At 44.0% G+C, this 144,179-nt stretch overlaps 1 protein-coding gene and 1 pseudogene across 9 annotated transcripts; one reads left to right on the top strand and one right to left on the bottom strand.

Moving 5' to 3' along the window:
- The first annotated feature begins 31,175 nt into the window (after positions 1 to 31,175).
- kif21b (kinesin family member 21B) lies at positions 31,176 to 143,940 on the top strand. Of its 9 annotated transcripts, none has more exons than XM_071337086.1 (35): positions 31,176 to 31,599; positions 81,914 to 82,136; positions 91,523 to 91,705; positions 93,626 to 93,775; positions 95,093 to 95,224; positions 97,327 to 97,584; positions 103,859 to 103,974; positions 105,512 to 105,707; positions 106,335 to 106,524; positions 106,867 to 106,930; positions 107,134 to 107,367; positions 107,858 to 108,093; positions 108,820 to 109,008; positions 109,198 to 109,397; positions 109,653 to 109,760; positions 110,087 to 110,277; positions 113,219 to 113,326; positions 113,925 to 114,087; positions 114,270 to 114,473; positions 114,567 to 114,668; positions 115,385 to 115,550; positions 115,721 to 115,781; positions 116,856 to 116,910; positions 117,436 to 117,647; positions 117,895 to 117,969; positions 118,274 to 118,384; positions 122,935 to 122,973; positions 128,889 to 129,025; positions 129,186 to 129,366; positions 129,606 to 129,770; positions 129,999 to 130,116; positions 130,367 to 130,537; positions 131,754 to 131,953; positions 132,868 to 133,008; positions 138,429 to 143,940. In XM_071337086.1, exons 1-34 carry the CDS (start codon positions 31,559 to 31,561, stop codon positions 132,965 to 132,967), a joined length of 5,079 nt encoding a protein of 1,692 aa, XP_071193187.1. In that variant the 5' UTR covers positions 31,176 to 31,558; the 3' UTR covers positions 132,968 to 133,008; positions 138,429 to 143,940. The 9 variants fall into 9 exon arrangements, 8 of the variants coding, with proteins under 8 accessions (XP_071193187.1, XP_071193186.1, XP_071193191.1 ...); XM_071337085.1 differs by having other exon boundaries at positions 113,922 to 114,087; XM_071337090.1 differs by lacking the exon at positions 117,895 to 117,969 and having other exon boundaries at positions 113,922 to 114,087.
- On the bottom strand, positions 39,544 to 42,760 carry LOC139535325 (E3 SUMO-protein ligase KIAA1586-like; annotated as a pseudogene).
- Positions 143,941 to 144,179: the final 239 nt, after the last annotated feature.

The following is a 144,179-nucleotide window of genomic DNA, read 5'->3' as shown; positions in this document are numbered from 1 at the left end:
CTGCACTCTCTGCATCGACTGTCTAAACCCTGGTCTAAACCCTGGGCTCTCTACCATAACCTTACTTACTTAAATGACTTGTGTCCTGTGATGAGTTAGTGAGAGTCATTCTTGTCTCTCAGGTCTTATGGCTTATTGACGAGGATCAGCCTCTAGGCCTGTGCAGAGCCATCTCTGCAGCCATTTCTAAAGGCTCTAGGTCTGCTGGTGTCCTGGGATCTGGGGTGTAGAGACAGACAGACCAGGGTCCTATGATCCGGTGATGCTGCTCTCTTCCAGCAGTGTGCGTGTGTGTGAGAGAGAGGGTGCGTGTGTGGGAGTGTGTGGGTGGGTGTGTGTGTGGGTGTGTGTATCTGGGTGTGGGTGGGTGGGTGTGTGTACACGTGTGTGTGTGTGCACACGTGTGTGTGGTTGTGTGGATGTGTGTGTGTGTATCTGGGGGTGGGTGGGTGAGTGTGTGTGCACATGTGGGTGTGTGTGCACATTTGTGTGGATGTGTATCTGGGTGTGGGTGGGTGCTGGCTAGTGTTTACCCTGTCCTAAGAGGCACCCCCTCGATCTTTTCCTCTCTCTCTCTCTCTCTCTCTCTCTCTCTCTCTCTCTCTCTCTCTCTCTCTCTCTCAGCCCTTTTTAGAGAGTATGTTTCCATAGAAACGAGGTGCAGGATGCCCTGAAGAAAAGCAGAGAGAGATGTCCACGCCCAATTCAAAGCACATCAACTGTCTATTTTCACCATGTGACTCGACTATCACCCAAAACTGTTCTCATTGATAATTATTGATAATTAGCTATTGATAATTACACCATATTTAACTAATATGTCAATGTGTTGTTGTCACCATTGAAAATGAAAACGTGTCCTGAATGAATGTACAGCGGTAACAAAGATGATGATGACAGCCACAGCTAACACCCCCAAGGTGTAGCTAGAATAGCCCAGTGGGATGTATGACTGACTGGTGTATCTGTTGATCAGATCAGACCTCTGGATGTATCCTACCAGTGGCATGTATTAACGGATGCCAAGGAAAGCCAGGCTTCCCCATAAAATGTACAGATAAATTAAAAAATAAACAACAAACATAATTTGTCTTTCGTGTTTCGTAATTTTCCTTCAATTCGCAAGAGGCTAAATATATCTCACAGGGGAAAGCATCCGAGCGAACTAAACAGCGCCCCTCTGTCTCTCTACATGTAGGCCATCTATCTGATGCTGTCTGGTCCACACAAGTATAGCATTGTTGCCGCCCGTAGCATTGAGGGCAAGGGAAGCCAGCGAGCATTTGGCCTCCCTTGATAAAAAAGTATAAAACATTTGCCAATCAGCGTTGAGCTAAACTGAGTGAGCTCATCTGTGAATGGTCCTGGCACACCAAAAAAAAGTGTCAAGGGAAGCCAGCTTGTATTTTGGCGTCCTATCAAATGCCATTGAGAGCATACGGCATTGACAGAAAAACTTGAATTGTTGCATCTCGTTGTGTTGTTGTGTTGCTAGCTAGCTAAAATGGGCCCTTTCCTAAATTATCCATTGATGGAGATAGGGACTTGGACTTGTGGTTTTACTTAATTCTCTGTACTGGCCAATGATTATAACGGCAAATCTGATCCAAACATTAAATCATACATTGTTGTGCCCCTGGCCTGAGAGGATGGAAGTTCAATATGCAGCTAGATGTTGATGACTAATGTTAACTAGCTAACGTTGTCCATGAATGGAGGTTAGGCTAGCGAGCACGCATTTTAGCCAGGTAGCCAGGAAAACAAAAATGAAAAGTGTGAACGGTATGACAGAGCGATAGACCGTTTCGTCAACATGAAAGAGAGGCGTTTCTCTACAAGCAGGGTGAGTCAACATGTTTTTCTACTTGCACAAACGTGCACACACACATCAGAACCATGGACAGCCACATCATATTTAGCTTACATTGATTCAACTGTTTTTGGTATCTACTATATTAGACTAAGCATGATGATGTTGAAATGTTGAAGTTGAAATGGTGCTGGAATGATGAAGGCAGCTCCTGTTTTCTTTGCAACTTGAGGTAACTCTGTGGTTCTAAATCAATAGTTTAGGGGTCCGAAAATGTGGGAAACATTTGTAGATCATGTAACTGTCTGTTACATGCAATATGCTTTGTGGACTTCACTGGACAGAAGTTGCTATCCGGTTTTGTGATAAAACAAAGGTGTGGTTGAATTTATTCTGCCACTGTCTTCTTATTGTCTCGGCCTTTAGGCCTATATATCACGGTCGCAAGGAATATGAATTAACAAGTTATAGAGCAAACAACACAATTATCACAACACATAGAGCTGGGTGGGTGGGGGGGGGGGGGGCTGACCCTCCTGTCGCTATGTTGTCTGTCTCCCCTCTCCGTTCAGCTACTACATGTGGCTTCACTTATAGCTCTTTGATGGACGGGGCTCTCGTGTGTGTGTGTGTGTGTGTGTGTGTGTGTGTGTGTGTGTGTGTGTGTGTGTGTGTGTGTGTGTGTGTGTGTGTGTGTGTGTGTGTGTGTGTGTGTGTGTGTGTGTGTGTGTGTGTGTGTCAGAGATGGGGGAGGGGAGTCTAAATGCAATTTTAGTGTTCTTATTTGACCTATAGCTGTTACCATCCCCTACCCTGCCACTCACACAACCATACACCCCCGCCTTTCCCTTCCCGTCCTCCTATCCTCCCGTAGCCCCCTTGCCAGTGTCAGTGGGCCAGCCAGCCTTCTCTCTCTCCCCGACAGCCAGAGGCTAGACTAGCGCCCCTCCACCCTCGCTCCATTCCCAGCCCAGTGTGAAGCACTCAGACCTGGGTAGAGGGAGGCAGGGAGTCTAGGCACGCAACCCACAGCTGTGGCAGGGACAGAGTCAGAGTGTGTTTGGGTCACCAGGCGCCCGGGGGCAGAGAGGGATGTAATTGTACTCTACTGTGTGCCACTACTACTGTTCTTACTTGACCTTGCAGTGCAGTCACAGTCCACCCCGTAATCACTCATACAGCTACTACATGTGGCAATGTGATGCTGTCTATAATGATAACTATAATAACTGTTTGTTGTGAAGATTTGTGTGTGTGTGTGAGGGTCTGTAGTGGACTTTGTGTCACTGTTCTGTAAACAAAAAGCAAACAAAGAGAGACCGATTCTGCTAATTCTCTCTCTCTCTCTCAAGGTGGATGAAGAGAAGGGAGGAGTAGGATGGAGACTGGGAGTGGTTTGTCTGTCTGTGTCTGCACGGCCCAAGGGCATACGCACAAACACACAGTCTGACTTAGATGAAGTCACAACCAGCTGATTCTCTGCTTGGTTGCTCTCTCTGTTTCCTTCTCTTTCTGATCCCCTCTCACTCTCTATTCTTCTCTTTCTTTTATCTCAGTCCCTCTCTCTCTGCCAACTTCAAATTAAGGCTAGGTTTATTGGCATGACAGGAGTGATTCACTGTTGCCAAACCAACACACTGCAAAACAATAATTGGCTCCCAGTGTACAGTATATCTATGTCTCATTGTCCTTTCACCTCCTCTCTTCCTCTCTCTCTATGAACAGTGGATGGGTTGAGACGGTCTACCCTCCTCGTTATGACAGACACAAACCCACGCGGGCACACACACACACACGCACACAATCCTGGCTGCTGTGTACAAGCCTTTGTCTGTAGAACCACAGAGGGGCTTCTATTACTGAGAACAGAGAGGGGGTTATAGATAAAAAACAGAGAAAGACTATAGATAGTAACGGCAGTGTATACAAATATAGCAGTGCAACTAAAGGGCTGTGTGTGTGTCAGTATGTCTTACTTTTCCCTCCCTTCCCTCCCTCCTAACCGATCAGTGAGCTTAAGACTCTTACGCAATCGTGCTCAATTCAAATGGTGGCAAAGAGAGGAAGTGGAGAGAACAGGGTTTTATTAAAGAATGGGAATCGGCTTAGAGACTTCAACGCTATACTAATAGAAGCTGTATCTATGTGTGTGTCTTTGTGTGGGGAGGGAGGAGAGACATCAACGAATGAGAACATATTAGGCTACAGCTTCTTCCTCTTCTCTACATCTCTGTCACTTCTGTAACAGACCCAAATGTTGGGCTTTGTATGTGTGTGTGTGTATGTTTGTGTATGTATTTGTGTGTGTGTGTGTGTGTGTGTGCTCCTCTATCTCCCTGTCACCATGTAACAGACAGACAGGGCTTAGGCCTCCATGCAGTCACTGAATACTGTGTCTCTGTGTGACGTCTGGAGGCGGCATTCCTTACTACCGCTCCTCTCTCAGGGTGGATGCCACTGGGTTGCTCTCTGATCAGCAGACAGCGTTCATGATACACAGGTTGATTTTACAGGATGGCAAATCCGTAATGAGCTCGGTCACAGGAAGTTTACAGTAAATACTAATGGTTTATAGTAAATCGTCTATTTAGCAAATGTGTCTCTGACCAAAATAAATGGGAAGCTGGTGCTTTATTATCTAGTCCAGGCCAACAACCTCATGCAGTGTGGTGTTTTGAGTATACAGTGCAGCTTCACATTGCATTATTGTCGAGCCATTATTACAACATTGAACGTTTAAATCCCTGTTAATTTCCACTGCTATTGGTATTTGCAATTGCAACATACATAAACTGCTGTCTTTTGCTGTTGTTGTTATACTTTATACAACGGGTGGGTGTAACCCTGAATGCTGATTGGTTAAAACCGCATTCCAGCCGATGTCCATTCCACAAGTAACCACCGGCTAAATCTATGATGTTAAAATGCCTATTTACTCTGTTCCATCTGACTGGACAATCCACTGTCTCATCAGCCCAGCCAGGCAATGTATGAACTTGATCTACAATATAAAAAGCATCTAGACATTATCTCACATTTTTTTAGACTAACATTTAGTTTTCGACAGTGGAGATTTGTATAAACCTTCCTGTCTGTCTCTCTGACATTTGCAACCTTGTTTCAATATTCAAATTCGATCTCCAGCTGTCCCATGGTAATGAACGCAGTGGCAGAACTTTCACCGGGGTCATGTCCCCCCCACATTCTGAAAGGGCATTTTTGTCCCCCCCAGTTTTATAATTGGAATGATACAAAACGAGGCAACGGTTTGCTCTAGGACCATGCGGACGCCTCTGAGCGGCCCGGTAGGCTGTTTGAAGTCTTTATCTGACTGGATAAAAAAGTAATATATATACTGTATGATGCCCCCAACTTCTAAAACCAAAGTGAATGAATGAACGTGTCGGGAGTCGGGATGAGACAGGCAGGCAGCTTTTCTCAGTCAGTCGAAATCATGAATCAGCATCATTTATATGGATATATACAAAGTACTATCAATAGAAAACAGGTAAAACGAAACAAAGTGCAGCTAGTTTGCAGTCTTTCCAGCTTCAGTTTGAAGTGATTATGTTAGCTGTGTTGTTGGCTAGCTCCTCTGAACAACAGTGCCCTGACGAGAGAACACATTTTCTACGCCAGGCAAAATCGCGCATAATTTTGGATGTATCCAAATAAATGTCACTAGAAAACAGTTTGAACAAATGCAGCTACTTTGCTGTTATTCTGACAGCACCATTGTTTTGTGTACCTTTGACCCCTTTTTCTCCCTCATTGGTAGTTACAGTCTTGTCCAATCGCTGCAATTCCTGTACGGACTCAGGGAGAGGCGAAGGTTGAGAGCCATGCGTCCTCCGAAAACATGACCCTGCCAAGCCACACTGCTTCTTGACACAATGCTCGCTTAAACCGGAAGCCAGCCACACCAATGTGTCGGAGGAAACATCGTACACCTGACGACCGAAGTCAGCGTGCATGCGCTCGGCCCGCCAAAAGGAGTTGCTAGAGCGCGATGGGACAAGGACATCCAGGCCGGCCAAACCCTCCCCTAACCCAGACGACGCTGGGCCAATTGTGCGCCGCCTCATGGGTCTCCTGGTTGTAGCCGGCTGCGAAACATCGAACCCAGGTCTGTAGTGACGCCTCTAGCACTGCAGTGCCTTAGACCGCTGCACCACTTGGGAGGCCCCCTGGCTGCACTGTTTGATGTGAATGTGTAAGTTAGCCGTAGTTGCCTAGCTAGCAAGCAAGGGATAAGAACGTTGCCAGCCAGTACGGCAATGGAACACTTAGAACGAACGACTGGGTCGCGTCCATAGACACAGAACAAAAAGACTGATCGACTGGGTCGCATCTCTGGCAATGTCACCGATAGAACAAGCGACCAGCCGGCTAGGGTAGAAAGGATGAAATAGTATGAATATGTTTTTAATGAAAATATGTAAATCATTATTTGAATATGTTGGTAACCCGTTATGTTGGTAAGCCCTCGAAGCCGGTGTTTGGAGGATGTATTGGCCGGGCCTAACAACACCCATGCCAATATATCCTCCAAACACCGGCATCTCAGGCATTATCACTTAATTATCTTTCATAACACACAGACTGTTATGAAATGGTCTGCCTGTCGGTGTAAAGTACTTAGGTAGTCACCTGCAGTTGACGTGAAGTGGGGACCGTACACTAACATGCACTGCTGTCGCTGTGGCTGAGAGAACAATGGGAAAATCAAAACAGCTTTGGGTCAAGAGCACTGTGAATGTGTACATGCATATGTGTCTGAGTGCATGTGGAGTGTGCCTTAACAAGTACGATATATGTACATATTTGTGTGGGGTTATGCATGTTTATCTGTCTGTACGTGCAGTATGTGTATCCATGTTTGTCTGTATTTGCCTGTGTGTGGGAATCTGTGTGTACAGTCCATAAGAACAGTCTGTGTGTGCATATCTGTGTGTACCATAGTGTGTATGTGCATATGTGAGTGTATGTGTGTGTATTCATTGTTTTGTGTGTTCAGGTCCCAGTTGTGTCAGTAGCAACTTGGTTCCTCAGGCTGGAGGACTGAGGCTGATCCTTGTTACTGAATGTTAATCTTACCAGGAATCCTGCGCTGTTGTGAAACTATGCATGTATATATGCATGCTTCAGCCGTCCGGGACCCCAAACAACCTCTTGGTCTCCTGGTCCCTGCTGCAACCAAGCGACTCAAGGCTTATATTCACCAAACGTCTCAGAGTAGGAGTGCTTGATCTGGGATCAGACCCCCTCTCCCCCCCCCCGCATATAATCGGATATAATCACAGCCACCTGGTGAGGATAGCAAAGGGCTAAATGGGCCAAGTTATGTAATGGGAACAGCTAATATGTAGCCTTTGACTACGTGCAACTACTTCAACGATTTGAATTGGCTGATGCTTAAACTAAAACTTTTTCTAAGGTATGGCCCCTCTGTATTTTAAAGTATTGTGGTGGCAGCCTCATGTTATGGGTATGCTTGTCACCGGCAGGGACTGGGGAGTTTTTCAGGATCTAGTGTTGAGCAATTCTTGTTTTTTGAGGTCGGTACGATTTTGGCTAGATTAATAAAAAAGAATTACGATTTTCAATTTCGGTTTAGATTATTTTCTTAAATATTAAATGCTTCATGAAATAATGACATTAAAATGATTTTAGAGCTTTTTTATGGAAATTCCAAAGCCAAAAATAATGAACAGGCAAACCTTGAAAATATCCACATTGGCTAGACATCAATAGAAAAATACGAAATGAATATGAAATAATACAATATTTCAGTTGTGTGTATTACTTATCTTTTATTTGCTGACTTAATTTTTTTTCATTCCTTAATTAAAAGTCATCATCTCATCACTGCTCACGCTGTAGCAGCCAAACAGCCAGACAATGTTCTCTCTGCTCCCCATACTGTACTGTCTTTAGTCATCCTATTTAGCTAGGTTAGGCTGACTAAGCATGCTGCAGATCATTTTACTAGTTTACAAAGTAGATAAGGCATACTTTCATGAACTGTCTCTCTTTCTTTGTGTTGTGTATTTTCCTCTCTCATGTGGTCTATGCGGTCTCTGTCTATCTAACCTAACGTAGCAAGCCTAAAAGTAAAAAAATATCTTTCTAAGTGGAAAAAACAGGCGCAATGGATTATGGTTATTGTAGTTAATTAATACGTTTCTGGGCTGAACTATGCTGAATATTTGGTTAATGAAAACTACAACTCCCTTCGCCAGCGTTCCACTCTCGTGAATGATTTGATTTCTCGCTAGAGAAACTGCATGTTGGAATCAGAAATACCTGAACGAAATAGTATTCAAGTAATTGAACTGTTGTTTAATAACCGTGAAAAAAACCGAATTGTTGGTTAATCGCTCAGCTCTATCAGGATCAGAAGGAGCAAAGCTGAAGATAACAAGTTAGAGGAAAATCCACATCAGTCTTCTGAAAACCTATAACCCTGGGCTAGATTGTTTTTGAAACTGTTTTTGAAAGGGTGTTTTAAATGTACATTTCTGTCTTTTTCATTCTCGTGATGCCACAATCAAGACAGGTGCCACTGTATGACTGGAGCAAGGAGAAAGTACAATTAAATTGTTATCCCAGTGGAAAAGAGACTAATAATTTCACCCAAAATAACACATTTGCTGTTGTACTTTTTTGTTGCTCTTTTTGAAGATATCCTTCGCATCAGAAACAAAATCAAAATAACCAATGTTGTTTTTTTCATCCTTGATGGCATGGATGAGGGACAACTGCCACTGGAGTTTGATGAAAAGAGTTCGGGTAACACTTTATTTGGATAAAACATCTTTAGATGCTCTACAGACTATCAGAAACATTGCAACTAACTATATACTAGCCCTAACCCTAACACTTATCCTAACCCCAAACTTAACCCTAACCCTAACACTTATCCTAACCCCAAACTCAACCCGAGCCCTAATGCTAACCTTAACCCTTACCTCTAACCTTTATTCTAATTCTTACCCTAACCGTAATCTTAGCAAGCAGTTGCTTATCGACAGATAGTCAGTTGCTTATCAACAGATTGTTTGTTGATAGTATGACCATCTGTGTAGCATCTACAGATGGACTATCCACATAAAGTGTGACCACAGGCAGATATCTGATGTGTCAGAGTCTGCTGCACTTGATGTTTTTCTTACAAACCTCATCACTGGCCATCTGCTCCCTGATGCTCTCCTCTGGAGAACCTCCCATCTAGTAGCTGCCAATCAGATCCCTCCAGATAGTATTGATTGAGTTACAGAGACCAGAGGATTCGACGATGCTCCATAGGATGAGTACTTCAGGAGAGGTTAGGGTTAGCCCTAACCCTAACCCTAAAATCAAATGATCCAGAGATGGCCAGCCTCATCATCTCAGACATTAAAGCAACCTGGAGCCTCTATATAATGTGCCATGTACCGGTGTTCTGCTGGATGGCAGTAACTGTGCTTCAAGATATACTGAGTAAAGTAAAGAGAGGACAAGAGCCTACATCCCTCACTGAAATGAACATGCATTACTTAAGGATACAAACAAGTCCGTTTTGGGATGCACGGATCAACACATGGAAAGGGCAAACAACATGCTTTCATGTCAAACAAAGACGTTATTTAATTGGGAAAGCTAGCATATCAGAACCTGGAAAGTCAAAATGTGCTCATCGCAGAACAGGACTTGAAAGACTGTGGAATTAGTGTCATGGAAGCTGCTACATGCCCTGGCCTGTGTATAGAACTTGTAGAATTAGAGCATAGACTGTATCCCCCAAAAGGTGTATTGTTTTGTACACGTATTTGATCAGGACTTCTTCACTGCTCTATATGCATTTCATGAATTTGTTAACGTCAAAATTGACTCAGCCTTCATCAAAAAGAAAAAAGGGAGCACTTCATTGAATACAACATGCTTCTAAAATGCAGTATTTGTGCACAATTTCTACTTAAAATATCAAAAGGCACTATTCGTGGAACAACCCGGTAATGGCCTTGAGGACCTGGGGGCGAAGTTGCCCACATGATGTTTGTGATGGTAGTAAGCCTCAGGCAATGAGGTTTGTAAAGCAGTAACAAATACAGCAATATGCAGTTAATGCCTTTCGGGAAGGTTTTCGATTGTGTTTCCTTTTTCGTAAACGAAAACCTTCATGAAAGGAATTGGGTAGAAGTAAATTAATTCGTAAATACAAATATAATTTTACATACAGTACCAGTCAAAAGTTTGGACATACCTACTCATTCATACCCTACCTTTTCACAACATAACTGATTGGCTCAAACACATTAAGAAGGAAAGAAATTCCACAAATTACCTTTTAACAAGGCATTCCTGTTTATTGAAATGCATTCCAGGTGACCACCTTATGAAGCTGGTTGAGAGAATGCCAAGAGTGTGCAAAGCTGTCATCAAGGCAAAGGGTGGCTACTTTGAAAAATGTAAAATATATAATACATTTTGATTTGTTTCGGTTACTACATGATTCCATATGTGTTATTTCATAGTTTTGATGTCTTCACTATTATTCTACAATGTAACCATTGAATGAGTAGGTGTTTCCAAACGTTTGACTGGTACTGTATATATTTCATGACTGCATTTGAATTTGATGATATAATATTGGTGCCCATTCAAAAGCTGTGTGTATTAGCGGCATATCAGAGACCAAAAAGCTGAACAGATAAAAAAAAAATATTTGTAGGCTGGATAAATCTAATTTTTCATTTTCAATGATTTACCAAGGGTGGGGTGCTGCTAGTTCTAATTGTAATAATATTACCTTTAATGAGTCTCTGAGTCTTGTCACCCCTTTTCATTCAACCCGACTTTGTGTCTCTCAGTGTGGACCACCGAGGAGAGCGCAGGACCAAACAAGGGCTGAAGAAATGTGAGTAATTAACCATGAGTCATGGCTGATAAAGAACATGAACATGAACATGTAGTAGCACCTTTACAAACACAGTGATGTTTCTGTAGAACACTTGACTGCAAACAAAATCTTTTTCTTGTGGGCACGAGGACAATTGAAGAGATGTATTTTTCTCATCCAAATATTTACCTAATCTAATCACTTTTCAGATGCCAGTGAGCTCACACTAGACGGCAGCACAGCAAATCACACTAGACGCCAACACGGCAAATGGTTTCCTGTCCCTGTCCGAGGGGAACAGGAAAGTGATGCGCCAGAGAAAGGAGCAGCGCTATCCCGGCACCCAAGAGAGGTTTAATAAATAGAACCAGGTGCTGTGCAAGGAGGGCATCGACGAGTGACATTACTTGGAGGCTGAGTGTCTACACGATGTACATATACAGTAGGCATAGCCTACAAGGGAATAGAGAGGAAAGAAGCCAGTGACAATATAATGCTAGGACAGAACGCTGCTTCTTGGACATTGTACGCCTCAAAGTATAAGTACCATGCACAGCACCTAAAAATGATCCACAACTTACGCCTCCCCAAAATCATTCCAAATGTGTTTTACAGAGTAGAGGGTGTTTCTGGACTGGCCAGGCCGGCCTGCTGCCCCTCTACAGCATCTCCTCTGAGTCTGACACACTGACCCACCTGTGTGCATTCCACACCCCATTCACTGAGCCACTTTATATTGGGTTTAGATTTAACTCCCCAAACGCAATACTTGATCTGAAATAGTCAAATAGCCTACAGTACATCTAAGCGTTGTCTTTCAGAAAGTATATGTGCCACCGGGTGGGGTGGGAGAGGGGTTTAACAATACTGATGTTATTTTGTATCTCTCCTTTCTCCTTTTTGTTATAATTTGTGAATATTTTTTTTTTTAAGTGCTATTTACTAATACATTTACATTTTACATTTAAGTCATTTAGCAGACGCTCTTATCCAGAGCGACTTACAAATTGGTGCATTCACCTTATGATATCCAGTGGAACAACCACTTTACAATAGTGCATCTAACTCTTTTAAGGGGGGGGGGGGTTAGAAGGATTACTTTATCCTATCCTAGGTATTCCTTAAAGAGGTGGGGTTTCAGGTGTCTCCGGAAGGTGGTGATTGACTCCGCTGACCTGGCGTCGTGAGGGAGTTTGTTCCACCATTGGGGTGCCAGAGCAGCGAACAGTTTTGACTGGGCTGAGCGGGAACTGTACTTCCTCAGAGGTAGGGAGGCGAGCAGGCCAGAGGTGGATGAACGCAGTGCCCTTGTTTGGGTGTAGGGCCTGATCAGAGCCTGAAGGTACGGAGGTGCCGTTCCCCTCACAGCTCCGTAGGCAAGCACCATGGTCTTGTAGCGGATGCGAGCTTCAACTGGAAGCCAGTGGAGAGAGCGGAGGAGCGGGGTGACGTGAGAGAACTTGGGAAAGTTGAACACCAGACGGGCTGCGGCGTTCTGGATGAGTTGTAGGGGTTTAATGGCACAGGCAGGGAGCCCAGCCAACAGCGAGTTGCAGTAATCCAGACGGGAGATGACAAGTGCCTGGATTAGGACCTGCGCCGCTTCCTGCGTGAGGCAGGGTCGTACTCTGCGAATGTTGTAGAGCATGAACCTACAGGAACGGGTCACCGCCTTGATGTTAGTTGAGAACGACAGGGTGTTGTCCAGGATCACGCCAAGGTTCTTAGCACTCTGGGAGGAGGACACAATGGAGTTGTCAACCGTGATGGCGAGATCATGGAACGGGCAGTCCTTCCCCGGGAGGAAGAGCAGCTCCGTCTTGCCGAGGTTCAGCTTGAGGTGGTGATCCGTCATCCACACTGATATGTCTGCCAGACATGCAGAGATGCGATTCACCACCTGGTTATCAGAGGGGGGAAAGGAGAAGATTAATTGTGTGTCGTCTGCATAGCAATGATAGGAGAGACCATGTGAGGATATGACAGAGCCAAGTGACTTGGTGTATAGCGAGAATAGGAGAGGGCCTAGAACAGAGCCCTGGGGGACACCAGTGGTGAGAGCACGTGGTGCGGAGACAGATTCTCGCCACGCCACCTGGTAGGAGCGACCTGTCAGGTAGGACGCAATCCAAGCGTGGGCCGCGCCGGAGATGCCCAGCTCGGAGAGGGTGGAGAGGAGGATCTGATGGTTCACAGTATCAAAGGCAGCCGATAGGTCTAGAAGGATGAGAGCAGAGGAGAGAGAGTTAGCTTTAGCTTTAATACAATTCTTATATGCATTTAGTCAACCTCCTAACCATGTAGTGCACCTCTTCTACCGAATTCATCCTCTTTGTTGCAAAGCCAGTCCCTCCACTGTTACAGGCATCATTTCCGTGGATGTGTGTATGTTACTAGAACTTGATATCATAGCGCTGTGTTCCCCAACTTGAGTCCTAGAGTAGCTTCAGCAGTACACATTTTGATGGTAGCCCCAGACAAACACACCTGATTCATCTTGTTAATGAATCATCAAGCCCTCAATGAGGTTTTATTTTAATTTTTTACTCTGGTGAGGAGGTTTCTAGATTAAATATTACGTTTCATTTTTTTTCATATTGGTTTTGTTTTGTTGAATTGTGCCAAAGGTTATGTTTTCATGCATTTTTAGGTTTTCTTCAATATTTCTACTTTTAAAGACCTACTCTACACCATTGAGTGGTAAGATACAATGGTTACAAATGTTTGTCCCCATGAGACACCGTAGGAACAAAGCCAGTATCACTTCCCCAAAATAGTCAGAATGAATCTAAGACAACTCAAGAAATCAGACAATTAATCTTCATTTTGTTGTTGTTGATTATTTGAATCAGCTGTGTAATGCTAGGGCAAAAAACAAAACGTCCACCCCTTAGGGTTCCAATGACCAAGTTTGGGGAAATGCTGAGTTAAGGTGTTTGGTGCACTGTTTCTCAAGTATTTAAAAAAAAAACGAAGTCCGATCTGCTGTGTTGCTGGGCAGTCTGGCTGTCTCTGTGTGTTCTGCGATAGGATTGGATAGAGTGCAATCACCGCAGCTGTGTATCCCGTGTTAATGGGAAAGTGAGTATTGTCGAAATCAAAACCCAACCCTCAAGAAAGTCGTGATGAACTCACTTACAAAACTCCTATTTACACTTTGTAGCAAAGTTTGACATCAGAATACATTTTTCTGACTAATATCGATGGCGCATAGGCCGTTTTCTACCGGAGAAGTTGTTTAATGCCTTCAGTTGCGCTTTAAAACTCATCTTTATTGGCTAGGTCCTACACTTCCTAGACTTTGATTGTTGCTTTTACGATATGGTTATCTGTATTTGTTATTTTTCTATTTTAGAAACCACAGTGTGCCAGCTTAGCAGAACAGCTTGCTCCCTCTCTGGATACGAACCAGGGTATACTGTCTGCACAACAGATCGAACCAGGGCCTTCTGCCTCGCAAACACTCGTGATCGCCTGCTTGATAAAGTATTAGCCAGTTACTTCACCGAAAAGCTAGCTGATGCAAGTGGAGACACTTCTAGCTGTGGAGTGAACTTTAGCATACGATCTTAATTCTGTTTCACTCATCTCTTAACTCACACCACAGCGACTCCAGCTGTTGAGCTGAGCGCAACTACATATTCGGCTCGACTGCACCACTGCGATGGACCGCACTGTGCCAGGAAAGCTTCCTCCCTTTCTGGGTACTACCCAGGGTACACGGTCTGTACAACAGCTCGAACCAGGTTCCTCTGCCTCACAAACACACTTTATCAATTTAATTTGGCCACTTAACTCCGTTAAGTCAGATATCTTTTTGTAAGCAAAACTGTAGGAGATCCCGGGAAATGCTTCATAACAGGGATGTAAACAAATGTGTGCACAATATTTGAGAGAAATAAAGTTTTTGTGCATATGGAAAATGTCTGGGATCTATTTTTATTAAAACATTTCTTTTACCCCTTTTTCTCCCCAATTGGTAGTTACAGTCTTGTCCCATAGCTGCAAATCGCTGCATTCAAAACCAGAGACAACATCCGGGTACTTTGCCAGTCAGGAAAGGTAGAAGAGAACAGAATCTGCGTCACTTCCTGTTGAATCTGCAGACGTGTTGCTGTGCGTTTTGTTGCTGTGCGTTTTGCTGCCAACTTTACTTTGCTAGCTGACAACTTTACGTTTTTTTGTTTTGTTTTTGTTTTTAATTACCGTTTATATTTTTAGTTTTTTCCATCGCAACTTTTTTCCCTTATTCAACTTTTTCACTCCGGACGCTTTATCTGGACATGGTTCGTCAACACCTTCAACAGCCGAAGCTAAGTAGTAACATTAACATGATGTCTTCTAATTGCAGTCGCTGTACTCATAATATACAGGAGAACGATCGCCTTACGGCGAGAATAGCTGTGCTACAAGCCCAGCTTCAGACGCAATCGTTAGGCAAGGGTAATTTCAGTGTAGGAAAGGAAGAAACAGCGTCTGTGCCACCAGTAAGTACAGATAGTAACGTTAGTATAAATCCCCCCGCACAGTCCCCGCAGCCGGACAACTTTCTCATGGCTTCTGGAGGGAAATGCTGTTGGAATGCTCAACCGGTGTCGCTCATTCAGCCGACAGAAACTTTCAACCGGTTCTCCCCATTATGTAGCGAGTCGGAGTCTGAGTCTGAGTCTTCTCTTGTCTCTACTCCTCCCGTTACGGGGTCTGAGACGCCGAAGGCTCCCACCATTAGCTCTGACAAATTGAAAACCCTAGTCATTGGCGACTCCATTACCCGCAGTATTAGACTTAAAGCGAATCACCCAGCGATCATACACTGTTTACCAGGGGGCAGGGCTACCGACGTTAAGGCTAATCTAAAGATGGTGCTGGCTAAAGCTAAATCTGGCGAGTGTAGAGAGTATAGAGATATTGTTATCCACGTCGGCACCAACGATGTTAGGATGAAACAGTCAGAGGTCACCAAGTGCAACATAGCTTCAGCGTGTAAATCAGCTAGAAAGATGTGTCGGCATCGAGTAATTGTCTCTGGCCCCCTCCCAGTTAGGGGGAGTGACGAGCTCTACAGCAGAGTCTCAGCACTCAATCGCTGGTTGAAAACTGTTTTCTGCCCCTCCCAAAAGATAGAATTTGTAGATAATTGGCCCTCTTTCTGGGACTCACCCACAAACAGGACCAAGCCTGACCTGCTGAGGAGTGACGGACTCCATCCTAGCTGGAGGGGTGCTCTCATCTTATCTACCAACATAGATAGGGCTCTAACTCCTCTAGCCCCACAATGAAATAGGGTGCAGGCCAGGCAGCAGGCTGTTAGCCAACCTGCCAGCTTAGTGGAGTCTGCCAATAGCACAGTCAGTGTAGTCAGCTCAGCCATACCCATTGAGACTGTGTCTGTGCCTCGACCTAGGTTGGGCAAAACTAAACATGGCGGTGTTCGCCTTAGCAATCTTATTAGGATAAAGACCTCCTCCATTCCTGCCATTATTGAAAGAGATCGTGATACCTCACATCTCAAAATAGGGTTACTTAATGTTAGATCCCTCACTTCAAAGGCAGTCATAGTCAATGAACTAATCACTGATCATAATCTTGATGTGATTGGCCTGACTGAAACATGGCTTAAGCCTGATGAATTTACTGTGTTAAATGAGGCCTCACCTCCTGGTTACACTAGTGACCATATCCCCCGTGCATCCCGCAAAGGCGGAGGTGTTGCTAACATTTACGATAGCAAATTTCAATTTACAAAAAAAAATATGGCGTTTTCGTCTTTTGAGCTTCTAGTCATGAAATCTATGCAGCCTACTCAATCACTTTTTATAGCTACTGTTTACAGGCCTCCTGGGCCATATACAGCGTTCCTCTCTGAGTTTCCTGAATTCCTATCAGACCTTGTAGTCATAGCAGATCATATTCTAATTTTTGGTGATTTTAATATTCACATGGAGAAGTCCACAGACCCACTCCAAAAGTCTTTCGGAGCCATTATCGACTCAGTGGGTTTTGTCCAACATGTCTCTGGACCTACTCACTGCCACAGTCATACTCTGGACCTAGTTTTGTCCCATGGAATAAATGTTGTAGATCTTAATGTTTTTCCACATAATCCTGGACTATCGGACCACCATTTTATTACGTTTGCAATCGCAACAAATAATCTGCTCAGACCCCAACCAAGGAGCATCAAAAGTCGTGCTATAAATTCTCAGACAACACAAAAATTCCTTGATGCCCTTCCAGACTCCTTCTGCCTACCCAAGGACGTCAGAGGACAAAAATCAGTTAACCACCTAACTGAGGAACTCAATTTAACCTTGCGCAATACCCTAGATGCAGTTGCACCCCTAAAAACGAAAAACATTTGTCATAAGAAACTAGCTCCCTGGTATACAGAAAATACCCGAGCTTTGAAGCAAGCTTCCAGGAAATTGGAACGGAAATGGCGCCACACCAAACTGGAAGTCTTCCGACTAGCTTGGAAAGACAGTACCGTGCAGTACCGAAGAGCCCTCACTGCTGCTCGATCATCCTACTTTTCCAACTTAATCGAGGAAAATAAGAACAATCCAAAATTTCTTTTTGATACTGTTGCGAAACTAACTAAAAAGCAGCATTCCCCAAGAGAGGATGGCTTTCACTTCAGCAGTAATAAATTCATGAACTTCTTTGAGGAAAAGATCATGACCATTAGAAAGCAAATTACGGACTCCTCTTTGAATCTGCGTATTCCTCCAGGGCTTAGCTGTCCTGGATCTGCACAGCTCTGCGAGGGCCTGGGATCGGGAGAGACACTTAAGTGTTTTAGTACTATATCTCTTGACACAATGATGAAAATAATCATGGCCTCTAAACCTTCAAGCTGCATACTGGATCCTATTCCTACTAAACTGCTGAAGGAGCTGCTTCCTGTGCTTGGCCCTCCTATGTTGAACATAATAAACAGCTCTCTATCCACCGGATGTGTACCAAACTCACTAAAAGTGGCAGTGATAAAGCCTCTCTTGAAAAAGCCAAACCTTGACCCGGAAAATATAAAAAACTATCGGCCTATATCGAATCTTCCATTCCTCTCAAAGATTTTAGAAAAAGCTGTTGCGCAGCAACTCACTGCCTTTCTGAAGACAAATAATGTATACGAAATGCTTCAGTCTGGTTTTAGACCCCATAATAGCACTGAGACTGCACTTGTGAAGGTGGTAAATGACCTTTTAATGGCGTCAGACCGAGGCTCTGCATCTGTCCTCGTGCTACTAGACCTTAGTGCTGCCTTTGACACCATCGATCACCACATTCTTTTGGAGAGACTGGAAACCCAAATTGGTCTACACGGACAAGTTCTGGCCTGGTTTAGATCTTACCTGTCGGAAAGATATCAGTTTGTCTCTGTGAATGGTCTGTCCTCTGACAAATCAACTGTACATTTCGGTGTTCCTCAAGGTTCCGTTTTAGGACCACTATTGTTTTCACTATATATTTTACCTCTTGGGGATGTTATTCGAAAACATAATGTTAACTTTCACTGCTATGCGGATGACACACAGCTGTACATTTCAATGAAACATGGTGAAGCCCCAAAATTGCCCTCGCTAGAAGCCTGTGTTTCAGACATAAGGAAGTGGATGGCTGAAAACTTTCTACTTTTAAACTCGGACAAAACAGAGATGCTTGTTCTAGGTCCCAAGAAACAAAGAGATCTTCTGTTAAATCTGACAATTCATCTTGATGGTTGTAAAGTCGTCTCAAATAAAACTGTGAAGGACCTCGGCGTTACTCTTGACCCTGATCTCTCTTTTGACGAACATATCAAGACTGTTTCAAGGACAGCTTTTTTCCATCTACGTAACATTGCAAAAATCAGAAATTTTCTGTCCAAAAATGATGCAGAAAAATTAATCCATGCATTTGTTACTTCTAGGTTAGACTACTGCAATGCTCTACTTTCCGGCTACCCGGATATAGCACTAAATAAACTTCAGTTAGTGCTAAATACGGCTGCTAGAATCCTGACTAGAACCAAGAAATTTGATCATATTACTCCAGTGCTAGCTTCCCTACACTGGCTTCCTGTTAAGGCAAGGGCTGATTTCAAGGTTTTACTGTTAACCTATAAAGCGTTACATGGGCTTGCTCCTACCTATCTCTCCGAGTTGGTCCTGCCGTACATACCAATACGTACGCTACGGTCACAAGACGCAGGCCTCCTAATTGTCCCTAGAATTTCTAAGCAAACAGCGGGAGGCAGGGCTTTCTCCTATAGATCTCCATTTTTATGGAACAGTCTGCCTACCCATGTGAGAGACGCAGACTCGGTCTCAACCTTTAAGTCTTTACTGAAGACTTATCTCTTCAGTAGGTCATATGATTGAGTGTAGTCTGGCCCAGGAGTGTGAAGGTGAACGGAAAGGCTCTGGAGCAACGAACCGCCCTTGCTGTCTCTGCCAGGCCGGTTCCCCTCTCTCCACTGGGATTCTCTGCCTCTAACCCTGTTACAGGGGCTGAGTCACTGGCTTGCTGGTGCTCTTTCATGCCGTCCCTAGGAGGGGTGCGTCACTTGAGTGGGTTGAGTTACTGACGTGATCTTCCTGTCTGGGTTGGCGCCCCCCCTTGGTTTGTGCTGTGGTGGAGACCTTTGTGGGCTATACTCGGCCTTGTCTCAGGATTGTAAGTTGGTGGTTGAGGATTTCCCTCTAGTGGTGCGGGGGCTGTGCTTTGGCAAAGTGGGTGGGGTTATATCCTTCCTATTTGGCCCTGTCCGGGGGTTTCTTCGGATGGGGCCACAGTGTCTCCTGACCGCTCCTGTCTCAGCCTCCAGTATTTATGCTGCAGTAGTTTGTGTCGGGGGGCTAGGGTCAGTTGGTTACCTGGAGTACTTCTCCTGTCTTATCCAGTGTCCTGTGTGAATTTAAGTATGCTCTCTCTAATTCTCTCGTTCTCTCTTTCTCTCTGAGAACCTGAGCCCTAGGACCATACGTCAGGACTACCGGGCATGATGACACCTTGCTGTCCCCAGTCCGCCTGGCCTTGCTGCTATTCCAGTTTCAACTGTTCTGCCTGCGGTTACGGAACCCCTACCTGTCCCAGACCTGCTGTTTTCAACTCTTAATGATCGGCTATGAAAAGCCAACTGAGATTTATTCCTGATTATTATTTGACCATGCTTGTCATTTATGAACATTTTGAAAATCTTGGCTCTCTCTAATTTTCTCCTTCTCTCTTTCTCTCGGAGGACCTGAGCCCTAGGACCATACGTCGGGACTACCGGCCGTGGTGACTCCTTGCTGTCCCCAGTCCGCCTGGCCTTGCTGCTATTCCAGTTTCAACTGTTCTGCCTGCGGTTATGGAACCCCTACCTGTCCCAGACCTGCTGTTTTCAACTCTTAATGATCGGCTATGAAAAGCCAACTGAGATTTATTCCTGATTATTATTTGACCATGCTTGTCATTTATGGAAATTTTGAAAATCTTGGCTCTCTCTAATTTTCTCCTTCTCTCTTTCTTTCTCTCGGAGGACCTGGGCCCTAGGACCATGCGTCGGGACTGCCGCCCGTGGTGACTCCTTGCTGTCCCCAGTCCGCCTGGCCTTGCTGCTATTCCAGTTTCAGCTGTTCTGCCTGCGGTTATGGAACCGCCACCTGTCCCAGACCTGTTGTTTTTCAACTCTTGATGATCGGCTATGAAAAGCCAACTGAAAATTATTCATGATTATTATTTGACCATGCTTGTCACTTATGAACATTTTTGAACATCTTGGCATAGTTCTGTTATAATCTCCACCCGGCACAGCCAGAAGAGGACTGGCCACCCCTCATAGCCTGGTTCCTCTCTAGGTTTCTTCCTAGGTTTTGGCCTTTCTAGGGAGTTTTTCCTAGCCACGTGCTTCTACACCTGCATTACTAGCTGTTTGGGGTTTTAGGCTGGGTGTCTGTACAGCACTTCGAGATATTAGCTGATGTACGAAGGGCTATATAAAATAAAATTGATTGATTGATTGATTGATTGAATCACATGCTCTCTGTGGTAAACAGAAGCTTCTGGCAGTTTCTGAAGCCAATGTGGCATATTGAATATATTTTCTTCCTATGAATTTGGCTCCAGCATTTTAACCATTTTGGCTATAAGCTATTCCTGAAAGCTAAGACTCTCTGGAACATGGATGTGCCGTTTGTTCCCCTCTATGATGATCACAGGCCACGTAGGACACGTTAGAAGGGAGTGTCACAAAAACCGCAATTTGTCCGACATGAGAATATAGTTGAATAGCCCCGTAATAACCCTTCTAAAGGTACAGACACACTGAGAAATCTGACTGCCGATAGGTACTTAGCACAGTAGAAGGGGCCATTCCTTCTCTTACTAGAACAAAAGACATCTCTGCTGTGTAATGACCGGATACCGGTGAACCAGCCTTTTCTACTTGTAGAATCGCAATGCTCATCAGTGGCCGAGAACTTGACTTTGATCCAGTCCATTCTTCCTGAATGTGGAATGAGGCAGCGCTCGGTGTGTTGGTTTAAACGCTTTTGAAAGTGTCTGAAAGAGTGTTCTATTGGAAAAGTTTGGTTACTAGCTAGCTACTTTTTGATTTTGGATCCCGCGACGCGGTTGGCATCGGTTGCTGGAATCGCTGCTATCTGTCCAGGGATCCTGTCGACAGAAGGTCTGGTGATGAGCTGCTTGGCATAGCAGCTAGCCTACCTGCCACTGTTAGCTGCCTATCAAGATAGCGGGGTTTCCTTGATGGCTTGAATGCAGCCCTTGACGTGGTTAGCCCATGTGGATGGGTCCGCGGATTGTCCCAGGCTTGTGGATGTCTAGATCCCTACTGTTTGTTGCTATTTCCATCTTCCCTACACCCTGCACTGTCTGTAATTGCCTGGAGTAACAGTGTAGCCTACGTTGCTAGCATGACAAACACCAAAGCTGGTGGGAGTACAGTTGAAAACAGTGGTGTCTCTCTATCACAGGTGAAGGATCTTTTAAACAAACAAAAATAGTTCTACAAGCAGTTGTTACAACAACAAGAAAATAGATTCAACTGTTGTGTCCAAATACTGGTGGAGTCAACTAATAGAAGAATGTACGACCTGAACAGAGAGGTCCAGGACCTGAAGAACAATTTACAGTTCTCCTAGAGTCAGCTCGATGAGTTTAAACAGGACAATGGCAAGATGACAACAATCTGAAAGTCGTTGAGAGGACATTAGTTCTGTATGTGAATCCATGAGGACAAAGAAATCTGATTATGTCGAGGTACAATCAAGGTGGAACAACATTGTGGTAGACGAAATTGCAGAATCTCCACATGAGACCTGGTTGGAGTCTGAGGACAAAGTGAGGGAAACTGAAGATGGACCACAGGAAGATTTAGTTGGAGCTGACCCACAGGACTGAAAAACCCACCACCGGCCCCAGGTGACAGGCCCAGGCCGATAGTTAATGAGGTTCAATTACAAGGTAGCCGTTCTGGAAAGAGCCAAGAACTTGAGGGGAACGTACATCTTCTTAAACAAGGACTATCCTGAATCTGTGAGCCAGAAGGGAAAATAACTTATCCCGGCCAAGAAAGCTGCCAGAGCGCATGGGGACATTGCTTACATCCGATTTGACAGGCTCATTGCCCACCCTCCCTCCCAAAAGCCTAGAAGGGATGAGAGAGCCAAGCCCATGGATTTGTAGCTTTAACCCTGCAGCACACACACACACTAGCACACACCAACTGATTGTTTATCTTTTCCTCTTGCTTTGTTTGTTCTTTTCCATATTATGTCTTTCTCTGAGAAGCTACCCAGGAAAGGGCTGAAAATAGCCTATATTAATATACTGTATGTAGCCTTAGAAATAAAGTTGATGAAATCAATAACTTGCTAACATCAGATAGCTGTCACGTTCATCGTAACGTAGAAGAGAGGAGGACCAAGGCACAGCGTGATAACAATACATCTTCTCTTTATTTAAGACGAAACGAAACGAAGAACACTTTACAAACTAAACAAAAACAACAAACCGACGAACGTGAAGCTATATAAATAATAAGTGCAGACACAGGCAACTTACACATAGACAATCACCCACGAACTACCTAATGAATATGGCTGCCTAAATATGGTTCCCAATCAGAGACAACGATAGACAGCTGTCTCTAATTGAGAACCAATTTAGGCAACCATAGACATACATACACCTAGACTAGACACTTTAACCAACTAAACCACAGCACCTATAAACATACAAAAAACCCTAGACAATACAAAACACATACATCCCCCATGTCACACCCTGACCTAACTAAAATAATAAAGAAAACAAAGATAACTAAGGCCAGGGCGTGACAATAGCATGCCTTAGGAAAGTATTCAGACCCCTTGACTTTTTCCACATTTTGTTAAGTTACAGCCTCATTCTAAAATTGATTGATTGTTTTTTTCTCTCTCATCAATCTACACACAATACCCCAAAATGAGAAAGCAAAAACAGGTTTTTAGATATTTTTGCAAAAATAAATAAATAACTGAAATATCACATTTACATAAGCATTCAGACCCTTTACTCAGTATTTTGTTGAAGCACCTTTGGCAGCGATTACAGGCTCAAGTCTTTTTGGGAATGATGCTACAAGCATGGCACACCTGTATTTTTGGAGTCTCCCATTCTTCTCCTCTCAAGCTCTGTCAAGTTGGATGGGGAGCATTGCTGCACAGCTATTTTCAGGTGTCTCCAGAGATGTTCGTTCGGGTTCAAGTCTGGGCTCTGGCTAGGCCACTCAAGGACATTCATAGACTTGTCTCGAAGCCACTCCTGCATTGTCTTGGCTGTGTGCTTAGGGTCATTGTCCTGTTGTAAGGTGGACCTCTACCTCAGTCTGAGGTCCTGAGCAGGTTTTCTGTACTTTGCTCCATTCATCGCTCCCTCGATCCTGACTAGTTTCTCAGTCCCTGCCGCTGAAAAACATCCCCACACCATGATTCTGCCACCACCTTGCTTCACCGTAGGGATGGTGCCAGGTTTCCTCCAGACATAACGCTTGGCATTCCGGCCAAAGAGTTCAATCTTGGTTTCATCAGACCAGAGAATCTTGTTTCTCATGTTCTGAGTCCTTTAGGTGCCTTTTGGCAAACTCCAAGTGGGCTGTCATGTGCCTTTTACTGAGGAGTGGCTTCTGTCTGGTCACTCTACCATAAATGCCTGATCGGTGGAGTGCTGCAGAGATGGTTGTCCTTCTGGAAGGTTCTCCCATCTCCACAGAGGAACTCTAGAGCACTGTCAGAGTGACCATCGGGTTCTTGGTCACCTCCCTGACCAAGGCCCTTCTCCCCCGATTGCTCAGTTTGGCCGGGCGGCCAGCTCTAGGAAGAGTCTTGGTGGTTCCAAACTTCTTCCATTTAAGAATGATGGACATTTTAGAATAAGGCTGTAATGTAACAAAATGTGGAAAAAGTCAAACGGTCTGAATACTTTCCGAAGGCACTGTATCAGCCGTTTCTGAGACTCACTAAGATAATTATTTTGATGATACAGCAGTAGCAATATAAGGATATAACATCTATCACAGGAGGTTGGTGGCATCCTAGTTGGGGAGGACGAGCTCGTGGTAATGGCTGGAGCAGAATAAGTGGAATGGTAGCAAACACATCAAACATGTTGTTTTTTTAATAAGAAATGTGATGAAAATTCCAAATTGTTTGCATAATCAACTTACGCACAGCTCTGACCCACACACTTACCCCACCAGACATGCCACCAGGGGTCTTTTCACAGTCCCCAAATCCAGAACTAATTCAAGAAAGTGCACAGAATTATATAGCTCCATTATTGCATGGAACTCCCATCTCATATTCCTCAAATTAACAGCAAACCTGTTTAAAAAACATATAAAGCAACTCCTCAAGGCAGTTTCCCCTGTTTGACATAGATATTTTGTGTGTGTGTGTTGATATGTGGACTACAGTATGTGTGCCGTTTTTAAATGTATGTAGTTCTGTCCTTGAGCTGTTCTTGTCTATTAATGTTCTATATTATGTCATGTTTCATGTTCTGTGTGGACCCCAGGAAGACTAGCTGCGACTTTTGCAACAGCTAATGGGGAATAAATGCCAATAAAATGCCAAAAATACCAAATACCAATCAGATAGCATAAACCTCCGCGCGGGGGAGCCGACAGAAGTGACAAGAAAAAGGGAAAAAGGCGTCCCTTTTCCCGGTGTAATCCACCCCCTTTTCATTAGAATTGTTCTAACTAAATCAATAAAGGTGCATAATACATACAGAATATTTTTTCTAGAGCAAGTCCTTACATATTTTACATCTGGCTAAAGAGTTTTGTGCTTGAAGAAGTATTTTTTTGTTAGGTTAGGATTGATCATGTGCACCTGCTTATTAGTTAGGTAGCTAGCTACCATTAGCTTGCTAACAGAGCTAGGAAGTCACACACACTTCATATGAAACGAATGGGGTGGTATGTGGAGCGCAATGCACACAACACTAAATGCTATCTAGCAGTAATCCATGAGGAGGTACAGCATTGAGACCATATGGCTTGGAATATCATTCATTTTGTTTGCTGAAATAGCAATGATTTATTGTCAATAAATTGTTTTCTTCCGTAAATAGCCATCACATGCACATTACACACATGTAAATACATGTATTGAACTCCAACAATCAATCAACATAGTACGTGCTCAATATGAAATCTTGAGAATGAACAGATAACAATTAGGCCTATGTATGACCAGGTGATATTCACTTACTCTATTCACTGGTAACATTAGTTTTTACACAATAATAAAAAACGTTATGCACAAGGGGGACACTGGATGAATATGATCACATAATGTTTTAGATTTGCTTGATTTAACTCAGCTGTCGTGCTGGGTTTGGGATGGAGGAGTTCACACAACTTATGACCGATAGGATGCAATCAAATGTACAAACCCTGACATCCCAGCACGCCAGACAGGCAAAAGGCACCTAAAAATGAGCATTGGGTGGGATTTGGGCTCTAATTGCTTAGCGACAGAACAAAATCTGCTGGGGAAGAGGGTTGTGTGTTTTTTTTATTGGGCACAGGGGAAGGTAGTGCGTTTTTACTCTCTGGTTTACATTCACTCTTCTGCTTGTGTTTTCCTCATAAACAACGGCTTGACTAACTTTTGATATTACCCTAATAAAGTTTAGAAACGTTTGTGAAGGTTTGGTATGGTGTCACTATAATTAAGCTTTAGCTACTGCAGGCGTATGATATGGCGTATGATATGAAGGCAGTGCACCCTAGTGCTCCAACTGACTCCGACAGTTGAACTTGAGGTGAGGAAGTCTGTTTCAGGCCTACCAGAGTTACTCCTATAATCTAACAATATAATGCTTATCTTTATACAAAATATTCAGATCGAAAATGAACAAATTCTGTACGTCTATATCTGTATAGCAGATAGCCATGTGGCATAAAGAAATGCATGTTGGAGTCGTAGCATGCCACCGGCATATCTCTCTCTATGGGGTTAGGCCTAAACTTCTCTTCTTTTATATAGGCTCTATGTACATATTGAAATATGAATATCATACAGTGGACACCTTAGCCTATAGGCCTATGCATGCAATGCCCTGAAACAATTAATCAACCCAAACTGTGCAGCGGCCAATTGATGAATGGTGTTGGTGTTTCAAAACACCAAAAACTTGAATGACATTCGGAGATTATCAAGCCAAGCCTTCGATACCCGGTAAGCCTACAAGGTAGGGAGGGATGTATTTTCTTTTAATCGAGATCGACACAGTCAATTTATTGTGGCGTTGAAAACGCAAAACATGATATTGAAGTGCCTGAAGTCGGTATGCGTTGTTTATTGGTTGTGTGGTGCATTGGCACAGAAACCTGTTGGTGGAAAATTTGTTGCAAATATTTATTATAATTATAAATATGGCATCAAAATGTTGAAAATATGATTTCCCCCCAGCTGATCGTTGTGTGCAGTTGGCTCTGATCTTACTGTAATGAAACAGGCAGGGAGAGTGAGCTTATCTGTGGTGGTCGGCGAACCCTCAACCTGGCCCGTAGCTCTGCATTGCATCGACTGTCCCACAAAAGCATGCTGATGGCAAAGTCGATATCCACATTTACAAACACAGGGTCGCAGTTATTGTTCTTTTTGGTCGTAAACATTATTTTGAGGTGAGGGTGGGAGGGTGTTCAATTTACACTGAACAAAAATATAAACATAACATGTAAAGTGTTGGTCCCATGTTTCACGAGCTGAAATAAAAGATCCCAAAAATGATCCATACAGTATGCACAAAAAGCTTATTTCGCTCAAATTCTGTGCACAAATTTGTTTACATCCCTGTTAGTGAGCATTTCTCCTTTGCCAAGATAATCCTTCCACCTGACAGGTGTGGCATGTCAAGAAGCTGATTAAACAGCATGATCGTTACACATGTGCACCTTTTGCTGGAGACAATAAAAGGCCACTGTAAAATGTGCAGTTTTGTCACACAACACAATGCCACAGATGTCTCAAGTTTTCAGGGAGTGTGCAATGTGCATGCTGACTGCAGGAATGCCCACCAGAGCTGTGCCAGAGAATTTAATGTTAATTTGTCTACCATAAGCCGCCTCCAACATCATTTGAGAGAATTTGGCAGTACGTCCAACGGACTCACAACCGCAGACCACCACATCCGGTTTCTTCTCATCCGGCTTCTTCACATCCGATTTCTTCATATCCGACTTCTTCACCTGCGAGATGGTTTGATACCAGCCACCCGGACAGCTGGTGAAACTGTGGGTTTGCACAAATGAAGAATTTCTGCACAAACTGTCAAACCATTTCAGGGAAGCTCATCTGCATGCTTGTCGTCCTCATCAGGGTCTTGACCGGACTGCAGTTCAGCGCCGTAACTGACTTCAGTGGGCAAATTCTGACCTTCGATGGCCACTGGAATGCTGGAGAAGTGTGCTCTTCACAGATGAATCTCAGTTTCAATTGTACCGGGCAGATGGCAGACGTGTGCGTGTATGGCGTTGTGTAGGCGAGCGGTTTGCTGATGTCAGCGTTGTTAACAAAGTGCCCCGTGGTGGCGGTGGGGGGATGGTATGGGCAGGCATAAGCTACGGACAGCGAACACAATTGCATTTTATCGATGGCAATTTAAATGCATAGAGATACTGTGACAAGATCCTGATGCCCATTGTCGTGTCATTCATCCGCCACCATCGCATCATGTTTCAGCACGATAATGCACGGCCCAATGTCGAAAGGATCTGTACACATTTCCTGGAAGCTGAAAATGTCCAGCACACACACCAGACATGTCACCCATTGAGCATGTTTGGGATGCTTGGATCGATGTGTAGGACAGCATGTTCCAGTTCCCGCCAATATCCAGCAACTTTGCACAGTCATTGAAGATGAGTGGGACACCATTCCACAGGCCACAATCAACAGCCTGATCAACTCTATGTGAAGGACATGTGTTGTGGCAAATGGTGGTCGTACCAGATACTGACTGGTTTTCTGATCCAAGCCCCTACCTTTTTTAAGGAATCTGTGACCAACAGATGCATATCTGTATTCCCAGTCATTTGAAATCCATAGATTAGTGCCTAATTAATTAATTTCAATTGACTGATTTCCTTATATGAACTGTAACTCAGTAAAATATTTGAAATTGTTGCACGTTGCGTTTATATTTTTGTTCAGTATATTTTACAGAACAAGGGAAGGGTCATGTGAAAATCTTTAAAATGTTGGGGAGGGGGGTAAAAAAAAATTATGACACCTTGAGTATACACCTCCCTCTCCGGCCTCTAGGTCATCAGGCTGCTGATTATCCCACACACCTGTCACCATCGTTTCGCGCACCTGTGTCTCATGACACTCACCTGGACTCCATCACCTCCTTGATTATCTTCCCTATATCTGTCACTCCCCTTGGTTCTTTCCTCAGGTGTTACTGACTCTGTTTTCATGTTGGTGCGATGTTTGTGTTTCGTGTTCATTGTTTCTTTTATTTCTTAAAACACCTACTCCCTGAACTTGCTTCCTGACTCTCAGCGCACTCGTTACAGATTTGGAATAACACTGTGAAAATGATGATTATGCCCCTTTAGTGTAAGAGCTGTTTGAAAAGACCACCTGAAATGTCTGCCTGTTTGGTGGGATGGCGTTTTGGCCTGCCTGGTGATATTACCAGACAGTAAATGAGTTAAGAGAGTTCCGAACCTCTCTGCAAATAACAGCTAGTTTTCAGTTTCCCCCTCCCCACTCAGACCAGTCCCAGACACTCCCAGCAAAATTCTTGCTTTAGAAATTGCTCTTTGCTAATCAGCTATTTTTTTTGTTTCTTTATGACCATTTGAATTGAAAACAATCACAGTAAGGTACTTAATTGCTACGCAGAAATGATTTAATATTGAGATAAAAAACGACTGCATTGGACCTTTAACCATGGGGCGTTCCTCTGCCCATGCATTGCTGACACATGCCAGCTCTTACCTTGCCGAGATATCAGCAAACCAACCAACATAAGCTCCTCATAAGAATGAGGATCCTTCCCCTTGTTTTGATTTTACATTTTAAAGGGGAATTTCAGCATCTTACAAAGTACTGTAATATAGCCCTGGATATCATACATTGTCTTCAATTATATTCTATAACGACTCAAAAGTGTGGACCCTAATTTGTCTTCTTGTGCGTTTTGGAAAACCAATGAAAATTGAATTGAAACGATGGATCATACTGTCTGTGCAGCTCTCATAACATGTTGGATTGGAAATCTGCCCTGTTTCTGTGACGTGCATCTAATTCATCTCAGATAATAACAAAATTACAATTTGTCCGATGGGATTTGATCCCTTGAACATGAGCCATGGAGGATGAGGAAAGGATTTAGGACATGTTCCGTTTTTCTACAAGATTAACCATAAAATCGGTAGGAATCAACACGTTTGTCGAAGCCAGAGTCAGAAGAGAGGAAATCACACTTTTGAAACACATCGTCATTGAGAAAATCAACAGTACAAAAGATCAGAGATGGTCCTTGATTCTGATATTCCTTCCAAACATTCACTACAGCTACAATAGCCTGGAGGTGATCGGCAGGAGAGAACAGAGGGGCGAAAAAACGGAAGAGAGAACTTACATTTCCTCTTTTGAAGATTGTGACTGAAAGCAGGAAAGAAACACGGCACTGAGCCACTTCCTTCGCAGGTTGCTCCTCCTCACCAGAAACACATTCTACCATAACACCATTGCAATACCAGTTGATAAAACTTTACTCTCTTAACATCAAATCCATAGGTCTAATATAACTTGTTACATGCTTGTAATGAGTTACGTTGCTTCTACTATTTTACTAGTAGTGGATAGACTCACTCTTTTTACTCAAAACCATGATCTATCTGCCATTAGTCACTATCGGACTCATCGCGCAACGAGCCATTGTTTACAGATGGCTCAATAGTGGAAGCTTCCGTAGCCTGGCGTCCTTGATCAACCAAACCTAAACTACGCGGTTTCACCAAAATAACGTTTCCCGTCAACATCCAATGTCTCTAGGAACAATACTGTCCTTCGCTATCAATAAATATGTCCTTCGCTATCAAATAGTGTTTAAAAAAGTTTTTACCCAGGGTCTCCCATTTTCTGCACGTGGGCTGCCATTGTAGTCCATTCTAGACCACGCAGTTACACGAGCGTAAATTAACACGTGATTTCCCACTTATACAGGCGGAAAATGGTAGACCCTGAGATAAAAACGTGTTTTAAATGCTTATTTGATAGCGAAGGACACATTCAACCTGACGAATCACAAGTATTGTTAATAGAGATATTGGATATGCCTCTGTTGATGGGAAATTTTGGCTCGTTGCGGGATGAAGCAATATAGGCCTATCAGTGGTGGATCGACTCACTCTTCCTGAAACCCTTACCTATCTGCTGCTAGTCACGACCGGCCTATCCCAGCTTGTGCTGTGCTTATTATATGTTATCTGTAGTGGATAGACTCACTCACTCTTTTTTACTTTACCATGCACTAGTCATCATACAATTACATCCCTAACTTGGTATGTTACCTTTGACCCCCATGATGTTAAATCTGTGACCCTTGAACCTCCCTCTCAGACATGGGAACATTGACTCTCTTTATGACTGGTTAACGGGCCTCAGATGTTCCCTGTGCTACTGCCCACAACCTAACACACGCACACACGCACACACACACACACACACACACACACACACACACACACACACACACACACACACACACACACACACACACACACACACACACACACACACACACACACACACACACACACACACACACACCCCATTGGGCGCCTCTGAGACTCTGAGGCTCTGAGCTCCCTAATTGGCCTATTAGGTAGGACGGGGGCGGGAGTATTTGAAATGTGTGGCTAAGAGCTTGTCAATCAAATGCGATTACACCCGCCCCCCTACGGTTTGCTCTCTCTGCCTCCGCTGTGCACATTCAATGTGAGACAGACAACAAATAGGCAGAGAAGGTTGTTACTGTGTGGTTTTGGATGAGCGCCGAAATCGTTTGTAGACTTCGCACATACACAACAGGATGTAGCAGCGGCGAAAGAAATAAGAAAGGAGAAGAAAAGCGCGTGCGAAGAACGGAGGTGCAGATTGTGAGAGTGGACAGAAGCAGAAGCCGACGGTAGCGGGATTACCCACGGCAGGTTATGATGACAGCACCGCGGCCCGAGCTTCTAACCTGAAGTACCGCTCCATGCGCTTTTGTTTGACGCAACGCTGGATTTTTACGCACTGAACGGACTCTGACTGGCACAGTTCAGATACTTTTGTAACAGAGGGGAGCACTGAAAGACAGAGGACAGGATGGCGAGCCAAAACGACTGCTGTGTGAAGGTCTCTTTGAGGTATGCCCCTCCGCGATCCCTGAATGCCCACTGAAAGATTTCTGCCGACCTTTGCAGAGCGCATTGTGTGTCTGTGTGTCTCTGTTACCGGGCAATGAATTAATTGAGTCGCTCACATGTGAGTCATAGAAGCATTCTCTGGTGATGCTATTTAGCTGTCCATTTGTAGAGTACAGCAATAGTTGCATTAGTACAGTTAGAATTTGGCGTGCTTTTGCAACATATGGGTGGTGTTCTTCTAGCTACTGTACACAGAGCAGATAAGGCAAAGCATGTGCGAGCATGCCTTCATATAGGTGCAGAAGATTAAGTAGATCAGTGCTATTATGCTGATAGGCTGAATGATCTGTTGGTTGAAATCATGAGTGTTGTGGGATTCTGAAAGTCCTCAGCCCAGGTGCTGGCGGGGGAGCATATCCATGGGGCGTTGCAGCCTGGTCTCATAGACTAGACGCAGCATAGTAAATGTAAAGTTGGCCTCTCAAGTACGTATGATATGTTACGTTTGGTATGGTTACATAAGACAGACGGTTACTTAATGCAAAAACAAAAGTAGTTTGGTTGGACAGGTGGGTGTATAACGCGAATGAAGGTTGCAAATTTGAATATCATCACTGATAGCATTTTAGCTAAATAGCAACTTTTCAACTACATACTACTTTTTTGCTACATTGCAACTACTTGGCGTGTTAACTAACCCTTCCCCTAACCTTAACCCTTTTAGCTAACCCTGCCCTTAACCCTTTAACCTAACTCCTAAACTTTACCCTGACCTTAACCTTAACCCCATAGCCTAGCTAACGGTAGCCAGCTAGCTAATGTTAGATACCTAGCTAGAATTCATAACATATCATACGTTTTGAAAATTCATAACATTGTACGTTTAGAAAATTCGTAACACATTTTGAATTGTAATTTGTAACATCATATGAGATGGGTGATGGACATTCAAAATGTAATACATACCATACGAAACGTAACATATACTAAATGGAGTGTCCCAGATTTACGTACAGAATAATACGAAATGCTCTGAGACCAGGTTGGGCATTTCTGCCAGTCACAATAATATCAAATTCTCTTCATGTGAGCTCTCCATGCCATGTGTTGTTGCTATTGCAATAGGGTGTCTTATCATCGTTACAACATACTTGCTTTCCCTCAATGACTCAGTGTTAGAAAAAATTTACTTTGGACCTTGCTGAAATGTGTTTTTGCATTTTGAGTCGAGCAGCACAAAGAGATGTAGATACTGTTCCCCAAAGCGATGACATGTCCTTCACATTTTATTCACTGCCTTTGTTGAGAACGAACCCTGAAGGCATGGGGCTGGGTTGTGAGGTTATCGATGAATATTGGACATCATCGCTGTTTAATTGGGGTGCCATAAGGGGATATTATATATCACAGTAGGCTATTACCACTAGGGCTGTGGCGGTCGTGAAATTTTTGTCAGACGGTGATTGTCAAGCAAATAACTGTCGGTCTCACGGTAATTGACCGTTCATTAACATAAACACATTTAGCATCTCCTGGCTTCCACACATAAAAAAAGTCTAATAAATCCATGTAATATCGCCTACACCTTCACAATAAATCCATGATTTATTTTAGACAGGTCTAAAGAAGCATGATATGAAGAAAATGTAGTCTATTTCAGAAGAACAGAATAGCATACTCTGAGTTGTCCTTATGCTAGGTCCTGATGTGGCTATGCCAAATGGCTGTGGGCTAAACTAGTTCATTTAGCAGACAAGATTTGCTTATAATTCCGTGGCATTATTTTATATTATTTCATAGTATGAAGAATACAGATTAACACATATATATATAAATATTGAAAATATATTTTCTCCAAACGATTTGAGGGATTTAACTGTGTTGATCAGTTAACAAATAAATAAAAATGCTTAATTTATGCTTAATTTAGAGTTATTAATGTAACTTTAGTTGTTCTACAAATGTTGGGCTATATGTTTAGATTTGTAATACATTGTAAGGCTGCATGATGAGACTAATGATGATTTGAAAAAAGTCGCTTGATAGGCATGAGCTCTGCTTAGTGTTTTTGCGCAGGCTGTACACACCAATAGTCTCTCATTCACAATTTGACAAGCACTTGATAATGCCTTGAATTTCACAGTAGCATACCCTTTGTGGCTGTAAAGCACCCTAAAAAATCCATGGCCTTTGCGGCCTGGGCTTGCTGCGTTGTGCCCTTCTCCCTGAGTGTGCTGCGCAATCCGAAGCGTCTCGCACTCACATGGCTCTCCTTCACGTGATCAGGTCGTTCTCACAGGCTACACACAAGTGAAGGCAGGCTCATCGGGGATGCAACTGCGCGCGTCCTTATCCAATTCCGAGGTGTACAGTACTAGTCAAACGTTTGGACACACCTACTCATTCCAGAGTTTTTCTTTATTTGTACTATTTTCTACAGTGTAGAGTAATAGTGAAGACAACAACACGATGAAATAACACATATGGAATCATGTATTAATCAAAAAAGTGTTAAACAAATCAAAATATATTTAATATTTGAGATTCTTCAAAGTAGCGACCCTTTGCCTTGATGACATCTTTGCACACTCTTGGCATTCTCTCAACCAGCTTCACCTGGAATGCTTTTCCAACAGTATTGAAGAAGTTCCCACATATGCTCCCACATATGCTCCCACATATGCTGAGTACTTGTTGGCTGCTTTTCCTTCACTCAGTGGTCCAACTCATCCAAAACCATCTCAATTGGGTTGAGGTCGGGTGATTGTTGCGGCCAGGTCATCTGATGCAGCACTCCATCAATCTCCTTCTTGGTCAAATAGCCCTTACACAGCCTGGAGGTGTGTTGGGTCATTGTCCTGTTGAAAAACAAATGATAGTCCCATTAAGCATAATGCTGTGGTAGCCATGCTGACTGACTAATATATAATTGATAGGCGAATATTGTCACCCATCAGACTTCTTGATTGAATCTTCTCTTTACTTATACAAAATAATATGTGTAACATTTGTTTAGATTTAGAATGAACCATTATCATGCAACTGTATCGAAACAGGGGCAGCGGGAAAAAATATGTCATCTATGCACTTAAACAGCGAATGGAGGACGCTTTTCCCCGTGGTTTATTTTCATGCCAGCCAGGTAGACTATACTTATTTTGTAAATTATACACAATGTGCACAATTTTAGGAAAGTTAAGAAATAAATATAGTAGGCCTAGTCTATAGAAAGCTGATGGGATCCTCCTCTTTTTATTAGCGGCCATCACTCTGTTTTCTCCCGCAATTGCAAAGCCTATAGAAATGTTGTGCCACATGAAGTGAAGTGTTAGATTTTTTGTTGTTGTTGATTTTTTACATTTACATTGTCAGAGGGATTAGGGAGACAATAGAGTGCTGAGTACCAGTTGGTAGCTAGTTTGGTAGGCTACTAATGATAATCGGCAGTATCAGAGCTTCGAGAAGCATAATTACCGTGACAAAACGGTCACGTGGAATTTGACTGCCTTCATGACTCTAGTAATGTGAGAAGGCTTGACTTAATTGGGCTAGTATATTGGATAGTATATCTGCAGTCATGTGCGCGCGCGTGTTTCTCTTTCTCTGTGTGTGCGTGCTCGCGTGGTAACCTTGTCGCAGCCAGACGGTTTTGCCCCGTGGCAAGGCGGTCGGAATCGGGGCCTTTTTGAAGTCAACCGTAATATCGATGGCTCCATTTTCCCATTTTCCCGTGCAGTGGCCCATGCGTGGTTGGTGGGCTAAATGGTTACAAGGCTCGTAGCCCATAGTCAGTCAGCTGGATGCATCCCAAATGGTACCCTATTCCCTATATAGTGCACTTCTTTTGACCAGGGTCCATAAGTAAAGAATACGGTGCCTTTTAAAGGACACATCCAGCTGACTGGCTATAGGCCACGAGCCTTGTAACCATTTATCCTACCAACCACACATGGGCCACTGCACGGGAAAATGGGGCTACCAATATTATTACGGTTGACTTCTAGAGGTTCTGACCCCCCCCCCGGTGCGGCACGAGACCGTTGGACAATGGGCCGACACCACCGCCTCACCACGGGGCAGAACCCGGCATTAGAGTCAGCCTGTCAGTTAGTTCCTTTGCGCTCTTTGTCACAATGTCAAAAAGAGGAAGTGGTTTAGCCTGCATTTTGCTGAGGCTTTTCAAAAAGAGTGAAAAGAAGAAAAGCGATGCTGCTGCTTCATTGTTGTTCGTCTGTTGTTCGTATTGGGGCGGCAGGTAGCCTTAGTAGATCGAATCCCCGAGCTGACGAGGTTCAAATCTGTCGGTCTGGCCCTGAACAAGGCGGTTAACCCACTGTTCCTAGGCCCGTCATTGTAAATAAGAATTTGTTCTTAACTGACTTGCCTAGTTAAAACAAAAGGTTAAATAAATAAAATACAAATGAGGAAGTGGGGTTAAAGGCCGAGGCCCTACTATTGATTTATTTAACTGGCCGGGGGAGGGGATGGTATGTGAGGATGAGTGAAGGTGAATGGTATCAGTTATAGTTCACACCTTTCAGACACACACAGTAGGAGCCTGACATGACCTGACAACACAGCAGCAGGAGACAAGGCTGTCTCTCTATTCAAAGCTGCATTTTTCAACAGATTATTTTGTCACTATGGAAGTACAATTTACTTAATTAGTGTTAGTTACCCTGCACTAGGTATAGGCCTACTGTAAGCACACGAAGTTGAACAATACCAACCAATGTTAATTCGGTAGCAAACACGAAAATAAGCACACAGAGGTATGTAATAACCATAGTGCCACTGTTGTAATAGGAATCTTAAAAGCATGCTCTGTTCTCTTCTTCGTGTGTGATCCAAAATGTGCGTATGTGTGTATTTACTCTGTTGCTAATGGGTGGCACCAGTGTTAGTGGTGACAGGAAGTAGGGACGCATACAAACAAACACACGGATCTCGAGGACTTCCCGTGGAACTAGGTATGCATCCCAAATACCACACCCAATGCACTACTTTTGACCTTATCTCAACGGGCCCTGGTTAGGAAATAGTGCACTACATTGGGGAATAGGGTGCCATTTGGGATGGACTGTCTTCGTAGCGACGGGGAAGACTATTCCAGGGAACGCCGGGCCACTGATAACAGAGAGTAGATGGATGGCTGTGTAATCGCTCCCACATTTTATAATCGGAATTCTGTTCTGCAACAGAGGAACCTCCGTTCAAGGTCTGCGTTTCGAAAAGTACGGGTTTGACCGGCGCGTGTGCACGCTGGTGAGGGAGCCGACGGAGGGGGGTGTTGATGGCCAAACAAAGTCAGGTCATTCACCACCCTGACCTAGAGGCTGGACCCCATACCCCCGCCCCTCCACAGTCTGTGTCACAACAGAGAAGCCGTTAATTTCCTGTCTGTCTGGGAAAGCCTTCACTAAACAACATTCAGAGAACATACAGCCAGCATACAGATAGCCTGTTACACAATGACCCAGAATCCTGCATCCAAACAGTAGATCACACACTTCCAGTGCGGTCGATGCCATCTTGAGGGCTGGTGTTGGCTTGAGGTTGACAGATTTATGTTGCTGATGGCTTGGTCTAAGCCATGTGTGTGTGTGTGTGTGTGTGTTTATTTTTGTTTAATCTGTGTGCGTGGGAAGTCATATGTGCTTTTCATGTATTTCTCTGTGTGTGCAAGCTCATTTTTGAACATGTGCTTTTGGGTGTGTGGGTATGTTTGTTGTTGAGTTTTTCATCTGCAGGCCATGTTTGCCCCTCTCTCCCCTCTCTTTGTCCCTCTCCATCCTCCTCTCCCCTCCTCTTTTCACCCCCCCCCGTCATTGCAGGTGTTGAGTCAACAGCCAATCTTGTTATAAATAGACACAAAGAAGACCGAGAGAGGCTGTTGACTGCATGTCTCCTGTGACGACAGGACGAAACCGGAGGAATCATGGAGGAGAGACACAGGGGGCCTGCATCCCAAATGGCACCCTATTCCCTATGCAGTGCACTACTTTTAATCGGAGCACTGGTCAACAATAGTGCTCTAAATCAAGTTGATGAGACAAGCAGCCAGCCACCTCCTCTGGGTGCTCTTAAACAACGTTACCCGCCAAGCGCCCAGGGGGGAGCTGAGATAGTCTGATGTTCTGTTCTGCTCCTCTTGTGATGATGAGGCTGGAAATAGATTAATACGTATACTTTATTGTGATGAATAGGTTATTATGAACAGGGAAGGGGATACAAGGATGTACTTTATTCACTGTTCCCATGCAGGAGTGATCTTTGTATGTTGTGATGATCGCAGAAGCGTTTTACCACACCGGTGACCGCCATTGGCTTACAATTTTCGACTTTTACATTTACATTTACATTTAAGTCATTTAGCAGACGCTCTTATCCAGAGCGACTTACAAATTGGTGCATTCACCTTATGATATCCAGTGGAACAACCACTTTACAATAGTGCATCTAACTCTTTTAAGGGGGGGGGGGGTTAGAAGGATTACTTTATCCTATCCTAGGTATTCCTTAAAGAGGTGGGGTTTCAGGTGTCTCCGGAAGGTGGTGATTGACTCCGCTGACCTGGCGTCGTGAGGGAGTTTGTTCCACCATTGGGGTGCCAGAGCAGCGAACAGTTTTGACTGGGCTGAGCGGGAACTGTACTTCCTCAGAGGTAGGGAGGCGAGCAGGCCAGAGGTGGATGAACGCAGTGCCCTTGTTTGGGTGTAGGGCCTGATCAGAGCCTGAAGGTACGGAGGTGCCGTTCCCCTCACAGCTCCGTAGGCAAGCACCATGGTCTTGTAGCGGATGCGAGCTTCAACTGGAAGCCAGTGGAGAGAGCGGAGGAGCGGGGTGACGTGAGAGAACTTGGGAAAGTTGAACACCAGACGGGCTGTTCGGACGTTCTGGATGAGTTGTAGGGGTTTAATGGCACAGGCAGGGAGCCCAGCCAACAGCGAGTTGCAGTAATCCAGACGGGAGATGACAAGTGCCTGGATTAGGACCTGCGCCGCTTCCTGCGTGAGGCAGGGTCGTACTCTGCGAATGTTGTAGAGCATGAACCTACAGGAACGGGTCACCGCCTTGATGTTAGTTGAGAACGACAGGGTGTTGTCCAGGATCACGCCAAGGTTCTTAGCACTCTGGGAGGAGGACACAATGGAGTTGTCAACCGTGATGGCGAGATCATGGAACGGGCAGTCCTTCCCCGGGAGGAAGAGCAGCTCCGTCTTGCCGAGGTTCAGCTTGAGGTGGTGATCCGTCATCCACACTGATATGTCTGCCAGACATGCAGAGATGCGATTCACCACCTGGTTATCAGAGGGGGGAAAGGAGAAGATTAATTGTGTGTCGTCTGCATAGCAATGATAGGAGAGACCATGTGAGGATATGACAGAGCCAAGTGACTTGGTGTATAGCGAGAATAGGAGAGGGCCTAGAACAGAGCCCTGGGGGACACCAGTGGTGAGAGCACGTGGTGCGGAGACAGATTCTCGCCACGCCACCTGGTAGGAGCGACCTGTCAGGTAGGACGCAATCCAAGCGTGGGCCGCGCCGGAGATGCCCAGCTCGGAGAGGGTGGAGAGGAGGATCTGATGGTTCACAGTATCAAAGGCAGCCGATAGGTCTAGAAGGATGAGAGCAGAGGAGAGAGAGTTAGCTTTAGCAGTGCGGAGCGCCTCCGTGACACAGAGAAGAGCAGTCTCAGTTGAATGACTAGTCTTGAAACCTGACTGATTTGGATCAAGAAGGTCATTCTGAGAGAGATAGCAGGAGAGCTGGCCAAGGACGGCACGTTCAAGAGTTTTGGAGAGAAAAGAAAGAAGGGATACTGGTCTGTAGTTGTTGACATCGGAGGGATCGAGTGTAGGTTTTTTCAGAAGGGGTGCAACTCTCGCTCTCTTGAAGACGGAAGGACTTCAGTCTGTGTGACGCAACGTGCGTTGTGTGAAATGATTTTCTGCTACCAAACTTTTCGTTGCCGCTTTGGTCTGCATTCAGACTGTTACAGGCCACGATATCGACAGTCTGCCCTTGACACAACAGTGAGTGGCCTAGAATACAATGACAGAAGCCAGGGGGGTGTAGAATAAATAGACATTTTTAAAAGGGTTTGTTTTGGTTGTTGGACGTATGTCCTGTGTAGGATGTGTGTGTCGCGTCTGTTTCCTGTTGACACTGGGAACCGTTCACTGGGTCGACAGCCTCTCTAGGGGGGCTGCTTTACAGGCCTGGCTCTGGTGGGAACTAGCCTCAGGTCAGAACGTCTGTGTGTGTGTGTGTGTTATGCTGAGCGATTTAACCAAAATCATTGGTTCAATTATTTTGAATTCCATTTCCTTCTGTTTTTTTCTTCTTCCGTGAGCTCAATGCGCACACGTTGCATAGTTTCTCTAGAGATTAATCAGATCAAGCCCAAACTGTAGTAGGGAGTTGTAGTTTCCAACAAGAAAAAAAATCTACATAGTTTAGCGCAGAAAACCTGGTCATTAACAACAACGACCATAATCCATTGTATGCCGGTGTGTTTCTTTTACACCTGCTACGTTAGGTTAGTGCTGGGAGAAAAGAGCGAGAAGAATGCGTGACAGAAGAATGCGTCATTTCATCACATTTGTGTAGTGGCATAGAGCAGTAGAATAGAGGCACTTACAGAAGTTTTATACATGGGGTACATTTTTTTGTGGGTAAAAAATGGGAATAATGTTGGCCTTTGATAAAATAATTTCATGCAATTCTATGTAAGTCATTTTACATGACTGGAGACTTTGGCCGAGTCTTTGTTAATGCCACACAAATGATCAAAATGGCAGGCAACTTTGACACGGACGAAACTGAAAATCTGATATCAATAAAAAACGACCTTGTCTTGAATCCATCGATAGCCTAGGCCTAGGTGTGTGGAGACATGTTGTGGGCTACAATGTGAGGAGGAAATTGTAGTCATAAAAAATGCTTTCCGGTTTCACTGACCCACACAATGATGCGCAGCTCACTCACTGGTGAAGGCCGACGCACTCGTGCCAAAAGCCTCTCTCTGTCTCTCGCTCTCAAAACAATATTTGGAAGTTGATCAAATATTTTGGTGGCCTACAGCATAGAGTCTAAGTTAAATGATTCAGTGCAACGCTTGAGAGATGCTTGTGTCTTTCGGAGCAGAGAGGGAGAGAGATCATAGAAAGTGAATGTCATTCTAGTTATGTGAGAGATACTGGCACGCTTCTCTCACAGCCACCTTCCCAAACATGTATAATATGCCCACAAACTCTAGTATAGCTGTGGGGATTACAAGTCTGAATTTCTTATAGCCTAATTTTCAAGACATCAATGTACAGCAACTTTTTTAGGCGTCACTGCAGAACACCTGCCATATGCATATGCACACATAGCTGTGGGGCTTACAAGACTTGAATTTCGTGTGCTTTTCAAGACATCGATGTAGCAGTAGAACGAACATAATCAAGTCAAATGATTGTGACATCAGAATATACTTCCAATGAAATACATCGATGTAGGCTACAGCAGAACACCTACTATAGTACACAGGCCTCGTGCCTATGTGATAACATGAAGCGCTTATTCAGATTAACGTCACAGTGCCACCTTAGTTTTCCAAAACCTCCCGTAACGCAGACATTTCCTTGTGCGTCTCCTCCCTATTTCTTGTTTTGCTCCTGGTGTCTGTGACACATCTGTGTCCTTTAGAAATCCATGACCTCACATAGAGGACCGCGTCGAATTGGGTCAGGGGTGGGCCAACAAGGTTCAGAAAGAGTAGCCCTGAAATGGTGGAGGTATGCAGAGAGGCGCGCAGGGTTGAGGTGCAAATCAGATTTGTTTGAGAAAATCCCCGCTCGCATTCTGTACTGGAGATGGGGGACAGTGTTGACCACCATCACCAGCACTTTAAGTCCATCTGGAATGTGTCCTTTATCATTATCATTAGTGCCTGTAGGTCCGCATGACCATATGTGGACTGTCATGCCAAACCGCGGGCCGAGAGATTCTACCTCTGTTTCTCCATACATAGCTCCTACATCCTCCGGCCAGTATTGCGCGCAAAGCACCTTCAGCTCCTCTATGACCTGGCTGTGTCCTGTATTGTCCACCGTCCGTCCTCCTTAAGAGAACATTCAAGCCTCCACGGTTCCTCGCCAAGCTCTATGAAAAACTCCCTCTGATTAAGGACTCTGCCGCTGGGTCTTCAACCATCCAGTTTGACGCCTTAGAAAGAGTTTTCCTGAATCCCTGTCTGGCTGAGTTGTGTGTGTGTGTCAGCCTGGCTGCTCTGCCATTGCACTGAACACCCTCGCTTCCCTGGTGACTGCCCTGTGTGCAGTAGTAATTGTGCAGTCTCTCTTTTGGAGCTCGAGTGACAAGTCAGATAGTTCTTGATGTGCATCACACATAAGGCCTAGATTGTTGACAAACGCATTCGAGGATATGCTCATGGTAAGGCCACTAGCTCTGACCGATCACACAGTCGCAGGAGGCCTCCTCAGCCGCTGTGGTGAAATGCTTGTGACGAGCCGGGTAATTTTTTTCCACACGGACTCGACAGTTCTAAAACCGGATGCCGCCCATCTAGTGTCCAAGATCCTGTCGATTTTAGCACAGCTAAATGTCTAAACTCTCTATGCACTCCCTCAGCTCCATTCGTTTCTTATTGGATACGGTATAAAGCACATATAGCTTGTCCATAAGTATTTTCAAATGATTGATAGCTCCCATCTCTTTTACCACATCGCCTAATGTGAGCTCAAGCCTGTGTGCCGAGCAGTTATATTAGGGAAGAAGGCCTGGAGCCTTGTTCCTACTCCGCTCTTGCGTCCCAGCATGACAGACTCACCACCACACGTAATTCCAATGAGGGTTTTGGAGAGAAAGTCCTCGGTAAACTTTACACCCTCTAATGCAGATAACAGATTACGGACAATTCCCCCAGCAGATAAGTCCTCCAGTTCCACAAGATCAACAAAAATGTTTGCTGGTACATCCATGTCTGCCAGCTGAAGTCTGTTTACAATCAAGGCACCGTTTTTTATTCAAACTAGTAGCCTCATCGAGCATTAGGCGGATTTTTTATTCTTTAGCACTGTATTATTCTTTCAAATAGTTTTCACTTCATTTCCGATGAAATATGTTGCTGTATGTTGTACGCAAGCAACATTTGAATGGAGAATTCTCCCCAAAATAATCTAACCGAACCGACCACAAAAAACGATAACGGTAGACTGGCCCCCTGCCCTCATTGTCCCCTCATAAGGCTTCAGGGCCTAATGGTTATCTCCTGTTAAAGAGCTGTTTAAGGCCAGATACTTACTGTAGCCTATAAAATGCATCCCTCTCTCCACCCTTCCTTGAAGTAAAGCTGGATTGCATGAGCAATCTAACATAATAGGATAAGTGAAAGCAAGTGTTCAACTATATCGCTTTCTGGGATGGGAAGCAGGGGAGGACGTAATACGATGCCGTTACTAGTGTAGCTAATTACAGTGTTACAACACCGGTATAACAGCAACTGAAAGTGTTACCAGGTATTCGAACAGGACACCGGATCTACCAACAACATCTTCATAGAGGTCCCTCTCCAGACACACACACACACACACACACACCAGCCTCTTCACCTTGGTCACATGGTCTCTGACCTCTAGTCATTAGAGAGAGTAATTTGTCAGGGGGTGCTAAACGAAAGACTTTCCTGACTGTAACAGGGACGGGTTACAGAAACCGAAGCATGGCAGAGTCAACAAAGCACGGCGCCGTTAGTAAAGTACAGCAAAGCCTTAACTCAACGCAGACTTACTTAGTACTGTACACTACAGGCCCAATTGGCACATTTTATATTGGCTGATATAAATACAAGGTTTATTACCCATTAACACGGAATGCCGTTACTAGAAGTAATCACTGATCACTAACCACGTATCTGTCAGGAGTGTTGAAAGCTTTAATTGTGGATACCCTTATTTTGATCTATCATGGCTCTATTGGATTTAGTATGGATCCCTACTGTGTAATATCAGGGATTAGTACGAGGGAAAAATGCAATGCCACGGTCTACAGTCTAATCGATAAGTGCAGACTCATGGCAGTACAGAAGCTGTAGCATTTGATCAGGAATCAACAGTATTATTTAGTCCTGGGGGATTACAGTAGTACTGTAGGTGCCCTGTTCACTGCCTGTTTTAATAAGAAGGTCGTTCCATTTGATTTCAATCACTTTTTGACCGCTTCCCTTTTTATTTCAACGAAACGTTCCATACATATTTGACCACGGTAGAAGTGGTCAGAAGTGACATTTTTGGTATCAGAATGCCAAAACATTCAGGAGATAGAGGTGCTCAAAGTTGACCCACTATGCATACTAGGGTTGGGCCGTATCCAGATTTTCATACCTTCATACCGTTTCTGTACCTTAACGGGGTATACGGTATTAGCAAGGGGGTGCTACACTACATGACCAAAAGTATGTGGACATCTCATTCCAAAATCATGGGCATTAATATAGAGGTGGTCCCCCTTTGCTGCTACAACAGCCTCCACTCTTCTGGGAAGGCTTTCCACTAGATGTTGGAACATTGCTGCAGGGACTTGCTTCCATTCAGCCACAAGAGCATTAGTGAAGTAGGCCTGGCTCGAGGTCGGCGTTCCATTTCATCCCAAAGGTGTTTCGATGGGGTTGAGGTTAGGGCTCTGTGCAGGCCAGTCAAGTTCTTCCACACCTATCTCGACAAACCATTTCTGTATGGACCTCGCTTTGTGCACAGGGGCATTGTCATGCTGAAACAGTAAAGGGCCTTCCCCAAACTGTTGCCACAAAGTTGGAAGCACAGAATTGTCTAGAATGTCATTGTATGCTGTAGCATTAAGATGTCCCTTCACTGGAACTAAGGGGCCTAGCCCACATCATGAAAAATAGCCCCAGACCATTATTCCCCCTCCACCAAACTTTACAGTGGGCACTATGCATTGGGGCAGGCGTTCTCCTGGCATCCACCAAACCCAGATTCGTACGTCAGACTGCCAGATGGTAAAGCGTGATTCTTCATTCCAGAGAACGCATTTCCACTGCTCCAGAGTCCAATTGCGGCAAGCTTTACACCACTCCAGCCGACGCTTGGCATTGCGCATGGCGATCTTAGGCTTGTGTGCGGCTGCTCGGCCAGGGAAACCCATTTTATGAAGCTACCGCCCAGCAGTTCTTGTGCTGATGTTGCTTCCAGAGGAAGTTTGGAACTCGGTGTTGCAACCGAGGACAGACGATTTATACGCCCTACGCACTTCAGAACTCGGCGGCCCCGTTCTGAGCTTGTGCGGCCTACCAATTCGCGGTTGAGCCGTTGTTGCTCCTAGACGTTTCCACCTCCACAATAATAGCACTTCCAGTTGACCAGGGCAGCTCTAGCAGGGCAGACATTTGGCGACCTGACTTGTTGGAAAGGTGGCATCCTATGACGGTGCCACGTTGAAAGTCACTGAGCTAGCTCTTTCAGTAAGGCCATTCTACTGATAATGTTTCCTATGGAGATTGCATGGCAGTGTCCTCGATTTTGTACACCTGTCAGCAATGGGTGTGGCTGAAATAGATGAATCCACTAATTTGAAGGGGTGTCCACATACTTGTGTATTTCTTTCCAAATGTATTATTATTATTATTATTTTTAAATATGCATGCTAACAAAGTACTAGTGAATTCTCATAGCAGACGCTAGCTAAATGCTAGCAAGTGCAAGCGAACATTAAACAAATTACAACGACTAAAGACACCCCAGCTCATGAAGTTTGCTGCACTCACAAAACAAATATTAGACAGCAGGGAACTTGATCCAGGAGTGGATTGGCTGTCTTTGCTGTGACCAAGAAGCTTTATCTTTTTAAGCTCGTGACTTAGCTATAGCAAGTTAGCAAACCAAATGCATTGCTGGAGACATTTTTTTTTGGCACATCTTAGACAGTGAAACTTATATATTGAACAAAAATTTAAACAGAACATGCAGCATTTTCAACAAGTTTTAAATTCATTAGTCCCTAATCTATGGATTTCACATGACTAGGCAGGGCCATGAGTTTCCCCCCCCCAAAAAAACTCTGGGAGGGATTTTTTTAGAGACCGTTTCATCAGCTGTCCTGGTGGCTTGTCTCAGACGATCCCACAGGTGAAGAAGCCGGATGTGGAGGTCCTGGGCTGGTGTGGTTACACATGGTCTGCGGGTGTGAGGCCAGATGGACGTACTGCCAAATTCTCTAAAACAACGTTGGAGGAGGCTTATGGTAGAGAAATGAACATTACACTCTCTGGGAACAGCTCTGGTAGACATTCCTGCAGTCAGCATGCCAATTACACGCATCCTCAAAATTTGAGACATCTGTGGCATTATGCTGTGTGATAAACTGCACATTGCTCTGGCCTTTTATTGTCCCCAGGTCCCCAGCATAAGGTGCACCTATGTAATGATCCTGCTGTTTAATCAGCTTCTTGATATACCACACCTGTCAAGTGGATGCATTATCTTGGCAAAGGAGCAATGCTCACTAACAGGGATGTATACACATTTGTGCACAGAATTTGAGAGAAATATGCTTTTTTGTGCGTATGGAACATTTCTGGGATCTTTTATTTCAGCTCATGAAACATGGGACCAACACTTTACATGTTGCAATTATGTTTTTGTTCAGAGTAGTTATAAGATATTTAGCTGGCAAACATTAGTAGTGAATTTCAAGTGTAACTTGCTTGCGCTGCGCAACAATGGGTCGTCACGTCAAGACAGCTTCCTTTTGCACCGTGTGCTCTTTGTAAACAAGCATACTATGTGACTGGCTCAATCAGCTGCTTTGGGGAACAGTTAAAAAAATGACGCAACAGCTGAAATGAGGAACATGATCTGCTTTGTCTTTTAGGGCACAAGTTGACTGCAGGTATTCATTTGAAAATATTCAATATATATTCACATTCATGAAAAAATAAGCTAAAAATTGTTTGAGCTATTGAAAATCCTACTGTGGGTATTTAAAAATACCCTGGTATACGGTATATACATTATACCGCCCAAGTCTAATGCATACCCTACTATACCATGAGACGTCTTGTCTTCATCACTGGAAAAGATTATCAGTTGCATTTGATAGTTAAAAAAACCTTTTAACATTTTAACATCAATTATCAAAAAAAACGTGTAAACTGCATAATTATTATTTTTTGCATATGTTGTAGTTTTAAACGCTAATTTACATAATTTGAGGTGTGTGTGTTGTGCCCGCCAACTGTTGAGACACAGCATACTCTTGAATACAGGGTGGGTGTCATTTCAATATAGTTCATAGAATGGACCTATCCTTTCAGAGCACTGCAATTTAGCTGGTACGCCTTTGACATTTAAATTGAATTGACATTTTTCCTTCCAATTACTACCACAATGATGGCCGCCGATCCACCCACTGTCAAGGTCAATGGGAATGTACATTCTATTATCTATATTTCTATGATTTCAAATCAGATGAATATGGAGCTTATGAATATGGAGATGTGTCAATGTTTGATTTTATGCAGTATGTTTTCATCTATTTATAGCCTGCCCAGGGACTGTGGACGACGGCTTACTAGCTAATTCCGAAACTATACTGTGTGAGATGTTGATTATTGTGCTTCTGTGGTAATTTGTCTGATTTTAATATCCTCCGTGAGCAGTTTGGATAACAAATCCCCCCTCCCTGTAGATTCCACATGACTCGTGTGTTTCAGTGTGTAGTGGAGGTGTTTGTGTCTGTGAGTTTATTTTTCTGCGTTTGCTTCTCTGCGTGTGTGTGTGTTTCTATATATGTGTGTGTGTGTTTATTTCTCTGTTGGTGTGTGTCCCTCAAGGTGTTATGTTAGTGCAGTTGTTAATGAACTCCTTAGGGTTCATCAGACAATGTTTCTGTTGCAGAATAACTTCCTGTCAGGCCGCGTGGGCCTCCCTCACACTTCCTGTTCTCTTCCTGTTTCTGAAGCTGCTGAGCAACTCTCTCTGTTGTCAGCGCATGCAACAGTGCGCACACAGTCAGAGCATTATTTGAATGTTCACAGGTTTTGAAAGACCGTCTGTTGAGAGTCAGTTGGATCATTTGCATCCTATTGATATCAGATGTCAACCCAGTCAATCAGGTTACCTAAAAAGAGAGGGCTTTTTCAAAGCCATTTAATTTCTTCAAAGATACAGTTTACAGACCATCTCACATTCAGATCTGACTTTTACATTGATTTACACAGACTCAGTGTCAGTAGGTTATGTGGAATGTATCCTCTCAGATCACGATATATGATATATTTGAGCAATAAGGTCCGAGGTGGTGTGGTATATTTAAGAAATAAGGCCTGAGGGGGTGTGGTATATGGCCAATATACCACGCCTAAGGGCTGTTCTTACGCACGACGCGCGATGCGTATATGTGGTATATGGCCATATACCACAAACCCCTGAGGTGCCTTATTGCTATTAAAAGACTGGTTACCAACGTAATTAGAGCAGTAAAAATAAATGTTTTGTCATACCCGTGATATACGTTCTGATATACCACGGTTGTCAGCCAGTCAGCATTCAGGGCTCGAACCACCCAGTTTATAATGGCCAATATACCACGCCTAACGGCTGTTCTTATGCATGACGCAAAGCAGACTGCCTGGATACAGCCTTTAGCAGTGGTATATTGGCCATATAGCACAAACCCCTGAGGTGTCTTGCCTTATTGCAATTATAAACCGGTTACCAACATACATATAACAGTAAACAAGTAGTTTTGCGTCATACCCATGGTATATTGTCTGAAACGGTTGTGTTTTGTTTTCACCTTTCATTTCTGCACTTTCTTGCACTATGAATTTTGGGGCACCATGATGTTTTAATAAGTATCTTTATTTTGCATTCAAGCCTCAGTTTTGGACAGTGTGCGGTTCTCCATCTCTTCATATATTGTCTGATATACTCACGACTGAAATGCTGTTTCAGCCAATCAGCATCGAAGGCCCAAACTACCCGGTTTATATACGGTGCATTCAGAAAGTATTCAGACCCCTTGACTTTTTCCGAGTTTGTTATGTTACAGCCTTATTCTAAAATTTATGAGAAAAACATGTATTTAATCAATCTACACACAATACGCCATAATGACAAAGCGACAACAGGTTTTTTGAAATGTTTGCAAATGTATTATAAATACAATTTTCAAAAATACCTTATTTACATAAGTATTCAGAAACTTTGCTATGAGACTCAAAATTGAGCTCAGGCGCATCCTGTTTCCATTGATCACCCTTGAGATGTTTCTACAACTTGATTGGAGTGCACCTGTGGTAAATTAAATTGATTGGACATGATTTGGAAAGGGAAACACCTGTCTATATAAGGTCCCACAGTTGACAGTGCATGTCAGAGAAAAAACCAAGCCATGAGGTTGGAGGAATTGTCCATAGAGCTCCCAGACAGAATTGTCTAGGCACCGATCTGAGGAAGATTACCAAGAAATGTCTGCAGCATGGAAGGTCCCCAAGAACACAGTGGCCTCCATCATTCTTAAATGGAAGAAGTTTGGAACCACCAAGACTCTTCCTAGAGCAGGCCGCCCGGCCAAACTGAGCAATCGGGGGAGAAGGGCCTTGATCAAGGAGGTGATCAAGAATCTGATGGTCACTCTGACAGAGTTCCAGAGTTCCTCTGTGGAGATGGGAAAACATTCCAGAAGGACAACCATCTATGCAGAACTCCACCAATCAGGCCTTTATGGTAGAGTGGCCAGACGGAATCCACTCCTCAGTAAAAGGCACATGACAGCCCGCTTGGAGTTTACCATCTTGTTTCTCAGAACACGAGAAACAAGATTCTTTGGTTTGTTGAAACCAAGAGTGAACACTTTGAGCTGAAAGCCAAGCGTCATATCTGGAGGAAAACTGGCACCATCCCTACGGTAAAGCATGGTGGTGGCAGCATCATGCTGTGGGGATGTTTTTCAGTGGCAGGGACTGGGAGACTTGTCAGGATCGAGGGGAAAGATAAACGGAGCAAAGTACAGAGAGATCATTGATGACAATCTGCTCCAGAGTGAGGGTTCACCTTCCAACAGGACAACGACCCTAAGCACACAGCCAAGACAATGCAGGAGTGGCTTCGGGACAAGTCTCTGAATGTCCTTGAGTGACCCAGCCAGAGCCCGGACTTGAACCCGATCGAACATCTATGGAGAGACCTGAAACTAGCTGTTCGGCACTCCCCATCCAACCTGACAGAGCTTGAGAGGATATGCAGAGAATAATGGGAGAAACTCCCCAAATACAGGTGTGCCAAGCTTGTAGCGTCATACCCAAGAAGACTCGCGGCTGTAATCGCTGCCAAAGGTGATTCAACAAAGTACTGAGTAAAGGGTCTGAATAATTATGTAAATGTGATATTTCAGTTTTGTTTTTAAATACATTTGTTCAAATTGAGAAGAAAAAAATGTTTTTGCTTTGTCACTACGGGGTATTGTGTGTAGATGAGGGATAAACTATTAAATCCATTTTTAGAACAAGGCAGTAACGTAACTAAATGTTGAGAGAGTCAACGGGTCTGAATAGTTTCCAAATGCACTGTAGACTCACTTATCAGAATGTAAGAGAATCACTTATATTGTAGAGAGGATGTATACATTTGAATGACCTGTTGATGAGTGTGAGGTTCCACCCAGCTGTGTAGTGGTGGTGGTGGTGGTGGTTCTTTAGGGCAGAAGATCGTTATCTGTGGACTGGCTAGCTCAGCACAAAGAACTGCAGCTAGTTAATGACATCAGGGCCATTCACTGTCTGTGCTGTGGTCCCTCTGGCCTGAAAAGAGGGAGAGAGGGGGTGATAAAGGGAAGGAAATAGAATAGGTGAGCGGGGGGAGTGAAAATGTGGGGAGGTGCTCTGTTCAACTCTCTCAAAGAGTGCAGTGTATAAAGTCAGAACATCTGCTGTCTCAGCCACTGCCTGTCACCAAGGGAGTACTCCAAGGCTTGATCCTGACCCCACACTCTTCTCAATTTACACCAACAACATAGCTCAGGCAGTCGGAAGCTCTCTCATCCATTTATATGCAGATGTCTTACACTCAGCTGGTCCCTCCCTGGATTTTGTGTTAATTGCTCTACAACAAAGCTTTCTTAGTGCCCAACAAGCTTTCTCTACCCTTAACCTTGTTCTGAACACCTCCAAAACAAAGGTCATGTGGTTTGGTAAGAAGAATGCCCCTCTTCCCACCAGTGTGATTACTACCTCTGAAGGTTTAGAGCTTGAGGTAGTCACCTCATACATGTACTTGGGAGTATGGCTAGACTGTGCACTGTCCTTCTCTCAGCACATATCAAAGCTGCAAGCAAAGGTTAAATCTAGACATGGTTTCCTCTATTGTAATTGCTTCTCTTTCACCCCAGCTGCCAAACGATCCCTGATTCAGATGACCATCCTACACATGCTAAATTACGGAGATGTAATTTATAGATCGGTAGGTAAGGGTGCTCTCGAGCGGCTAGATGTTCTTCATCATTCGGCCATCAGATTTGCCACCAATGCTCCTTATAGGACACATCACTGCACTCTATGCTCCTCTGTAAACTGGTCATCTCAGTATACACGTCACAAGTTGATGCTTATTTATAAAACCCTCTCAGGCCTCACTCCCCCCTATCTGAGATACCAACTGCAGCCCTCATCCTCCACATACAACACCCGTTCTGCCTGTCACATTCTGTTAAAGGTCCCCAAAGCACACACGTCCCTGGGTCGCTCCTCTTTTCAGTTCGCTGCAGCTAGTGACTGGAACGAGCTGCAACAAACACTCAAACTGGACAGTAACCTCAATCTCTTCATTCAACGAGTCAATCATGGACACTCTTACTGACAGTTGTGGCTGCTTCGTGTGACGAATTGTTGTCTGTACCTTCTTGCCCTTTGTGCTGTTGTCTGTGCCCAATAATGTTTGTACCATGCTTTGTGCTGCTGCCATGTTGTGTTGCTACTATGCTGTGTTGTCATGTGTTGCTGCTATGTTGTGTTGTCTCTCTTTATGTAGTGTTGTGGTGTCTCTCTTGTCGTGATATGTGTTTTGTCCTATATTTCTTTTTAAATATATTTTTTATTTTTAATCCCAGCCCCCATTCTCGCTGGAGGCCTTTTGCCTTTTTGGTAGGCCGTCATTGTAAATAAGCATTTGTTCTTAACTGACCTGCCTAGTTAAATAAATGTTACATTAAGAGGAGAGTGATACAGAGTGAGCACCGTGTGTTTAAAGAATATACAGAGAGCGGGGCAGGGAGGTTGGAGGGAGAGAGTCAATTGTGGATGTCCTCTTTGGTGTAACTGTTGCTGCTCTCTTGGTTGCGAGTCCCTGTTAGGAAGAAAGGATCGGTTGTCACAGATTTTTTTTAAATGGGAAAAATAGAAGAGTGAGAAAGAAGGAAGTGTCCTCCACAAAAGGGACAGTGTAGAAAGTAAACATCAGTCCTGTTTTTCCCTGTTTGTTTTTTTTGGTGTGTTTTGTGTGTCGCTTTCTGTATCCAATGTGTGCTATTGTTGTATGTGTGTCTGCCAATTGATTGAGCGTCAATGTGTTGCGTGTATCATTTTGAGGCGCGCAGCTGCACCCAATCTCTGAATCTCCCAGACAGAGAACCTACTTAGAGAGAGATTAAAGACAGTAGCCTCTTGAGCGTCCAGGCCTCAGGTGTAGAGTCTAATCTAGAACCACAGAAGTGTCAGGAGACTAAATGGGTTCATGATTTTCCAGAGAACTCTCCTCTGTTCTATTTTACTGTGTCTGACTGTCACTCTGTTATATGCTATAAAAGTGACGAGCCATTTACCAAGAAGTAGCCTTGTAGTTTTTGAACTTTGTAGGCTTTTTGAATGTTTTTCAATGGGCAAAAACGTAGCGCAATGGTTTTCAAGCCAAATACTTCAGAAAAGGCAACTTGCAGAAGTAAATTAATCCACAAACGCAAATATATTTTTTTATACAACGGGTGGGTCTAATCCTTAAGGCTGATTGGTTAAAAGTGCATTCAGTGTCTATTCCACAATTTACCTCCAGCTAAATCTATGACGTTAAAATGCCTATTTACTCGGTTCCATCTGACTGCGCATCAGCCCAGCCAGCCACTATAAAAAGTATCTAGACATTATCTAACATTTCTTTTAGACTACCATTTAGTTTTCAACAGTGGAGATTTGTATAAACCTTGCTGTCTGTCTCTCCGACATTTGCAACATTGTTTCAATATTGAAATTCGATCTCCAGCTGTCCCATGGTAATGAAAGTGCCGGGAGTCGGGACGAAACAGGCAGGCAGTGTTTTCTCAGCCAGACAAAATCATGAATCAGCTGGCCTAATTTTTTTATACAACTTTATGTATATATATAAATATATTTAAATATATATACACACATTCACCTGAAGTTTATATACACTTAGGTTGGAGTCATTTTTTACCACTCCACAAATTTCTTGTTAACAAACTATAGTTTTGGCAAGTCGGTTAGGACATCTACTTTGTGCATGACACAAGTAATTTTTCCAACAATTGTTTACAAACAGATTATTTCACTTATAATTCACTGTATCACAATTCCAGTGGGTCAGAAGTTTACATACACTAAGTTGACTGTGCCTTTAAACAGCTTGGAAAATTATGGAAAATGATGGCTTTAGAAGCTTCTGTTAGGCTAATTTACATCATTTGAGTCAATTGGAGGTGTACCTGTGGATGTATTTCAAGGCCTACCTTCAAACTTAGTGCCTCTTTGCTTGACATCATGGGGAAATCAAAAGAAATCAGCCAAGACCTCAAAAAAAAATTGTATACCTCCACAAGTCTGGTTCATCCTTGGCAGCAATTTCCAAACGCCTGAAGGTACCACGTTCATCTGTACAAACAATAGTACGCAAGTATAAACACCATGGGACCAGGTAGCCGCCATACCGCTCAGGAAGGAGACGCGTTCTGTCTCCTAGAGATGAATGTACTTTGGTGCGAAACGTGCACATCAATCCCAGAACAACAGCAAAGGACCTTGTGAAGATGCTGGAGGAAACGGGTACAAAAGTATCTATATCCACAGTAGAACGAGTCCTGTATCGACATAACCTGAAAGGCCGCTAATTAAGGAAGAAGCCACTGCTCCAAAACCGCCATAAAATAGCCAGACTACGGTTTGCAACTGCACATGGGGACAAAGATCGTACTTTTTGGACAAATGTCCTCTGGTTTGATGAAACAAAAAACTGAAAAAGCATGAGCGAGCAAGGAGGCCTACAAACCTGACTCAGTTACACCAGCACTGTCAGGAGGAATGGACCAAAATTCACCCAACTTATTGTGGGAAGCTTGTGGAAGGCTACCCGAAACGTTTGACCCAAGTTAAACAATTTAAAGGCAATGCTACCATATACTAATTGAGTGTATGTAAACTTCTGACCCACTGGGAATGTGATGAAAGAAATAAAAGCTGAAATAAATCACCTCTACTATTATTCGGACATTTCACATTCTTAAAATAAAGTGGTGATCCTAACTGACCTAAAACAGGGAATGTTTACTAGGATTAAATGTCAGGAATTGTGAAAAACTGAGTTTAAATGTATTTGGCTAAGGTGTATGTAAACTTCTGACTTCAACTGTATAAATACTTATTTTCCACCATAATTTGCAAATAAATAAATAAATAAATCCTACAATGTGATTTTCTGGATTTTTTCTCTCTCATTTTGTCTGTCATAGTTGAAGTTTACCTATGAGGAAAATTACAGGCCTCTCTCATATTTTTAAGTGGGCGAACTTGCACAATTGGTGGCTGACTAAATACTTTTTTGCCCCACTGTATATATATATATCCTGACGAGAGAGCACATTTTCTATGCCAGGCAAAATCGCACCTCATTAGCTCATTTGTTATGGATGTATCCAAATAAATGTCACTAGAAAACAGCTTAAACAAATGCAAATACAGCTACTGTTATTCTGACTGCACTATTTGATGTAACTGTAAATTAGCCGTATTTGGCTAGCTAGCAAGCAAGGATACGAATATTGCCTACCAGTATGGCAATAGAACATTTTAGAACAAACTACTGGGTCGTGTCCATAGATACAGAACAAAAAAACTTAACGACTGGGTTGTGTCTCTGGCAACCGAACCAATAGAACGAATGACCAGCTGAGTTGGGTAGCATTCAACAGATTAAGGGACATGACCCGGAAGTAAATGTAAGGGGCAGTTACTTTCACAGGGTATATGGCTGCTAGTACAGGACAGGATTGAATGGCCTACCCTCCTTTTATTTAAATGCAGTCTCTCTCTTTCTCCTATCTCCCCCTCTCACTTTCTGTTTCTCTCTCTGTCTCTCTGTCTCTCTCTTACTCTCAAAGACACACACACACACACACACACACACACACACACACACACACACACACACACACACACACACACACACACACACACACACACACACCTCTCCTTCATGCTCGAGCGGGTGACTCTGGCACTGCGCCGGACTGACCAGGCCTTTTTTGGCCCAGCAGGACCTGGCCACACACACACACACACACACACACACACACACACACACACACACACACACACACACACACCCTTGTTCTCTGGCCTAGCTTCACACACACATGCACGCACACACACACACACACACACCCTTGTTCTCTGGCCTAGCTTCACACACACATGCACGCACACACACACACACCACATGCAATAACTGTATGTATGCCTGCATTTTTTTCCACTTCACTGAACTCCTCCCCCAACTCAACCCTGGCCCAGATAGGCAGACCCCTAGTTCTCCTTCCATCCCCTCCTCCTCCCCCATTCTCTCCACTCCTCCCTCCCCTCTAATCTTCTACTGGTTTCTTATGTAGAGCTGTAGTCTGACAGCAGTGTGACAGTAGGCTGAATGAGCTGTCTCTCTGGCTGTAACAAACACTTTTAACAAAATGTGTGTGAGGCAAGGTTGTGCTCAATTCAGAATTGAATTGAGAATGCCTCATAAATTCCATTTAAATTCTTGAATTTGAATTGAAGTAGTAAACAGGATACAGAATTGCAATTTGAATTCAATGAAATATAATTGAATTCAATGAAATTCAAATGCCTCTTCAAATATATATTAGGTGTAGCCTATACAAATCTCCAACTTGTACATAAAGCATCAAACATGATGTTATATATTGTAAATGCAAATAAAATATTGATGAAACAATTAGATTTCCAGGACAAACTCTTAAAATGAATGATCAAGGAAAATAAAAACTATATGCGAATATGCTAAGTTATGGGGAAGAATGCATTTCCCAGAATGCATCAGTTTAACCCTCAAGTTGACCCTAAATCCTTCAAAAAGAAGCTGAACAAATGGTTGGTGGAAATATAATTAGCTATTCTAACCAACTGAGGTTAAAAGAGTATATGAACATTGTTTCCAGAGAAAAGTGGAATATTCTTTGGTATCTGGAAGTGCGACCTGTCAGATCCAATGAAACTTTCATGTTCTATGACTGAGTGGAATTTATTTGAATTGAACTGAATTCAATTATTGTTCCTGTCACTCAAACTGAAATTCTAATTCTACATCCTGTGGGGTGGGAGTCAATTCAAAAATTCAGAATTGAGCACAACCCTGGTGTTAGGATGAGGCCAGCTGGTCCATAAGCACCTCCAGCGCTAAGTAGCTTACGTGTTGCTAGAGCATGTGGATTTGTGTGTGTGTGTGCATTTTTTTTGTTATTGTGTGTTTGAGTATTTGCTAATTTTCTTGTTTTTTTTTATATTGTGTATCGGTGTGTTTTTGTGTGTGCAGCGTTTTTTTCCCCAGATTGTTTTGTATTAAGCTGACAGAGATATTGTGTGTGAATAGATAGAGAGGGATTTGTGTATCATATAGCAAAGCTTGAAAAACACTGATTTCAGCAGAAAATCCTGTCTGTGCCATTGTAGTACACTCGGGATTAATACCCAGCATCAGATCCGAGATAGTACTGCAATACTGGTGCTTGTAGCCAAAACCTACATGTAGGTTTTAAAATTTCTTGTTTGTTTTGGAAATGGCTCATATGTCCCCTTTCCATGCTGATGTGGCGCCAGAGGGGATGCCTTCCTTTTTACGGGCTCCTAACCAACTGTGTTATTTTTTTGCATTGTTTGAAACTTATTTTGTACAGAATGTTGCTGCTACAGTCTCTTATGACCAAAAAGAGCTTCTGGACATCAGAACAGCGATTACTCAACTCGACCTGGACAAAGATTTTTTATTTTATGAGAAGAAAAGACGGAAATACAGGGGGCAGAGATCGAGGTGCCTTGTGAGAATTCGTCGGCGAATGGATAACTCGCCTCTACCATCTGTTCTATTGGCCCACGTGCAATCAGTGGAGAATAAACTGGACGATCTCCGTTCGAGACTATCCTACCAACGGGACATGACAAACTAATATCTTATGTTTCACCGAGTCGTGGCTGAACGACGACACGGATAATATATACAGTTGACTGGGTTTTCCGTGCATCGGCAGGACAGAACAGCTACGTCTGGTAAGGTGGGGGTGTGTGTCTATTTGTCAATAACAGCTGGTGCGCGATGTCTAATATTAAGGAAGTCTTGAGGCATTACTCGCCTGAGGTAGAGTACCTCATGATAAGCTGTAGACCACACTATCTACAAAGAGAGTTCTCATCTATATTTTTAGTAGCCGTCTATTTACCACCACAAACAGAACGTACTCAACGAGCTGTATAAGGCCATAAGAAAACAAGAAAATGCTCACCCAGAAGCGGTTACTCCACACACAGAGATGCATACAAAGCTCTCCCTCACCCTCCATTTGGCAAATCTGACCATAATTATATCCTCCTGATTCCTGCTTACAAGAAAAACTAAAGCAGGAATTACCAGTGACTCGCTTTAATACGGAAGTGGTCAGATGACGCAGATGGTACGCTGGAGGACAATTTTTCTAGCACAAACTGGAATATGTTCCGGGATTCATCCAACGGCATTGAGGAGTATACCACCTCAGTCACCGGCTTCATTAATAAGTGCATCGACAACGTGACTGTATCTACATATCCCAACCAGAAGCCATGGATTACAGGAAACATCTGCACCAAGATAAAGGCTAGAGTTGCTGCTTTCTAGGAGCGGGACATTAATCCGGACGCTTATATGAAATCCCGCTATGCACTCAGACGAACCATCAAATAAAGGAGTAAGATTGGACTAAGATTGAATCCTACTACACCAGCTCGGATGCTCGTCACATGTGGGAGGTCTTTCAAACTATTATGGACTACAAAAGGAAACCCAGCCGCGAGCTGCCCAGTGATGCGAGCCTACCAGACGAGCTAAATGCCTTTTATGCTCGCTTCGAGGCAAGCGACACTGAAGCATGAATGAGAGTACCAGCTGTTCCGGACGACTGTGTGATCACGCTCTCCGTAGCCGATGTGAGCAAGACCTTTAAACAGGTCAACATTCACAAGGCTGCGGGGCCAGACGGATTTTCAGGACGTGTACTCCGAGTATGCGCTGACCAACTGGAAAGTTACTTCACTGACATTTTCAACCTCTCCCTGACCGAGTCTGTAATACCTACATGTTTCAAGCAGACCACCATAGTCCCTGTGCCCAAGAAAGCGAAGGTAACTTGTCTAAATGACTACCGCCCCGTAGCACTCATGTCGGTAGCCATGAAGTGCTTTGAAAAGATCCACAGATGACGCAATTTCAATCAAACTCCACACTGCCCTTTCCCACCTGGACAAAAGGAACACCTATGTGAGAATATTGTTCATTGACTACAGCTCAGCGTTCAACAACGTAGTGCCCACAAAGCTCATCACTAAGCTAAGGACCTTTGGACTAAACACCTTCCTCTGCAACTGGATCTGGACTTCCTGACGGCCCGCCCCCAGGTGGTAAGGGTAAGCAACAACACATCTGCCACGCTGATCCTCAACACTGTGGCCCCTCAAGGGTGTGTGCTTAGTCCCCTCATGTACTCCCTGTTCACCCACGACTGTGTGCGAAGCATAACTCCCAACACCATCATTACTTTTTTTGACGACACAACAGCTGTAGACCTGATCACTGACAACGATGAGACAGCCTATAGGGAGGAGGTCAGAGACCTGGCAGTGTGGTGCCAGGACAACAACCTCTCCTTCAACGTGAGCAAGAAAAGGAGCTGATTGTGGACTATGGGAAAAGGAGGGCCGAACAGGCCCCCATTCACGTCGACGTGGCTGTAGTGGAGCGGGTCGAGAGTTTCAACTTTTGGTCACCAACAAACTATCATGGTTCAAATAAACCATGACAGTCTACAACAGCTTTTCCACCTCAGGAGACTGAAAATTTGGCATGGGTCCCCAGATCCTCAAAAAGTTCTACAGCTGCACCATCGAGAGCATCCTGACCGGTTGCATCACCGCCTGGTATGGCAACTGCTCAGCATCTGACCGTAAGGCTCTACAGAGGGTAGTGCATATGGCCCAGTACATCACTGGGGCTAAGGTTTCTGCCATCCAGAACCTATATACTAGGTGGTGTCAGAAAAAGGGCTTGTAAGTAAGCATTTCACTGTAAGGTAATACCTGTTGTATTCGGCGCGCATGTGACATCACATTTGCTATGACGGACTGTGACGTTTGTGTATGTCTGTTCGGATGAGTGTGACAGTGAGTATTTTAAGCTGAGGGGCTGAATTTGGAGGTGTGTGTGTGTGTGCTGTTCGATGAAGCTTTAGCCACTGACCCGGGAGGGAGGCTACGCTAAATCTCCAGACAAGCACATATACAGGAAGGCTAGCACTTACTCTACCCCCTGGAGAGGCAGACGGACAAGCGGAGTTCAAACTACGGAGGGTCACTGCAGGCTAGACAGCTGCACCAACACTACTGTGTGTGTGACTATCGCACAGATGGGCTTTCAGGCAGATACGTGTGATTGCGTGTGTTAGAGATGTTCTCTTGCTCAGCCAACCAGCCCTCCAGCCACGTCTGTGTGTGTGTGTGTCTATGTATGTGAGCGTTTGTGTCGGTGTGTATCTCTCTTTGTGTGTGTGTATGTGTGTTATGGAAGCCAGTCAATGAGGGCAATGGGTAGTTTTAACGAGGCCAATCGTAGATATACAGTGCATTCGGAAAGTATTCAGACCCCTTGACCTTTTCCACATTTTGTTACATTACAGCCTTATTCTAAAATTGATTAAATAGTTCCCCCCCCTCATCATTCTACACACAATACACCATAATGACTAAGCAAAAACAGGTTTTTAGACATTTTTGCAAATGTATTACAAATAAAAAATGTAAATCACATTTACATAAGAATTCAGACCTTTTGCTATGAGACTCGGAATTGAGCTCAGGTGCATCCCGTTTCCATTGATCATCCTTGATGTTTCTACAACTTGGAGCCTACGTGTGGTAAATTGATTTGATTGGACATGATTTGGAAAGGCACACACCTATGTAAGGTCCCACAGTAGACAGTGCATGTCAGAGCAAAAACTAAGCCATGAGGTTGAAGGAATTGTCCGTAGAGCTCCGAAACAGGATTGTGTTCGAGGCACAGATCTGGGGAAGGGTACCAAAACATTTCTGCAGCATTGAAGGTCCCTAAGAACACAGTGGGATCCATCATTTTTAAATGGAAGAAGTTTGCAACCACCAAGACTCTTCCGAGTGCTGGCCACCCGGCCAAACTGAGCAATCGGGGGAGAAGAGACTTGATCAGGGAGGTGACCAAGAGCCCGATGGTCACTCTGACAGAGCTCCAGTTCCTCTGTGGAGATGGGAGCACCTTCCAGAAGGACAACCATCTCTGCAGCACTTGTAGTGGCCAGACAGAAGCCACTCCTCAGTAAAAGGCACATGACAGACCGCTTTAAAATTTGCCAAAAGGCACATAACGGACTCAGACCATATCAAACAAGATTCTCTGGTTTGATGAAACCAAGATTGAACTCTTTGGCCTGAATGCCAAGCGTCACGTCTGGAGGAAACCTGGCACCATCCGTACGGTGAAGCATGGTGGTGGCATCATCATGCTGTGGGGATGTTTTTCAGCGGCAGGGACTGGGAGACTAGTCAGGATTGAGGGAAAGATGAACGGAGCAAAGTACAGATCCTTGATGAAAACCTGCTCCAGACCGCTCAGACCGGACTTGAACCTGATCGAACAGCTCTGGACCCCTGAAAATAGCTGTGCAGCAACGCTCCCCATCCAACCTGACAGAGCTTGAGAGGATCTGCAGAGAAGAATGAAAGAAACTCCCCAAATACAGGTGTGCCAAGCTTGTAGCGTCATTCCCAAGAAGACTTGCGGCTGTAATCGCTGCCAAAGTATCTTCAACAAAGTACTGAGTAAAGGGTCTGAATACTTATGTAAATGTGATATTTAATTTGCTAAAATAAATTAAACATACGTTTTTGCTTTGTCATTATGGGGTATTGTGTGTAGATTGATGACAAAAACTATTTAATCAATTTTAGAACAAGGCAGTAACGTAACAAAATGTGGAAAAAGTCAAGAGGTCTGAATAGTTTCCGAATGTACTGTACATAACTGTTCACATTCACTGATCATTATAGGGCATACAGTTTATAGGGCAATGTATGATCTCTGTGTGTGTTCCATCTATCTTAGCGATATGCCGTCTGTTATACAAACACACACACACACAACGACACATATCTCATTTAGATAGTGTAACTCTTCAATTAAATTGCAGAGTCTCAAATAGCCGCCTGTCCCTTTTTAATAGCCGGACAACGGCACATATTTCAGCAAATTAACGGCTGTTTAAAATAAACGCTGGTTATAAATGAATTGTTTACGAGGTAACCATGAATTACCATGAATTGTTTCGGGGGTTAATGTTTGATTTGTTACATTTAAATAATTCAGTAATGACTCAAATGTTTTTGCCGCCAGTAAGAAACTGCTAGCCCTTGACTGCTAACAGCTGAGAACTGCTAGCTAACTGGCAAGCACAAAAACAGTCAACAACTTCTGGAATACAGGCCACCCTCAGATCGAACTAACAAAAATAGCCAGTCAAAGAGGAGAGTAATTATTCTGTCAAGGAATTTTTTTAATGTATTTTATTTTAAATAGAGGCATACTTAGACAAAATGAACATGATACAGTGTGTAAATGATACCACATTTGTGCAGGAAATACATACATGTATTAAAATGTTGGAATGAAACGATTAACTATGCAAATGATGTGTGCATTAAGGAAATAAACGCCTGTTGTGTTCAGTGATTTTAAGCAAATATAAGCCCGGGCTATTAATAATGGAAGTTTTACGGTAAGTATTCACACCCCTGAGTCAATCACATTTGGCTGCGATTTACAACTGTGAGTCTTTCTGGGTTAAGACTCTTAAGAGCTTTGCGCACCTGGATTGTAATTGCACTACACAGGGAATATGATGTCTTTTGAGACCCAGCCTTAGACTCAGACTTGGTCTTCCTGTCCGTCTGCTGTGTGGAAGGATTGCTAATTTAATGTCCCTCCCTCCACTGCTCCCCCTCCCCCACTTCCCCCTATAGGAGTAATAGACTGACGCTAGGGGGGTGGGCGGAGGAGGGTGTGTGTGTGTGTGTGTGTAAGGGTTGACCCAGAATCCTGGCTGAATCTGCTGATGTGGCTTTGTGGCTCTACAGACCAGTAGATCAGAGTTGGGCTACTCCTTCCACTCCTCAGGGGCTTGTCTGCCTTTCTTTTAAACCGGTGTTGAATTTATCACCTGGGATACCAGGGCCCAAAATCAGAGTCAGTCTCACAGTAGGAGTGCTGATCTAGGATCAGGTCCCTCATCTCTATGTAATCTTAATCATTATGACAAAAAAAAACAGAAATCCTAAATTAGCACTCCTACACGAGATGCTTCATGAATATGGGCCCAGGTATACCATCGAGTCATTTGACACTAATGGATCGAATCAGTGCTAGAGACTAAAGAGAGAACCAGCTGTCTAGAATAGAACCAGCAGTTCTAGAATCCATTACAATAGAACTATGGCTTGTTGCCGTCCGCTTTTGGAACGCACATAGAGCTCTCTCAATGATGTGAGTAAAATCCTCTTCCCTGGATGCTGGGATGCTACTTGGTTTAATAGGGTTGGAGTGAAGAGGGATACAGCTGTATACACAGCTTCACTGGTTTCTATATGATAGTGATGACTTGGACATCTGTCTACCTAATCAGTGCTGTTAGCAGACAGTCAAGCTGGCTAATTACCAGATCAGTGGTTTGAGCATTTACTTAGAGAGAGCCGGAAGAGAGCTTAGAGGGGGGGAAGAGAGCATAGATAATGCAAATGGGAGAGACCGAGGGAGTGAATCGATGATGTCCTCCTTTGTGATTCCGTCTCTTCTCTTTCAGTCCCGTAGAGCGAGTGAGAGCGATTATAACCAGACACACCTTTCCCTCCCATCCTGTTTTCTGTTCAGTCTATACTGTATGTGTGAACTCTCCCCAGCCCGCATTCCAACCTGCCCTGGCCCACCCATCCCTGTCTGTCTGTCACCATAGACCTGTGAGAGAGACCTCCACTATCCCAGAGGGTTTAGCTGATTCTGAGCTCTGGGATTCTCTCTAGTTTTTTGGCACGATTCTCTTTGATTTTCTTGTCTTATTGTCTGTCCTTTAGAGTGACAAACCCTCACTGCCCCATCTCATTCCGTGCCTGTGTATTCATGCATTCCTAGGGGAGGTCACATGATCTCTTCTATGTGATTCCAGTGTAGGTGGATGCAGGCTAATCACTGTGTTGTATGTAGAGTGACAGTGGCGTGCTAACGGCTAACAGGGACAGTGAGACGCATGAGCAGCGCTAATCGCTAAGATGTCGTATGACTGTGGCTGTGGTCTCTGAGAGACTAGTTAGCTAGCGGTTGTGTGAAGGGTCTGAAAGGGTCTGAAGATTTTGGGGTGTCTGGAGTGTGTGTGTCAGTTTGTGTGAAGCATTCCTTGTGTCATACATGACGCGTGTAGAAAGCACGTGGCTTTCACTGCAGTCCATAGAGCCAGATAAGTTTGGTGGGTGCGTGCGTGTCAAAAGTAAAAAGTTTGGACACACCTACTCATTCCAGGGTCTTTATTTTTACAAATTTCTACATTGTAGAATAATAGTGATAATAGTGACATCAAAACTATGAAATGACACATATGGAATCATGTAGCAACCTAAAAAGTGTTAAGCAAATCAAAATATATTTATATTTGAGATTGTTCAATGTAGCTAACCCTTTGCCTTGATGTCAGCTTTGCACACTCTTGACATTCTCTCAACCAGCTTTAAGAGGTAGTTACCTGGAATGCATTTCAATTAACAGGTGTGCCTTATTAAAAGTTGAATTGTGGAATTTCCTTCATTCTTAATGCGTTTGGGCAATGTAGGGGTGGTATACAGAAGATAGCCCTATTTGGTAAAATACCAAATCCATGTTATGGCAAGAACAGGGCAAAGAAGCATTACTTTAAGACAAAAACCATCAAGTGCAATGATGAAACTGGCTCTCATGAGGAGCGCCACAGGAATGGAAGACCTAGAGTTACCTCTGCTGCAGAGGTACTAAAGGACACCAATAAGAAGAGGAGACTTTCTTGTGCCAAGAAACACAAGCAATGGACATTAGACCAGTGGAAATCTGTCCTTTTGTCTGGTGAGTCCAAATGTGAGATTTTTGATTCCAGACGCTGTGTCTTTGTGAGACGCAGAGTAGGTGAACGGATGACCTCCGCAGGTGGGGTTCCCACCGTGAAGCATGGAGGAGGAGGTGTGATTGTGTGGGGGTGCTTTGCTGGTGACACTGTCTGATTTTATTTAGAATTCAAGGCACACTTAACCAGCATGGCTACCACAGCATTCTGCAGAGATACGCCATCCCACCTGGTTTGCGCTTAGTGGGGCTATCATTTTGTTTTTCAACAGGACAATGACCCACAGGACAATGTGTGTGTGTGTGTACTGTATCGGTTCATAAGTCAGTCTTTGATAGATACATGGCACTGTAATCTACCAGAGTGACTGACTGGTGTGTGTGTGTGGTCTATCGGTTCTTGTGTGGGGTTCATAAGTCAGTGTTTTGTAGATTGCAGTGCCATGTATCTATCAGAGTGACTGGTGTGTGTGTGTGTGTGTGTGAATAAACGTCCATTTAATCAAAGCCATGGGTGGAGTACAGTAGAAAAACACAGACTGTATGGCTATAAAGCAGTTCTGATATTATGGATATTGACAGAAAGTCCTAGACTACCTAACCCCTAAGAAGGGGACTCCATAGCGAAATGCTCTGATAGCAGTGCAAACCTATCCAGGCCAGCGCAGCCTTGCACAGCCACAGCCCAGTGTCATCACACTGCATATTCTCGATCTATACCAAGAATGGACTGGGACTACTGGCCCAATAATGGCGTTGGCAGGTCTGTGGTGCAGTGGGCAGACGGGGCAGCATTGTGCCATGGTGGCAGACGAGACAGCAGGTCACCTCTCCAGGGTGCTCCCCCGTACCAGATGGTCATCCCAAATGTCCCCTCTGTGTCTTACTCTCCCCTCTTCTTCTCTACTCCCCTCTTTAAAAAAAATGTCCCCCTTGACTTGCCTAGTTAAAGGTTAAATAAAAAATGTAATATATGAATAAACGCCCAATAGAGCCATTTGACCTCATCCTGCCCCCCCCCCCCCCCCCCCCCAACTGTCCCATTTCCCTTGACCTACTGCCCCATTTTCTATCTATCGCATGTACCCCCGTGTTGTATCTCCCACTGCTCCCCTACTATGCCCCTATTTCCTCACATGACTCTTGCACCTGTCCCCATGTGTACCCCTGTGTCCCCAACACATTCTGTGCCCACACCTCCTCCCCTTGTAACTTCCAATTGCATCCCTGTCCCCCACACGCACCTGTCCCTCTGTGACCCTGTTACCTGCACTTGCGTCCCTCTCCACACCGACCTTTGTCAACCTTCACCGCCTCCCAGCTGTGGTCCCTCTTACATGCTCTAATGGAACAGATATAAACATTCTATCACTTCCACTTCTATGAATAAAGGTCCTGTCCTGTCCATGGCTAGCTGGGCTGCCGGTCTGTCTGTTGCGGTTCTAGCCGGTCTCTCTAGCCGGCCTCTCTGGAGCTATGTTGAATAGAGGTAGCCAGCTTTCTCCATGGGATATACGGGGGCTCCCTATGACCGTCTGTCTCTCTCCGTCTGTCCATCTGTTTACCATAGACAGTTTGAGTGATAAGATGGATCATTTGAGGCTGAGGGTATGTCGATTAGAAGGCAGGGCGAACAAGACCTTTTCTACACTTTAGGGTAAGAGCAAAGCTTTTTTTTGTTGTTGTTGCCAAACCTGAAACCATCCTTCCTTCCTGTTCACGTGTGGTATGAATGTTACAATGACCTCTATAGTCACCCAGTCAGTGTTCTGTCCTGCTTCTATTGTGATCTATCTACTGAAGGCTCCTTCGGTTTCATCCCTTCGCACTGTTACTGATATGCCCTCAGCTCCCACCATGATAATACCCGAACCACTAACCGGGACAAGTCAACTCTCGGGCCTTTTCATCCAAACATCTGATGGATGCTTAATGAATTCAGTTATTATTCTCCTTCTTAGAGAGAGAGACTTTTAAAAGGTGCATCACTACAGAGTTTCTAAGTAGACTATCAAGTACTCCACCATATCAGGTGAAGCTAGTGTGACAAAGCAGTTTTCACAGACAGAGGATCCCATGTTCACTTTTATTATCACGTCTTCTCTTTGTGTTCTGTGATAACATGCTTTTAACACAGGCATTATTGCTGGGATATGAGGTAGCAACAGGACCTGGCCTATGTTAAGAGTTTTTAAAAAGTTCAAAGTGTTTGTTAGGTGTTAAGCCTTTGCTTCACATATGCTTCAAGTGATTAAAGACAAAAAAGCGATTTGCGATTGTGTTGAATTGTGTTTGGGGAAAATAAAGATTTAAAAAGGTACTGGTAATATTTAATTCAGTACAGATGTTTGTAGGCGGCTTAATTTGTGCCAAAAGATAAGCTATGTTTTCGAAACGGTAATGTTTACATGAATTCTGATTATGTCCAGGGATACACAACATCCTGAAATAATGTAGATTACTTTGTTAGAAATACAACTATATTTCCCTTGACAGAGTGATGCTGAATGTAAAAAATGGCGTACGCCACTACTGCAGGTCTCTGTGCAGTTTCATAATAAAGTTACAATCTAAACCATTTAAAGGGCTAGGTGGGAAGTCACGATAACAACAAAAACTGTGAAAATACTTTCCTTTGGTTGGTTGTCGACTTCAAAATGTAAAAAAACTGTTTATAACGATTGTGTAAATCACTCCGGATGAAATAAATAGATTTTGGGTTTGTTTTGACTGTATTCCCATCCATTCAAAGCTCATTGTACTGAAATGCCCGGGGAGATGAAGTGCTGGAGTGGTGTCTGTGAATGAACTCTCCATCTCACACATGCGTGCACTGACTCATGTTGTGTGTGTGTGTGTTTGCTTGGTGTGTGTTCTGTTGGTGTCAGTTCAGGCTAATCCTAATGTGATTCCATCCCAATGATGATGACTAAACTAGTAGGGCTGGGAATTGCCAGGGGGCCTCACAATACGATATTATCACGATACTTAAGTGGCAATACGATATGTACAGTTGAAGTCGGAAGTTTACGTACACCTTAGCCAAATACATTTAAATACAGCCAAATACAGTTTTTCACAATTCCTGACATTTAATCCAAGTAAAAATTCCCTGTCTTAGGTCAGTTAGGATCACCACTTTATTTTAAGAATGTGAAATGTCAGAATAATAGTTGAGAGAATGATTTATTTAAGCTTTTATTTCTTTCATCACATTCCCAGTGGGTCAGAAGTTTACATACACTCAATTAGTATTTCGTAGCATTGCCTTTAAATTGTTTAACTTGGGTCAAACGTTTCAGGTAGCCTTCCACAAGCTTCCTACAATAAGTTGGGTGAATTTTGGCCCATTCCTCCTGACAGAGCTGGTGTAACTGAGTCAGGTTTGTAGGCCTCCTTGCTCGCACACACTTTTTCAGTTCTGCCCACAAATTTTCTAAAGGATTGAGGTCAGGGCTTTGTGATGGCCACTCCTATACCTTGACTTTGTTGTCCTTAAGCCATTTTTCCCACAACTTTGGAGTATGCTTGGGGTCATTGTCCATTTGGAAGACCCATTTGCGACCAAGCTTTAACATCCTAACTGATGTCTTGAGATGTTGCTTCAATATATCCACATAATTTTCCTCCCTCATGATGCCATCTATTTTGTGAAGTGCACCAGTCCCTCCTGCAGCAAAGCACCCCCACACCATGATGCTGCCACCCCATGTGCTTTACGGTTGGGATGGTGTTCTTCGGCTTACAAGCCTCCCCCTTTTCCCTCCAAACATAATGATGGTCATTGTGGCCAAACAGTTCTATTTTTGTTTCATCAGACCAGAGGACATTTTTACAAAAAGTACGATTTTTGTCCCCATGTGCAGTTGCAAACCGTAGTCTGGCTTTTTTATGGCGGTTTTGGAGCAGTCGCTTCTTCCTTGTTGAGCGGCCTTTCAAGTTATGTCGATATAGGACCCGTTTTACTGTGGATATAGATACTTTTGTACCTGTTTCCTCCAGCATCTTCACAATGTCCTTTGCTGTTGTTCTGGGATTGATTTTCACTTTTTCGCACCAATGTACGTTCATCTCTAGGAGACAGAACGCGTCTCCTTCCTGAGCGGTATGATGGCTGCGTGGTCCCATGGTGTTTATAACTGCGTACTATTGTTTGTACAGATGAACGTGGTACCTTCAGGCTTTTGGAAATTGTTCCCAAGGATGTACCAGACTTGTGGAGGTCTACAATTTCTTTTCTGAGGTTTTGGCTGATATCTTTTGATTTTCCCATGATGTCAAGCAAAGAGGCACTGAGTTAGAAGGTAGGCCTTGAAATACATCCACATGTACATCTCCAATTGACTCAAATTATGTCAATTAGCCTATCAGAAGCTTCTAAAGCCATGACATCATTTTCTGGAATTTTCCAAGCTGTTTTAAGGCACAGTCAACCTAGTGTATGTAAATTTCTGAACCACTGGAATTGTGATACAGTGAAATAATCTGTCTGTAAACAGTTGTTGGAAAAATGACTTGTGTCATGCACAAAGTAGATGTCCTAACCGACTTGCCAAAACTATAGTTTGTTAACAAGAAATTTGTGGAGTGAATGAAAAACAAGTTTTAATGACTCCAACCTAAGTGTCTGTAAACATCTGACTTCAACTATAAATGATATCGTTTTTTCCCTCTGTCATTAGTGAAGATGGAGACAGAGCTCACTACTGGCTCAGTGAGACTGACACTTACTGTCCCAAATGGGCACCATGCCAAAACAGGATGACAGGCACCACAACTCTCCGTCTACTGAGTAGTTATTAATGAGAGAAAGATGACACTGGGGGGATATTAACTATCCTGGAACATGACTCTTAACTCCCTCCCTCTGTGCCTCTGCCAGCACGTGTGTGTGTGTGTGTGTGTGTGTGTGTGTGTGTGTGTGTGTGTGTGTGTGTGTGTGTGTGTGTGTGTGTGTGTGTGTGTGTGTGTGTGTGTGTGTGTGTGTGTGTGTGTGTGTGTGTGTGTGTGTGTGTGTGTGTGTGTGTGTGTGTGTGTGAAGGAGAGCTTACAGTTGCGACGTCCTCTAAGAGAGAGGCGAGAGGAGAAGAGGCAGTGTTGTCCACAGATAAAGAATACAAATTCTCTTTATCTGCATGCAAAGGAACTGCATGCCTCTCTCTCTCTCTCTCCCTCTCTCTCTCGCTCTCTCTCTCTATCTGTCATTAATTTTGATATTTTTGCAGAGGAGATCTTAGTCCCGCAATGTTACATCTAACTAAGATGTTTGGCGCAGTATTTCTCAATGGAAAAGTGTGCATAAAAACAAGTCGTCTCTCGTTGAATGACAACAAAGACTTTATTGAAGAATCCCTACTGTTGACCAATCACAGACGAAGGGGCGTAAAACTTCGGCTTGCCTCAAGAAAAAAATGTTGTGTGCCCGAACAGCACAAACCTTTCCAAACTGTTTTCGGGCTGGGAAGCATGCGGACGCCTTGAGAGTGGATGAAGCTTATCTCTCTCGCTCTCCTTTCCTCCCTCTGGCTCTCCCTCTATTTTTGTGGCCCGAGTGAAAGTTAATGTGGGCCACACCGACACCGTGCCAAGCTAGAGGTGGGGAATTGTCTGTTCATTGCCATTCACCTCTCCTCACCTCATTGAAGTAATTTCCATTGGACAAGGGTACAAAAGAAAACCGATATGTGTGTTTGTCTGTCATTGTGTGCGCAGTAAGAGAAGGGGCCATATAATATACTGAAGATACACTATGCTAGTTGACTTACTAATTGTTCAACTGTTAACAGGTAGACAATATAAGCTAGTGCATTGGCTGGTGATAAGACACCAAGGCTGACTGCATTGTACCAGTGTACACAGACCGATATTGAGTGAAAGAGATCGTCCAGTCTACTTCTGTTATCACACATACTGTAAGGGGAAATGGGCCTATTTCCTCTCCTCTTCCCTTCCACCCCTCCTCTTTTTCTCCACCCCTCTTCTGACCTACTGATCTGTTTTTACTGGCCCCGGGGGGGAGAGAGCGAGAGTGGAGGAGAGACAGAGAGGGAGGGAGAGAGGGGAGAAGAGAGGGAGGGAGAGGAGGACAGGGAGTAGTGGGCAAGAGGAGGTGAAGGGAGAAAAGAGCACTGTTGTTTACCTGTCACAGTCTATGATGGACTGACTGTAAAAGAAAACAAGGACTCCTCAGGAGAAGATGGAAAGGGAGAGGACAAATAGTTTTCTATGAGGTGTTCACAGGTGAAGGGTATAGGATTAACACAGGCATGTCTTCTCTCTTCTCTCTTCTCTCCTCTCTCTCTCTCTTCATTCTACTCTTTCCGCTGTTTCACAGAAGTGGGCGTATTTGAGACTTAAATCAGTATGGAAATAAGGTTTTCAATGAAGACTGATTCTAGCTTCTCTCTTTACTTATTGAGAGTGAATGAGCTTCCTTTTATGATGGCTAGGGTTAAAGTGAGCATTCACACACACACACACACACACGCGCGCATACACACACACACACACGAGTTGGCCAAGTTGGCACACACTTACACACTCCTGTTGGCAAACAGACTCCCCACACACTGCTGTTGGCACAATGCTGACTTGACTACAACTCTGGGCTCGATTGAGATGGACTTGGCATCCTTGAGCTAAACGCTGAATACCGCCTTGTGATTGGCTAGCTGTCTGGGTTTGCGTGTCAGACCTGAGTTATGATAGGCTGTGCTATGGCTGGGACATTTGCATATTTGGCCAGGGCTGTCCAGTCGTAGGGCCTCACGAGTGTGTTCTGTTGCTAGGGAAACAGAACCTTCCTGACCCTTTGCCTGTTGACTCTAAACAGTTTGGAGTTCCGACAACAGAAGAGAGAACCAAGGAAACCAGTGGCCCTCGTTTGACTCGCTCTCTCTCACTCTTTCTCCCCTCTTTCTTTCAGTCAGTCGTTTGTCCTCTGAAGCCTTCACTGGTTGTGTCTTGTGCACTCTGGCTTGATCCAGTGGTCGACACTGTGCCATTGTGTTAGGCTTGGTCCTGTTCCATCGTTGCCGACAGACAGTCTCTATACCAATGTAGTTAGGATTCATTGGCTGTTTTTAAAGAGGACGCGCAGGACATTGCGCCCGCGCACACACACACACACTTACGGTAAATACCCTGATTTAATAAATGTTGTTTGTGAATATAACAACAGCTTACCACGGTGTGTGTGTGCGTGTTAACCTTGTCCTGCCCAGTCCTGTAGAGGATGTGGTTGACCCTCCTCATGTCTCTCTGATCAGGACAACTGGAGGTGATTATATGGCCACCATTTTAACTTATCACAGACGTGACCTGCTGACATTACTACACGGTGGATCAGAAGTTCTACTGGCAGAACCTTCTATTTCTTCATCTTATCCGTGTTTTTTTTAAACTGCCTTGTTGGTTAGGGGCTCGTAAGTAAGCATTTCACTGGAAGGTCCACACCTGTTGTGATAAATTGTAGATTTGATTTGAACCACAATGGCAAATGGAAGACACACATGGTTCACAGTTGCCCTCATATTGCCTTCTGCCCGGTGGAGCAGAGGAGTAACTGAGTGAACGTTCTGACACAGTTGCACTCATAGTCCTTATGCAAAGGCCCAAACTGTTTTATAGGAGTTTAGTGTTTCCGTCTCATCTCAGCCCTAAACCCATTACTTTATGATGATTCATCTTCTCGATTGGGGGATTAGAGAGGATTCGAGGGGTTTTAGATAACGCTGTGTGTGTGTGTGTGTGCGCGTTTCGATAATTATACTGATGGGAGAATCCCCTCACAGCTAGTTTGTAATGAGTTCCTAACTCCCTCCGACAACGTGTCTGCTGGGATTTTAGTTTAACAAATCACTGGGGTAACGAATGCAGACTGGTGGGTGTTTGGTGTAGAAGTTGCCTTTAGGCAACACCTGCCAAATCCCAACCATAATTATTAAGGGAGGGAAATCAAAACTGACCTTGGATCAGTTTCGAAGTGTGTCCTCATCCTACTGTGGTGTTGGGGAGTGCTGAGGCTCTGTGGTTGTTTAAACATTCTTCTATATAAATCAAATTTTGTCACATGCGCCAAATACAACTGGTGTTAATTTAACTTTAACGTGAAATGTTTGCTTACGAGCCCGTCCCAACAATACAGAGTTTAAAAATGAAAAAATAGTAACACAAGATGAATAAAATACACAAGAATGGAGCTATATACAGGAAGTATCAGTACCAGATCAATGTGGAGCTATATACAGGGAGTATCAGTACCAGATCAATGTGGAGCTATATACAGGGAGTATCAGTACCAGATCAATGTGGAGCTATATACAGGGAGTATCAGTACCAGATCAATGTGGAGCTATATACAGGGAGTATCAGTACCAGATCAATGTGGAGCTCTATACAGGGAGTACCAGTACCAGATCAATGTGGAGCTATATACAGGGAGTACCAGTACCAGATCAATGTGGAGCTATATACAGGGAGTACCAGTACCAGATCAATGTGCAGGGGAATGAGGTATTTGAGGTAGATATGTACTTGAAGGCAGGGTAAAGTGACTAGGCATCAGGATAGATAATAATAAGAGTAAAAGAAAGAAAGAAAAGAGTAGCAGCAGCATATTATGAGTGTGAAAGTGTGTGTGTGTGAGATTTGTGATTTGTTTGTATATGTGTTTGTTGTGCCGGTCTGCTTGAGTGTGTGTGTGTGTGTATATGGTTTGTATACACTAGATGTCGACCGATTATGATTTTTCAACGCCGATACTGATTATTTTAGGACCAAAAAAAGACGATGCCGATATATCGGACGATTTTTCTATATATATTTGTAATAATGACAGTTACAACAATACTGCATGAACACTTATTTGAACTTAAAATAATACATAAATAAAATATATTTAGTCTCAAATAAATAATGAAACATGCTCAATTTGGTTTAAATGATGCAGTGTTGGAGAAGAAAGTAAAAGTGCAATATGTGCCATGTAATTAAAAAAAAGCTCACGTTTAAGTTCGTTTTAGGTTGTAGATATTATAGGAATTATGACGTGTCGACTATTTCTCTCTATACCATTTGTTTTTCATATACCTTTGACTATTGGATGTTCTAATAGGCACTTTAGTAGTGCCAGCCTAATCTCATGAGTTGATGGGCTTGAAGTCGTAAACAGCGCTGTGTGTAAAGCATTGCTAAAAGCTGCTGGCAAACGTCAGACTGCTCTATCAAATATCAAATCATAGACTTAATTGTAATAAACACAGAAATACGAGCCTTTGGTCATTAATATGGTCAAATCCGGAAAATATCATTTCGAAAGCAAAATGTTCATTCAAATCAAATCAAATTTTATTTGACGGTAGCGTCCCACCTGGCCAACATCCGGTGAAATTGCAGAGCGCAAATTTCAAATGACAGAAATATAAATATTTAACATTCATGAAAATACAAGTATTATACATCAAAATAAAGCTTAACTTCTTGTTAATCCAGCCGCTGTGTCAGATTTCAAAAAGGCTTTACGTCGAAAGCACACCATGCGATTATCTGAGGACAGCGCCCCGCATACAAAAACATGAAAAACATTTTTCAACCAGGCAAGTGCGACATGAAAGTCAGAAATAGCGATATAATAAATGCCTTACCTTTGAAGATCTTCTTCTGTTGGCACTCCAAAAGGTCCCAGTTACATCACAAATGGTCCTTTTGTTCAATAAAGTCCTTCTTTATATCCAAAAAAACTTGGTTTATCTGGCGCGCTTCATTCAATAATCCACCGGTTTCCCTCCTTCAAAATGCATACAAAATGAATCCCAAACGTTAACAATAAACTTATCCAAACAAGTCAAACAACATTTATAATCAAACCTCAGGTACCCTAATACGTAAATAAATGATCAAATTTAAGACAGAGTATAGTATGTTCATTACCGGAGATAAATAACAAAGAACGCGCTTTCACCCACGCGCATGGAAACACTACAGCCAAAATTGGAGCCACTTAGAAAAACTACAACTTCTAGCAATTTTTTCTTAAAAGCAGTCTGAAACTCTTTCTAAAGACTGTTGACATCTAGTGGAAGTCCTAGGAACTGCAATCTGGGAGGACTTCTCCTCATAATAAACATGAAAGGCATTGGAAACAGTGGAAGGCTGAACACTTTTTTTTTGGGATGGTTTGTCCTCAGGGTTTTGCCTGCCATATCAGTTCTGTTATACTCACATACATACTTTTAACAGTTTCAGAAACTTTAGAGTGTTTTCTATCCAAATCTACCAATTATATGCACATCCTAGCTTCTGGGCCTGAGTAACAGGCAGTTTACTTTGAGCACGCTTTTCATCCGGACGTGAAAATACTGCCCCCTACCCCAGAGAGGTTAAAGTGGCTAGTGATACATTTATTACATACATTTTTCATTATTAAAGTGGCTAGAGATGAGTTAGTATGTTGGCAGCAGCCACTAAATGTTAGTGATGGCTGTTTAACAGTCTGATGGCCTTGAGATAGAAGCTGTTTTTCAGTCTCTCGGTCCCCGCTTTGATGCACCTGTACTGACCTCTCCTTCGGATGATAGCGGGGTGAACAGACAGTGGCTCGGGTGGTTGTTGTCCTTGATGATCTTTTTGTCCTTCCTGTGACATCGGGTGGTGTAGGTGTCCTGGAGGGCAGGTAGTTTGCCCCTGCTGATGCGTTGTGCAGACCTCACTACTCTCTGGAGAGCCTTACGGTTGTTGGCGGAGCAGTTGCCGTACCAGGCGGTGAGTGTTTTTGGTAACAAGCCGAGTTTACCACAACTACCTGCCCTCCAGGACACCTACACCACCCGATGTCACAGGAAGGACAAAAAGATCCTATCCCACCCCTCCTGTACTCCCTGTTCACCCATGACTGCTTGGTCATGCACGCCTCCAACTCAGGTAAAGTGGAGGTGATATGATCTTTGACTAGTCTCTCAAAGCACTTCATGATGACAGAAGTGAGTGCTACGAGGCGATAGTCATTTAGTTCAGTTATCTTTGCCTTCTTGGGTACAGGAACAATGGTGGCCATCTTGAAGCATGTGGGGACAGCAGACTGGGATCTGGGGCGATTGAATACGTCCTTAAACACACCAGCCGGCTGGTCTGCGCATGCTCTGAGGACGCGGCTAGGGATGCCGTCTGGGCCAGCAGACCTGCGAGGGTTAACACATTTAAATGTCTTACTCACGTCGGCCACGGAGAACGAGAAGGGGTGCCCGCAGTTCTTGTTAGCGGGCCGCGTCGGTTGCACTGTAATGTCCTCAAAGCGGGCAAAGAAGGTGTTTTGTGTGTCTGGTAGCAATACGTCGGTGATGCAGCCAGTCGAGATGCTTTCGATGGTGCAGCTGTAGAATTTCTTGAGGGCCCGTAGCGTGCTTTCTTGTATTCGTCCGTGTCCCGTTCCTAAGCGGTAGCTCTTGCCTTTAGCCCAGAGCGATGTTGCCTGTAATCCATGGTTTTTGGTTTGGATACGTTCTGATAGTCACTGTGGGGACGACATCGTCTGTGCACTTATTGATGAAGCCCGTGACTGTTGTGGTAAACTCCTCAATACTATCAGATATATATCCCGGAACACATCCCAGTCTGTGCTAGCAAAACAGTCTTGTAACTTCGCGTCTGCTTCATCTGACCGCTTCCGTATTGAGCGCATCACTGGTACTCATCTGTTTTGAGCTTTTGTTTTGTTTTTAAACAGGAAGCAGAAGTCGTGGTCAGATTTGCAAAAAGGGGGATGAGGGAGGGCCTTGTATGTGTTTTTGTGAGTAGAATAAAAGTGGTCTAGAGTTTTAGCTCCCTTAGTAGCACAGGAGACGTGTTGGTAGATGTGAGGTAGGACGGTTTTAAGTCTCCCTGCGTTAAAGTCTCCACCCACCAGAAACACTGCCTTTGGGTGAGCGGTTTCTTGTTTGTTTATGGCCCCATACAGTTTCTTGAGTGCCAGAGAGGTGTTGGCTTGGGGCGGGATATAGACTCACTAGATGAAGAGATGGACGGATTAGTTTGTCTGTATCAGGCATCCACATCATGACTCAGATAGGATAGACAGAGATTGAATTATCTTTCTCTGCCTCCTCCCCCCCTCTCACAGTTAATCATTTTTTTAAATCATAGGTTATTTTTAGCTGCAGAGCATCCCTTTGGGTGTGTGCTTGTTTGTCTGTGTCTGTAAAGGTGTGATGTTTGCAGTAGTAATCACTGTTATGGATCAGGCCTTTTGACTGGAGCAGCAGTGTGAGCTGACACTGTTACACGGGTCCAGCTGAGCCCTGTGTGTGTTTGTGTGTGTTGTATAAGGGGTGTCCGTTTTACTAGACCCCTGAGCATTCTGTCATGGTAAGATGTGCTTGAGTGTTGATTATTTATGGGTGTGGCATTTCCTGTCCGGGGATCAGAGTTTGTGTGTGATTGTGGGTTGGTTCTTCTTCCCTCGTGGGGACATTTCCCACGTCCCCATGAAGACGAAGGCTATTTTAAGTTTAGGGGTTAGGTTTAAGGTTAGGGTTAGAATTAGAGTACGGGATTAGGGTTAGGAGCTAGGGTTAGAATTAGGGTAAAAGGATTAGGGTTAGGATTTAGGGTTAGAATTAAGGTAAGGTTTAGGGTTTAAGGAAAATATTGAATGGAAATTAATTTTAGGTCCCCACGAGGATAGATGAACAAAACGTGTGTGTGTGTGTGTGTGTTCACTCAGGGTCCATTTTCATCTGATTTACTGCGGGTCAACCCTCACATGAATCCTACTCTGCATCTGTCTATAAGAGAAACAGAAAGAAGGCAGAAAAGGAGAGAGAACGAGACAACATTGCCCTAGAGCATTTTTCCCCAACCCTTGTGTTCCAGTACCCCCTACAGTACTCGTCTTTTGTTGTTGCCCTGGACAAACACATTTTCCCTCATTTGAACTTATTGAGCTCTTGATGATTAGTTGACAAGTTTAATCAGGTGTGCTTGTCCAGGGCCGCAATGAAAATGTGTACTGTTTTTTTTGTTTAAATGTAGATTTTGGGGTGGTTACCCTTTAATTCCAGTGCGCACCTACAGTAGCAAGAGACTGTTGCTCAGTGGTATTTTTGTAGTGCACGTGTGATGGTAGAGTTTGCAAAACAAATACCCCCTGGATTGATGCAAGTATGATGATATAATTATGCCAGGTAAGCATAGGCTACTTTGTTAACATTTAATTGAGAAGGTTTTTGGTATAGCCTTTCCCATCTACCAGAAGATTTTTCATTAGCGTCATCGCTAACAGCTACAGGAAGTGGTAGCTGCAAGCCAGAGGAGGCTGCTGGGAGGAGCTATAGGAGGAATGGGCACATTTAATTGGAACGGAGTCAAACGTATGCTTGATGCCGTTCCATTTATTCCCTTCCAGTCATTACAATGAGCCTGTCCTCCTATAGCTCCTCCCACCAGCCGCCACTGCTGCAAGCAATGGACATGCACAGATCGGGGGAATGCGCGTTGCCTACTTCTTCTCTGGGTTTAATACACTCAAAAGGTGTATTGTCGCCACCAACTGGACGGAGGTAAAACATTTACAAAAGAAAAATACATTCCCTGCAGGGAAGGGAAAATTAACATGAATCCCCATACACTACAAAAAAATGATTAACAAACATATGTACATTCCCACTCCTTCAGTTCTTCAAACACTCAAATACCCTGCTCAGGCTCTGGGGCCTGAAAGGGTGGGACCACAGGAGACAGTACTCCATGAAGTTCTACAGAAAGATGCAGATAATTAAATAATTTATCTCCTTGGCCTTGTACTAAATATGTGAAATCTCCTTTATAGTGGTCTTTCCCACACATCCCACATCTCAGCTTCTCCCATCTGCAGACACTTATGTCCAAACTTTTTACAGCAAGAACATTGTACATGCCGGTTTGCAAACGCTCCAACAGGAGTGCAGCTGGAATATGTGTACTATCAAATCAAATTGTATTTGTCACATGCGCAGAATACAACTGGTGTAGACCTTAGTGAAATGCTTATTTACAAGCCCTTAAACTGCATTGTCGATTCATCCTCCGCGCATCAACCACTCCTGGAATTTTCGTTAGTAGAGCAGTGTCAACATCCTCCGAGACTCCAGATATAACTCCGTAGCTCAAAGCACGATGCGTAATATCCATCAACTAGATTTTGTTAAACTGCAGAAAAAACAGAAATCAAACTAGCCAATTTATCATGATCTTCACTGATTTTACTTCACCCAAAGCTTTCTCCTTTCATTTTTCCACACCAATTTTGCGTATTTTTTTCCATTCTTCCGGACCAAAGTCCATTCATCCTTATTTCCACTTCCCGTGAGGTTCTCCATATCCACCATCTCCCGAAAGCGTCTCCCAAGATGAATTCATTAACGTGAATCAACCTCACCAGGCGCCCCTCTGGAGAGTTAAAATAAGTTTCTCTGGACAACGCTGAGCAAGATTTGTGGCCAGTTGTCATGAGAAAAGGGCAACCAGTGGAACACAAACAACATTGTAAATACCACCAATATTTATCTGTTTATTTATCTTCCCCCACTATTTGTAGGACAACTATTTGCACAACACTTGAAATGTCAAACTTTAAAAAAATCATTTTTGAGTGGAATATTTACTATTAATTTCATTAAAAAAATAAAATAAAAATGTGTTCCTTCTCATGTTTCCCAATAAAGCCAGAGAGAGTGAGATGCAGTCATACAGGAGAGATAGAATAGAGAGAGAATAGGGGGGTGTCTTCTGGTGACTAAACTCTCCAGCGTCTTGTCTGTTGTGTTCTCTGACCTACTGCTGCTTTGACTTTCAGAAGTTAATTAAAAAATGTTCTAATTTACAACCAAATCCAACCCGTTGTGGCTGAGTGCTCAGTAAGCACCGCAGAATGTTCTGACTATTATCAGATGGGTGTCTCCAAGGGCAGATAAAAACAGGAGGAGAGGGACAGAGATGAAAGGAGAGAGATGGCTGGAAAAATTACGTGAGCGAGAGAGAAAGCAAGGAGAGTAGAACGAGCGACCCTCAGTGCTTTCACGTCCACAGCTGTATCGACAACGCTCCTGGCGTTCTACTACGTTGTGACGACGTAACACATCTACATCCTTGCAGTACTTTGTAAGTAGTCAGCTATACCAGATACCGTTTTAGAACGAGGTACTCTAGAAAGACACAGGACGGGTTTCAATGGCAGCAGGGCCGTAAGAGCCGTGCTGTTCAGTCTCTGATTGTGCAGCTTCCCCTTTGTCTTCTCGAGAGTTCTACTAATAGGCCTGCCAATGCATGTAAATATATCGGAGGTAGTGTATTTGAACGTGACGTGTATTTTTAATGTTTGTTAATGCAACTGCAGTACCAGTCAAACGTTTGGACACACCTACTCAATCCAGGTTTTTTTTTTTTTTTTCTTTACTGTTTTCTACATTGTAGAATAATAGTGAAGACATCTCAGCTATGAAATAACAGATATGGAATCATGTAATAACCCAAAAAAGGGTTGAACAAATCAAAATAGATTTTATATTTGAGATTCTTCAAAGTAGCCACCCTTTGCCTTGATGACTTTGCACTCTCTTCACTATTATTCTACAATGTAGAAAATAGTAAAATAGTAGTAGTAGTAGTTAGTTCGTAAAAACCTTTGATTGGTACTGTACTTAGTAATCCTCTCTCCCTAATGCAGGTCTGTAGGCCAGTCTTCTGAGCCCTCAGCCTCAACAAACTGCTGCAGTCAGCACTGGGGGACGGTGTCTGTGTGTGTGTGTGTGTGTGTGTGTGTGTGTGTGTGTGTGTGTGGTGGGCATGGTTCTTTTTGTATTATCATGTTTCAGGTTATAGTATGGGGTGATAAGTGTGGTCTCTTTGTTTTTTGTTTGTGTTCAGGGTTAAGGTTAGAATTAGTGTTAGGAGCTAGGGTTGTTTTTTTTTAGGGTTAGAGGTTAGGTATTCGGGTTAGGGTAAGTGTACGGGCTCGTGTTAGGGAAAATAGGATTTTGAATGGGACTGAATTGTGTGTCCCCACAAGGTTAGTTGTACAAGACTGTGTGTGTGTGTGTGTGTAAAGGCACATGTGTGAATTGATGAGTGTGTGCAGCTGCTCATATGGAGAGAACATGGGAGAGAGACACTGGTGTGGTCTCAGTGGGGGGGGGGGGGGGCTTATCTCTATAGGGGGGAGTTTCTGTGTGTGTGGGGGGGATTACCTCCCGAGGGGGGGTTAGGAGGTTAGTGGGGGAGATACACTGCTGATTTTGCTTGGTCGTGGATTTTACCAGACTACAATGATTAGCTAATGATCTGCACTCCACATTATCTAGTTCATTTCAAGTCCCTCAACAATTTTTTTTAGGCTCATTCTCAGTAATAGCTCATTGGAATGCTCCCAAATGTGTTTTATATAACAAAGTACCAACATCTTACCATTTCATTGACCATACCTCTTCTGTATTTGAAGAATGACATTATTTGAACCCCTAGTTGACAGTGTGTCTCTCCTGTTCTCTATTATTCAGGGATGCAAACGAGTCACCTTTTCTGCGAAATTCGCTGTTTTGAATCCAAAATATGTGACCTACGTGACTTGTGTAGATCCGATGAGACATGTTTTGGGGGGGGGGGGGGCTTTGAATCACAAATGGCTGTAAGCGAACGAGTGATGCGGGTTTGGAGAAATACTGGATTCAATACTTTGGAGCAAACACTTAAACCGGATGCCACTATAGAGGTGAAAGGAACACCACACACTTCCCCCTTCCTCACTGTTCAATACAGCGGGTAAAAAGGGGGTATGCCAGGTGTACTCTCTGCCTGAAAGAGATCAATTATGCTAACAAAGGTATCGTGCTCTGCTGGCACATTGTAGAACAGATGTCCCCAGGCAGAAAGTGTAACAATGTAACCATGTGCAGTGTAGCCCAAAGATATTGCTTTTATGTTGAACTTTCCTATAACACTTGTGTGTGATTGAAGGGGCATTATTACATTTGTTACTCTGAAAGATATTTTTTCACGCACGTAGCCTTGTGCACTTGATTGATGTCTACTATAGTGGCCACTATAGTAGAGCAAAAATAGAATGCCTGTTTGTTTCATTCTATTTCTACTTTAACATGTTTTCTACTTTAAGTGCAATATTTAGTGTGTGTGGTCACAAGCGTTCTATTATAAAGGCTGTCATGGCTAACTGCAGTATGAGTGTATTGCTATTTCTCTCAAAACTTGAGTGTCATTTGCAGTAAAGTCGAGGCAACAAATAACATTGGATTGCTTTCTTTACATTTTTTTTAGCTGTGAGTTAGGTTCACATTACCCAGTTTTTATTTTACACACAGAGACTGATCATGTAGATCATATTCATTGTTGTTGAATTAGTTCAAACCTGCATTTACCCCTAGCAGTGATTTTTTTTTCATGTTTCAGTGCAAATAAAAAAAGTGGCATCTTTTTGGGCCCTCAGTTTGAATCCCTGATTCTTATGGAACAACGTTTTCAACTTTTAGCCGTAGATTGACCATGACGACCACTGTTTTAACCCCGCGTTGACCTCGTGTCTCTCTTCTCTCCTGTGTTTGAAGGATCCGTCCCCAGATGGCGAAGGAGAAGATTGAGGGCTGTCACGTGTGTACGCTGGTCACGCCCGGGGAGCCCCAGATGTTGCTGGGTAAAGACAAGGCCTTCACGTACGACTTTGTGTTCGACATCGACTCAGTCCAGCAGCAGATCTATGCTGCCTGCGTCCACAAACTCATCGAGGGCTGTTTCGACGGATACAACGCTACGGTGTTTGCCTACGGACAGGTACTACGAGAGAGAGATACACACACACAGACACACACTCTCAGATGTGCATACACACAGGCCTCTTTACACTATATTACTTTGATGACACATACTAGTCCCAGGAAATATACGTTTGTAGTATAAAGAGACAGCTCTAGATTCAAATCTTTTTTTGAGAGATGGTACCTTAATACCTTAATTGGAGGAGGGGTGGTAGGGTTGGATGGTAATAAAGGATTTTTTTATTTTTAAGATGTGTGTGTGTACGTATATTTTATATATACACTACCGTTCAAAAGTTTGGGGTCACTTAGAAATGTCCTTGTTTTTGAAAGAAATGCACATTTTCTGTCATTAAAATAACATAAAATTGATCAGAAATACAGTGTAGACATTGTTAATGTTATTGTAGCTGGAAACGTCTGTTTTTAAATTTTTTATGCAATATCTACATAGGCCCATTATCAGCAACCATCACTCCTGTGTTCCAATGGCACGTTGTGTTAGCTAATCCACGTTTATCATTTTAAAAGGCTAATTGATCATTAGAAAACTCTTTTGGAATTATGTTTGCACAGCTGAAAACTGTTGTTCTGATTAAAGAAGCAATAAAACTGACCTTAATTAGACTAGTTGAATATCTGGAGAATCAGCATTTGTGTGTTCAATTACAGCCTCAAAATGTCCAGAAACAAAGACCTTTCTTCTGAAACTCGTCAGTCTATTCTTGTTCTAAGAAATGAAGGCTATTATGCCAGGAGTTGGAGGCCCCGGTGCACAACTGAGCAAGAGGACAAGTACATTAGAGTGTCTAGATTGAGAAACAGACAAGTGTTAACAAGTCCTCAACTGGCAGCTTTATTAAATAGTACCCGCAAAACACCAGTCTCAACGTCAACAGTGAAGAGGCAACTCCGGGATGCTGGCCTCCTAGGCAGAGTTCCTCTGTCCAGTGTCTGTGTTCTTTTGCCCATCTTAATCTTTTATTTTTATTGGCCAGTCTAAGATATGGCTTTTTCTTTGCAACTTTGCTTAGAAGGCCAGCATCCCGGAGTCGCCTCTTCACTGTTGATGTTGAGACTGGTGTTTTGCAGGTAGCCTAGTGGTTAGAGCGTTGGGCCAGTAACCGAAAGGTTGGTGGTTCGAATCCCCAAGCAGACAAGGTAAATATCTGTCGTTCTTCCCCTGAACAAGGCAGTTAACCCACTGTTCCTAGGCCGTCATTGTAAATAAGAGTTTGTTCTTAACTGACTTGCCTAGTTAAATATAGGTTAAATAAAAAAACTATTTCTTTACAACATTATCAATGTCTACACTGTATTTCTGATCAATTTGATGTTATTTTAAAGGACAAACATTGACATTTCTAAGTGACCCCAAACTTTTGAACGGTGTTGTGTGTGTGTGTGTGTGTGTGTGTGTGTGTGTGAACTCAGCAAAAAAAAGAAACGTCCCTTTTTCAGGACCCTGTCTTTCAAAGATAATTCGTAAAAATCCAAATAACTTCACAGATCTTCATTGTAAAAGGTTTAAACACAGTTTCCCAAGGTTGTTCAATGAACCATAAACAATTAATGAGCATGCACCTGTGGAACGGTCGTTAAGACACTAACAGCTTACAGACGGTAGGCGACATTAAAGAGGCCTTTCTACCGACTCTGAAAAACACCAAAATAAAGATGGGTCCCTGCTCGTCTGCGTGAACGTGCCTTAGTTATGCTGCAAGGAGGCATGAGGACTGCAGATGTGGCCAGGGCAGTAAATTGCAATGTCCGTACTGTGACGGCGCTACAGGGAGACAGGATGGACAGCTGATCGTGGCAGACCACGTGTAACCACACCTGCACAGGATCGGTACATCTGAACATCACACCTGCGGGGACAGGTACAGGATGGCAACAACAACTGCCCGAGTTACACCAGGAACGTACAATACCTCCATCAGTGCTCAGACTGTCCGCAATAGGCTGAGAGAGGCTGGACTGAGGGCTTGTAACCCTGTTGTAAGGCAGGTCTTCACCAGACATCACCGGCAACAACGTCGCCTACGGGCACAAACCCACCGTCGCTGGACCAGACAGGACTGCCAAAAAAGGCTCTTCACTGTCGAGTCGCGGCTTTGTCTCACCAAGGGTGATGGTCAGATTCGCGTTTATCTGTCGAAGGAATGAGCGTTACACCGAGGCCTGTACTCTGGAGCGGGATTGATTTGGAGGTGGAGGGTCCGTCATGGTCTGGGGCGGTGTTCATCGGACTGAGCTTGTTGTCATTGCAGGCAATCTCAACACTGTTTGTTACAGGGAAGACATCCTCCTCCCTCATGTGGTACCCTTCCTGCAGGCTCATCCTGACATGACCCTCCAGCATGACAATGCCACCAGCCATACTGCTCGTTCTGTGCGTGACTTCCAGCAAGACAGGAATGTCAATGTTCTGCCATGGCCAGCGAAGAGCCCGGATCTCAATCCCATTGAGCGCGTCTGGGACCTGTTGGATCGGAGGGTGAGGGCTAGGGCCATTCCACCCATAATTGCCGGAGGACTTGCAGGTGCCTTGGTGATAGAGTGGGGTAACATCTCACAGCAAGAACTGGCAAATCTGGTGCAGTCCATGAGGAGGAGATGCACTGCAGTACTTAATGCAGCTGGTGGCCACACCAGATACTGACTGTTACTTTTGATTTTGACCCCCCCCTTTGTTCAGGGACACATTATTCAATTTCTGTTAGTCACATGGAACTTGTTCAGTTTATGTCTCAGTTGTTGAATCTTGTTATGTTCATGCAAATATTTACACACGTTAAGTTTGCTGAAAATTAACACAGTTGACAGTGAGAGGACGTTTCTTTTTTTTTGCCGAGTTTATGTATATATATAATTTGTTTTTGCAAAATAATATATGGACAATTACATTGATGGAAGCTACGGTCTATCCGCAATATTAAAGGGGATCTACCCCCTAATAAAACAAAATACCTGTCATGTTTTGTCTTTGATCTTCATGTCTTGTCCCTGTGCTTCCCTCTGCTGGTCTTATTAGGTTCTTTCTCTTTCTCTCTCTCTATCGTTCCGTTCCTGCTCCCAGCTGTTTCTCATTCTCCCTACGACCTCATTTACTCTTTCACACCTGTCCCCTATTTTGCCCTCTGATTAGAGTCCCTATTTCTCCCTCTGTTTTCCGCTCCTGTCCTTGTCGGATTCTTGTTTGATGTTTGCTGTTCCTGTGTCCTTGTTTCGCCCTGTCGTGTTCTTTGCCTTCTTCAGATGCTGCGTGTGAGCAGGTGTCTATGTCAGCTACGGCCAGTGCGTTCCCGAAGCGACCTGCAGTCTGTGGTCGCGTCTCCAGTCGTTCCTCTCTATTGACGAGAGGATTTCAGTTTCCCGTTTTGGATTTACTATTGATTATATCCAGGAGAATCATTATTTGTTTAATACTGGAATAAAGACTCTGTTACTATTACGTCGCTTTTGGGTCCTCATTCACCAGCTTAACAGAAGAATCCGACCAAGATGGACCCAGCGACTACGGATTCTCTCAACACTGCCGTCAAGTTCCAGGGAGCAATGCTCGGCAGACACGAGCAGGAATTGTCTGCTGCTCGTCATGCCGTTGAGACCCTGGCCACTCAGGTCTCCGACCTGTCAGGACAGTTTCAGAGTCTTCGTCTCGTGCCACCAGCTACTTCCTGGTCTTCCGAGTCTCCGGAACCTAGGGTTAATAACCCACCATGTTACTCTGGGCAGCCCACTGAGTGTCGCTCCTTTCTCACCCAGTGTGATATTGTGTTCTCTCTCCAGCCCAACACATACTCAAGAGAGAGAGCTCGGATCGCTTACGTCATATCACTCCTTACTGGTCGGGCTCGGGAGTGGGGCACAGCTATCTGGGAGGCTAGGGCTGAGTGTTCTAACGTTTATCAGAACTTTAAAGAGGAGATGATACGGGTTTTTGATCGTTCAGTTTTTGGGAAGGAGGCTTCCAGGGCCCTGGCTTCCCTATGTCAAGGTGATCGATCCATAACGGATTACTCTATAGAGTTTCGCACTCTGGCTGCATCCAGTGACTGGAACGAGCCGGCGTTGCTCGCTCGTTTTCTGGAGGGACTCCACGCTGAGGTTAAGGATGAGATTCTCTCCCGGGAGGTTCCTTCCAGCGTGGACTCTTTGATTGCACTCGCCATCCGCATAGAACGACGGGTAGATCTTCGTCACCGAGCTCGTGAAAGAGAGCTCGCGTTAACGGTGTTTCCCCTCTCCGCATCTCAACCATCTCCTCCCACCGGCTCAGAGACTGAGCCCATGCAGCTGGGAGGTATTCGCATCTCGACTAAGGAGAGGGAACGGAGAATCACCAACCGCCTTTGCCTCTATTGCGGTTCTGCTGGACATTTTGTCATGTCATGTCCCGTAAAGGGCCAGAGCTCATCAGTGAGCGGAGGGCTACTGGTGAGCGCTACTACTCAGGTCTCTCCATCAAGATCCTGTACTACCTTGTCGGTCCATCTACGCTGGACCGGTTCGGCTGCTTCCTGCAGTGCCTTGATAGACTCAGGGGCTGAGGGTTGTTTTATGGACGAAGCATGGGCTCGGAAACATGACATTCCTCTCAGACAGTTAGGGAAGCCCACGCCCATGTTCGCCTTAGATGGTAGTCTTCTCCCCAGTATCAGATGTGAGACACTACCGTTAACCCTCACAGTATCTGGTAACCACAGTGAGACCATTTCCTTTTTGATTTTTCGTTCACCTTTTACACCTGTTGTTTTGGGTCATCCCTGGCTAGTATGTCATAATCCTTCTATTAATTGGTCTAGTAATTCTATCCTATCTTGGAACGTTTCTTGTCATGTGAAGTGTTTAATGTCTGCTATCCCTCCTGTGTCTTCTGTCCCCTCTACTCAGGAGGAACCTGGTGATTTGACAGGAGTGCCGGAGGAATATCATGATCTGCGCACGGTCTTCAGTCGGTCCAGAGCCAGCTCCCTTCCTCCTCACCGGTCGTATGATTGTTGTATTGATCTCCTTCCGGGGACCACTCCCCCTCGGGGTAGACTATACTCTCTGTCGGCTCCCGAACGTAAGGCTCTCGAGGATTATCTGTCTGCTGAAGGCATTCAGATGGATCCCGCTAAGGTCCAGGATGTCAGCGATTGGCCCGTTCCTAAGTCACGTGTCGAGTTACAGCGCTTTCTCGGTTTCGCTAATTTCTTTCGGCGTTTCATTCGTAATTTCGGTCAAGTGGCTGCCCCTCTCACAGTTCTGACTTCTGTCAAGTCTTGCTTTAAGTGGTCCGGTTCCGCCCAGGGAGCTTTTGATTTCCTCAAGAAGCGTTTTACATCCGCCCCTATCCTTGTTACTCCTGACGTCACTAAACAATTCATTGTCGAGGTTGACGTTTCAGAAGTGGGCGTGGGAGCCATTCTGTCCCAGCGCTTCCAGTCTGACGATAAGGTCCATCCTTGCGCTTACTTTTCTCATCGCTTGTCGCCATCGGAACGCAACTATGATGTGGGTAACCGCGAACTGCTCGCCATCCGCTTAGCCTTAGGCGAATGGCGACAGTGGTTGGAGGGGGCGACCGTTCCTTTTGTCGTTTGGACTGACCATAAGAACCTTGAGTACATCCGTTCTGCCAAACGACTTAATGCACGTCAAGCTCGTTGGGCGTTGTTTTTCGCTCGTTTCGAGTTCGAGATTTCCTATCGTCCGGGAAATAAGAACACCAAGCCTGATGCTTTATCCCGTCTCTTTAGTTCTCCTGTGGTTTCTACCGAACCCGAGGGGATTCTCCCTGAAGGGCGTGTTGTCGGGTTGACTGTCTGGGGAATTGAGAGACAGGTAAAGCAAGCACTCACTCACACTGCGTCGCCGCGCGCTTGTCCTAGGAACCTTCTGTTCGCTCCTGTCTCTACTCGTCTGGCTGTTCTTCAGTGGGCTCACTCTGCCAAGTTAGCTGGCCACCCCGGCGTTCGGGGTACGCTTGCTTCTATTCGCCAGCGGTTTTGGTGGCCTACTCAGGAGCGGGACACGCGTCGTTTCGTGGCTGCTTGTTCGGACTGCGCGCAGACTAAGTCAGGTAACTCTCCTCCTGCCGGTCGTCTTAGACCGCTTCCCATTCCTTCTCGACCATGGTCTCAGATCGCCTTAGACTTTATTACCGGTCTGCCTTCGTCTGCGGGGAGGACTGTGAGAGCCGCCAATAGACGTAGGATTAAGAGTCCTAGGTATTGTCGCGGTCAGAGAGTGTGGCTTTCCACTCGTAACCTTTCCCTTACGACAGCTTCTCGCAAGTTGACTCCGCGGTTCATTGGTCCGTTCCGTGTCTCTCAGGTCGTTAATCCTGTCGCTGTGCGACTGCTTCTTCCGCGACATCTTCGTCGCGTCCACCCTGTCTTCCATGTCTCTTGTGTCAAGCCTTTTCTTCGCGCCCCCGTTCGTCTTCCCTCCCCCCCTCCCGTCCTTGTCGAGGGCGCACCTATTTACAAGGAACGGAGGATCATGGACATGCGTTCCCAGGGACGTGGTCAACAGTACTTAGTGGATGGGGAGGGTTTCGGTCCTGAGGAGAGGAGTTGGGTTCCATCTCGGGACGTGCTGGACCGTTCGTTGATTGATGATTTCCTTCGTCGCCGCCAGGGTTCCTCCTCGAGTGCGCCAGGAGGCGCTTGGTGAGTGGGGGGGTACTGTCATGTTTTGTCTTTGATCTTCATGTCTTGTCCCTGTGCTTCCCTCTGCTGGTCTTATTAGGTTCTTTCTCTTTCTCTCTCTCTATCGTTCCGTTCCTGCTCCCAGCTGTTTCTCATTCTCCCTACGACCTCATTTACTCTTTCACACCTGTCCCCTATTTTGCCCTCTGATTAGAGTCCCTATTTCTCCCTCTGTTTTCCGCTCCTGTCCTTGTCGGATTCTTGTTTGATGTTTGCTGTTCCTGTGTCCTTGTTTCGCCCTGTCGTGTTCTTTGCCTTCTTCAGATGCTGCGTGTGAGCAGGTGTCTATGTCAGCTACGGCCAGTGCGTTCCCGAAGCGACCTGCAGTCTGTGGTCGCGTCTCCAGTCGTTCCTCTCTATTGACGAGAGGATTTCAGTTTCCCGTTTTGGATTTACTATTGATTATATCCAGGAGAATCATTATTTGTTTAATACTGGAATAAAGACTCTGTTACTATTACGTCGCTTTTGGGTCCTCATTCACCAGCTTAACAATACCAGCCTTTTTTCTCTGTGAGCCATATTGAAAATGAAAGGCGTTTAAAATATCCACACGTTTGTGAATTGTTGCAACTTTATGTGCAATATGGTTAAGATGAGAAGCTCCTGTGTTGTTTGTCTATATACAATGGCGTTTACTGTATGCTAATATCTGCTCACACACATAAAGCTTTGGACCCACCACATCCAAGGCTGAAGTAAGGATAGTGTAAACAGAAAAGTTGCAAATCTGATATTGAAGAAAGATAGATCTTACTACACATATTTGACGAATATAAATACACACACACGCGCACACACACACACACTGCTGAGAGCGGCCATTTCAAAGAAAGGTCTATAACTGTGATATGTGGGTTTTTTCCCGTACTAAACTTAGACCCGGCTTCTCAACCCTGCACCTTAAAGGTTGCTGCTCTGTATACATAGACATGGAATCACTGGCCACTCTAATAATGTTAACACACTGCTTTACTCATCTCATATGTATATACTGCATTTTATTCTACTGTATTTAGTCAATGCCACTCTGACTTTGATCATCCTAATATTTATGTACAGTTGAAGTCGGAAGTTTACGTACACCTTAGCCAAATACATTTCAACTCAGTTTTTCACAATTCCTGACATTTAATCCTAGTAAAAATTCCCTGTCTTCGGTCAGTTAGGATCAGCACTTTATTTTAAGAATGTGAAATGTCAGGGTTATAGTTGAGAGAATGATTTATTTAAGCTTTTATTTCTTTCATCACTTTCCCAGTGGGTCAGAAGTTTACATACACTCAATTAGTATTTGGTAGCATTGCCTTTAAATTGTTTAACTTGGGTCAAACGTTTCGGGGAGCCTTCCACAAGCTTCCCACAATAAGGTGGTTGAATTTTGGCCCATTCTTCCTGACAGAGCTGGTGTAACTGAGTCAGGTTTGTAGGCCTCCTTGCTCCCACACACTTTTTAAGTTCTGCCACACAAATTTTCTATAGGATTGAGGTCGGGGCTTTGTGATGGCCACTCCAATACCTTGACTTTGTTGTCCTTAAGCCATTTTGCCACAACTTTGGAAGTATGCTTGGGGTCATTGTCCATTTGGAAGACCCATTTGCGACCAAGCTTTAACATCCTGACTGATGTCTTGAGATGTTGCTTCAATATATCCACATCATTTTCCTAACTCATGATGCCGTCTATTTTGTGAAGTGCACCAGTCCCTCCTGCAGCAAAGCACTCCCACAACATGATTCTGCCACCCCCGTGCTTCACAGTTGGGATTGTGTTCTTCGGCTTGCAAGCCTCCCCCTTTTTCCTCCAAACATAACGATGGTCATTATGGCCAAACAGTTCTATTTTTGTTTCATCAGACCAGAGGACATTCTCCCAAAAAGTACAATCGTTGTCCCCATGTGCAGTTTTTTTCTTATGGCTGTTTTGGAGCAGTGGCTTCTTCCTTGCTGAGCGGCCTTTCAGGTTATGTCCATATAGGACTCGTTTTACTGTGGATATAGATACTTTTGTACCGGTTTCCTCCAGCATCTTCACAAGGTCCTTTGCTGTTGTTCTGGGATTGATTTGCACGTTTCTCACCAATGTACGTTCATCTCTAGGAGACAGAACACGTCTCCTTCCTGAGTGGTATGACGGCTGCGTGGTCCGTTGGTGTTTATACTTGCGTACTATTGTTTGTATAGATGAACGTGGTACCTTCAGGCGTTTGGAAATTGCTCCCAAGGATGAACCAGACTTGTGGAGGTCTCCAATTTTTTTCTGAGGTCTTGGCTGATTTCTTTTGATTTTCCCATGAAGTCAAGCAAAGAGGCACTGAGTTTGAAGGTAGGCCTTGAAATAGATCCACAGGTACACCTCCAATTGACTCAAATGATTTCATGCACAAAGTAGATGTCCTAACCGACTTGCCAAAACTATAGTTTGTTAACAAGAAATTTGTGGAGTGGTTGAAAAACGAGTTTTAATGACTCCAACCTAAGTGTTTTTAAACTTCCGACTTCAACTGTATTACTTAATTCCATTCTTTTACTTTTAGATGTGTGTATTGTTGTGAATTGTTAGATTCTACTGCAATGTTGGAGCTCGGAACACAAGCATTGATTTGATTTGAATGCACTGGCTTGAAGTGACCAAATTGTGATGTGTGTGTGTGTTATAAATAATGTGTGTGTGTCTCTCTCTCTGTCTCTGTTTCAGACAGGCTCAGGGAAGACCCATACCATGGGGACGGGGTTTGACATGAACGTGCAGGAGAAGGACCAGGGTATCATCCCGCGGGCCATTCGTCAGCTGTTCCTGGGAATCCAGGAGAGGAAGACACAGGCCCAGCAGCAGGGCACACACCCTCCAGAGTTTAAAGTCAGTGCACAGTTCCTAGAGGTAAGGACGCACACACATACAGTAGGCAGGCACCCTCGAACACACGCAGTAGCAGCAGTAGCCCCTAGAGTGGGATATTGTATCATGCACACACAGAAACACGCACACAGACAGACAGACAGACAGACACATGAGCGCACACACAGACACATGAGCGCACACACAGACACATGAGCGCACACACAGACACATGAGCGCACACACAGACACATGAGCGCACACACAGACACATGAGCGCACACACGGACACATGAACGCACACACACACAGACACATGAACGCACACACACACACACAGACACGCTCACGCATACACACATATACACGCTCACGCATACACACATATACACGCTCACGCATACAGACATATACACACACAGACATATACACACACAGACATACGCACACAAACAGACATACGCACACAAACAGACATACGCACACACAGACACACGCACACACAGACACACGCACACACAGACACACACGCACATGCACAGACAGACAGACGCACGCACAGATAGACACACGCGCGCACACACACATAAACACACATGCAAGCACGCACACCCACACACAGACACACAAGAAACACCCAGTTACTTGGGCCACCCATCCAGTTCAGAGGGGATGAAAAGCTCTCCAGAATAAAATATTGTCCTCCAGGGACGTCATTTGTCGTTCTTGCCTTTGATTGATTGAGTGTGTGCATGTTTGTGTTCATTTTGTGTGTGTGAGGTAATATGAACTTTAACCAGATGTGAAGGGGATGCAGGGATCAGCCCTGGTGAAGCTACAGGAAGTGACATTGTGATGACAGCTGAAACAGGAAACAGGATCCTGGATCTGATGTTGGTCATTAGCTGTGACATTACCCAGAATGAGAATATGGACAGACGTTTGGGAGACATGAGCTTATATGTGTCATTGACATCAACTGGCTGTAGCAAGAGGTGCCTGGTACACACTCGGGTGTCTGGCTTGTAGTGAAGTAATATTTGATATACAGTATATGTACAATACCAGTCAAAAGTTTGGACACACCGACTCATTCAAGGGTTTTTCTTTATTTTCTACATTGTAGAATCATAGTGAAGACATCGAAACTATGAAATAACACATATGGAATCATGTAGTAACCAATAAAGTGTTAAACAAATCAAAATATATTTTATACTTAATGACAGCTTTGCACACTCTTGGCATTCTCTCAACCAGCTTCATGAGATAGTCACCTGGAATGCTTTTCCAACATTCTTGAAGGAGTTCCCACATATGCTGAGCACTTGTTGGCTGCTTTTCATTCAATCTGCAGTCCAACTCATCCCAAACCATCTCAATTGGGTTGAGGTCGGGTGATTGTGGAGGCCATGTCATCTGATTTGGCACTCCATCACTCTCCTCCTTGGTCAAATAGCCCTTACACAGCCTGGATGTGTTTTGGGTCATTGTCCTGTTGAAAAACAAATGATAGTCCCACTAAGCGCAAACCAGATGGGATGACGTATCGCTGCAGAATGCTGTGGTAGCCATGCTTGTTAAGTGTGCCTGTCATTAGTTCAGCTGTAGGCTGTTTGTCCGGTCATTGGGTTATCAGTACTGATGATAAAAAGACGTTGGTCAGGGTTAATGTATGTGTGTGTGTGTGTGTGTGTGTGTGTCCTGTGAAGTGGGAACTTCTGAGGTGACTCTTGACCTCTCACAACCTTTAATCTTATTGCTTCCTAAAGGTCAGAGGTTATGTAGTACACCATTTGATCCTTGCCCCTTCATTGCTCACTGTCTACTGTGTGTGTGTGTGTGTGTGTGTGTGTGTGTGTGTGTGTGTGTGTGTGTGTGTGTGTGTGTGTGTGTGTGTGTGTGTGTGTGTGTGTGTGTGTGTGTGTGTGTGTATTTAATGTATGTGTGTGTGTATTCCAGCTGTACAATGAGGAGATCCTAGATCTGTTTGACGGAGCCAGAGACCCCGACTGTAAGAGCAGGAAGTCTAATATTAAGATCCATGAGGACGGCAGCGGCTCCATCTACACCACCGGAGTCACCTCACGACTTGTCAACTCAGAGGAAGAGGTGTGTGTGTGTGTGTACAGTGCTAACAGTGTGTGTGTGTGCGCTATGACTGGGCGATATGGCCAAGTTCACGATATGGGCGATTCACGATATACTGTATATCTTGATTTTTAAAAATGATATTCTCAAAATAATCTTTGTTGTAAAGTTAAAGGTGAAATAGACTGCATTTCAAACAGTCAGCAATAACCTAATGAATTCAGTGCTTGTGAAATTATACCTAGGCTAAATATAAGCCTTCCACAACCATAAGACCCACTAATTATTTTATCAAAATAGTTTTACCTGATTTTTATTTTTTGATCTGGCTTTCAAGTCTGTCTATGAAAATGCCAGTTTTGTTACAAATTTATCCAGAAACATGCATAATGCACATTCCCTAATAATGACAAAAATCTTGTAGCAGGCATTATATAAAATGAACACAGGTCTCAAACAATCTCTCAAGCACAAGCCCACGTGCTAGTGAGTAGCCAGCTAATCTGTATATTTCAAGTTTAGCTAACTTGGATCTATTTGCTAACTTATTTCTCAGAATGAGAACGAGTTGTCAATTCCTTATATAATTGTGTTTTATGCTTATTGCACATTCATAAAACGCAGACTAGACAGCTAGTATAACAGTCTTTGGCTTAAATGCTGCTAGCAGTACATAGTGCCGCGTGCAACAAAATGAGCACACATTTTCCAGAATCAATGTTCATTGATACTCCTTTTTTTTTTGTAGTGTCTTCTCTGCTCACAATTTGAGGAGTTGAGACATAAAAAGGGTCTCATTAGAAAGGTTAACTTCTCTACCACAGTAAAATAATTTCTCAATGTGTTTCGCTGGTCCAGAATCGGTCATATGGACAAACTTCAAATGCAAATAGCGAGTTGAAACTGCCTGTCAGAGAGGAAAAAAGTGATCTCTCATCTTTGTTATTGCGAGCGGGTTGGTGTGTGTGGTAGGGGCTTGGTGTGTGTGTGTGTGTGTGTGTGTGTGTGTGTGTGTGTGTGTGTGTGTGTGTGTGTGTGTGTGTGTGTGTGTGTGTGTGTGTGTGTGTGTGTGTGTGTGTGTGTGTGTGTGTGTGTGTGTGTGTGTGTGTGTGTGTGTGTTTAAACGGGAAGGTACACAGTCACAGCAGAAGGAGCGAAGGAGATCAAGAAGATAACATGACAACAAGTGGACATAAATGCTCGTAGAAAAACAAAACATTTAATAAAAACTAGGTTTTTGCGAAACAGTCATTTGGAATATTGCGCTTAAACATACATTCAAATGTGATGTGTTGCCCAGCCCTAGTGTGTACAGTACTAACAGTTTGTGTATTACAGCTGTTACAGTGTCTGAAGCTGGGAGCGTTGTCTCGTACCACGGCCAGTACCCAGATGAACGCATCTAGTTCCAGATCTCACGCCATCTTCACCATCAACCTCTGTCAGATGAGAGTCTGTCAACAAACTGAGGTAGGGTTGGAGGGAGAGAGGAGAGTTATGGATCAGAGAGGGTAGATACAGTGCTTATAGAAAATCTACACCCCCTTGAACTTTTTTTCACATTTTGTTGTGTCAGTGCCTCAGTTTCATGCATTTAAATATATATATATTTTTACGTATCTACACACCATATGAATAAAATAAAAAATATTGTGAAAAAAATGCTATATTTACAGTGATAGCGATGCGAAAGGTCATTCTGAGAAAACATCACTACCGTTACACCAAGTTGATACACGTTGATCGCCGTTTCTTCCCCATCACTGTCATCAGAAGACTCTACAATGTCTTCAATGAAAATGTTTTGACCTAAATCAGGGATTTCCTCATCGTCTGAATTAATTTTTCAGAGTCCGAGAGAGCCAGCATGGCACGATTGTCATCCAGAAAGGAGTCCATCACAACTTTTTCCCACTGAACTTTGTCAATAGCAGCCACATATTTGCAGTTCTCCATGGCTAACTTTATATTTTTCGAAAAAAATGCAGTAGAAAGGATTATGTACGCATAACGAGCAGCTCATTTTATAGACACAAGATGCTACACCAATCTGAAATCTGAAAATCTGAAAATCATCTCTCGGCATGTCCAGCCCACTCATTATCTCAGCCAATCATGGCTAGCAGGTTTGGCTTAACCAACTATGCTCGTAATTGAACAACTTTATTCGTATTTACAGAGGGCATAGAAGTTTGTTATTAAGGCACATGAAAGTTCACATGTTCGAGAAGGCATTTCTGCTAAAAAAAAGCATTTTGCAAAAAACTTTTTTTTACGTTCAAACGGCTCTCCTGTGAAGTTGTGACTTGCGACATACACCGAGTTTCCTGAAACGGGTCACATTTACCTTTTTATTCCTTAGCCACTCCACTGTAGCTTTGGCCGTGTGCATTGGGTTTTTGTCATGCTGAAAGGTGAAATTCTGTCCCAGTTTCAGCTTTCTTGCAGAGTGCAGCAGGTTTTCCTCTAGGACTTTCTGTACATTGCTCCATTCATTTCCCCTTCTATCCTGCTAATTCCCTGACGGTGAGAAACATCACCATAACATGATGCTGCCACCACCATGCTTCACAGTAGGGATGAGTGTTCCTTGGGTGATGTGTTGCGTTTGCTCCAAACGTATCGCTTTACATTCAGGTCAAACAGTTACCTTTCTGTTTCGTCAGAACACTACACTTTTTGCCACATGGCTACAGAATCAAGAGTTTTTTTGCATACTTCAAATGCGATTCCAGGTGGGCTTTCTTGAGTAATGGCTTCCTTCTTGCCACGCTACCATACATGCAACATTTGTGGAGTGCTTGGGATATTGTTGTCACATGCACACTTTGACCAGTCTTAGCCTTAAAAGCCTGGAGCTCTTTGAAAGTTTCCATTGGACTCTTGGTAACCTCTCTAATCAGTCTCCTACTTGCTCCGTCATCCAGTTTGGAGGGACGGCCTGAGCTAGGCAGGGTATTGGTGGTGCCATACCCTTTCCACTTCTTAACAATTGTCTTGACTGTGCTCTAAGGGATATTCAAGGCCTTTGAAATCTTTTTATACCTATCCCCTGATCTGTGCCTTTCCAGAACTTGGTCCCGGATTTCCTTTGAAAGCTCCTTTGTGCTCAAGGTTGAGTTTTTGCTTTGCAATTCACTACACCTGAGCTAATTTAGGATTACTATTACAAGGGAGTTGGACACTTATCCAACCAAGATATTTCTGTTTTGATTTTCTAAAGAAAACCTGGACTTGGAAGTTGTGGAGTAGGATGTGTAGATCAATGGGGGAAAAAAACTATTTTAATGAATTTTAATTCCAGACTATAAGGCAACAAAAGGTGCACATTTTTAAAGGTAGTGTAGACTTTCTATAGGCACTGTAGATGTATTGCCTGAGGGAGAGACGCAAAGAGAATAAATAAAGGTAGAAGAGGGTAAAAGAGGAGTGAAGAGGAGAAAGACGAACGTATCAGACAGAGTGACAAGTCAAGTAATGACAGTAATACAAATCATTTAAAAGTTTGAATGAAGTGTTTGTTGATAATTGTTCACTAATTGTTGTCTCTCTATCTGTCTCTCTCTCTCCAGGAGAATGGGGAGGTGAACGGAGGTGTAAATGGAGGTGTGATTGGGGAGGTGAACGGAGGTGTACATGGGGGTGTGATTGGGGAGGTGAACGGAGAGGTGAATGGTGTTGGCGGAGATGGAGGGTCTATTACCAAGCCCGAGTATGAGACTCTGATGGCCAAGTTTCACTTTGTGGACCTAGCTGGATCAGAGAGACTCAAACGCACCGGAGCAACGGGAGAACGGGCACGGGAGGGCATATCCATCAACTGTGGACTGGTGAGGAGTGTGTTTGTGTGTGTGTGTGTGTGCGTGCTGCCACTTCCAAGGAGCGGGACACTAACCCATACGCTTATAAGAAATCCCACAACGCCCTCTGACAAATCATCAAACAGGCAAAGCATCAATACAGGACTAAGATCGAATCCTACAATACCAGCTCTGACTCTCGTCGGATGTGGTAGGGCTTGCAAACTATCACGGATTACAAAGGGAAGCCCAGCCCTGAGCTGCTTAGTGACTAGAGCCTACCAGACGAGCTAAATGCCTTCTATGCTCGCTTCAAGGCAAGCAAAACTGAACAATGCGTGAGAGCACCAGCTGTTCCGGACGACTGTGTGATCACGCTCTCCGTAGCTGATGTGAGTTAGACCTTTAAACAGATTAACATTCACAAGGCTGCGTGGCCTGATGGACTACCAGGACGCATACTCAGAGCATGTGCTGACCAGCTGTCAAGTGTCTTCACTGACATTGTCAACCTATCCCTGACCCAGTCTATATTAGCTACACTTTTCAAGCAGACCACAATAGTCCCTGTGCCCAAGACTGCCAAAGTGACCTGTCTAACTGACTATCGCCCCATAGCACTCACATCTGTAGCCATGATTTAAGATGGCGCCGACAGAGATGGTCACCTTGCTTCGCGTTCTTTTATGCCACTGTAATAATGTTTACATATCTTACATTGCTCATATCAAATGTATATACTGTATTGAGACACAATCACAGGACACTTTAATAAACAGGCCGACTCTTTTCCGGCCGACTCTTTTCTCTGTATACATCAATGATGTCGCTCTTGCTGCTGGTGATTCTCTGATCCACCTCTACGCAGGCGACACCATTCTGTATACATCTGGCCCTTCTTTGGACACTGTGCTAACAAACCTCCAAACGAGCTTCAATGCCATACAACACTCCTTCCGTGGCCTCCAACTGCTTTTAAATGCTAGTGCATGCTCTTCAACGGATTGCTGCCCGCACCCGCATGCACGACTAGCATCACTACCCTGGATGGTTCTGACCTAGAATATGTGGGCAACTACAAATACCTAGGTGTCTGGTTAGACTGTAAACTCTCCTTCCAGACTCACGTTAAGGATCTCCAATCCAAAGTTAAATCTAGAATCGGCTTCCTATTTCGCAACAAAGGCTCCTTCACTCATGCCGCCAACATACCCTCGTAAAACTGACTATCCTACCGATCCTTGACTTCGGCGATGTCATTTACAAAATAGCCCCCAACACTACTCAGCAAACTGGATGTAGTCTATCACAGTGGCATCCGTTTTATCACCAAAGCCCCATAGACTACCCACCACTGCGACCTGTATGCTCTCGTTGGCTGGCCCTCACTACATATCCGTCGCCAAACCCACTGGCTCCAGGTCATCCTTAAGTCTTTGCTAGGTAAAGCCCCGCCATTTAATCCAGGTAAAAATTCCCTGTTTTAGGTCAGTTAGGATTATCACTTTATTTTAAGAATGTGAAATGACAGAATAACAGTAGAGTGAATTATTTCAGCTTTTATTTCTTTCATCACATTCCCAGTGGGTCAGAAGTTTACATACATTCAATTAGTATTTGGTAGCATTGCCTTTAAGTTGTTTAACTTGGGTCAAACGTTTCGGGTAGCCTACCACAAGCTTCCCACAATAGGTTGGGTGAATTTTGTCACATTCCTACGGACAGAGCTGGTGTAACTGAATCAGGTTTGTAGGCCTCCTTGCTCGCACACACTTTTTCAGTTCTGCCCACACATTTTCTATAGGATTGAGGTCAGGGCTTTGTGATGGACACTCCAATATATTGACTTCGTTGTCCTAAAGCCATTTTGCCACAACTTTGGAAGTATGCTTGGGGTCATTGTCCATTTGGAAGACCCGTTTGCGACCAAGCTTTAACTTCCTGACTGATGTCTTGAGATGTTGCTTCAATTCATCCACGTAATTTTCCTACCTCATGATGCCATCTATTTTGTGATGTGCACCAGTCTCTCCTGCAGCAAATCACCCCCACAACATGATGCTGTCACCACCGTGCTTCACGGTTGGGATGGTGTTCTTCAGCTTGCAAGCCTCCCCTTTTTGCCTCCATGGTCATTATGGCCAAACAGTTCAATTTTCTTTTTTCATCAGCCCAGAGGACATTTCTCCAAAAATTATGATCTTTGTCTCCATGTGCAGTTGCAAACCGTAGTCTGGCTTTTCTATGGCGGTTTTGGAGCAGTGGCTAATTCCTTGCTGAGCGGCCTTTCAGGTTATGTCGATATAGGACTCATTTTACTGTGGATATACAGTGGGGCAAAAAAGTATTTAGTCAGCCACCAATTGTGCAAATTCTCCCACTTAAAAAGATGAGAGAGGCCTGTAATTTTCATCATAGGTACACTTCAACTATGACAGACAAAATGAGAAAAAAAATCCAGAAAATCACATTTTAGGATTTTTAATGAATTTATTTGCAAATTATGTTGGAAAATAAGTATTTGGTCACCTACAAACAAGCAAGATTTCTGGCTCTTACAGACCTGTAACTTCTTCTTTAAGAGGCTCCTCTGTCCTCCACTCGTTACCTGTATTAATGGCACCTGTTTGAACTTGTTATCAGTATAAAAGACACCTGTCCACAACCTCAAACAGTCACACTCCAAACTCCACTATGGCCAAGACCAAAGAGCTGTCAAAGGACACCAGAAACAAAATTGTAGACCTGCACCAGGCTGGGAAGACTGAATCTGCAATAGGTAAGCAGCTTGGTTTGAAGAAATCAACTGTGGGAGCAATTATTAGGAAATGGAAGACATACAAGACCACTGATAATCTCCCTCGATCTGGGGCTCCACGCAAGATCTCACCCCGTGGGGTCAAAATGATCACAAGAGCGGTGAGCAAAAATCCCAGAACCACACGGGGGGACCTAGTGAATGACCTGCAGAGAGCTGGGACCAAAGTAACAAAGCCTACCATCAGTAACACACTACACCGCCAGGGACTCAAATCCTGCAGTGCCAGACGTGTCAGTACATGTCCAGGCCCGTCTGAAGTTTGCTAGAGAGCATTTGGATGATCCAGAAGAAGATTGGGAGAATGTCATATGGTCAGATGAAACCAAAATATAACTTTTTGGTAAAAACTCAACTCATCGTGTTTGGAGGACAAAGAATGCTGAGTTGCATCCAAAGAACACCATACCTACTGTGAAGCATGGGGGTGGAAACATCATGCTTTGGGGCTGTTTTTCTGCTAAGGGACCAGGACGACTGATCCGTGTAAAGGAAAGAATGAATGGGGCCATGTATTGTGAGATTTTGAGTGAAAACCTCCTTCCATCAGCAAGGGCATTGAAGATGAAACGTGGCTGGGTCTTTCAGCATGACAATGATCCCAAACACACCGCCCGGGCAACGAAGGAGTGGCTTCGTAAGAAGCATTTCAAGGTCCTGGAGTGGCCTAGCCAGTCTCCAGATCTCAACCCCATAGAAAATCTTTGGAGTGAGTTGAAAGTCCGTGTTGCCCAGCAACAGCCCCAAAACATCACTGCTCTAGAGGAGATCTGCATGGAGGAATGGGCCAAAATACCAGCAACAGTGTGTGAAAACCTTGTGAAGACTTACAGAAAACGTTTGACCTCTGTCATTGCCAACAAAGGGTATATAACAAAGTATTGAGATAAACTTTTGTTATTGACCAAATACTTATTTTCCACCATAATTTGCAAATAAATTCATTAAAAATCCTACAATGTGATTTTCTGGAATTTTTTACCCTCATTTTGTCTGTCATAGTTGAAGTGTACCTATGATGAAAATTACAGGCCTCTCATCTTTTTAAGTGGGAGAACTTGCACAATTGGTGGCTGACTAAATACTTTTTTGCCCCACTGTGGATACTTTTGTACCTGTTTCCTCCGGCGTCTTCACAAGGTCCTTTGCTGTTGTTCTGGGATTGATTTGCACTTTTCGCACCAAAGTATGTTCATCTCTCGGAGACACAACACGTCTCCTTCCTGCTCGGTATGACGGCTGCATGGTCCCATGGTGTTTATACTTGTGTATTATTGTTTGTACAGATGAACGTGGTACCTTCAGGCTTTTGGAAATTGCTCCCAAGGATGAACCAGACTTATTGAGGCCTACAATTATTTTTCTGAGGTCTTGGCTGATTTCTTTTGATTTTCCTATGAAGTAAAGCAAAGAGGCACTGAGTTTGAAGGTAGACCTTGAAATACATCCACAGGTACACCTCCAATTGACTCAAAGGATTTCAATTAGCTTTTCAGAAGCTTCTAAAGCCATGACATCATTTTCTGGAATTTTCCAAGCTGTTTAAAGGCACAGTCAACTTAGTGTTTGTAAACTTCTGACCCATAGGAACCGTGATACAGTGAATAATAAGTGAAATAATCTGTCTGTAAACAATTGTTGGAAAATTACTTGTCATGCACAAAGTAGATGTCCTAACCGACTTGCCAAAACTGTAGTTTGTTAACAAGAAATGTGGAGTGGTTGAAAAACTAGTTTCAATGACTCCAACCTAAGTGTATTTAAACTTCCGACTTCAACTGTATATCACGCCAGTATTAATGCTAAATTGTAATTGTTTTCGCCTCTATGGCCTATTTATTGCCGACCTCCCTGCACTTCTACATTTAAACACTGTACATAGGTCTTTCTATGTTTTCTTTTGTGTTATTGACTGTACTTTTGTTTATGCGTAACTCTGTGTTGTTGTTTTTGTCGCACTGCTTTGCTTTATCTTGGCCAGGTCGCAGTTGTAAATGAGAACTTGTTCTCAACTGGCCTACCTGGTTAAACAAAGGTGAAATAAAATAAATGGATCACTAGTCATTTTAAACAATGCCACTTTAAATAATGCCACTTTAATAATCTTTACATATCTTACATTACTCATATCACATGTGAATACTGTATTTTATACCATCTACTGCACCTTGCCTATGCCGCTCGGCCATCGCTCATCCATGTACTTATATGTACATATTGTCATTCACCCCTTTAGATGTGTGTGTATTAGGTAGTTGTTGGGAAATTGTTAGATTACTTGTTAGATATTACTGCACTGTCGGAACTAGAAGCACAAGCCCTTCGCTACACTCACATTAACATCTGCTAACCATGTGTTTGTGACCAATAACATTTGATTTGATTTGATGAAATGCTTAGAAAAGCTGGTCATGGCTCACATCAGCACCATCATCCCAGACACCCTGCACCCACTCCAATTCGTATACCGCCCCAACAGATCCACAGATGACGCAATCTCTATTGTACTCCACACTGCCCTTTCTCACTCAGACAATAGGAACACCTACGTCAGAATGCTGTTCCTTGACTACAGCTCAGCGTTCAACACCATAGTGCCCTCCAAGCTCATCACTAAGCTAAGGACCCTGGGACTGAACACCTTCCCCTGCAACTGGATCCTGGACTTCTTGACGGGTGGTGTAGGTAGACAGGTGTTGGTGTAGGTAGACAGCAACACATCTGCCACGCTGAGCCTCAACACGGGGGCCCATGCAGGGGTGTGTGCTTAGTCCCCTCCTGTACTCCCTGTTTACCCACGACTGCGTGGCCGCGCATGACTCCAACACCCATCATTAAGTTTGCCAACGACACTACAGTGGTAGGCTTGATCACCGACGATCAAGTTTCTTGGTGTCCACATCACTAAGGATCTATCGTGGTCCAAACACACCAACACAGCTGTGAAGAGGGCATGAAAACGACTCTTCCCCCTCAGGACACTAAGAAAATTTGTCATGGGCCCTCAGATCCTCAAAACGTTCTACAGCTACACCATTGAGAGCACCATTGTCAAAATCCTGAAGTATCTCTTTAATCCAGTAATTATTTTGAAACTATTGATCCTCTGTGCCTAAATCGTGCTCTATGGTGTATTTTGAACATTGAGAGTGGGCTCCTGTGACTGGATATGTTTTTAAATAATATTTGTTTTGCCTCTCTGTCCCCATGTGGGCCCCTTCATTAATCTGGCCCTGAGTGTGTGTGTGTGTGTGTGTGTGTGTGTGTGTGTGTGTGTGTGTGTGTGTGTGTGTGTGTGTGTGTGTGTGTGTGTGTGTGTGTGTGTGTGTGTGTGTGTGTGTGTGTGTGTGTGTGTGTGTGTGTGTGTGTGTGTGTGTGTGTGTGTGTGTGTGTGTGTGTGTGTGTGTGTGTGTGCGATGATGTTATGTGTGTGTTTTAATTGGTGCTGAGAAACATGATAATGATGGTTATGAGTATGTGTTCTAGCTGGCTTTGGGGAATGTGATCAGTGCTCTGGGGGACCAGGCTAAGAAAGGAGGACATGTTCCCTACAGAGACTCTAAACTAACGCGCCTACTACAGGACTCATTGGGAGGAAACAGGTAACATGCATACCATCACACACACACTCGTACAGTACCAGTCAAAAGTTTGGACATACCTACTCATTCAAGGGTTTTTCTTTATTTGATTATTTTATACATTGTAGAATAATGATGAAGACATCAAAACAATGAAATAACACATACGGAATCATGTAGTAACCAAAAAAGTGTTAAATAAATCAAAATATGTTTTCTATTTTAGATTCTTCAAAGTAGCCACCCTTGATGACAGCTTTGCACACTCTTGGCATTCTCTCAACCAGCTTCATCTGGAATGCTTTTCCAACAGTCTTGAAGGAGTTCCCACATATGCTGAGCACTTGTTGGCTGCTTTTCCTTCACCATCTCAATTGGGTTGAGGTCAGGTGTTTGTGGAGGCAAGGTCATCTGATGCAGCACTCCATCACTCTCATTCTTGGTCAAATAGCCCTTACACAGCCTGAAGGTGTTTTGGGTCATTGTCCTGTTTAAAAACAAATGATAGTCCCACTAAGCGCAAACCAGATGGGATGGCGTACGATTCAGAATGCTGGTTAAGTGTTCCTTGAATTCTAAATAAATCACTGACAATGTCACCAGCGAAGCACCCCCACAACATCACACCTCCTCCTCCATGCTTCACGGGGGGAACCACACATGCGGAGATCATCCGTTCACCTACTCTGCGTCTCACAAAGGCACGGTGGTTGTAACCAAAAATCTCAAATTTGGATTCATCAGGGCAAAGGACAGATTTCCACCGGTCTAATGTCCATTGCTCGTGTTTCTGTTACTTCAACTCTGAACCATTAATGTGGGCTGCAATTTCTGAGGCTGGTAAGGAACTTATCCTCTGCAGCATAGGTAACTTTGTGTCTTTCTTTCCTTTGGCGGTCCTCATGAGAGCCAGTTTCATCACAGCACTTGATGGTGTTTGAGACTGCACTTGAAGAAACTTTCAAAGTTCTTCTGTATACCACCCCTACCTTGTCACAACACAACTGATTGGCTCAAATGCATCAAGAAGGAAAGAAATTCCACAAATTAACTTTTAACAAGGCACACCTTTTTAATTGAAATGCATTCCAGGTGACTACCTCATGAAGCTGGTTGAGAGAATGCCAAGAGTGTGCAAAGCTGTCATCAAGGCAGCTGTCATCAAGTGCAAAGCTGTCATCAAGGTTGGCTACTTTGAAGAATCTCAAATATAAAATATATTTTGATTTGTTTAACACTTTTTTTGGTTACTACATGATTCCATGTGTTATTTCATAGTTTTGATGTCTTCACTATTATTCTACAATGTAGAAAATAGTAAAAATAAAGAAAAACCCTTGAATGAGTAGGTGTGGTGTCCAAACTTTTGACTGGTACTGTACATGCACACGCGTGTGCACACACACACACACACACACACACACACACACACACACACACACACACACACACACACACACACACACACACACACACACACACACACACACACACACGTAGGTCTCTATAACACACTAGTAAGTCTCTATAACATGTCGTATTCCTTTCCTCTCTCCAGCCGTACGTTGATGATCGCGTGTGTGAGTCCGTCGGACCGGGACTTCATGGAGACCCTGAACACACTGAAGTATGCCAACAGAGCCAGGAACATCAAGAACAAGGTGGTGGTGAACCAAGACAAGACCAGCCAGCAGATGTCTGCCCTGAGGGCTGAGGTCGCCAGGCTACAAATGGAACTTATGGAGTATAAAGCGGTGAGGAGAGATGGAGGGATAGCAGGAGGAATAGAGGTTTGGGATGGGAGGGATGGATGGGGTAAGGGGGGGTAGAGAGAATGAGGGAGGGATGGAGTCAGTGAGCGATGGATAAAGGGAGAGAAGAAGGGAAATGGATAGAGATAGGAAGGCGGAGAGGTTGGAGGATGGAGAAGTGGGAGGAGGGACCAATGGAGAGAGGAAGGGATGTAGGGACTTGGGAGAGAAAAAGGGAAGGAGGGATGGAAAAATATCCCTTCCCTCATGTTAATCAACTTTAACCTTTGGCCTAGAAGATTACAGGAAGCAAGGGATGGTTTAGAACAATAATGTGATTCAGAGAGAGTTAATGGTGCATAACCATTGGTTGACCTTGTTGAGTTATAGGAAAGATTCGATCGGATTTGGAGAGTAATGGAGCATGTGATTGGCTGAAATAATGTTGTCTCATTTATTGGCTGAGGTGTTAACCAGTATGTAAAGAAATAAAATGGAAAATGGGAATTTTTACCAACAAGTGATATATAAAATCAATATTCTCTTTGTTGATTGAATGAAATGTCATTGTTCTGTATGTTCATTGGAGGATATAAAATATTCCTGTATGTGTATTGTCCCCCTCCCCAGGGTAAGCGCGTGATGGGTGAGGACGGCTCGGAGGGCTTCAGTGATCTGTTCCAGGAGAACTCGATGTTACAGAGAGAGAGCGACACGCTACGCATGCGAGTCAAAGCCATGCAGGAGACCATCGACCACCTCAACACGCGGGTCACCACGCTCCTCGCCAACGAGGTCAGCACGCTGCTGGCCAAGTCAGGTAAGACCGAGAGAGACGACGCACCCACTCTCCAATGGGGTTGGCTGATTGTTGAAGATTGTGGCTGTCTGAAAACATTGATAGCTATTAAATCCTTTTTCTCTCCTTCCTTGTTTCATCAATTCCTACACGTCCCTCTCGGCGCATTGGAGGAGAGGATCCAAGGTCCATCCATCCCTTAGACCTTCTCCTCCAATGAGCTTTGAGAGGAATTGAGGAGACTAGGATTTGACAGCTGAAACGGCTTTCAGACACAGACCATATCATGTAGTTAAGAAGTGTTCATCTCTTATGTCTCAATGTGACCTCACGGTGACCTGACTCTGACCTTTTGACCTCTAGGTGAGGGCAATGAGGAGATTGGTGCTCTGATACAGAACTACATCAGAGAGATCGAGGAGCTCAGGTAAGAGTCTGTAATGAGCTTTAGAGTGGGGGGAAAGCAGTTCACGGAGTTGCAGCTCACTGTGTTTTGCCGTTACTGTACTGTTAATGGAATTTTATTTTGTTGTAGTTTGAGGAACTTTCAGATTATGTTCTGTATACCGTAAGAGTTAAGTTTGACTAATGACATCTGTTTGTCTTCTTGTTCTCTCTACACCCCCCCAGATCTAAGCTCCTGGAGAGCGAGTCGATGAACGAGTGTCTTCGTCGCAGTGTAACCCGTCTCTCCTCCCGCTCCCCGTTCACCACCTCCTCCTCTCATAGCTCCACCCCAGGGCCACACCCCTTAGGCTCCTCCCCTTCCATTTCCATGGAGGCGGAGATGACGGACGTGATTCGCCGAGCCAAGACGGACATCGAGAGGCTGAAGAAGAAGGAGAGGAGACAGAGGAGGATGAGGTGAGAGGAGAGGAAGAGGGGTTACACTGTGGGGCAAGGAAGGTAGTGTGGTAATGATCACACAGTGACAAGCAGCTCTCACTGCCACTGGAGGGAGGGAGGGAGGGAGGGAGGGAGGGAGGGAGGGAGGGAGGGAGGGAGGGAGGGAGGGAGGAAGGAGAGAGAGAGGGAGGGAGAGAGAGAGAGAGAGATGGATGGATAGAGGGAGATCAGGAAAGGGAGAGTGAGGTGTGCTAATATCTGAGCTCTCCATGTTCACTTGGCAACAGTCCCAAAACACAATGGCAGATAAAAAAATAAATATATATATATATTTTTGGAAGAGTCCCAAATAAATTAAGGGTGTGTAATCAATATTAGTAATAGATTAATATGGTAAATAAATAACAAACTGCTTATTGGGTCACAGCTGTTATGAGCTGTGCCTTCTCTCTCTACTCTGTGTGTGTGTGTCCTACTCTGATGCTGGGTCAATATGTTCTACTTGCAGCCCAGAGAAAGAGAAAGAGTTGAAGAAACGAGTAAAGCTTCATTCTCATGAGAACGGACATAATGGAGAAAACGGTCAGATGGACACGGATGACAACTACACAGAGGATGTGATGTCACCTCTGCAGGAGGAGGAGAGCGGGTGTGACGAGGAAGAGGAGGAAGAGGGGAGGGACGAAGAGGAGTTTGACAGTGATGAGAGTCTGGTGGACTCCGACTCGGACTCTGATGAGAAAGGTTAGTGGATGACAACAATGGCAGTGGCAGAAATGTCTCCATTCCAATTCAACCTATTGGCGTTGTGTACTGTCGCTTTGACAGGATTGATGCGCATCAGCAATATGGTGAAAGTACAATTTTGTCCTCTGTTTGGCTGTATGGTACTTTCACCATATTGCTTATCTATCCAATCCTTTGAGATCTACAAGGAGTACCTAATTAACATTAAGGCTAGGAGTTGATTTGAAATGTTCTACTGCCTCACTCTACTGTAACATGTGTGTCTTAGAGCCACAGTGTTCACCTCTTGACCCTTTTTTTTTTTTTTTTTTAATTTTTTTTTTTTTAAATTTTTCTCCCCTTTTCTCCCCAATTTTCGTGGTATCCAATCGCTAGTAATTACTATCTTGTCTCATCGCTACAACTCCCGTACGGGCTCGGGAGAGACGAAGGTCGAAAGTCATGCGTCCTCCGAAGCACAACCCAACCTAGCCGCACTGCTTCTTTAACACAGCGCGCCTCCAACCCGGAAGCCAGTCGCACCAATGTGTCGGAGGAAACACCGTGCACCCGCCCCCTCGGTTAGCGCGCACTGCGCCCGGCCCGCCACAGGAGTCGCTGGAGCGCGATGAGACAAGGATATCCCTACCGGCCAAACCCTCCCTAACCCGGACGACGCTAAGCCAATTGTGCACCTCTTGACCCTTGACCTCTCTTTGCTCTCTGCCCTCTAACCCCCTGCAGCTAATTTCCAGGTGGACCTGGCAGACTTGACGAGTGAGATTGAGATCAAGCAGAAGTTGATAGATGAGCTGGAGAACAGTCAGAAGAGACTGCTGCAGCTCAAACTACAGTATGAAGAGAAACTCGTCCTGCTCCAGAACAAGATCAGAGACACACAGCTTGAGAGAGACAGAGTACTGCACAACCTCTGTGAGTAGAACTATGGGTAATGTAGGCACACAGGATCCCCCTCAGTGAGTGGAGCGACTCATAGATGCTGAATAGACGCGCTGCTCTCGGTCTCGATTGTGCCGCTTTCAAACACACACTCTCTCTTTCATCTCCTTCTCTCTTCTATCTATCTATCTATCTATCTTCCTTCCCTCTCTCCTCCTCCAGTGTCGATGGAGAACTACACAGAGGAGAAGGCTAGCAGGATCAAATCCGAGTACGAGAAGAGGCTGAAGGAGATGAACAGAGACCTGCTGAAACTACAGGCAGCACAGAAGGAACACACGAGGCTACTGAAGAACCAAGGACGCTATGAACAGGAACTGAAGAAACTACAGCAGGAGGTCAACGAGATGAAGAGAGCCAAGGTAAGGAGGAGAGGAGGAGGAGGAGGTGGAGCAGGGAAGGATGTTAGCTCTATAGGCTTTTCTATTATATGCATTTCTATTATATGCAATGTTGAGACCTTTGCCCGGCCCCTACCCAATAAGTGAGACAAAGGAGTCAAAGCTAGGAAACGCTGACGTTGAAGATCCGGGTCAACATTGAGACCTTGCCCCTCGATAACGCTCCGGCACTGATGGTACTCTCCAGCTAAGTGCAGTGTGTTCTCCGGTCCCCAGGTGGCACTGATGAAGCAGATGAAGGAGGAGCAGCTAAGGAGGAGGATGATGGAAGCCACGAGGAACAGAGAGATCGCTCAGCTCAAGAAGGAGCAGCGACGACAGGAAGTATGTGTGTGTGTTTTTGTGATGAAAGAAAGTACCTGCTTCACATGATAACCCCCAGTAGACTGCAGTTTCTAAAGCCATCACTCTTCTGGTTAGCAGTTGATCTCCAACTTTGTTATCAACCGGCCTGGGATTTGAACCAGCAACTTTTCAGCTATTAGTCTGCTTCTCTAATCCTTAGGCTGCCCTCGGATCTACATTTTCGTATTGTATTGTTAGTGTATCTCTCTCTATCTGTTACCCATTTCCAGATTACTGACATTGAGAAATGTATGGTTATTAACATACAGAATCACCCATATATTGACTGACCTCTCCCCTATCAGTACCAGATTCGTTCGTTGGAGAGTCAGAAGCGTCAGCAGGAGCTGGTATTGAGGAGAAAGAGCCAGGAGGTGACAGCCTTACGACGGTTGGCTAAACCCATGTCTGGACGTATGGCTAGACGACTCCAGCCCCTTGACTCCGGAGCAGAACTGTCTGCCAGCACCACCTCCTCTGAACCAGAGTCCAACCGGTACGTAGTGCCGCTATACAGAGGTTGTATCCCAAATGGCACCCCGTTCTCTATAGTGTTAACATACACTGTAAAAATGTCCTGTTATTTTTCAACTAACTTACTGTAAAAAAACAACAACTCTATGTTACTGTACCATATTTTACAGTCTACTGTTAGTATTTTTATGGTATACTATTTTACGGTATACTAATACTGTTACCGTAATTGATTTACAGTACCAATAATGCTACTGTAGTCATTTTACGGTAACAAATACTCTTACTGTAAAGCCTTATTTGAGTCTTTTTTTCAATTCCTCTTCAATCCACAGGGATTTAACAGTCATTTTCTTAATATGTGCATGCTTATTAGTAAATTGAATAAGCAATGGTCTAAGACACTGCATTTTAGTGCAAGAGGCTTCACTGCAGTACCTGGTTCGAATCCAGGTTGCATCACATCTGGCTGTGATTGGGAGTCCCATAGGGCGGCACACAATTGGCCCAGCGTCGTCTGGGTTTGGACCGGGGTAGGCCGTCATTGTAAATAAGAATTTGTTCTTAACTGACTTGCCTAGTTAAATAAAGGTTAATTAAAATAAGATAAAATTTAAAAAAAGTCATAAATGTGTCAAGTGCAGCGTCTGTTTGCTCCTCATTACACACCACGGACCAACAAATATTCTTTACATCAACAACATAGGAATCACTACAACTTATTGTATGACCTCTTATACACTATATTAGGCCCAGCCTTTGGAACTTTGGTTTTCCTACATATGGCTACTATATTATGATCACTACATCCTATGGATCTGGATACTGCTTTCAAGCTAATTTCTGCAGCATTAGTAAAGATGTGATCAATACATGTTGATTTTATTCCTGTGCTGTTTGTAACTACCCTGGTAGGTTGACTATTAACCTGAACCAGGTTGCAGGCACTGGTTACAGTTTGAAGCTTTTTCTTGAGCGGGCAGCTTGATGAAAGCCAGTCAATATTTAAATCACCCAGAAAATAAAGTCTCTGTTGATATCACATACATTATCAAGCATTTCACACATATTATCCAGATACTGTCTGTTAGCACTTGGTGTTCTATAGCAGCTTCCCACCAGAATGGGATTTAGGTGAGGCAGATGGACCTGTAGCCATATTACTTCAACCATATTTAACATGAGATCCTCTCTAAGATTTACAGGAATGTGGTTCTGAATATAAACAGCAACACCTCCACCATTGGCATTTTCTGTATTTTCTATAAATGTTACAACCTTGTATTGCTACCACTGTATCATCAAAGATATTATCCAAGTGAGTTTCAGAGATAGTCAGAATACGAATGTCATCTGTTACTAGCAAATGATTGATTTCATGAACCTTGTTCCTTAAGCTACATATGTTTACGTGGGATATTTTGAGCACTTTTCTTCTGGGGTGCTTCCTTGTTTTCATTTTCATTCTTTACTGGGAAGCTTAGTAGAAGTAGATATGCTCATGTTATTGTTTATGTTAGTGCAGGGTTGGCTGCAGACTGTGGACTTCCTCCTAGGGCACACTGCCTCAGTGCTAATAGTAGAAATCTGGTTCGTAGGCACATGATTACTGTATACAATAGCTGTAGGATCAGCAGAGGCATTCAGGGCAGTTAGAGGGACATAAATTAAGTTACTTACATTTACATGTCTACCAACGCCACTGGTATAATGTACATTTGCTGAAGCATTATGACAACTCAGTGTCACAATGGTAGGGATTAACTGAGCTCGGTCTGGGTCATTGATAAGTCATTGTCTCAACGCAGCCTTATAATGGTTCAGGAACACAAATGATTTGGGTTGTATTCCATCCTTATAAAAGATGTTTTGTTTCCAAAAGGTATTGAAATTGTCAACAACAGTTACACCCATTGAGCTGCAATAATCAGGTAGCCAGTTGTGAAGGGAAACAATCCTGCTAAAGCGTTCAATGCCACTATTCAGAGAGGACACAGGGACAGATATGATGGGTCTTCTATTAGTGTCTAGCAGAGAGTCAATCAGCTATTTAAAATCCAGTTTCAACTGTTCAGAGTTGCCATTCATAATGTCATTAAAACCCACATGGACTACGATAGAATTGATTTCCATGTCCTGGTGTAGTACATTCGGGAGCAGCTTAGTAATGTCATTTACTCGAGCTCCGAGATAGGACATTGTTTTTGCAGCAGGAACGGTCACAATTCTTTCCACCCATGACTGTGTTTGTTAGTGACAGAGACATGGTTGTTGGCTTCCTTCATTTTCAGTTCTGTGGCCTTCACTAAGTGAAAATGATTTATTTGTATGATGTGCCTTTCTGACTGTATATTTATAATATAAATGAAGGACTACAAACAAAGCAATGCAGATAAAATAACCAAACAGGTACCAATTAACTAAGAACAAAATATGACATTTATTATAATAATTAGCAAAAAAAAAAGTATCTTGCTTCAGAGTATGTGCTTTGATTTGGTTGCCCGTTTGCTTTTAGTGTCGCTTTCTACTTTTTATATTCGCAAATACAGTAAGTGAACTGCTACTGTGTTTTATGTAGCATTTTTTTACGGTAATGTCCAAAATACATCAAATATTTCCCGTCCATTGAATTTCTTCCCACAATATAATTTATGGTAATCTACTGTATTCAGTTTATACAGTATGAATGAAGTCTGTTGATTATACAGTAATTTACCACGACAATTACAAGATTGTTTTTAACAGTGTGGGAAATAGGTTCCAGTGTGTTTTGTTAAACAGTTGATATAAACACTACTTTTTAAAAACTTTCTTCTGTTTCATAGTTTGTGTTTGTTGTTTTATATTGTGTTTCAGTTGAATTATAACTTGGTTTTATAATGTACACTTACTTGAAGAAAATAAAGTAAAAAAATATCTCTTTCTCTCTCTGACTCTCCCTTTAACTCTCTCTCTCTCAGGACCACCTCAACCAAAGTGTCTAACATAGTGAGACAGTGGAACACCAAGATGAATGGCTACCTGGGAGAGAGCGAGGGGATTACCACCAACGGGACACAGGTTGTTGGGTAAGTCATGGCAGGGAGGGTGTGTGCCGTAGATTGTCAGGTCAAATGCAGAGCAGGTACTGGTGTGTTTTGTATCTGGTGTGTGTACATGTTTTTGATGCATCGCCAGGTCAGAGAAATGATGTGTGTGTGAGAGTGTCGGTGTGAGACTTGTGAGTGTGTTTGTATGTGTTTTTTTTTGTGTGTGAGAGCCTGCAAGGTCAGATTCAGATTAGGTATGACTCTGTTGACATTTACTTAGCCAAGGCTTTCGTCAGCTTCAATAAAGTTTTATTCAATTTTACAAAGCCATTTATCGAATTATCTTCAAAATGAATTGACAGGAGTGACTTTCTTAGTCTGATAATCTCTCTCCTCCCTCTCCTTCCCTCCTACTCTCTCCTTTCTTCCCCCACCTCTACCTATCCCCCTCTTTCCCTCGCTCCTCTACCTTCTCCCTCTCTTCCCCCCTCTCCCCCTTCCTTCCTCCCCCTTGCTCCCCACCTCTCTCGTCCCCTACTCCAGCAGCAGCACTAAGGATTGATACAGCTGTGATATCATTGACAGTCGATCTGTATTGTAGCATCCTGAACTGTATCTTTCTCTCTCTGTGCAGCAGTAGGACGCGTGTCCAGCAGCGCAAGGGTGTTCTAGTGGGCAGCAGTAGTTTCTCCAAGGCGGCCCGTCAGAAGTGGCAGACTCTAGAGAGGAGGATCCTGGACATCGTCATGCAGAGGATGACCATCACCAACGTAGAGGCCGACATGGACCGACTCATCAAGGTACTGTGATGTCACTTCCTTTGCACTCTAGTGAGACTTCCTCTGAACTTTTAGTGCATTGTGATGCACTTGCAAACTCATTATTACTGACTTCGTTTACTTACTTAAAACATGCATCATTCCTGTCTGTTAATGATCTGGCTAACATGTTTTTTTCCCTCTCTTCCACGTGTGTGAGACAGAAGCGAGAGGAGCTGTCTGTGCAGCAGGAGGCGCTGTTGCGTAAAAGGCAGGTGCTTATGGCTGAGGGGGAGGGGCCTGACGGGGAGGACCGCCTAGTCCAGGAAATGAACGAGGACATTGAGGTTCTGAATGCAAACATCGACTACATCAACGACAGCCTGTCAGACTGCCAGGCGACCATCGTTCAGATAGAGGAGACCAAGGTGAGAACACACGCACACACATTAGTGTAAAATGTCCTAGTTCTGGTGTGCGGAGCTCTGTGCGGCCTACTGAAGACTGGGTGTTTCCTGCAGGATGAGCTGGACTCGGTGGACACCTCAGTGGTCATCAGCTCCTGCTCTCTGGCTGAGGCCCGACACCTCCTGGACCACTTCCTCAAGGCCTCCATTGACAAGGTAACTAACATGGGCCACGACCCAGGACCATCTGGTGGCTACAGTAGTTCATAGTTTATAGTCCAGATATACCATAACACAGACTCCAAACTAATGTCTACTGAACGTTCTCAACTTGGAAATAGTCCCTATCAGCTCCTCATCAGTTTACAATTCTTTTGGCAAATGTTGTGCAAATGGACACCCGTTTCAGGGAGGGTTGGCCAGTAGTTTGTCTCTCGTGGAAAGATTCTGAGTGTAAACTGAGAGAATCAGTCGGGACCGACTGGGATGCGTAGTATAACGAGCAGCATTAGTTCCGGTGTTTGGTTTTTCCGTCACTGGTTATTTGGACAAATCACTATTTCGCAGGTGTTAGCATCTTTTGATTTTGAAGGGGAGGGGACATTCTTGCAAAACTTGGTAACTTGCAAAAGAGAGAGGGGTGGAGCTCCTCATTCTGGTTCCGCTCCTCGTTCTAGTATTTCCTGATTTCTTCTCTTAACATGTATGGACCCAGAACTAAAGTCTCACGTAATTGGTCAGCTGCTCGATTTAAGTTCTGCGTTAAACAAGGTTAGCCAGAAGTAGTTTTAATAACTGTGTAGTTGATATATATAGTTGATATATGCCTCCCTCTGGTGGTCTTTCCAGGGACTGCAGGAAGCTCAGATCACTTGTAGTTATGGTGTTAGTAACTATTTTGCGTGTGCCCGTGTCTGTCTGTGTGTGTGTAGGGTTTACAGGTGGCTCAAAAGGAGTCTCAGATCCGACTGTTGGAGGGCCAGCTGAGACAGACAGATATGATTGGCTCTGCCCACAACCACATCATCCTGGACGCGCTGAGAGAAAAGGCTGAGTGTATCCCCGAGCTGCAGGCACTCATCCACAACGTACAGCAGGGTGAGGACACGCACCTAGCATACTCACTCACTCACCCACTCACTCACTCACTCACTCACTCACTCACTCACTCACTCACTCACTCACTCACTCACTCACTCACTCACTCACTCACTCACTCACTCACTCACTCACTCACTGTTTCTTCATGTTTCTATCTGTGTTCACAGAGAATGGTTATGTCAGTACCGACGAGGAGCCTTCAGAGTTTAGCCAGGCCTCTGACGGCAGGTAAGACTACACGATCCGCTTCTGGGGCCTCATTTATAGCCGTTGCGTAAATATAACACTAAATGTCTACGTGAGCCATTTCTGAAAAGACTGTGCACGCACAGAAATATATAGAGATTTATAAACTTGGCCCACACCATACATATGCATATTTCCCGTTCTGAATCAGACCTGACGTTAGTGCGCGTGTGAACAAGCATCATAACTCCGCCTGAAAACACCCATAATTCACCTTTTATGGTGACAATAACGCCCATATTTGCTGTACACTTTGGAAGTATTGGAATTAGGCCAAGACAGTATCTAAAGGAAATAGCAATGGTGAACTTGATCAAATGTCTTCTTTTGCAGTTACATTTGCTTCATCTGACCCTTTCAAATTGTTGTAGACCTGTTAACAGGTCGTTTGAATGCAGTAATGTTTGCATTCACTTTGGTTGAGGTGGTCCTGAGAGAGAGAGTTAAAGGGAGAGAGAGATTTTTTACTTTATTTTCTTCAACAAGTAATTGTACATTATAAAACCAAGTTATAATTCAACTGAAACACAATATAAAACAACAAACACAAACTATGAAACGGAAGAAAGTTTTAAAAAGTAGTGTTTATATCAATTGTTTAACAAAAGACACTGGAACCTATTTCCTACACTGTTAAAAACAATCTTGTAATTGTCATGGTAAATTACTGTATAATCAACAGACTTCATTCATACTGTATAAACGGAATACAGTAAATTACCGTAAATTACACTGTGTGAAGAAATTCAATGGACGGGAAAATGTTGATGTATTTTGTACATTACCGTAAAGAAAATGCTATGTGTTTGACGCAGTCCTTCCAACGACTAGAAACCGTGTGTACGCGTGGTCTACAGTTTGTGGGAGGATAAGCACGTTCTCAAGTCAAGTTCAGCTCTTTAGAAATTGCCAACTTTTGCGTGACAACTGGCGCACGCATGTTCTGGAGCGTATTTTGTTCACTCGCAACGTTTTATAAATGAGGCCCACATCACGTACCCATCGTCACTCATTTTCCGTGTGTGTTTACATTTCTTGTCCTCTCTCTCTCTTCAGTGTGTCTCAGATGAAGTCGTCAGCTAGCCAGGATGACTTCAAGCTAAAGGTTCAGGTAGGTGAACATGTGTTTCAGGTGTAGGCTACATGGCGTCTGCCTCCTCTCCTCGGTGGTTATTTTCTGTTGTTTATTTCATACTGACTCGCATGACATGTTTGTGGATACGGTTACAGCACTGGAGTAGATTCCGTTGCCTGAACAAAGTAGAGGTTGTTGTCAGTGAAATCATACCCGTAGTTGTACTCAGCTGCCAGGAGATGGCAGCCTCTGCACATGCGTCATTATGGCTATGATAGTTGCCTTCACAGAACCCCAAGATAACTAAACTACTCTGTCCCAAGCAGTGGGAGGATGGCTAATAATAATGGCTGGAACGGAGCGAATGGAACGGTATCGAACATGGAAACCGTGTGTTCGATGTGTTTTGATACCGTTCCACTCATTCCACTCCAGCCATTACCCAGCAGCCCGTCCTCCCGAATGAAGGTTCCACCAACCACTTGTGATCCCAAGGTACAGTTTGCTCTATTGAATGCGTAATTGGACATCTTTCTTCCTACTCTTTCCGCCTCTCCCCAGACTGAGCCCCGTCTGTCAGCCCAGATGAAAGCGGTATCGGCAGAGTACCTGGGTCCCGCGTTAGACCCGTCCACTAAGAACATCACCAAGTCCCTGGCCTCCCTAACAGACATCCAGGAGAACGGTGGCTCAGGTGGCCTGAGCCTCACTCTCCCCATCTTTAGAGACAGGGTGTCCAGGACCACCAGCCTGCCTGTCCGGGGACACACCTTGTGAGTCTTAGGCTATGGTGCACTGTTCCTGATGAGGAGTTCCAATATGGCAGATGGTGGCTTCAGAACAGCGCCACTTGTCAACCATCTAGGGAATCTATTTCTATGGTCGCAATACTTGCCAATGCTAGCATGCTATGGCTATACATGGCAGTGTCACATGCTAATTCTAACAATCTGCCACTGTATGCTAATGCTTATTTTCGCTCTATCTCTTGCTCTCTCTCGCTCTGTGTGTGTTTATCAGTCCTCGGCAGTCTCGGGGGGGTGACACCTCCCCTCTAACAAGGAGGAAGTCTTATGACCGAGGCCAGTCTTACAGGTAGCTAACTCTCTCCCTCAACTAATCACTAACCAATACATTGTTTAGTTGAATGTCTCTCCACAAATCCCTTTACCAGTGTTCCTGCATTATTGTATTCCTTTTTAATTATGTAAAGTGTGTTGTGACCCATGTGAAATGCACATTGATTGATTGATCAAGTCAGATTTATTTAATCTGTTGAATATGAGACACAAAGTAAAAAACTGGAAAACAAGCTGTTCTCATCATTTCCCGCATCTCTCCACCCCCCCCCCCCCCTCCCCTCTCCCCCGCACCCTTCTCACCTATCGCTCTCTCACAGAAATGCTGATGGGCAAACTCCCCCATCCTCCCCCCCTCTCAGAACCAGAAACGACCGCAATGTCTTTTCAAGGCTCACCAGCAACCAGAGCCAAGGCTCCGCACTGGACAAGTAAGTAAACACACACGCACACTGTCAGTTCGAGACGCCTCAATATAGTGAATAGGGTGCCATTTGGAACTCACCCTATGTCTTTTGATTTCATAAGTCTCAGGCAGTCTCGAGTCAGCTGTGGAAGTCGACGTACATCATTGATTGTAAGGTGTTTTGTATACTGTAAGAGTGTCTGCTACATGACTAAAATATATGATGTTGAGAGTGCTGTTACGAAAATAATTCAAATATATACTCGATTTGTTCAATCTAAGTGTTAGGCTTTTTCCTCCTAGAAAAAAATGAGCCTGAAGAGCAAATTCCATTTTCCTCTACACTGTAACAGAAAACTAAATTCTACTGTAATTTGGAATATTATCAACAGTAAAATACTTCAAATGTATAGGGGACAGATTGGAGTGGCAGCAAGTCTTAAATGGTTGAGCATTTCACCATGACCATTAAGGTCTGTAGTCACTGCCAGTTTGGAAGCCTTTGTCTAGAAGTGCAAGTGATTATAAAATACAGCATATTAATGAATATTTGGTGATGTGTAAACACTTTATCTAGCAGCCAACCTGCTTGCACCAATAAAATATTGTGAAATCCAAAACCCCTCCCCTTAATAAATGTCATTCATCCATTAATTTATTAATTCATTACGATTACGGTAGCATTTGCTTTTACAGTATAATACATGAAATGTTCTGGTATTGTACACAGTACTTGCTTTGATACCGTATTGATATTATAGTACGTGTGCTGTAATATGAAATGGAGAATTTTACTTGCCACTGAGCTGCCTGTAAGTTACTGTCAAATTCCCGGCAACCCCTTTACAGTGTAGTGTTCCTTTATTTTCCCAATCAATTCTAATTCTCAGCCCTGGAAATGGCATCTGTTAATTCTCAGCCTCTAAATTGTTTGTGTAATTTCACATCTTTATTAATCCTGCTAGGTTGTTGAATTTATTGACCCGGTGTAGCAAGTGGTGGGTAATAAGAGTGTATGTGTGCGTGCACATTTGTGCGCGTGTGTACTAGGGCGGTTGGTCTGCGGCTGCCTGATGACGACTGTGGATTCTCATGATCTACACCCAGGAGTAGTTCATTGAGCACAGAGGAACTTGTTAGATTCCTCTTTGGGATGTTGTCAGCAGGCAGCCATTTTGTTCTGATTTGAGTTGAGGGTGGTGGATAGGATACAGTTTTAGGCTTGTAGCCGCACATTCAGGGGCATATTTCACAAATGTGTGACATTACATGGGTTATTGTTAGATAATTGGTTTGATGTTTGCTGAGACTGGGAGGTTGATCTGATTTGGCCCGTAGTGTTTGACAGTAGAAGATGAGGTGTGGGCTGGAACGTTGGGTTTATCGTGAGTTTTAGTGACAGGTCATTGTTTTTCAATGGCGTATGATGTTGAGCATGGTTTTCACATCGACATGTTTTTGGAACAGTTTTACATCCATCTGGTATGCTTTGACACGAATCAATCCATGTTATTACGTTTCTTTGCACACTGAGTGGGTTCACTTTGCTTTGGGTTTACTTATGTTTATTAATTTATCCAAAGTCTTCCTCTTCACATAAGTTTGACGTCAGAAGTTTACATACACCTTAGCCAAATACATTTCAACTCAGTTTTTCACAATTCCTGACATTTAATCCTAGAAAAAATTCCCTGTTTTTGGTCAGTTAGGATCACCACTTTATTTTAAGAATGTGAAATGTCAGAATAATAGTTGAAAGAAGGATTTATTTCAGCTTTTATTTCTTTCATCACATTCCCAGTGGGTCAGAAGTTTACATACACTCAATTAGTATTTGGTAGCATTGCCTTTAAATTGTTTAACTTGAGCCTTCCACAAGCTTCCCACAATAAGTTGGGTGAATTTTGGCCCATTCTTCCTGACAGAGCTTGTTTAACTGAGTCAGGTTTGTAGGCCTCCTTGCACGCACACGCTTTTTCAGTTCTGCCCACACATTTTCTATAGGATTGAGGTCAGAGCTTTGTGATGGCCACTCTAATACCTTGACTTTGTTGTCCTTAAGCCATTTTGCCACAACTTTGGAAGTATGCTTGGGGTCATTGTCCATTTGGAAGACCCATTTGCGACCAAGCTTTAACTTCCTGACTGATGTCTTGAGATGTTGCTTCAATATATCCACATAATTTTCCTCCCTCATGATGCCATCTATTTTGTGAAGTGCATCAGTCCCTCCTGCAGCAAAGCACCCCCACAACATGATGCTGCCACCCCCGTGCTTCACGGTTGGGATGGTGTTCTTCGGCTTGCAAGCCTCCCCCTTTTCCCTCCAAACAGTTCTATTTTAGTTTCATCAGACCAGAGGATATTTCTCCAAAAAGTATGATCTTTGTCCCCATGTGAAAAACCATAGTCTGGCTTTTTTATGGCGGTTTTGGAGCAGTGGCTTCTTCCTTGCTCAGCGGCCTTTCAGGTTATGTCGGTATAGGACTTGTTTTACTGTGGATATAGATGCTTTTGTACCTGTTTCCTCCAGCATCTTCACAAGGTCCTTTGCTGTTTTTCCGGGATTGATTTTCACTTTTTCGCATAAAAGTACGTTCATCTCTAGGAGACAGAACGCGTCTCCTTCCTGAGCGGTATGACAACTGCGTGGTCCCATGGTGTTTATACTTGCATGCTATTGTTTGTACAGATGAATGTGGTACCTTCAGGCATTTGGAAATTTCTCCCAATGATGAACCAGACTTGTGGGGGTCTACAATTTTTTTTTCTGAGGTCTTGGCTGATTTCTTTTGATATTCCCACGAAGTCAAGCAAAGAGGCACTGAGTTAGAAGGTAGGCCTTGAAATACATCCACAGGTACACCTCCAATTGACTCAAATGATGTCAATTAGCCTATCCGAAGCTTCTAAAGCCATGACATAATTTTCTGGAATTTTCCAAGTTGTTTAAAGGCACAGTCAACTTAGTGTATGTAAACGTCTGACCCACTGGAATTGTGATACAGTGAATTATAAGTGAAATAATCTGTCTGTAAACAATTGTTGGAAAAATTACTTGTGTCATGCACAAAGTAGATGTCCTAACCAACTTCCCAAAACTATAGTTTGTTAACAAGAAATGTGTATTGTGGTTGAAAAACAAGTTTTTATGACTCCAAGTGTATGTAAACTTCCGACTTCAACTGTATCTTATTGCACTACTGATATCTTCGTCATTAGGAATATTCCTCAATTTTCCTGATCTGCCCCTGTCCTCACAAAACAATGACATCTGTATGGTCTGGTACAAAACATCCATATGGTGTAGTAGTTTCTACAAAAACAAGCAGGTCTGTTTAACAGCTGGACATAAATCTCCAGGAAAAGTGAGGTTCTGAATCTGAATAGGAGTCGTCTGATTTCAAACCCATAACACACAAACCTTCTTAAAATCCTTTCTCAGAGATGGAAGGATGCCAACGTTGCAGACAGCCTGATTTTGTTATGGAGTACAGTTGCACATTTGCACTTGAATCAATATGCTGGCCACTAATAACCATACCCCATAAACCTCTTACAGTATTACAAATCAAATACTATGGCTGAATTTATGAATGTTTTGTTATGTTGCCTTCCAACAGCTTTGCTCCCTACAGACATTCTTAATGTCCAACTGGCATTACAAAGCCTGCTCTCTCATAGTAACAATCCTGCGAAATGAGCAATAAAATATTTATATTGTGCGTCCAAATGGCACCCTATTCCCTTTATAGTGCACTACTTTTGACCAGGGCCCTTTTAAAATTTGATTTAACCTTTATTTAACTAGGCAAGTCTGCCTTTTATTGCAGCGCTTGCAGTGTTTTCCCTAGTTTACAACTCCGGGAATAGGCGGTACGCCAGAGCAGATCTTTCCCACAGAGACAGCCAAGAGTGGTGGGTTCACCTGTGACGTCCAGTCTGAATGACAACCCTGTCCTCCAATCAACTGCCTTCTCCCTGCTGATAACGCAATCCCCTCTCTCTGGCCTGCCCCTCCCTCCTCCTTTACTTCCTGGTTATCCCAGTAACCCCTCCCTCTCTAATTGCACTTCTGTTTTATCCCTTACTGTACTGTAGGTATCCCTTCCTTCTTTAATCCAGACCCAAACTGCTAATCCCTCCTATTGTAGCAACGTTTTCATCTCCCCCACCCTAATCCTAACCCCGCCGTGGGCTAGTGGACTAGTGTGAGTGCCATGCCATCTCTACTACTTTGTCTTGTCACATTCTGAAACAGGCTGTCACTCAGGCTAGCCATAGTCTAGGTGGCAAATCGCTGTATACCCTTACCCACCCCTATCCGCAAGCCTAACCCTAACCTGCATCTTAACCTTACCTGTATAACCCTTCCTCCTCTAGCCATAGAGCTCAACTTCTATCCTCCTCTCCTCTCCTCTCCTCTCCTGCTCATCTCCTCTCCTCTCCTCTCCTGCTCCTAACCTCACTCCTGTCTTCTCCTCTCCTGTCCCTGCTCCTAACTCTGTTAACGTTGCTCCTAACCTCCTTTCCTTTCCTGTCCTGCTCCTAACCGTGCTCCTGTTCTGTCTTCAGGTCGGATGACAGCGACTCCTCTCTCTCGGAGGTGCTCAGGTAGAGATATCTGTCTGTCTCTGTCATTCTGTCTCTTCTCTTGCCTGTTTGGCCAGTCACTCAGCTGGCCACTCCTCCTTTTCTGGGGTGGGCAGAGTCGATGTGGAGCATGCTTTGACCTCATCGGTCCCCCCCCACCTTCCTCCAATCCCCTTCCACCTGTGTGGTGTTCTATTTCTGTGTTGCTCCTCCCCACTACTCATGGGATCTGAATGAACCTTTTTAATCTGGAGAGCTTGGGTTAAATGATAACCCTTTTGGGTGAGGGCAGTTACATTCATTCAAGCTAAGGCTACAGAGGATAATGATTTTGAGAGGATAGCATCTATAAAGCATTGACGGCACATAAATAGACCTTGTTACCATCTTTAAATATGATGTGTTAAAAACATCCCAATTTGGGTTTTTTGGTAACCCAGCACTGGGTAAACATTGGATAGCACACATACTGGGTTATTTTGACCCAGCCCGTTGGGTTCCGTGACTAACCCAACATGTTGTGTTGTTAGGATTACCCAAACATGGGTGAATTTAACCATCAGTTGGGTATTTTTTTTATCTTCCTGCTGGGTTGACCTAGCAGTTGGGTCTTTTTGAAGTAGGTTAGCGTTTTTTGGGTCATTAATCTTGTTCTGGAGGCAGCTCTGCAGAGTGGTCACTAGCTGGCACAGTCACAAAGTCATGAAATCAGATTTTAAGCCTAAACCTAAACCTTAACCACATTGCTAACCCTAATGCCTAAAGGCTTCCACATGCTTTGGTTAGGCTGGCGCTGGCACCTAGCCGAATTGAACAAGTGTGCTCACAAACACCCTTAAAAGACCTTTGCTTGAAAAACAAGAAAAAGGTGTAAAGAGTACTGTTTGTCAATATTGAGACGACATTGCCAGTATACACTTGCTCAAAATAGTCTGAATTTGTACGTTTTTTGACACGGAGATCTTAGTTGCGCAATTTATACGTGTTTGGCGCAGTATTTCTCAAGTGAAGAATGTGCATTAAAATAAGTTGTCTATGTTTGAATGACGACAAACACTTCATTGAAGAATCTCAGACAGTCCACACAACTATCTAACCAGTGAACATCGCCGACGAAGTGGCGTAGACTTCGGATTCCGAACTTCGGCTTGCCCCCGAAAAATGTTTGGTGCAGAAAACAGCTGGAAAAAAACCTTACGAAGGACAAAACGAACAAAATGCCACAAAATAATGTTAGAATATATGTACAAACTGTTTCGGATGGGAAGCATGTGGGCACCTTAACCCTAATCTTAAATTATAACCAATGTTAACTTTGCAGCTGGCCAATCTAGCGGAAATCGCTCAGTTCATGAGAATAAAGGTTAACCTGCCTTTTGCAATGGTTATCCTTAGGTTATTTTCACGAGTCATGGCTTTTAGGGGTGTGGCTTTCAGAGATCTTATTGTCCACCCGTGAGAGTAAATGCCATTCCTGTTCACCATGTTCCTTTTACATTTTTTTTTGCGTTTTACACATTCTTGTAGAATATTAAGATGACTTATTACATATTATAATAAGGTGGTATCTATCCCAAAATAGCCGTTTTATGTAACTCATACTTCTGTAAGCCTGAAGCTACATAAATGTCAATGTTCAACCTAAAAATGTGATAACTGTACAACAGAACAGATTAACAGGAATGACATTTACTCTCATGGATGGCTAAAAACAACGATCTGATCTGACCGCTGTGTAGAGCTACTGTTTAAACTCTCTTTCCCCAGACTGTAAAAGTGGAATTGCAATCACTGTTTTTATAACCCTTTCAGAAAGTTCAGAATGACATACGGACACTTGGAATTGCCCTAAAACAGTGCGCTGCACCAACGATGAATAATTTAACCCTTGTGGGGGTGCTCTAGTTGATATGTTCAGTGGTTATTGCAGTGCCCTTGATTTGTTATGGGACCACCCAGCTGCCCTGAGCCGCACAGCTATTTTAACCTGTAATAACCTACCTATTTCAAACCAGGATGAAAACCCGTCAACTTCAGAATGACGCCGACTTTTCTATTGCCGGCAACAAAGCCTGTACTTTTAGTCATAATAGCGCTAATGTGTTTTAAAAGTCGCGCCAATCCCCTCAGTATAAAGATCGCCTCTCATTTTACCGGCTTTGGCACGCATTAAATCTTAAACATTCTACACGTTACATTACACACAAAAACGACGTCAGCAGCCTGGAGTTTGACTGTAGCCAACGTTTGATTCGTCATTATTTACAAGGAACGGCGAGCTTAAAAAGGCTTACGGTTGCGAATGTGAAAAAAACAAGACAGTCCATTTTTGACGCATAAAGATCCTATTAAATTACAAGAGGGGCTGTCTCATAAACATTCAAAGTTCCAGAATGGGGTGAAAATGGCAGGCGTGTTGGTCTGCGAGAAAACCCGAACCAGTCTAATTGGAATGAAAGGCAGTAGAAGCAAAATCCAGATTTTTAATTATGAAAGAAAATAAAAGTAATGCATGTGATGTATCAGAAATTGCGTAACAGAATTATGGTCAACTTAAAATATTGTCATATTGTCAAATATATGTGAACAGAACACAACAACAGGATCAAAATTGCCGGCTGCGCACAACATGTGTATAATACCCTTTACAGACAGACTACGGTATATGCTGCCTGTAAAAAAAAAAGTATATATGTGGTAAAGAAGAATGGTAAAAATGGGACTGTTTGAATTGGGTTCTTAAACACACTGCCCAATTTTTTAATTTTGAATTTTAAAGGCGACAATTCGTAAAGTCTGTCTGTAAAGGGTAAAAGTCTCCAATAATACAAGTAGACGACGGGAGAGAGGAAGGAAGGAAAAGAGGTGTGTGGATATTTCGAGCCTGCAAACCCTCTAGGCTGTACTTAGCCGGTTGTCGCCGTCAACTCTCTCTCTCTCTCTCTCTCTCTCTCTGATGATCTAACGTACGTAAGAGATTGTAGAGATAAAGAAATATACATTTATAGATCAATCTCACTTATCACAGCTCTAATCATCGTACTGACAGTCGTATTACACCTCTCTGGTTTTCATCACATTTCTACGTAGATAAATGGCGTTATCATAGACTGATCTCCTTCCTATCTCATTATATATGGGGAAAGCCAGGTTTGGAATGTTCAGAACCACACAACACACAGGCAATAACATGCACTGCAATACCTTCCATTACATTATATTATTTCAGGATAGCAGAAATGGGAAAACTAACGTAAGGCCCCTGTTTCGAAAGGCTTTTGATTGTCAGGTCCTCTGTTCTCTCCTTGGGATGAGAGATCAGAAAAAGACACTGATTGATTGATTGGGTAGAGAGTCCACGCAGCTATCTAACCAATGGGGATAGAGATAGAAAGACTCTCTCAGAGCCTGTTGGCTAACTTGTGAAAGTTCCCCTGCTCTCCCTGGACATAAGGTTCATTCAGAAGACAGCCCACTCCCTCTTATCCATAAACCCAGTGTCCAGTTCCAAACCAACAGATTTGATTTGGAATTGGGTCGATATATTAGCCCTGTCACACCTAACCTCCATCCTACTTTACCCCCTCCCTCCTCTGTGACAAGACAAAGGCCTGGTTCCAATCAACCACTCACAGTCCATTTGGAATGGATCTAGGCCACAGACAGAGAAGGAGAGGGGGTCTGATGTAACAGTCCCCCCCCCCCCCCCATTCTCTCACTCACTGACCTGTCCCAGAAGCCTCTGCCTTCGCCTGAACTGGGATTGGCTCAAAAGGGGCAAGGGCAAGGACCACGAGCTAGCTCACTCTTGATTGGTGGAGATGCTGCATGTACTGTAGATGCCACAAGTTGATGTTGTTGTTTTTTTGAGTTGGCTGTTGCCGGGCTGTCGTTGACTTCTGCTTCCTCTTTGGCGCCGTGAACCGCCGCCATTCTCTATCATCATTTAAATGAACTGCACTGTGTTTCTGTAGAATTTGTATTTTTGGGGGGGTTTGTTTTGTGTTTCAATTCATTTGCGTTTGTGAGACTATAGCTGTGACATGCATGCGGCTTCTCTTTCTCGCCTCACTGTGATTGGCCTAGGCTGGTCTAGCAGCCGTGACATGCTGTTCACCTGCTTTACCAGCACAAATCACGCCACCACTATACATAGGGAGTGGAACATATAGCCCTATGGGACAAAGGGAAGAGGACGTGTGTGTGTGTGTGTGTGTGTGTGTGTGTGTGTGTGTGTGTGTGTGTGTGTGTGTGTGTGTGTGTGTGTGTGTGTGTGTGTGTGTGTGTGTGTGTGTGTGTGTGTGTGTGTGTGTGTGTGTGTGTGTGTGTGTGTGTGTGTGTGTGTGTGTGTGTGTTTGAGGGGTCCAGGGAGACAGATCTGTCCCAGTTTTGCCTTTAATCACTGGTCCCTTTATCCCCACTCACTCCTGTCGCTCTCTCTCTCTCTAGTTCCCTCTCTCTCTCTCTTTCCATCCATCCCTGTGTCTCACTTGGCCGGCTCCCCCCCCCCCGAGTGCTTTGGGACTCTTGTCCTGGCAGCGAGAAATTAAAGAGGGAGAAAAAGGAATAAAGGGAGAGAAGGAGAGAAAGAGGGAGATGTGGAGGGATAGAGAGAGGGGGGGGGGTCAGAGGTAGAGAGCGGGATGATGAAGGAAAGAAAAAGAGGGATAGGGGTCGAGAGAGAGGGAGGAATGGCAAGAAAGAGCTAGACTAAAGAGAGAGAGGGATGGAGAGAAAGAGCTAGACTAAAGAGAGAGAGGGATGGAGAGAAATAGCTAGACTAAAGAGAGGGAGGGATGGAGAGAAAGAGCTAGACTAAAGAGAGAGAGGGATGGAGAGAAAGAGCTAGACTAAAGAGAGAGAGGGATGGAGAGAAAGAGCTAGACTAAAGAGAGAGAGAGGGATGGAGAGAAAGAGCTAGACTAAAGAGAGAGAGGGATGGAGAGAAAGAGCTAGACTAAAGAGAGAGAGGGATGGAGAGACAGAGCTAGACTAAAGAGAGAGAGGGATGGAGAGAAATAGCTAGACTAAAGAGAGAGAGGGATGGAGAGAAAGAGCTAGACTAAAGAGAGAGAGGGATGGAGAGACAGAGCTAGACTAAAGAGAGAGGGGGATAGAGAGAAAGAGCTAGACTAAAGAGAGAGAGGGATGGAGAGAAAGAGCTAGACTAAAGAGAGAGAGGGATGGAGAGAAAGAGCTAGACTAAAGAGAGAGAGAGGGATGGAGAGAAAGAGCTAGACTAAAGAGAGAGAGGGAGGGATGGAGAGACAGAGCTAGACTAAAGAGAGAGAGGGAGGGATGGAGAGACAGAGCTAGACTAAAGAGAGAGAGAGGGATGGAGAGAAAGAGCTACACTAAAGAGAGAGAGGGAGGGATGGAGAGACAGAGCTAGACTAAAGAGAGAGAGGGCGGGATGGAGAGACAGAGCTAGACTAAAGAGAGAGAGGGATAGAGAGAAAGAGCTAGACTAAAGAGAGAGAGAGGGATGGAGAGAAAGAGCTAGACTAAAGAGAGAGAGGGATAGAGAGAAAGAGGGAGGGTGAGGCTCATTATTTCTGAGGGTGAGTTTTTTCTTCTCGCTGCCAGCCAGGAGATGGATGGTTTTAGACCAGGCTCCCTAATTGAGCTTCCACAAAAGAGAGGGATGGAGAGGAACGGGTGTGTACAGAGAGGGAGGGAGTGGTTATACCTGTTTATCTCCAGCAGGGGGCATGATAGAGCTGTGCTCCTTTTAGACCTGGCTGGAGTTTCTAAGTGTGTGCGTTGCGCCTTTGTGTGTGTTCTGTGTTCCATCATGGAGGTGTGGAGCCTGTCTTTTCCTATTTGATCAAGTGTGTGTTTGCGTACTTGTGTGTATGAGATGTTCTGTATCTGTGCGGGGTTAGTGGTCTGTGTGTGTGTGTGTGTGTGTGACGGTGTGTGTGTGTCTCCCTCAGGGGTGCGATCACTCTCACGGGGGGAGTGAAGGGGGGACGGACGGCGCCCCTCCAGTGTTCAGCCATAGCAGAGGGACACTCTAAACCTGTCCTCTGTGTGGATGCTACCGATGAACTGCTCTTCACTGGATCCAAAGGTACAACAACAATGTTCTAACTAGGACCATGTCTTTTTGTCTTTGGAAACGAACATAAATTGGTTAAAGCTATCATGTTAACCTCATGGACTCATGGGCTGCCAGTTTTAGATGTTCGTGTTTTTGACCCGTCTCTTCTCTCTCTCTTGTTTCTCATCAGACCGGACATGTAAGATGTGGAACCTGGTGACGGGACAGGAAATCGTCACGCTGAAAGGGCACCCCAATAACGTGGTCTCAGTCAAATACTGCTCTTCCTCCTGCCTAGTGTTCTCTGTCTCCACCTCCTACATCAAGGTCTGGGACATACGAGACTCTGCCAAGTGTGTCCGCACCCTCACGTGAGTGGCTCGCTGTGTGTCTTTCCACCAATCATAGCTCACCTTAACCACCCTCATCCAGTGCTACTCTGTAACAGTCCAGACATGTTCACGGCCAAGCTGAATGAACCAATGTTTACATGTTTACCAAAACTCAATCTCAAGATCTCTCTCTTTTTCTCTCGCTCTCTACCCCCCCACCCCCACATCTCTCTCTCTCTCTTTCTCTCTCTCTCTGTCCCCTCTCTCTCCCTATCCAGGTCTTCAGGCCAGGTGGTATCGGGGGATGCGTGTGTGGGCACCACCACCCGTACCATCACGGTGGCACAGGGTGAATACCAGATCAACCAGATAGCTCTCAACCCCTCTGGCTCTGTCCTCTACGCTGCTGCTGGTAACACCGTACGCACCTGGGACCTCAACAGGTAACAGAAGGACTGGTTTTTAGCATTGTAACCACTGCTATGCAGCAATGTATTTTTACTTTTGCCGTTGATTTAGCTTTGTATGTACGTACATTAGCTGTGCCTAATAAAAGTTTTCTAGCAATAAAAAAACTCTCCTCTCTCTCGCTGTCTTTTTCTCTTTCTCCCTCCCCTTTCTCTCTCTCTCTCCCTTCTCTCTCTCTCTCCCTCTGCCCTTCCTTTCTCTAGGATGATGGCATTAGGGAAGCTGACAGGTCACATAGGCTCAGTGATGTGTCTCACTGTAGGTCAGTCTCTACTGGGCAAAGACCAGGTCATCACTGGCTCCAAGGACCACTATGTCAAGGTACTGGACACACGGCTACACACACACACACACACACACACACACACACACACACACACACACACACACACACACACACACACAAGCATTTCCATTGTACCCCGTTACGCAGGCTACATCCTGATTATCTACCCTTCTCTTGAGGTGTGAACTGGCATACTTCCTGTTGTGGATTCCTGTTGGGAGTGTGCAACCATGTTTGTCTGCTGTTTGGCCATGTTTTCTGTCTGCTGTCCTGTTTTTCTGTCAGGTGTTTGATGTGGCAGAGGGCATGCTGGGTAATTTAGGCCCCGCCCACAACTTTGAGCCTCCGCACTATGACGGCATCGAGTGTCTGGCCATCCAGGGAGACGTTCTGTTCAGCGCGTCACGAGACAACGGCATCAAGAAGTGGGACCTGGAGAACCAAGAACTCACACAGGTACGCTCTTAGGGGGGGAAAAAAGGTGCCATCTAGAACCTAAAAGGGTTCTTCCGCCGTCCCCATAGGAGAACCCTTTGAAGGAACCTTTTTTGGTTCTAGGTAGAACCATTTCGGGTTCCATGTAGAACCCTTTCCACAGAATAGCCTTTTTTTCTATGAGTGTAGAGGGAGGGAGGGAGGGAGGGGGACTGTGCGTGTGTCACGGCACCGTGTGGCAGCGATAATTGAATGTCATTGATAGCAATACTGACGGTATTTGGGAAAAGGGAACGTACTACTACAGTGCATGAAGGTTGATTAATGGGTATCGGTCTACAATGTGGTCAGCCTATAGTGGCAGGAGTGAATCCTGTGAGGTAAAAAGCTGCCTTTTGTAAATATAGGCCATGTCTTTACCGGCTCAGCTCAAAGGGCTACAACCCAAATCGATACCCTACTAGGGCCAGGGTCCATAGTAGTGCACTATACAAGGAATATGATGCAGCCAAAGTGTTAGCTCTGAGGGACAAGTTAGTACTGTGTCATCCAATTTTTTTATTTGCCATGAGAGAGTAGTCAACATTGTAGAGCAGGGTGGACAAGTATATCGATAGCTACTGAGTAGGGTTAGGGAATACTTTACTTTGATCGTTTGTTTATTGAAATAACTTCGGTGTATTTCAGTATTTTCAAATAATGTTTCCCGAATCAACTACTTTTATTGGAAAAACGTTATTTCAATGACCCGAACAGACTTAGGTTCAAATGCATTGGATTATTTAAATATTTGTATTGGAATATACACTTGCCTGTGTATTTGAGTATTTTTTTTAAATGCATGACAATATTTTCTGAGTGTATTTCCAAATGCTTTCCCATATTCAACTACCTGTGTTAATCAAAATACTTACTTCCAACATTGTCTTCGAAAGTAATCGAAGTACCCTAAATAGTATTTAAACCCAGGTCTGGTGTGTGCCCGTGTAGGCGTGCGTGCGTTCATGTAAGTATCCGGTAATGCTTTTTAAATCCTCTTGAATGGTGGGTAATCTTAGTCAAACACCCACAGTATACCTCTGTGGAAAGGATATCTGTGCCCAGTTTAGCCGTAGAGGATCATGTACACTGATACGCAGTCAACGTTGGAACTTCAAACACTACTTCTGTGACTGTGTGTCGGTTAAATTGTATATTTAAACTAAACTGAACCCCCCCCTCCCCCCCCCCCCCACAGCAAATCCCCAACGCCCATAAGGACTGGGTGTGTGCGCTGGCATATGTTCCAGGGCGCCCCATGCTGCTGAGTGCCTGTCGGGGGGGCATGCTGAAGGTGTGGAACGTTGACAACTTCACCCCCATAGGAGAGGTCAAGGGTCATGAGAGCCCCATCAATGCCATCTGCACCAACTCACGGCACATCTTCACCGCTTCCAGGTAAAACATGACTAAAACGTGATTATAACCATATTCTCACTTGTTATAACCTTTCTCCGAGATGTATTTTTCACTTCATATCCAGGTATGACGTTACGGCACTGGAAGGGTTAAGTAAATAAGGTAGTTGGGGGGCTTTCGGTGGATGTAACTGCACTATCAGGGGCGTCTTTCACTAATGTATTTCATTACATGGGTTATTGTTAGATGACTGTTAATAGTACTCGGTGTTTGGCATCACCCTGCTAGAGAGTTTGTCACATTTAATGATATACCTTATTGCAGCAAAGCAATTAGAACAAGTTACTCTAGGACAGTACATTCTTTCTGAGAAGATGCTATGACTAACAAGAGAATGTTGTTGACTGCAACACAGAAACATTGACTGGTGCATGAGGCATTCAATGTCCTTGTCAAGGATAAATCTTTCTGATATCACTCAGCCGTACACAACTAGTCACTTGCTTGGTAGAGCTCAGCTCGATGCATGCGACCAGGCGTATCATTGGCATGTGCAGTGTGTCTTTCCTCTTCCCAGCATTGCATGGAAAACTTTAGCAGACTGACGGGACCATATGGTACGGCGGTGAAGTACACGTACTACATCACTAGGATTGTAGATCGAGAGGGGTTTGCATGGATCTGCTTCGCACGCCCAATGATCTCTGTCCTCCCTATACCTACCTCTTTTCACCAACGCCTTTCACTTTTCATGCTTAATGCCCTTCCTGATACATCTGAATACAACTTTGCTAAACTAGTACCTTATCTTCATCTTGTACTAACCCGCTTTAACCTCTCCTTTTCCCCTCTCTTCCTTCTCCTACCTCTCTCTCTCTCTCTCTCTCTCTCTTTCACCTTCTGTATTTTGTCTGCTTCTCCTCCCCTCTCCTCCTCATCCTGCCCTGCCACAGTGACTGCAGGGTGAAGTTATGGAGTTATGTCCCAGGTCTGACCCCCTGTCTACCTCGACGGGTTCTGGCTATCAAGGGTCGTGCCACAAGCCTCCCATGAGCCTTCACTCCGACTCACAACCCCGCTTCCGCTCTCCTCTGGTACTTTCACTCATTCGCGTTGCTTTCTCTTTCTGATTTATTTTCTTCTCTCCGTCCCCTGTCTTCATCTCTCTAGGGCCCTCTTTCTCTTGGTCTTTTTTATTTATTTTCTCCCTCTCTCTTCCTCTCCCTCTCTTCATCTCGCTAATGCCCTTTCTCCAGTGGCGGTCGGTGCCGTTTAAGATGAGGGAGGATTTTTATTTTTTTCATGAAGATGGCCTTATTTCTATTACAGCATATTGGATGACTATCATTCATATTCCATTCACCCAGTTCAATTTAACATCGAAAGGTTCAGGCTACTACATGATACTCATATTTTCCCTGTATCCATTATGAGGTTGCTACAACCTAGCCGATGAATGGAAGTTTCCAACGTAGAGAATTTTGAGTACTCAAGGTGACAGACAGTGACACATTCAATACCGCCTTGCACACTCTTGCCTGCATCTAGCTGATCTAGGGAGTAATCATTAGTCCAACAGTTGCAAATGTGAATTTCTGTTGGACATATTTAGGTGTTTTAATCCCCGTTTCATTCCGGTTGCTTCCGTTTAAGAAACCACATGAAAACAGCGTGATCACTTTGCTTGTATATATAATTGTATATATAATACCTTCTCGCATATACAGTGGGGCAAAAAAGTATTTAGTCAGCCACCAATTGTGCAGGTTCTCCCACTTAAAAAGATGAGAGAGGCCTGTAATTTTCATCATAGGTACACTTCAACTATGACAGACAAAATGAGAAGAAAAAAATCCAGAAAATCACATTGTAGGATTTTTTATGAATTTATTTGCAAATTCTGGTGGAAAATAAGTATTTGGTCACCTACAAACAAGCAAGATTTCTGGCTCTCACAGACCTGTAACTTCTTCTTTAAGAGGCTCCTCTGTCCTCCACTCGTTACCTGTATTAATGGCACCTGTTTGAACTTGTTATCAGTATAAAAGACACCTGTCCACAACCTCAAACAGTCACACTCCAAACTCCACTATGGCCAAGACCAAAGAGCTGTCAAAGGACACCAGAAACAAAATTGTAGACCTGCACCAGGCTGGGAAGACTGAATCTGCAATAGGTAAGCAGCTTGGTTTGAAGAAATCAACTGTGGGAGCAATTATTAGGAAATGGAAGACATACAAGACCACTGATACTCTCCCTCGATCTGGGGCTCCACGCAAGATCTCACCCCGTGGGGTCAAAATGATCACCCCACTGTATATATGATATGATAACGTCCCACAGCTGACAGTGCATGTCAGAGCAAAAACCAAGCCATGAGGTAGATGGAATTGTCCGTAGAGCTGTGAAACAGGATTGTGTCGAGGCACAGATCTGTGGAAGTGTACCAAAACAATTATGTAGCATTGAAGGTTCCCAAGAACACAGTGGCCTCCATAATTCTTAAATGGAAGAAGTTTGGAACCACCAAGACTCCCCCTAGAGCTGGCCGACCAACCAAACTAAGCAATTGGGGGAGAAGGGCTTTGGTCAGGGAGGTGACCAAGAACCCGATGGTCACTCTGACAGAGCTCTAGAGTTCCTCTGTGGAGATGGGAGAACCTTCCAGAAGGACAACTATTTCTGCAGCACTCCACTAATCAGGCATTTATGGTAGAGTGGCCAGACGGAAGCCACTCCTCAGTAAAAGGCACATGACAGCCTGCTTGGAGTTTTCCAAATGGCACCTAAAGACTCTCAGACCATGAGAAACAAGATTATCTGGTCTGATGAAACCAAGATTGAACTCTTTGGCCTGAATGCCAAGTGTCACGTCTGGAGGAAACCTGGCGCCATCCCTATGGTGGAGCATGGTGGTTGCAGCATCATGCTGTGGGGATGTTTTTCAGCGGCAGGGACTGGGAGACTAGCCAGGATTGAGGGAAGTATGAACGGAGCAAAGTACAGAGAGATATTTGATGAAAACCTGCTTCAGAGAGCTCAGGACCTCATATTAGGGTGAAGGTTCACCTTCCAACAGGACAACGACCCTGAGCACACGGGACAAGTCTCTGAATGTCCTTGAACATTTATGGAGAGACCTGAAAATAGCTGTGCAGCGATGCTCCCCATTCAACCTGACAGGATATGAGAAGTTATGCAGAGAAGAATGGGAGAAACTCCCCAAATACAGGTGTGCCAAGCTTGTAGCGTCATACCCAAGAAGACTCAAGGTTGTAATCGCTGCCAAAGGTGCTTCAACAAACTTCTGCGTAAAGACTTATGTAAATGTGATATTTCAGTTTTGATATAAAAAACAGTTTTTGCTTGGCATTATGGGGTATTGTGTGTAGATTGATGGGAAAATACAATTGTATCCATTTTAGAACAGGGCTGTAACGTAACAAAATGTGGAAAAAGTCAAGGGGTCTGAATACATTCGGAATGCATTGTATTTTTTTAGAATATTTATGTTTGTGCATGTACATTGCTTGATTGATTAATCTCATGCTACACAAAGATAAACAACATACATTTCTAATCCAATACTTACTTTGTTACACCCATTACTGAAATGTTTGTTCCAGTTTAAATGCCTTAGGTAGTCTCTTTACAATGTTCCTAACCCAGGCACTCATTCTGAATGCAGGTAGCAGGTTGCAGGTGAATAAATAGCCTAACTGTTGTATATCCTAACTCTGGCTGACTTCCAATAGGAATTACACATCACTTTGCAAGCCAGTATAATGTGACTTGCAGGCCTGATTTGGCCTGTAAACCAGGAGTTTCAGGCCATTGTATTGCACTTTCAGAAAAATAGGTTTTGATTTGTCCTAAAGGGGTACAAACACTTGTCACTATAATGGTACCTTGTAAGGTCATCCTTTGTACCTTTTTATTTATAAGTGCATAATTGTAGCCCAGTTCATACCTCATACCATGTCAGGCCTGCAAAATTCCGGTGACTCTACCAAAATTCACAGATTTTCCAAAAATCCTCTTTGAAAGGATTTTGGATTTCCTGGTTCTGTTTCTAGGAAACCTTCAACCAGGATTTCTGGAGAACCTGGGAATTTTAGGGAAGTTACCAACATTTTTCATGCCTACCTGCAAGTCACATTATGAGGAAACTACCTAAGGCAGGGGTCGGCAACGACATTATGTTATCGTGTCTCAATGTAATCAAGGGATGAACTTATTTTTTTTTTTTAATATCCAACAGTTGGTCCTCTGTAGCTCAGTTGGTAGAGCATGGTCCTGATAGTGGGATAGATTCTCAGGACCACCAATACGTATAATGTATGCATGCACGACTAAGTTGCTTTGGATAAAAGCGTATGCTATATGGCATATTTTAAATCTAATCTCTTTTTGGGCTTAGTTGTGGTCATTTTGCAGTGTTAAATAAGTACTCAAATTAATTTCCGGCCCCTACACCATCCACTCTGACAAAAATCGGCCCACGGCCGAATCTAGTTGCTTACCCCTGACCTGCATTTAAACTGGAACAAACATTTCAGTAACAGGTGCAAAAAATCTAACCAACTGATTTGAATTAATTTAGAAAATCGTATGTTATTTATCTTTGTGTAGCATTAGAGTAATCGCTCAATGTACATGCACAAACATAGATCTAAAAATCTGCCTGCAATAGAGCATGCTGGGAAATTTGTTAAAATGATGGGTGTGGTTTTGGGTCAAAGTGATGTGTATGAGTTTCAGGCCCCTATATTAGGGTAAAACTAGGCCCTCAAAATAAGGCCTTATGAACTACGTATGATATTGTGTTAAATATTTTTTTTTTTATGATCACGTATTCGCTTAGGATCTCACTTGGTGCAGTCCATAGGGCTGAAAATGTATAAATGCAACAACCATGTCTCTGTCAATAGCAAACACAGTCATGTGTGTTACTGGTAAATACTCTAAAGGTGACCTGGGAAAAATGCAAATAAGGCTTATAGCCCTACACCAGGACTTTCCTGGCCTGGAAGGACGAACCATTCTGGTTTTGGATTTTTATATGGTTCTTCAAAGAACCATCCCAATTTATGGTTCTTCATAGACCCTAAAATGGTTCCCCTATGGCATCGCTCTCAATAATCTTATTTGGTTCCAACTTGCACCTTTATTTGTAAGAGTGCACGTAACACTAACAATAATTATTATTTTAATTGGGTCCTACCTACAGTACACACACATACAGATGCATGTGCACACACACACAAGCAGACACAAACACACACGAGCGCGTGCATACACACACACACACACACACACACACACACACACACACACACACACACACACACACACACACACACACACACACACACCCTTCCTCGCCAACATCATCCATGTCAATCATCCTACTTTTTCCCACTAATGCTACAGTAACACGGTGTCTCTGCAACACACTTCAGTGAGCCCAGCTAGCAGCCTGATGTTAGGAGGGATTGAGGAGGGAGAGGGAGTGTTATCCTGGGTATTATGACAGCAGTTAGGAGGTAGTGCTCGGCAGGTCATGAATGGAGAGGAGATTAAGAGTAAATTGTCAACTGAGCTGTGAGTTTCTTAACAGGGAAAAGAGAACAGAACAGCAGAGAAGATACGTTGATTCTCTTCTTAACTTCCTAATGCAATTATAGTATTTTACAAACTTCAATTGGAGCTCTGTTGATCAGAGATAGGGGGGCGGGAAGAGATGAATAGGAGGGAGATGGGACAGAGGGACGGAGAGGGAGGGGACATATGGTGTTTGAGAGAGGGGAGAGAAAAATAGAGAATTATAGAGGAAGACATAACGAGGGACAGAGACCGAGGGATGAGGGTTGTGGTGTTTGCTCTATCTTGAGGGGAGGTTGTGTGCCACAGAGGAGGACGATGTTTGATGTCTATTTTGGAGCTGATTCCTTTGTGCTCCGTAATTGGTGAAGGAGTAGGGGGTAGCATTTGTGTGTGTGTGTGTGTGTGTGTGTGTGTGTGTGTGTGTGTGTGTGTGTGTGTGTGTGTGTGTGTGTGTGTGTGTGTGTGTGTGTGTGTGTGTGTGTGTGTGTGTGTGTGTGTGTGTGTGTGTGTGTGTGTGTGTGTGTGTGTGTGTGTGTGTCATCTTTCTGTGAACTGTAGGTTTTGATGTCTTGTCTCTCTGGTGCTGTGTGGGAGTCACAATGGAACTGTTTGAAGATGCTGGCAATTGAGTCCCTCTTTTCTTCTCCCTCTCTCCTCTCTCTCCGCCTCTTGCTCTTGTTCTTTTCCTCCCCCCTTGTATTCCTCGGTCTCTCCCTATCTCTCTTGGTCTTCTCCTTCTGCTCTCCTTCCCTCTCAATGTTTCTCCCGCTCTCATTCTCTGTGTCCCCCTGGTCCCCTCTCTCTTTTTCTCCCCCTTCATCTCCCCACCCCCACTCTATTTCTCTGTCTCTCTCGATCTCTCTACCCCGCCATCCCTCTGTCTCTCTCTCCCTCTCTCTCTTTCCAGTGATATGACGGTGAAGATCTGGTCAGCAAAGGTGGGGAAGAAGAGGTGACGTTCGGTCGGAGCGTCATTGTGACATCATTATCGGCGGCCATCTTTACCGAGGGCCTTCAACCTCTGACCCTCTCACTTCAACCACCTCAACCAATCAGGTGTGACGCGGCAGGACGTCATGGCTACCAACCATAACCGGGACGACCAAAGTGTGAATGGCGCGTCGTCGCAAAGTTCAGTCTCCTCCGGAAAGATCCTTATGAGGAGTGTGTCTTGAACTGAAAGGCAAAACGGGAAGCTTGAGAGTTTTTACCTTTTTCTTGTTTTTACTGCCAATCCAACTGTAAGTGCAATTGAGGTGTGATGGGATTTGGACAAGATAAAAACCTTTATTGTGCCAGATGATGGCTGTGTGAGGACAGCAAGCAGAATGTCCATGGGATGTTCACAGACACAGCTACTGACTGATTCATCTACTCTCCTATTTATTACTCATTCAATGAAAACAAGGTCTCCCAGAAGTGAACTAACCCTCGGAGAACACCATTTCTGAGCCAACTAAAGACGATGTTTCTATCTTCAGGGCTGTCTGTGTTTGACTGTCTACTGGCTGAGATGAACCAACTGGAATTCATTTATAGCAAAGGGGGCTGACAGAGTGAGTTGTTCAGTATACATACAGTATGTATGTTGAAACCACTGGACAGTTTGTTGAGAGTTCATTTCAGCCCTTTGTGATTCCCTGTCTCCTCGTCTCTATGGATGGGTTTTCTGTGGCCTCTACCTTGGCTGCAGGCTGCTGAGTCTGCACTGAGAGAGCCTAGCAATAATAACATCACTACTAACACCAGTCCTGGAGGAACATACACACACACACACACACACACACACACTGCTGTCTTATCAGGGTGGGAGTGCAGGAATAATAGCATTATTCACACTCACACAGACACACCAACCCCACCAGACAGCGGTAGCTCCACAGGTGCCAAAGTTCCAGATCATTATCTCTCCTGTCTTTATGCAGCCCGAGACTGGCTGCGTCCCAAATGGCACCCTACTTCCTATGAAGTGCACTACTTTTGACCAGGGATTAGCGTGCCAGTTGGGACTCGCCCCCTCTCTCTCTCTCACTGAGGCGCTCAACACTTCAATAAGCACCCTGAGAATCACCATCTCAACCTCTCCTCTCGTCTTACCCTGTGAGTCTGGTATGCTGTGCCAGTCCATTCTGAGCTTATTAGCTGTTGTAACTTCTGCAAAACTGGATTTGAATCACAGGAGGTCGGTGGCCCTGTGATTGTGGGCGACTGGCTTATGGTAATGCCTGGAGCGGAATAAGTGGAATGGTATCAAATACATCAAACACATGGTTTGATGCCATTCCAGTCGTACCGATCCAGCCATTATGAGGAGCCGCTCTCTCCTCAGCGGCCTCCACTGGTTCTGAATACTATTTGAAATCTTTCAAATATTCATCAGCATTTGTTCTAGCCTGCCTGGATTTGCCAGACGTGGCCCATGATGCCAGGCAAGCTCAATCAAACACAGATAGAGTATTTGGAATTTCAAATAGTGTTTGAGGCCAGGTCTGAACTGATGATAACTGTAACTGCAGACACCAATATAGCTCTAGTTCTGCGCCACAGAGACAGTGGTGGGAGGGATGGTAATGCTAGCCAGGCTAATTGGCTGCTGTGTTAGCAGGTGGTGATGAGTTATGCTGCATGGTGGGCAAAAGTCTGATTTAAGTAGGTCAGGACAGGAGAAGAGCGCTGTGTCCCTATTGGCACCCTATTCCCTACATGGTGCACTACATTTGACCAGAGTCCTATGGGCCCTCGTCAAAAAGCAGTGCACTATATAGGGAATAGGGTGCCATTTGGGACGCATTATTTACCAGATCTTTATTTCTTCCGTTCAGTAGTTTTAAAGAAGGAACCCTTCCCTGCTGTGTGTGTGCCATTGGGGTAGTGTGGGGGCGACGCCTGGCTTCACACACACACACACATGCTTTTAGGTTATCCATCTTGCCTGGCAGTGCTTGGCATCCTTCAGCTCTGAGATTTGCTGTCTGCTAAGTTAAACATATTTGTCTTCTTGCCCTCCCACGCACGCGCACACACACACACACACATACACACACACACACACACACTCACTCATGTGGCTAACCACTATCTCCAGGCACCGGTGATCAGAGAATCTTCCCTCCTAAGCCTTTTAGAAGGGGACATTCAAATCAATTCCCGCTGACGATGTCACAACATAGAACATTCCAGAAGAAATTGTGAAATTCTCACACTCCTCCCTGATGTTCGGAAATGTCTTTTAGATGCCTAGTGAGCGACTGAGCCATGTGTAACTCACAGCATTTCTTCTCCTGTGAATATATCTCGTTGTTATTGAGTGCACTTTATCTGGTAAACGTGTGTACTGTGCTGTGATCAAATGGATTACGTTAGAGGAAGGGATCGGTGGTCCAATATAGCGAAAGAAAAGTATCCCAAATGAAATCTACTGCAATGAGAATCTCAAATACTGTCTGTGTAGAGCTGTCTTTGAAGACTGAATCGATGGTGTCTCTCTTACAAGACATGTTGATGCTGCTAACATGATGTAAATAGTTTGATAAAGAGAAACGTAAGACATGAGATGACGCAATCATGTTATTCTGAGCCGAGGTTTAGGTTTGAGTTGAAGGTAGAGGGAGTTTATACTAGACACAGATCCAGTTTTATAGTCTCTGTATGTAGCCCATAACGCCTTGTTTTTAAAGCCATTTAAATGTGTTTAAGGTACAATCGATGTTCCTTTGTCATAGAGGAATATCTATGTAATCTCTCTCGACTTTTACGACTTCTTTAATAACGTCAAACTATCATGCATTTTTTGTTGTTGTCGACTCCCTTTTAATATTGTATTTTCCAAATCCTCTATCGTGGCCCTTGGAGGACCAGGCTTAGCATGAAGGATGTTGAACACCCACAGCTGTGCCAATCACCTATAGCTAGCTAACTATGTGGCGCTCTACTCTGCTGACTGTTCCGGGATCAGCCTTTCTACTCCTTCGCTCAGTGTGTTTCGCAGTAGCTGTTCGAGGAAGCTCTGTAGTACTTAAAGGGGCTTTTAAAGGTGCCCTTGCTTGTGCATTTGCTGTAGAACAGAGCTGCGTGATCCTAGCGGTAGTGATGGTAGGAGAGGAGGACGCCTCAGAACCATGAGCAGAATTAATATGCCAACCGAATGTTCAGTCACACTTTATTTGGATAGTGCGGGTAGTCCATCTGTGGTCATACCATCAACAAATAATCTTTTGACCGGCAACTGCTTGCTAGGGTTAAGTTTAGAATAAGGGTAAGGGTTCATTTTGGGTTAGGTTAAGGGTTAGGGCTACTAGATAGTTGGTTGAAATGTTACTGATCATCTACAAGATGGCCTATCCGAAATAAAGTGTTACCGAACGTTCTAATTGATGACATCACAAAGGTGCTGTTTTAATTCCGGAACAGGACGCCGATGAGAACAATCAAAATTCTCACCTCCTAGTCTCAAAGGGTTAACCACACAGCCAAATTAGAAGCCCTCTCCTCTCCAGTTGGAAGTGCTGCTACTGACCGAGCATGTCTGACAGCCATGTCCACTCGCTATAGATTCCTAGGCTTCTTCTCTCGTCTCCGTCGGTACCTCTCTGATGGCTGAATCACCTGTATACAGGTGTATAATACTGTCTATCGGAGGGGAGATTTGGGCACAGTTATTGACTTCCTGGTTATCCGACGCCCCGACAAAAAGACGACTGACTTTCCTACCCAGTGTGCAGATATGACCGTCTGTATGTCTACCCGAGCTTAACCTTTCACCTAATTAGAAAATGAACCACTCGGCCTATCAGCACCACGTAGGCTCCATGTCTCTGCCGCTTGCCTCTGCTTTCAGGCCCACTGCACATAGAAATAGAATTGGTACAGAGATCCTTGACGTGTCCTCTACGTGCTCTGTAGAAAAGCTGTAACCGGTCTCAGGCTTGCTCCAGCGGCGTTCAAAAGGCGTCAACGTTACAGAGCATTCAGATTCAGATCCACGTGTATTTAGCGTCTGCTAAAATGACTTAAATGTAGAACGGATATGAATGTCTGTCTGGTATGGGATTGGTTTTGTCAGCTCTATTTGTTCGATTTCTATCTGCGACGTACTGAACCTTTCACCTCACTTGATATCTACTACCCAGGCTGCTGCGCTGTGCGCTCAGAGCGTTTATGGCCTAATCAAACGCTGACAGAGATGGGCCTCGTTTCCCAGTTGCGACGTAACTTAAGCATTACGATGATGGTACCAGATGCATCGTTATTTACAAACCAACTTTTTAAAGATGTGTTTCCCAAACGAGCAAGTAGAGAGTATGTTGTTAGACCACGTGTCGATACTGATAGGATCGAAAGAAAAGCAGCACTGCTCTCGGGTCAGCTTTCTCCGTTCAAATCTTACCTCGACATGATAATTATTCCACTATACTGATGAAGGATTCAGCTCCTCGACAGATATTACCAATTATGTCTGCAAATAGGCTATAGACACAGCAAAATCTCCCCAAAATAATGCACAAAATTACAGATTAAAAAATTACAGACAGTATCCTAGTCGCAAAATAGAACTCAATTGACGGAACATGAAATGTATATCAATATGATTTTAATAGTATATGTAGACCTATGTATGGTTTATTGTAGTTTCTCGGTTTTAAGTTGAAGCATCACTTTATCCTCAACTTGTTAGTAACCATTGCAAATACTTCGGCCACTTTTGTATTTGCAGTCAAATTCATTCCGAAGTCATCTGCAGTCACAGTCTGTGACAGATTGCCTAAACATCTTGATTCAATATTTTTTTAGCAGAAATGGTCTGTGAATAAAGTGACGCGGAAGGGCAATAAAGAGTCTGGCGATGCACTTTGGCAGCTCTACGAGTGGCCTGGATCACTCGTACTGCAGATGTGCAAAGATTTTTAGGAGCCACGTTGCTAACGAAGGCTCTGGGAAACACCTTTGTCTACTAAAGATCCATTGTAAGAAAGTTCTAATATGTTCTGATATCTCGGCCTAATCAAACACTGACCGAGCTGATATGTGTCATATTTTGAGTGGCTGCTCAGAAGTGCATACCATAGAGGTCACACAGAGTGATGGCGTCTATTGTCAGCTCGGTTTCTCTCTATTTCTGTTTCACAGGCAAAGTGGGCGGTAACATGTCTCTGGTGGTATCTGTGAACCAGGGTCAAATGTCATACCAGGTGCCTTTTTTATTTCACAGGCTCCTCCCCCTACAGACTACTGTAAGTGTTTGTACAGATAATATTGTGTTTCTTTTTTCTTACAATGTGCATGTGACCAAATACCATGTAAAATACCTTGACATTTAAAAACTGTAAGTAGGTGTATTATTTCATGATGGATCAATAAATCGTTCCTTCAATGAAATAAAAAAAAAACGTCAAAGAATAAAATCAGTGGTCTCAAAAGTACTCGAATCTTCAGTCTTGAAAGTTGTCTTTTTGAAGTAAACTTCAATTGGACTTCAGTTGAATGACTTGTCTTTTCATGCAGTCAGCTGTCAAGAGTTTGTGGAAACAGAGCAGCTCTGCGGTGAGATACAACAGATGTGGGTGGATGAGAACACTATTACTGTATCCCTCTGGACCAACACAACATAGAGAGAGAGAGAACTCTTTAGAAGGGAAAGATGGTGTTTGAACGCTCGCTC

The sequence above is a fragment of the Salvelinus alpinus genome, chromosome 12 (assembly GCF_045679555.1).
Source record: "Salvelinus alpinus chromosome 12, SLU_Salpinus.1, whole genome shotgun sequence".
NCBI classification, from domain to species: domain Eukaryota; kingdom Metazoa; phylum Chordata; class Actinopteri; order Salmoniformes; family Salmonidae; genus Salvelinus; species Salvelinus alpinus.
The sequence above is the reverse complement of the archived record's forward strand: the minus strand, read 5'-3'. Positions and strand labels throughout refer to the sequence as shown.

What these genes read in the sequence shown, in the direction of transcription:
- kif21b (XM_071337085.1), top strand. Translation starts at nt 31,559, where the DNA reads ATGGCGAGCCAAAACGACTGCTGTGTGAAGGTCTCTTTGAG. An exon ending in CACGCTGCTGGCCAAGTCAG is followed by an intron (nt 106,525 to 106,866) that starts GTAAGACCGAGA and finishes TTTGACCTCTAG; the next exon opens with GTGAGGGCAATGAGGAGATT. An exon ending in AAGTGTGTCCGCACCCTCAC is followed by an intron (nt 129,367 to 129,605) that starts GTGAGTGGCTCG and finishes CTCCCTATCCAG; the next exon opens with GTCTTCAGGCCAGGTGGTAT.